Genomic DNA, 144,179 nt, shown 5'->3' with positions numbered 1-144,179 from the left:
CATTAGGAAACATGTTGTAAGCTGTCATGTTCCCTTGCAGACAACATTCAGTATTCAGTTTGTTGCATGCCTCTGTTTGACTTTGGGTTTTCACTGATTATTACCTGCAAATTAGGCTGCCATAACCACATAATTGGCTGTTAAAACGGACTTGCAAGCAGCGGACTCAAATCAGGATGATGATTGATGGTTACATGAGAGTCACGGGAGTGATGTGGGTATTGACCTTCCAATGAGCTCAGCTCATGTGGGTGTTGACCCCTTGATAAACACAGACAAGGCCTCCTAGACAGCCTGAGTGTGTGCGGCTGTTGCAGCATGCCCCAGGGTGTTGCTGTTAGCTCTGATAGATGACAATGCGCTGGGCTGCTCACTCTTCCTGCAAAGTTTTCCGCACAGTTGCCTTTTATCAACAACACGGTGTGAGAAGCTTGTCTGAAAGGAATAATCCAACCTTACCTTTACAGACCAATTTAATTAAAGCCTTTAATTTATTTAAAATGCTGTTTAAAATGTTTAAAATATCTGATTGTTTGTAAAAGATAATAAAAACAAAAAAAAACTCCATTTGAATTTGATTCAATGGAACAGGGACAACAAAAAAAACTGAATTTATGAAACTGTTTGAAAAAACAGAAAAATGAGTGAATACACCCCCCATGCAACCTTTTAAAAACTAATTTACTCAGTTGGAAATAAATTAGTTCCATGATATAAAAAGGTGATAAAGAAAGGATCCCAAAGAGGCTGACTGTTTCTAAGCTGGCGAGGGGTTCAAAACTTTGTGAAAGACTTTTACTGTAAATTGACTGACACTAAGGCTACGTTCACACTACGGGCTGAAGTGACTTAAATCCGATGTTTTTGCCCCTTTGCGACCTGTAACCAATCTTTTCTTAACAGTCTGAACGACACAGATCTGATATTTTCAAATGCGACCCAGGCCGCTTGTATAAGTGTTCCTAAATCCGATATGTATCTGATCTTTTGCCATGCGACTTCAGTCTGAACAGTCAGGTTGCATTAATCCGACCAATGTGTCATTGACACGCAACAAACGTCATTATTCTGTGTTTGATGTTTATTGATAAATGCTCTCACATCACTCTCTAACCAATCCTGACTGCGACTCCGTACCCAAACGTTTCTCTCTACAGTTGTTGCTGCCACAGCTCCACAAAAGGCCTTGACCAAAACTTTAACTTTCTTCTTCCGTAAAACGTCTCCTTAAAACGAACCCATTCACAATGTTGTGGCTACGGTTGGACAATACTTTAAACTTTTTTTTTACTTTTACGGTTGGACAAAACTTTTAAAATAGCAAATGCTCTGCTGCCATCCATATTTACTTCCGCAAACACAAAGACGTCACACGCATGCTCACTGCACGTCGCTGTGTCTTCTACGCATGCGGGACACTTCTGGTGCACGTGAGGTTCATACAGGAGATCACATACAAGTCACATTTGATCGGAAATGTGAACGGACTTTCAAAAAATTTGGATTTCACAAGAACATTCGATATGAGGAGCAAGTCCTGCAGTCTGAACGTAGCCTAAAAGAATGAGATATTCCAAATAAATGTCTGTAAAAGAGCGACAAAGCTGAACACTGTGCAAAAAGGCCAGAATCCTCCCGCCATCGCTGCACTGCATTAGAAACAGATATGCATGGTAGTTGCAGTTCATTGCATCCAATACACGTTGGAAGAACTCAATAAAAAAAAAGAAAGAAAAAAACATCTAATGGAGGAATCCTGCTGTCCTCTTTGCATTGGTACTCATTCAAAATACACCGAAGTAAAATGAAAATGAATGAGGCAGGATTTGAAATCCTTTCTGGAAATCATGGATACTACAACTACAGGAAAAGGAAAACCATTAAGCTTATTTTCAGCTCACAGTTCAAAAGCCAGCATCTGTGATGGTATTGCGTGGGGTGCATTAGTGCACATGGTGTCTGTACTCACACATCTGTGAAGGAACGATTAATACTGGGTGATATATACAGGTTATGTAGCAACATATGCTTCCATGCAGATGTGTTTCTCAAGTAAGGCCCTGTTTATTTCAACAAGTCAATGTTAAAACACATTCTTCACATGTTGCAACAGCACGGCTGCTTCGAGTCGGGGTGCTAAACTGGTTTGCCCTCAGTCTAGACCTGTAAGTAAATCAAATTACAGCATACAGCGATCAAGCCCAAGTCAAAACTTCACTTTGAGTCATAGCTTGACTTCAAGTGTCAAGTCTCCAGCTGTGTCCACAATGTGAATAAACAAACAGGCTCTGGCAGGCACATACATAAGTTACTGACAGATTAGAGAACATTGATCATTGCAACTGACAGCTAACTCCCAGCTCCGCATGAAGGATGGATGGAGCCTTTCCTGTCATATACTTAAAAAAAAAAAAAAAAAGTGTTTAGCCTCTCAGGTGGTGTTACTTCCATCCAAATATGAGGCTGCTTCGGTTGAGTTGATGAGCAGCAACACACACACAAAAAAAAAAAATAGTACAAATCAATGTTGAGCCTTTGATGTCCATTTGCATGGGAGCTCTCTACTTTCCTTGCCAACTCTCACTTTTCCTGCCGCACGTTTATCCCCTCCCACTCTCACTTTGCTTTCCAACTTTCTTCTCCCCACTCTCTCTCATCTCCCTAAGCTGAGCTAGATCTCGTCTATATTCCTTTTGCTCAGGTCCGCGGGCTGAGACAGACTTATTAACAAGCTCCTGGCAGGCTGGGAGGTGGATGTGGCAGCTGTGGAATAGAGGTTGATATGGTCCTTCCTTCCACAGGAGAGTGAATCCCTGGGAGGGAGGCTCCAGATGGGCTCGGTTTGAAGCAGTTCACCCCTGGTTCTCGGAGATGAACACCATACGGAATAAAACTGCATATCTAAATACTAAACGCAAGCTGAGCGTAATTAATTACCTGACTGCTTTTAGGTCTTTTTTTACATTTTGCACCTAAAACTCGAGGCAGAATTTCTTCAGGATTGTTCCTTATTAAATGATACACACACACAAACACACATACATACATATGTGTATATATATAAATATATACACACATATATATATATGTTTATATATGTATAAGTACAACAGTCTTCTATTTGTGCTTCCTCTCTCCTCCAACTCGTGCTTGCTGCTGGTATTCTCCCTGCGTGTTGCTGTGCTGACACTGCTTTCCTCTGCATCCCATTGATTCAGGAGCCCTGAGTGATAGATGGGTTTAATAAAGCAAGGTGCAGTTCTCCCAAATAAATGAGCAAATGCAGGATTTATTACCAACATCTGCATTTTAAGGAGAGTAAACAGGCCTTAAGCTGGCAAAGTCCGAGGCCAGAACATTTGGCTATGAAGGCAGTCGTGCACATCATCACTTTCATGCTTTTTTTTTTTCACATCTTTTGTCTTTTGCTGCCTCTGATTCTCAAGTCTTTTGCCATTCATCTTTCTCCTTCATAAAAAAAAAGGAGACCTTGGCTTGTTGAAACTCTTCTTGGAATCTCTCTTCTCAGTTGCACACGTCCTTCAGTCTTCTCTTTTGTTTCACTACTCTTATTCTCACAGACATTCCCTCCTTTTGAAGTTGCGGAGCCGCTTTTCTTTGAACTGTGGTGCTCATCACAAATTTGTCATTTTATATTATGGTCTTTTTTGTCACAAACAGCAACCCATTTAATTTGCCCTCCTCTTTTTTTTTAATTTTTATTTATTTTTTGCAGATGCAGTGCTACAGGCTGCTTTGTGGCAGTGATTTATCCATTCACAGTGCCAGTGGAGCTAAATCTCTACTCCCCTTGGCACAGAAATAGTGGCGTGCATGGTTTAATTTCAGCTTTGAAAGACTGCCGTGCTGCAGTGATAATGCAGGCCTGCTTGCAAGTGACTGGACTAATTAATAGGCTCGCAGATGATCCGTGCCTGACTTAACCAGTAACGGTGGAGGATGGTGAAAAAACGAAGAAAGTACGTTTTACCTATGAACTTTTTGAGCTCTTTTAAAGATGATAAGCTCACACCTTCATGCTTGCAGGTGGACAAATAAAGAACTACAAAATGCTAAAGACTGCATGTATGGAAGCCTTGCATTTTCTCCATGCCTGTTTGTTTGTTAATGACATCTTAACTGGTAATTACAAGCATGTTAAGCAGGTCTTCCACAGGGCACACACACATTTTCACTGTGCACTCCCCAATGCTCAATGCAAATCTGTTACCCTAAAATGTGTACAGAGGACGACAGCCCCCCCCCTCCCTTGCTGATGACATACTAAAGCTTTATACAACAAGCAGTTATTCCTTTGTGTAATTACTAACTGAGCTGCAACTAAATGAAAGAAATGCTATGTTTGCCACACATCCATTAGTCAGCTGTATGCTTCACATTGGGGGTGTGCTATTTGAGTGTAGACTACTGACAATGATGTATTGCTTGAAGGAACAACAACTGTGCAATGTGCCCCAAGCTGTAACGTTGCAATCTCAGATTTAAGTGCCGGCTTAAATGGTATACACAAATGTACAGTATAAATACACACAGATAAATACACACGTGCAGAGAAACCTTTTCTAAACTGATGGACTTGAGCTTATTTGTCACAAGTGTCATACACATGCTCCCGGTCTGTTTTCATATAAGCTCTGTATCTCAAGAGCACAGTAAAAAAAAAAAAGAAAAAAAGAAAAAGAGAAGTATGCACTTCAAAGAATTGCTTTTTAAACAAAGCCAGCAGTGGGGTGACAGTGTTTTTACAGAGGGCACCATACTGCAGTGAGAAATCTTCAAACATGTGCTGCATTGTGTTTCATGCTCATTTGATTAGCCCAGTTTATGCAATGTAAAGGCACGGCATGGAGGCAATGTGCAACAATGCAAGTACAGATGCACTCAATTTAAGCTTGCTTGTGAGATATGTGTTTATCTTTAGTCAGTGGGGACACCAACACAGTTGTGTGGGTGTTTTTAGCAGGGCTGTCCTCGTCTGACATCCTGTACTGAGAGAAAGACACCATAGCCCGCTCCTCAACATGTAGAGCTTGGACTGTTAATGAAGTGGATTATATAAATTATTGCTGAACCTGTTGGCTTGTTCGTCTTTTATCCTAATTACAAAACCCATCAATGTTTTAAATGTAGTCCTTAGAATTTAGTTAGATTAAACAACATTTTTTTTTTACATATACAGTTACTTTAACTAAGAGTAATCTGATCTGACAAAATTTAAATACTGAATTATGTTTTTTTTGTTGTTGTATTGATTATGTTTTCAAGTTGAGGAAGTAAATACTTTGCTGATGGATCTTATTTTTAGAAAACCAGCATTTGTCAGTGTCTGTTTCTGCATCGTGCTGCCATGAAGTGTGACTGAGTTGTTCACCACCACCTAAAAAAGCCATATTAAAGTCTGACTGTTGCTGTGACAATATGCTTTTGTCCTTATTTGATTTGATTCCAAGTTTTTGGGTGCGGATTTTATTTAAATTGCGATTTTCACAAGTCTTTGAAAGAGTTTTGTAGACTAAAAACAACAACACGAAATGTACAAAAGTTTATTTGCTAGTTGTTTCTTAATTTTCAGCCAGACCATCATTCTGCTGCTGTAATGCCCAAGAAGACAATAAAATTTTATAATGGATTATTTGTGGTTTTTTTTTTTTTTTTTTTTTTTTTTTTGTCTTGTCCAGCATTGAAGTAGGCAAAATGGATTTTCTGGATGCTCTATTCTGCTGGGCAAATTTACTTTGCCAAGGGAAGCTTCATAGATATGCTCCCCTTGATATTCTGGATTTTAATTTTATTTTTCTATTTATTTAACGTAATTGTTTGTATTAAAACATTTGTAGTACTGGACCAGACTGGAGAGGACAGAAGAGGTACAGAAAGAGAATCGAAAGAAGAGAAAACAGAAAAACACCTTGTAGAGAGAAAAAGAGAGAGAGAAAAGGAAAAAAAAAGATTGAAAAAGAGAACAACCTACATACATTTGCATGTATATAAGCACACATACACACCCACTTATATATACACACATCCATACACCTATACACACTGGAGTCATGTTCCTCCTGCAGGAGGACGAAGCCATCAGGAAAACCTAGAGCTCACAAGCTAAATTAGACACACAGGAAGAAAACCAGCCAATGTTAGTAAATGAACCTGCAGGCGACTCAGTGACTGTGTCACATGCAGAACATACAGAGTGGAACGTGTTCAGAGAAGAGTGATCATGCCAATGTGGCCCCGCCCACACGCAGGCAAGAGGAAGGCTCAGAGAACCCCGAGGCTCGAGCAGCTGGTGGCCATCCGAAAGCACAGATCCCAACTACTCCGCTCCAGAGCCAGCCATGCATCCATCCAGGAGGTGGCAGAGGGAGGGCCCCAGCAGAGCCCCCCACGGTCAGGCGGAACAGGCCCCAGGAGGCCCGGACCGGCAAAGCCTGGCTCTGCTGGGCACCGGCCACCCAGGGCAGACAGAGTGCGGGCCCCAGGACCCCAGGAGCCCGAAGGCAACCCCACCACCCCCGCAGGCCCAGCACTATTAAAGAATCCTTTAAAAAAAATTCCTGGATTCAAACGGTGATCCGGATTACCACCAAAATTAAATCAGTTCTTCCTTTTCACATTTCCAACAACTCCTGAAAATTTCATGAAAATCTGTCCAGAGTGCTTTGAGTTATCTTGAACACAGACAAACAGATAAACACTTGCAAAAACATAACCTACTTGGTAGTGTTAATGATACTCATACCAAGATTACAATCCGTATCCATTCATGTAAGCATGACCTTATCTTTTCTTTTTTATTGCAGAAGGTATGGGGATTTTAGCATACTTATGAAACTGTTTATTCATAAATGAACATGACAGCAGAAAATGTCTTAATGATGTCTTCATGTGTTATAATGACCAGTTCTTTTCAAACTTTGATCCACATGGTTTAAAAGCAGATCCAAAACAAATAGAATGTCCATTTGCTAACATTTCTGGTCAGTATTAAAGTTGTCTCCATGACTACATCACGGCCATGAGTTAATTATATCGTTCCCATGCAATAACAACTCATGGCCACGTCTTAATTATGTTGTTAATAACTCATGTCCATGAGTTAATTATGTCGTTCCCACACAATAATAACTCGTGGCCACGATTTAGTAGCTTGTTCCCACGCAATAGTAATGCGTAGCCACGAATTTTTCAAAAAGTGTGATTGATGTCACCAGACAGGCTCCATACAAGCGTTACATCGCGCTATGATAACGTGCATCAGAAGGACATAAAAAGTCTGCACATAAACACAACAGATGTCCTTACAGCTGCCTCCTAAATAATGTTGTGGGTACCTGTTGCACAGTCACACTTCTCAGCCTCACCGGTTCCGCCATGAACAACAAAAAGAAAATAAAGAATGGAAGTTCTGGAGTTGACACTATTTTCACTTTTTAAATAAATCCTCTTGTTTACTGTGTGTCTGAAAAGAAATTTATTCTCCAGATGCTAATTCACCATGTTGTTGTTCTCTCTGTGATGCTCCGTCATGTCCCAAAATTTATGTTACACACCATATGAATGACAAAATGACAAAAGCAGTTCCTGCCAGCAATATTACAGGCTTAAAAAGGGAGAAAATTGACTTAAGAATATCGGACCGTATAATGTAACTCAATGTCTAAAACAGCTTAAGAAATCATGTTATAATTTTAACTTCTAGTCTCAGAGGTTCCTGGTCCATTTCCTTGGATCAGGCTGCAAAACAGGTTTATGAAACATACTTTTACCTCAAACAACTTGTCTAAACCTGGTCAAAGTCATCATCAAGGGAAGATAAGTGCAGCTAGCTCTGACCCAAAGAGAAACCCAACCTTTGGAATGAAACCTGTGCAGTGCAGGCTTAACTACAGCATTGCTTCTCTGGAGGGACGTCTGGGGTCAGCAACATTTTGTATTCCAGACCTGCTTGTTCAGGGTTGCTTGGGGGGAGTTAGAGAGCACAGCAGCAAGTTAGCAAGCTGTTGGAGCGAGGCTGTAAATGATTCATATTGTACGGGCAGGCACATTCATGCCAGTGTAGATTTTAAAGCAGCAGCTGAATGATGCCCTCTAACTCAAGGTCTGGGGTCCCTGAGCAGATATTATGCCTCAGGTTAGTCTTATTAATGAGGAAGAAGTGATTCCCCCCCCTCTTAGTAATGTTGTTCACATATGTTTCAGGAGAGTTTAGATGAAATGTGGCAGTGCAGGGTCATTAGTCCAGGCATGCTAAAGTCACTGCAAAGCTGATGCTAATCTGCTTTGGGACAATCTGTCCTGGCACCATTCCTCCCACTGGGACTGTGTCACTCTGCTAGTAGGGAAATGAACACCTCTCTTACTTTAAATTCTTCTCTTCTTCCTTACTCGAAGGGCTTATTCTCTCATTTCCCCTTATCTATTTCTTTCTCTCCTCCTTCCTCCTTTCTCACCCTTCCTCTCCCTCCCAGAGCTCATCTTTTAGCCCAGTCAATCCCTGGGAAGATGAAGTAGCAGGATAAGGTCGCAGCATCTGTACCAGCTCTCATTGAGGCTAAATGAATGCCATTAATTCAATCGAGGGACGTGTTGGGATGGCCATGGCCTTTGTCCAGTCATGATTAAGCGATCCTATCAGTTATCAATCGTAATGAGCTTTTGTGGCTGTGGGAGGCGAATGCAGGCTGCTGAAATAATAACATCTTAGTCTTTTTGATAAAGCGGGTAATGCTAGACACCTATCTCATGCCTACCTAATAATATGAATGTGTGAGTGGAAGTTAATATGGATCTAGAGGATTTCATTGCTTAACAATTGTCAGATAAAATTGTCAGATAAAATACAAACAATAAAAAAAAAAAAAAAAAAAAAATCAGCATGTTAATGTGTTCTGTGTTGAGATTATGTTGATAATATTTCACGCAAAAGCCTTTTGGATAAAGAAATTGGCAAATTAATTTCCTCAAAGAAGCTTCAATCTGTGTTTTTATGAAAATAAGGGATTCAGTGTTTGTGAGAGGGATTGCTGCAACTGTATTCCAGCAAGCGCTTAGATCATTATCTACAAAATCTGCAGCCCGCCTTGGCTTTATGGAGCTTTACAGTGAGCTCCAGCCTGGTGTTAGCAGCTCTTCCAAAAGTTCCAGCTAATTATCTCAACTTATGCCTTAGTGTTTCTTCCAAAAGGTTCAAGAAAATATTTATTCTGTCTCCTTGATAAATGGCATGGAGGTGAACAGTTTTGATCAGCTTGCAGCCAAATAAAGCTGCAAAGAGTTTATGTTTTAGTTCCATTCATTCATTATCCTAAACGCTTAGTCTGATTAAGGGTCGCTGGGAGCTGGAGCCTATCCCAGCAGGCTTTGGGTGAAAGGCATGGTACACTCTGGACAGCTTGCCAGTCCATCACAGATATTTTAGTTTATTTCTACAAAATATATCTGTATAGGTATGTCAGATGGAGAGACTAAGGGCAAGATGGGATGTAAAATTTCAGCCAGTCCTGTCAGAGATAAAATTTATAAATAAAATATTCAGAAAACTAAGTTTAAAGTTTGTTTTTTTTAAGGATCTTATTTTTAAACTCCATAAATCAGACTTTTTACCAAGTTTTCAATTAAAAAAAAAAAAAAAAAACCCCATAAAATTCAAAATATGAATGCTAAAAAGTACTGACAAAGATTCCCATTTGAATCTGCTCCAGAAGGGAACTCGGCTGGAATATGTGATGTCTGTCAGAGCCACTGAGGTGGAGATTTCTGCTTTCAGTAGTACACCCTCTGTAAATGTTGTTAAAATAGTTAGATCAGAACTGAATAACATGACTGACAAGAAATCAAATCCTGTCTGCTTACTATTTACATCAAGGCACCTATTATTTATATAAATTGTTGTTTTTTTTAAAAGTTAATTATGTATGTTATTTTATTTCTTCATTAAATGCATTACAAGGCCAGATGGATGGATGGGTGGATGGATGGATGGACGGTTGGTTGAACGTATGGATGGGTGGATGGATGGAAGGATGGACAGATGGATGGATGGATGGATGGATGGGTGGATGGATGGATGGACGGTTGGTTGAACGTATGGATGGGTGGATGGATGGAAGGATGGACAGATGGATGGATGGATGGATGGGTGGATGGATGGGTGGATGGATGGATGGACGGTTGGTTGAACGTATGGATGGGTGGATGGATGGAAGGATGGACAGATGGAAGGATGGATGGAAGGATGGACAGATGGATGGACAGATGGATGGATGGATGGATGGATGGATGGATGAATGGATGGATGGATGGATGGATGAATGGATGGATGGACAGATGGATGGATGGGTGGATGGATGGATGGGTGGATGGATGGATGGATGGACAGATGGATGGATGGATGGATTGAAAGATGGATATTATACATGCCAATATGCACAATGTGGTGCTTGCAGAGCTGAACATTTAAAAGCTATCCATTGTGGAAGAATGTGTTTAATGTTTGTCAGGTTAATGTTTCTGTTGCTTTTGTGATGTTCAGACAACAAAATTACTTGGTAATTTCATGAACCAGACAGCCTGAAAATGACAGTAGTTGCTGCTCATTGTCGTGTCGAATGAATGACGTGCATGAGAAATTCCAGAGGTTTTGACTTGTCTCAGCAGGACAATTGAAGACAGAGTTGTTGCTTTTTTTCTGGCTGGCATGTCCATTTAAAATGTTTGCTGCCTTCGCCACATGATTAATGGCGACGAAGCAAGGGCCATTTTCTGTATTTCTGTGACAGCAGGACAAATTTAAAGTTACACGCTGCCATTTTAAAGATGTTGGCGAGCTCACTGACTTTATATGCTTCATATTGCTCCCTGTGAAGAGATAAGCAGTTGCTGCAAACACAGAGTAAAGAATAGCCCAAATCTGGGAAAAATATTCATTTTAAAAGGATTTTCACTTTTGCCTTTTAAGCAAAGTACATAGAGACAACCAGAAGTGCAAAGCTGGCAGGGTAGTTTGAAGTTTATTGGTCTGAGATACACCTCCAAGCTGGCAGGGATGGCAGTGACTGAAACAGATTAGATCCATTTTGGGCGGACAGGGCGGTGTCCAGACAATACAAGCAGACAATACAAAACTCACTTTTTGAATGTGTTTAAGGACTGAACTTAACAGCAACATCTTATTTTATTTTTCTGATTTAGAGGTTATGTGACAACCAATACGCTTTCAGATAAAATATCTTCAAGGCACCAAACTTCCAACCTTAAAACTGCGTTTCCAACTCATTTGGTCGCACAGTGAAGCAACTAAAGGTTTATGTAATTGTTGCATTATTAACCAAAGTGGAAATAAAACTTCATATGATGGTCTTGAACATGAATCTAAAAGAAAATGAAAGAGTGACAGTGCTGTGTGTGATTGCACCATTTTACTCCCTTACTCTATACCTGGACATTACTTTTCTTTTAATTTAACAGACCTGGCGATATTATCTAGTCATATTGACTGATGGGTTTGTTGGAAGGAAATGTTGAAGGACAAAAATGTTTTCTTACCTCCAGAGGATATCTGAACCCACCTGTCTGTCTTTTCTCCTCATAATTCAAATCATGCAGCCTTTTTTTTATTCAAAAGTAGTGAAAATGTGTTTGTCAACACTTATATTTTGTTGTAGTTTATCAATATGGCTTTAAAATGTTTGTGTTGACAGTGGGTTTTTTTTTGGCAGTTGTTTTGTGATGGTCAGCATTATTATTATGTCACATGACAGGAAGTGCAATCATAAAACATCTGTATAATCTGTGATACTACATGGGTGCATTTTTAACTGATAATCGAAAGCTTCAGCAGGAGAGATGGCCATTCCTGGTCCAGAAAGTAAAAGTCCTGCCATGTTTTTGGATCTACCTGTACATTTAGAGCAGGTGTTTTCACTAACAGGCTCGTTTACCTGGCAAATAAGCTCTGCTCATTAAATTCAGCTCGTCTGGTGACGAGCTGAATTTAATGAGCAGTCGGAACAGGACTTTTACTTTCTGGACCAGGAATTGCCACCTCTGATCAACAGGTAGTAGCGAAATATGAATGTGTGCGATTGTGAAAGTGCAGAAGTGAACAAACTGAAGAAAAGGTGGTGGAGGACAATATTAGCACTTTTAGAACCTAATGCCAATCACCACTCCAACCAACATCCCTTTATGAACACAAGCATGTGGAAACGGCAACGAGATGTAGGCATGATATTATAGAGATTATGTCTCATATTTCTCCACATTTCATGATTTGTTGGAAGATCATGTCTCAGAATGTGCTGGACTCCAGTTTTTAAATGAATTTAAAACAACCGCACCCAGTCATTTGACTCATTTTTACCTCAGGCCATGCAGATGGAATGCTTTTCTTTCTTGGCCAGAAGAGTCTTTTCCCTAATGAAATACCTTACATTTAACTTTATATGATATTTATGGTATGAATGCAGCAATGTCTTATGCTATTTTTTTAAATTTTCAGACAATGACAACTAATACACCCTTTAGACTACGTACGCCTAGTTAGATGTTTTCAAACTGCCAAGCCTTGACAGGATTTCCACCTATCACACCTCTAAATTTGTGCCTTTCTTGTCACGTCAGCAGTGATGTCCATTACCATATGTGCTCATTGAGAATGCAGCATCTGTTCGGTTTTTGCCCTCCTAACTTAAATTATTCACACAAAGCGCAGGATCCATTCAGTTTTTATGAGCCCCTGGTGGCAGTTCAAGGCTGCCTGTTTATATCGCAATCTCCCTCATGTGCCCTCATCACAGTCGTTCTTAATTTAGCATTTGGTTGCAGCCTGGTGAAGCCTATAACCTCTTTGTTCTCTTCTGGCTTTTAATAACAAGCTTCGCATCTACTACAAGGAGTGTGTAGCCATTACAAAGAGCTACTGTCTTTGTAAGCACCTAACACCACTATGACTAATGGCACTTATTGTTTACACACACGTTTTAAGACAAAAAGCCAAGGGCACGTTCCTGGATGGCTCACAGAAGAATCACAAACAAACAGGCCATCATGCAGGGGCTCCAACACACACAGGACAGCTGAGTAGAGCTGCACCAGGCCTGGAGTGATGCGCTATTCTCATCTCTCTCATAACGCTATTAAAAGTTTGAGCCTGGAGGCCGTGAAGGTTTAGTAGAGGATTATTATTTCAAGCTCCCTGAAAAATAAATCAATCCGTTATCAAAGTCCGCAGTCCCCATGAACTGCGTAATCAAATTGAACAGTGTTCTAGGCAAGTATTGCGCTACTCTTCTATTAAACTGAGCTATTGCTGAGGGAGATGGCTCAAAAATAGCCCTCCTCATAAGACATGGGTGTTACGTGCAGACAATTGAAAAGTCCCATAAATCTGGCACTGTAAAACACTTTTCCTAAAGGGTTCTTTCTTTGAAGTTTTCCGCCTCTTCATTACTCTCTGAGCACCCAAAATGTGTGATGCGAGGGGAAAAGTCCATGCTGTGTGCAAGGTAAAGAGGCATTTTATACCAGAGCAGCCTGAACATCTCCAGCTCTCCTCACTTCTTTGCATGAAGTTAATGCTTCTCTGACATTTAAAGGGAATCTTTTGACCAGAGGGTTTTCTTTTGTTGGTGACTTCGTGTAAAGTCATTTCTGGGCAACAATATCTCCCCCCTCCCCACTGCTCCATTTCGCTCTCAGAGTGGTACGGCTGTCCGTTCACTGCGATTGGACGCTGCTGTCTTGCAAGCTCGGCACTTCTATTGAACAGGTCCCTTTTGAATAGCTACCATCAAGCCGCGGAGCAGATGAAGTGTTTTTGCTCTTACGGCCAACGACGGAAATGACAGTCAATTTGAAAAACATGCTGATGACACTTGAAAAAGCAATTTCTTTGAATCTTGATGAGGCAGCGTCTTCATGAAACACACCCTACCTCGTTAGAGGTCCCCATGATGTTGGCAGGGATTTTACTATTGAGATGATGTAAAACGATATTGTTGAGAACAATGAATACAATGCATAACTGATGCCTGGATATCAGGTTATTTGCATTTTTTTGGTGTTTGTTTCTGTCAGATCCCAGTGTTGTGTGGGAATTCATAAATATAAGGATGTAAATAAGTATTTTACAGGTAATAAACAACATAATGCTCTTGCGTCTGCAACACAAAGTGTATACACTGAAGCTATTTCAACACTGCTAGGGAACCGAGTCAAACACATAACAGGGAAGATGCTGGAACGCTAACATTATGACTCCCACAAAATGTGCATCAGTGAAAATTTGGATACAATAAAACAGGAACACATTCATTCATCTTAACATTCAACAACACTACTATTTGCCTAAATGCTAAAATCTCTCATTAAAACACTGTTGCCACCCTTGCAATGCAAATATTTGTGGTGAAAATTTTGGAATGCATTCACAGACATTCCTTCTGATCTAACTTTCTTCCTCATGTGTGCGCTAACAATGACATTCATTAGAGACTATAGTGTGTGCCGGCTTTTGTATGGAAAACATGCTGCATGGCTGGTATTTGTACTCTAAAACCCATCTACTGTAACCTCACACATGTGATTAAAAGGCAGTGTGGAAAAGCAATTTACTGGCAAGCTTTGATATAACTTTTGATGATTGCTCAAAGGTGTTTTGTGGTACATCTTCACTACATACCTGGATGACAAGCGAGAACAGCACTGCCTTTTGTGCTCTAATTAGGTTGTAGACAAGAATGTGTGACGGAAAAGCAACACTTCTTGTTCAAAGACCTGGACTATGTCGCTCATCTACTGTACACACACACTTTTGTTTTCAGCAGTAATGAGTTGGCCACAACTGATCTGTTTGTCTCACGCAGGGTTTGATTTTTTTTTTTTTTTTTTTTTTTAACATCCTCTCACTCAGAGGTTACATTTTACGCATTGTGCTTCAGGGCTTGTCAAATTTAAAAAGCATCACTTTTATGTTACTGTCAGTTGTGAATAAAAACCATCAAACAGCAAGAATATTATCTACTCTTTTCTTCTTCATCACACACTCGCTCACAGACACACAAATGCACGTTTTTTTTTTTCTCTTTAGATGCTTCAGTAAGAATTGAATTACTTGATTTACTTCCCTCACTCTGCACATCCTTGTTATTCATGTAACATCTCGGCCTGCACTTTGTTTGACTGTGTTGCATTTGCTGCCTGGTATTTTAAGATTGAGACTGAGACTGTGCCACACTGCTGTGGAGGTAGAAACTGAATTGCTTACTGTTGATGGACTGATAGCCTAGCACATCTCTAATGCAAAGAAAAATCAGGCCTTATTAACTGAGTCCAAGAGTGTGAAAGCTAGTACATCGTTCTTTTGTCAGATGGCTAAAGGAGTCTGAAATAAAGCAACTCATTAAGACTTCTTATAAACTTAGGGTTTCTTAATGTGTTAAAATATAAATTTTATAATCAGTCTTTCGGCAACATTTTTAAACACAATAGTTGTGTTAACATAGAGCACTTTTGATGTGGCTGAACAGCCAGTCAGAATAAACATTCATCTCAACTCTTCATCTTATCTGATCTGGCTTCGATTGGAAAGAATTTTCTGTTTGATTCAGTGGGATGGTTTAAACTTTTGCATGACTGAAAGACAAAGAATAACCATATATACTCATTCTGATCATTCCTGTGGTGTATTTACTGTCTGCGCATGCTTGAACCACATGGAGATTCTGGGGCATGATGACTTTCAGGAAAGACTTGAAAATTAGTTGCAGAAAAACCAAAATAGACTTTACAAAAGTTATAGGTTTTAGCCATCTTGATGACCCAAATGTTCAAAATAACAAATTGTTTACCCAGGTATTTGATCAAATTAAAAAAAAAAACTTCTTCTGCATTACTACTCGTGTCAAAAGTTTTATTAATGTCGTTTTAAACTGTTATGAATGTCGTTATAAATAATGTTGTGACGTGATTATTAAATCAACAAAAGTGATCCGGATCAGACCACTTTATCTGGCTTCCATGTAAACATGCCAGCTGAAATATTTGATCAGACTCATTTGAAGTGGATGAAAGCAATATTTATCCATGTAAATGTAGTTTTTCAACTATTTCTTGTCTGTACAATGAACTCCCACGGAGAAAGTTAGAAGTGGCAAAATGTGGAGCATTTTCTCTCTCACGCCAGCGTATGTTTTCAGTGCAACAGTGCATGCAGTTGAACTGAGGTTATAGTTTTATTGTAGCTGTCATTGATGGCATGATTATGCAAAAAGTAGCAACTTGACTTTCAGAAACTTTGGTGGAGAAGTGTCTCCTGCAAAGGAACAAGGCCTCTTTTCATTGTTTTGGTCGTCGACCGTGGAACAGCCTGCCAGAGAAACTCAGGGCCGCAGAGACTGTAGATGTTTTTAAGAAGAGGCTCAAGACCCACCTCTTTAGCTTAGCATTTAACTTAATTTTACTTTATTTTGCTTATTTTATTTTATTTATTTATTTATTCATTTATTTATTTATTTTAAACTTATTTTCATTTTAGGTTATTTAACCTCTTCTTTTTGGGATATCATTGTGAAGTCCTTTTATATGTATTTTCATTATTGTTGCTCTTATTTCTTCTTACTGTTTCTTAAGGTTATTTAAGTTCTGATTTTTACTCCAGTGTTTTCCTTATGGGGATCTTCCATGCTGGGGGGCCCTGCCAGTTTGGTCTGGGGGCTGTTGCCATGGCGACCGCTCCCGTTTGGGTGGTGCGGGGTCCAGCACTGCAGCTTCACGGCTGCGGGGTGTGCCGTTGGTTGCCTGGGAGTTGGGCGGCCGGTGTGGCGGAAGCCCCCGTGAGCATGCGGGGACTGGTTCATGGTGTGGATGGATACCTAGATATCGTTTCCTCTCATCAGCATCAAGTTAGACGTTTATCTCTTAATTCATGTTTTATCTGTTTTATTAACTCACCTGTGTTCAGTTAAAGAGACAGTATTCGGTGAATGATGTTTTAATATGTGTGTGTGTGTGTGTGTGCAACTTGCATCTTTTTTGGTTTTAAATGTCTTGTTAACTGTTTGTTTTAATCTTTATGACTTGGTTTTATCTTGTAAAGCACCTTGTGTTGCCCGTGGCATGAAAAGTGCTCCAGAAATAAAGTTTGGTTTAATTTGATTTGAACAACCCAATTAGATTATTTTCTTGGATCCTAGAAACATTTTGATGTTGTTAAATGACACCAACACCTTGTCAATGTCATGACACTGCAGCTGCTGGATTATTGCTTTAAAACTTCACCCCCCTCCCACTTAAACTAGGGGAAAAGTTTAAAATGATATTTACATAAAATATCTTATAGTTCCATATATTCCAAATAGAGCACTGTGCTCTCAGACTGCAGGTTTATTTGTGGTTCCCAGAGTCTCAAAGAGTACTATGGGAGGAAGGGCCTTTAGCTATCAGGCTCCTTTCTTATGGAACCAGCTCCCACTGTGGGTTCGGGAGGCAGACTCCCTCCACACCTTTAAGATCGAGCTGAAAACCTTCCTTTTTCATGATTCTTATAGTTAGGATATGAGCATCTCCTGAGTTGGAGTCTGCATGTACGGCACCCAACTATCCAGGTTATGTTCATTGCTCTTATAGTCTTGCCAACCTTTACTTATGTAGCAATGGGGATGTTACCTGATGCACTGAGAAGTACCTCGCTCTATTACTCTAATATATTAATGTATAAATATATTCCAATATTGCCGTCTCTAATTATTTCTCCTGTTAAAGTGGAGTTTTTTCCTTCCCACTGTCGCCGTGTGCATGCTAAGGATGCTGGATTGGATCGAAGTCATGACTCGATGCAATCAGTTGGTTTCTATTATAGGCTATGTATGAATTGGCTCGCAATGATGTGTATGTTGATTCGTGTATGTAAAGTGCTCTGGGACAACATTTTTGTGAAGTGGTGCTATACAAATGAAGTTGAATTAAATTGAATTGAATTGAATATTTCAGTCTGAAAAGTCAGATTAAGAAAGGATTATTTTCCACAACAGATGCACGCACAGACATTACCAAAGTGTAGCCACTCTTACCTGCATGCTCCACCTCAGATTATACAGACTTTTAGTCTTTTTCTTAAGCCAGTGGCTCAGGTGGTACAGCTGCTTGTCTTGTGACCTATTGTTTTTTTGTTTTTGGTTTTCATCTCATGCACAGTTGGCTCTCCTGCAGCATGGAGATGCACAAATTGTTCTGTATGTCAGCAAAGAGTCTTGGATACATCCTCTGATGACAAACGTCATGCCACGCGAGCCTTCAAGCACTCACAAATAGGGGGAAGTATAATATCTGCATGAAGGGGCTCATCACAGGGGGCTGTGGAAAAGAACTTCAGCTGCATCAGAATGTGCGTGTGTGTTACAGCCTTCAAACTGTGTGTTGATATTTGATGTTACTCTTCAGTTGCTGCTCTGTGGTTAATGTGGGTGACACAACGGTGTAGCTGCTGGAACTATCACCTCGCAGTGGGACGGTTTTGAATTCAAACCTTTATTTTATTGTGTGTTTGGGTGTGTGTTGCAGTTTGGATGGTTTGACTCTAAACTATCCTTGCAGTTAGGTTTGTGTGGACATCCAGAGTTTGGTTTTGCACTGTGTTAAAGCTGAACAGAACTTTTAAAACACACAAACTCGCAGTAAAGCTGATGAATCAGAATATTTGCCTACATGGAAGTCTGCATCCTTCCATTTAAAATGCTGTATCTCTACTTTCTCTCTATACCATTTTCTCCTAAACCACACTTTCAGAAATAGTGGCTCTCCAGAAGAATACATGAAGCCTGGAGGATTTTTAAAGATATAATTTGATGCAGTGTAATCTGGTTTACACATCGCAAAAAGCAATAGTAGAAAAGGCCGTATCTCGGTCAAACAGCAACAAATAAGCCATCAGAGGCTGTAATTGAATTCCGCCTTGGGCCACTGAATGGAAGTTTAAAAGGTTTATGGTGAAATGATGCTGACTGTGGAATGCAGCTGCGCTGACATCACTTTAGAGCAAAAACATGAAATCCACTGAGACCAAGACACAGATGTTGGAGTTTAAAGTACCTAAATAGTTAAACTGCTTTTAGTCACAGGGCAGGTGTCTAATCCTGGACAGTTTACCGCAGATCCTCTGGGACCTGTGAGTTCCAGGGTGGAATAACTGTGAATCAGACGTCTTGTGCTGCTTCTTTGATTGATTTAACTGGACTGGGTCCTGGCTGTGGCCATTAGGGATCCCTGTTGCCATGGTCTGTCACTGTGTTTAGGTTGACGCTTGTGTGTGAAATTACATAATAATGTGAAAAATGTTATTCAATTTTCCTGTCAGTGGTTTTAATATCGTGGGCGATCGGTGTGTGCAGTCATTTATTTTCCTGGAAACAGAAAGTGTTTTTATGGACTTCATCCAGGATTGATGGCTACTGCCAGATGTCAGTTGTCAGCTTGCTTTATGGTAGCTGTTGCTTTACCTGTCATTCATTCACTCATTTATTTTGCCTGAATGTCTGTCGAAGGTGAAAACGGGACGGAAATCAAACTTATGAGTTTTGTTTTCTCGAACAGTTTAAAAATGATGAAAAAAAACTAAAGTAGAACTATTCCTTTAAGGCATCACTGATGTCCAAAATGCTTTTGAGAAGTCCAGATCAATCTTGGCTGTTTTGACTCCTAGATGAGTTGGCTATAAAGCTATAAGCTATAAAGTGGCCTTTTGAGGGGATTATTATGATTATTTTTTTTTAAATCAAAAATATTTTTATTGTTTTTCAACAGGAAAGATTTTTACATCATCTGTCAGTTCACAGTAACAACAAATAAGAGATTGACATGAGAGTCTCTGACAGAGGCATTGTACATTATATTGTAGCAATGTATCAAATTTATGCAAAACAAAACAACAACAAAAAATAAATAAAAATAAAACAATAATATTATTAAAAAAAGAACAAAAAACAAAACAACAACAAAAAAATTAAATAAAAATAAAGCAATCATAATATTGAAAAAAAAAAAAAAAAAAAAAAAAAAGGAACAAAAAACAAAACAACAACAAAATCCCACCCACCCGATCACTACCAGAGTAATGCATTCAAACCAAGACCTGGGTTTTGGTCGCATGCAGCTATACTACTACCTTTTGGTCACAGAGCTGGAAATGAACACAAGAAGGGGCCCCATGTATCTTTTGAGGGGATTATGAGTTTATTTATGAATTTGTGTGAATGTTGTGAATGTTTCTCACAGTTAAGTAAATATCCATCACCGGTCCCTTCAACAGGACGAACATACATCGCTGCAGTTTGAAGAGAAAACAGTGTAAAAGTGTCATCCACTGCTAATCGCTGGTTTGTGGATGAATGGACCACGGCTGAGTCAGACCCCCCTTTTGTGTTTCATAGAAGCAATCATGACAACGTAAACAAAAGCAAAAAAACTATGATGGTGATTGGATTACACATTGCACACTACCAGCCAACAAAATGGAAACAATGACTAAATCAAGTAGACATTGGGATATATTTTTCTTTTAGAAATAAAACAACGTGCCGCATTTTGGCAGCTGATGACTGATAATATAAATATGGACTGATAAAGTGTGAAATATATCTGGGTTAGCATGAATTCTGTTTGAAAGGGTGTGTTTGTGCAGTCAGCTGTGTGCCAAAAGCATTCCTGTAAAAGCCTGCTGCCCTTAGCAATAATGAACAAGTGCAATGTCCAGATGTGCTGCCACACAGAGCAACTTGTCAGCTCTACTGGAGCTATTAACGAAGCTCTGCAGGCCTTCAACCCCTCCTACTTTTTTTTTATTTTTTATTTCTGATCTCTCTGATCCGACGCTACACATTCTCCACAGTGCCTCTCTCTGTCCTCCACATGTTTATTGAAAGTACAAAACTTCACACGCGCGCACACGCATGAGCAATCAAAGCTGGCGTAAATCAGTTCAACACACTGCGACTCACGCACGCTCCGCTGGTGCTCAGGACGTTACGTTTACGCCCTGAACAGAGGGATTCATCAAAGGATGAATTGAGTAAGAAGTACTCTGCAGGGATGCAGGTCCATGCTGGCTGCCAGCGCTCCTGTATTACCTGCAGATTTTTTATTCATGTTCTTTCATCCATGTAGGAAGCCCTGCAGTGAATTTTAAGAGGGGATCCACCTTTAGTGTGTTCAAACCCCTGATGAGAAGACTGATAGCCTCCCATGTCTGTTAAACAACTGCCCTGGCTTTATTTAAGAATTAGCATCTTCCAAATCCACCAGCAGCTTGTCTCTCTATTGCATACTCCTTTTACACTTACCGGCCACTTTATTAGATACACCTTGACCCTCTTTTGGCCTCAGAACAACCTGAATCCTTTGTTCCATAGATTCAGCAAAGTATTAGAAACACACCTCAGAGATTTTGCCCTGAACTGACATGAAAGCATCGGAAATGCTGCAGATTTGTCTGCTGCACACCCATGCTGAGATTCTCTAGTTCCTCCACACCCTAAAGGTGCTCTGTTGGATTGAGAGCTGATGACTGTGGAAACTGTTGAAGTACAGTAAGCTCGTTGTCATGTTCATTCAAATCATTTATAGATGATTTGAGCTTTCAATCTCCAGAAAATTCATTTAGCCATTTTGCCTGCTTAAATGCTGGACAACACAAAAAAAAAAAAAAAAAAGATTTGAGCATTGAGACATGTTGCATTATCCTGCTGGAAGTAGCTTCATAGCTGTGGTCATGTAAGGGAGGACATGATCAGCAACAATACCCAGGTAGTAGGGTTGAAATGATGCTGATTGGTATTAAGAGGTCAAGGAAATTATGCCACTAGCACTGTACTGAATGGATCCAAGGCTTCAATTACACAGAGAGGTTTGGGACAGCCGTTTTTTTTTTTTTTTTTTTTTTTGTCTTTTTTTGTGCATGCATTGTGCACAAATATACTGTATATTACTAATACAACCAGAAAGATGGACAGAAAGATGTTTTAACAACCACCAAAAGCAGCAAATAAAGTAATTGTTGTCTGAGCAGCTCACAGCACACAACGAGCAACGCTTCTGTCAAAGCTGATGAAATAAACCTAAACGAATCACCTGCATTGTTCTGAAGATTCCATGGATTAAATGAATGCTGAAAAATAAAAGCTATTGTCACGGTCAGAGACCGGGGGTGGAGGGGTGGACCCAAAAGCAGAATGTACAGATGAAGAGGTAAATGAAGTATTTATTTAGTACTCAGATCCTGTTGGTCTGGTCCAGGGAAGAACTTCTCAGATAATTGGAATTCTGATGATAGTGGAGGTTGCTGGGGGGGGGTGGCCTCTGGTTGTGGTGGTTGGCCTTGGTTTGAGGCAGAAGCAGGCAGGCATAAGCAGTTGGGGAAGTTGGCTGAGGAAAAGGATCTTGATCCAGGAGGATGTCTGTAATGGTCTTGACGTGCTGAGGAGGCAAAGAAAAACAAAATGAAATCTCTAGCGATGAGCCACAAGGTAAGCACTAGAACTGGCCTGATTACCACGCAGTAAAGAGAGACAATCTGGCGAAGACTGGAGCTCCAGCTTGTCCTTAAATAGCAGGATAAATCAGGAAGATGAGCTCCAGGTGGTTGTAATTGAAGCTCCAGACTCCGCCTTGAGTCCCCATGGCAACCTGCACAGACTCAAACAGCAAACCATGACAGCTATTCTTTTAATCCCAGAAGCATCGGGAACCTTACGGAAAAATAACAGGAAATACTACCTGAAAGCGCTTTGGATGAAACTCCAGTGTGGGTGCTGTGCTGAGGTATGATGATCTTCACCTCAGCCTTACATTTATCATCCAACTGTTTACTAACTGTAAACCCCTGGATGGATGAACTGCAGCTGTAAACACTTAATATGGTAATAGCTGTGCAATTTTCTTCTTCACTGTTTGTTTACCAATTGTAAAAGCATATGGTCACACATTTGCTAATGAACTCAGTTAGATAGATAGATAGATAGATAGATAGATAATCAAAGTGCATTTCCTTGCTGCACTCATCATATTCTATCAGCACTAATGCAGCAAAATCCACTTGTAGGAGAAGAAACCTTTTCCTTCATGGAGTTTTAACAATCAATAATGTAACGCAGCCCCAAGATATTTTATGTTTTGAGCAAAGGGCTCAACATCTGCTGTAAAATGTCCCTGAGCGCAGTCTTTAATTTTGGAGGAGAATGAAAAAAAAAGAAGTAGGAAATCATGACCTGAGGTGTCACTGAGGCAGGCTGGGGAACAACACTGACAGGGTGTTCAGGCTTTTGGAAGATTCTGAAGACTTCTTCTTTGGTCTGCTGTCAGGGACCTGGAGAGGGTGTTATTGTCCACATGTCCGTCAGTGTGGGGAGGGCTGCATGGTGTTGAGGTGTCAGTAGAAAAAGCAAGGCTTTTTGTGGACTGTTGTATAAAGGGAATGTGTTGTGACCATGTCAACATGTCAGCTCCCCAGAGGATGCAATAATAACAATAACAGGTATGTGCCCTGGTTTTAAACAGGTACATCCATGTTAAAATAAAAGAAAAAGATTCATTACGTCTAATAAAACATTTTATTTATAAATACATAACAGCTTTACTAAATAAAAACAAGTGTTCACACAGTAAAAAAAACAAAAAAAAAAACAAAAAAAACTTGTGCTCTTTCTATCTCACTCACACACACATTATGAGGAACTAATTGATAATAAATAATTAGTTAATTAGTCCTTCCTGATTCAATGTTATTAACTGACAAACAATTTTTGTAAGACAAAGTTAAAAAAAATATTTGTGACTTAATTTCTGTAGACAGGCATGAAATATAATATTTTAAGCTTTGAAAATACAATCCCAATGCCGATGAAGTTGGGAAATTGTGTAAAGTACAAACAAAAACAGAAAAGAGGAAAATGCAAATCCTTTTTAATTTATGTTTAATTGAATACAAAATTAGTAAATGGTATTTATAGCTAAAACTGACCATTTTTATTTTCTTTGTGCAAATGTTTACTCTTTTTTCAATGCTTGCAAAATATTCCAATAAAGCTAGGACAAGGACGTCTTTACCACTGTGATTCATATGATTTGTACTACAGTGTGACTTGGAGTCGTACACATTATGGTCCTACTAAACTACTAATCATGAAGTAAATAGTACTTATTTACAAATAAAATTTAAATAGTACATATAAACAAATATGCATATATATATATATATATATATATATATATATATATATATATATATATATATATATATATATAGTATAGTATAGTGTATGTATATATAGTCTGAACCTTGCTGCAGAAATGACCATTTCCCTGGACAAGCAGCCCAACCGGCCAGTTGCCAACCCACAGTCTTCTTATCAGCCTCAACAACTCTTGTCATTCCCATCTGACCCATCACTTTGAGGTGTTTTTGCTGTCAAGACTGTGTGTGTCTTGTGCACTGCAGCACTCATTCTCGATTAAGTGCAGACCTCAAGTGTCTAATGCACAAGTTTCCCATGAGAGTGGCTGTCTCAGTAGATGCTAGAACTGGCACATCTACTGCCAGCGATCAAACTGTGTGCAGAGTCGCATCATGAGTCTTGCCCACTCAGGTTTAATCAAACGGTAACCGGATCTGTCCTTCTTGTCGGCAGCGTTTCAGGATCACACCTGCATCACACTTGAGGTTTTGCATAAACTACAGACATGCCTGCAAAACATTGTAAATGTAATTCTTTCATACAAATTATATAGAAAAGTAACCAGTGTACCGCAGTTCAAGTGTAGTACGTGTGCCATTATCTTGTTAATATTATATCTCACTTATGTCCCTGCGACTCCACATATGAGCTTTGCGTGTTAACTTGCTACATCTATGATGTCTTTGATTTCATTAAAATCTGCTTCAGAGAGCTTAATGAAAACAAATGAGAATTTGCTGATGTTAACAAAGCTCAGAGGGAGCAGCAGTGGGGACGAAATTATGCCAACAAAAGCTTTATCTGTGCAAGAAAATTTAGACTATCTTCTTCAATAATAGAGCATACATCCTTGGGAGGCTGATAAATGTCAACTTAACATGTCAAGAGCAGATCTGCTCAGGTGCACTTGGAGATCGCCGAAGAGGTAAAGTGAAGAAAAGAGGGAAATGGAACGAGTGAGTTGGAATCTGATTTATTCATTGTGTCCTTGTACGGGGAGAGATGGGGTGAAAGACTGCAGTACGCAGCAAAGTGAGCGAGCCATTGAACCAGAAAAATGTTCCTTTTTTTTTTTTTTTAAAGCAGTATCAAAGTATCAGCTCCATACCATGTCCTCCTTTAGCCTTTTGGGTTAGCTTCTCTTCCTCTTTCTCTCACACATTTACTCTCCTCACAAATATATAACCATTTTCTCCATAGTGACAGAGCCCATGTTTGATCAGATTAACTTTCACTGCCACAGGCACGAAGAAGCAGTGAGCACCAGAAACCAGCTCCTAGGCTCACAGTTCCAAGAGTACGGCGACACAGTCGGGGGAAATGTGCCATCCTGCTCCTACGATGAGATTAACACTTCCCCTCCCCCGCCTCACTTTCTGAATGAGAGGCCTCATTCTAATGGCTTGTTGCCCCCTCGTGTTTCTCTTATTCTTGCAGGACAAACGCCACCACTGTGCCACCTTCTTTGACTGGTAGGTAAACTAATTCTGGGGAACAGTCTCATGAGCATCATGTACTGCACTGCAGTGCCATTCACGCACACACAACACTCCTCCCCTCCTGTTGTCTTATTCCTACTTGGTAGCAGTCCAGGCATAACAAAGGGGAGGAAAAAAAAAAAAGCCATAAAGGAGAGGCAGTGAAGCAAAGGAAGAACAAAAAAGCAATATCCTTTCATGCTTTGTCAGAAATGGCTTGTTTGGATTGTAGAGAAGCATTTCGTGCAGCCCAAGTCGGTTCCACAGGAATGGTGCAGTGAATAAATCCTGAATCGCAGTGTCTGCATCCAAAAATTGAACAAAAAAAAAAAAAGAGTAAAAGGAAAGGAGGAGAAAAAAAAAGGGACACTGGTGTCATGTTTGTTGGATTTGTTATTTGAGCTGTAGCAGACTGGATCTCTGGAAAGAGGAATTCATTTTAACCAACAATTCAGACTCACAGAGCAGAGAAGTGACGCAGTGAGCATGTGCAGGTAGCCTGCAATGAGCAAAGTTTATATGATTTACCGGTAAAGTGCCGTCTGATAAAAACTTCCTCCTTTGAATACGTAGTTGAAGTTGAGAAGCTGTGGCGGAATCATAAGCGATACACCATGTGCGTGCAGCGTGCTTGGTAAGCAGTTGGGTGGGTGGGGGGGGGGGGGGGGGGTTTGGGGGTTATAATACATTATTGATTCTGTCACAAACCATCTTATAAAGAAAGAGGAGGAAAGAAAGATCACATGGAAGATGAAGCTGTCAATGGAGCCCTCAATCAGTGGACACAAGGCTAGATAGCAGGATTGAAGCAGATGGTGCTCACTATTGATCCAAAACAAACACATGGACACACACCGTTCTACTGACTAACAGCTCAATATTGGACTATTATAGGAAAACCTCATCCCTCTGTGTCCTTGTCTACATGGTGTCTGCTCAGGCGACTGATCCTCCAGCAGCAGGATGCTTGAGTTAAAACAGTATGTGTAACTGAACTCATCATGGAATCTCTGCAGGCCACACAACCTTCTGTAGTTTGTCATTTAACACAAGCAAGCAGGAATAACACACACACACACACACACATGCACGAGTCTTTCTGTACATTTTATTTACAAAATGTATTAAAATTCTCTGTACATCGACCCTCTAACGAGGTTCAGTAAATTACGCATGCATCTTTTGCTCTTTTGTACCCACTATGGCTGGCGATTTTTTTTTTCCATTTCTGCAGAAGGTGATACGTACTAAAAATCAAAACAAAACAAAACAAACAAACAAAAAAAAAAGGTGAAACTGATTTACAAAAGAATGATCAGGTCAGGATTTCTGACACTAACCTGATGGGACAGTTTGTGAGTAGCAGAGCTCGTCAAGCATCACTGATTTCACATGCAGTTTCTTAGAAAAAAATAACCAAAATGGCAGAAGAAGGGGGAAAAAATCTGTCAGTGTCATATAAATAATTCTCATTTATCTAAATATACACATCCTTCTCACCCTGCTGTCTTTTTTCTTCACATTATCTCTTTATTACATTATATAAAACTAGCTGTCCATAGTTTCAGGTGATTAGATAAGCATCTTCCTAAATCCTATGGAATCACAGTCTCTATGAAAGAAAATAAATGTTCACAGCAATATGGAAATGTGCTAAGCTTCAGGACTCGCCCCGGTATAACCTATATAAATCTATTTTCAGTTGTATTCATGTATTTTTCATTTTTATTTACTAAGTGAAGTCACCAAACACTATTATTTTCAGTAAAGTAATCAAATTTAATGCAAACCACAACTCATCGAAAAATGTGCAAGTTTCAAAGAAAACAGTAAGATAATCTGGAAAACTACAGTTAAAAAGCCATTACTGTTATCCATTTATTGGACTGCAGTTAATCTACAATTAAATTACCCTTTTTTTTTTTGTTTGGTTTTCTTTGAAATTGAAGGTTAGATTCCTCGGAGCATCAAACCTCCCTTTTAAATTTTTACAAACTTTGAATCACAAACACATTTTTCCTTGTTGGGGCTTCACACACTCGTCATACATTACACACTCTTGGCAGTATTGGAAGTGCGAGACATGACCTGGTTCTGGAGTGTGTGTGTGAGAGCCAAATGGGGTCATGCTCTCATCTTCAAAAGTCCCATCAAAACTTTCAGAAGACAGCGACAGCAGCACCGGAGTCCAGAGTACAAACAACTCGCATCTTTGTTTTGGGCTGAATGGTGTTTCGCTCCAACGAGATCGATTTATCTTTTACAACAAGTACATGGTCATTAGAAGTGACTCACAGCAGTATAAAAGCTATTACTTAACCAGTGTCTTACAGTGCACTGAGTAGATCTAATAAAATAATTTGAACACAGAGAACCAGTGAAAATCTGGCAGCAGGATGAAGAGCAATCCGATCACATTGATAACAAGAAACCAATTAGATTTGTCGTCTTTCTGGCACTTCAACATGTGCTTAGGGTTGCAATTGATGGCTTTAGTTCTCTCATTCATGTTTAATATACATATATATAAATGTATATATGGATATACATGTTATATATACATATATTCTTTTTTTTTTTTTTTTTATCACTGCACCATTCTTTTGTTTTGTATGAGTTTCAAGCAAAAAGCAATATTATTGTGAATGAGTTGCATTGATTGGACTCAGAGTTCCATAAGGCACTGAGAGGAGGGAACCTCATCGGCTCTTCCCATGACCAGTCCAGTCGTGTCGTCATTGCAGATTATCGTGCCGTGTCGCCCAAGAGGATTTGACTTGAAGCGCAATCCCCCATGATCCTGTGCCTTTTTCTTGTTTTTTTTTTAGATGTTTAGTCACAGTTGTAGAGGACAGTGGAAATGTTTCGTAAATCTGTGGCAACATACAAAGCAGAGAGGAAACACAGGAAAAGAGGGGTCACTACAGAAAAGCAAAACTCTTCATTGAGTTCATGCTGAATTATACGTCATTGTAAAATTTTACAAGATCTACTTAAGAGTCAATAAAAATGCTTCAGTGTTTTACTGCATTATGTTTTTTTATAGATCATGACAGGCTACATTTAAAATGTCTTAAATTCACTTCAGTCTGTGCATCTGCTTGATCCGGACTGTGCGGCTCCACTTCGATATGATTTGATTGACAGTGTGGTGAACAAAAACAAACAAGTTGCTCAAATGACAGCAAATTTTGAATGGCTTACTTGGAAAAAAAATCTTTTTGCAAATAAGTTCTGCCTTCTTTAAAACAGTCACAACAACACAAAGGGGGAAAAAAAAAAAACAAAACATGACATATCTCTTTTATGTGAATAATAAAAATGTTTCTTCTTTAGAAGAAAGTCCATGTCAGTCGATTTTTTTTTCTTTTCTTTTTTTGCTGACTTCAATACGATGATTGAGAAAACATGTTCCTGTGGCATTTAAAATATCTGGACATGTTGTGCGCTTTGTTAAACAAGAACACACATGCAATCAATCCAATCACTGAGCCAAGATTTAATAGTGTCCTTTGTAGAGTTGAGTGCTGTGCAACTAGACATTTCTATGACTTTCCACGGGTCTCTAGTCATTTTTCCCAATTAGTTTCCATTGAAAGTATTGATTGCAATTAATCTGTTGAAGTTTAAGTTGAATGGTATGAAAACAGTTCATTGTGTGTTCTGTGTGATGTAGTTTTTGTGTCTTGTATAAACAATTTTATAAAGCAGCACAGCACTGATGTTGGTCCTATCAGAATCCTATCACGGAAAACTCCTTCAGCTGCACAGCTGTGCTGATATATATATATATATATATATAAATATTTTTTTTGTTTTTTTTTTGTAAATTTTATTGATTTATTGATCGTTTTACTTGTCTTCTTGGACATTATAGCAGCAGAACGATGGGCTGGCAACTGTGTTGTTTTTTTCCTAGTTGTAATAAAAAAAAATGCAGAGCAAAAAAAAAAAGTTTTATACATTTTCTTTGTTTTTAATTGACAAAAATCAGCGATATCGAAGAATTGTGAGAATCGCAATTTAAATCGAATCTGCACCCAAAAAATTCGGAATTGATATATATATATATATATATATATATATATATATATATATATATATATATATATATATATATATATATATATATATACATATTATATTATGTTATTCATCAACATGGTATTCTACAACACACTTGTTTGATCTAATAATATAATATCAGGCTCAGACACATTCCTGATAGAATATGTTATGATGCACTTAATTTAAAAAAGTTTGTGTTCTTTCATACAACAAGACACCACAAACAATTTTCCAAACAGCAAACATTCAGATGAATAATTTATACTCTGTGATATGAGAGGAATCTAAGAGGCTTGTACAGCCTCGTGCAGAGGGAACCCTGTGGACAGTCGGGAGAGGCAACATACCTCTAGATCTTAACACTCTCGGTTCCGTAAACGTTGTAGCCTTCTCTGTATGTGGCAAAGTTCTGGGTGTTGGTCGGGGGAGTCGGCTTAAAATTCTGGGCATTCTTGGCCAATTTCAGCCGTTTGGTTTCTTGTCGTGATTTATAACAGAATTCTATGAGAGCCACCATCATGGCCAGCCCCAGCCCTCCAACCAGAATATAGAAGACACCCGCCACATTGCTTAGGCTGAGAGCACTTGTCTTGTCCTGAGGGAAAGTGAAGAACAGAGTTAAGAGTTTTGCAGTGGAGCAAGGACAACAGAACAAATGACAGTCCTCACACTATACTCAAATCCTAACCTTTCATAGAAATAACTTGACTCAGCGCTAAATCTGACTTGGCAGTAAAACTAATTCTATAAGTAGAAGATTATAGATATTAGCAGCTAGAAGCAACAAAAAAAGCTGACCTCTAATGAGACTCTCAGGTTTTTATTTGGACTTATATGATCCTAATATAATGGTTACTAATGAATCAGGTAATATATACTGCTATAATCTCCCTGTAAGGAGAAAGAAGCCAACACTGTTCTTTCTGCTGGTGAATGTAGAGCTTCTTCTGTCTTAGGCTACATATACATATTTATATATATGTATATAAAATGGCTTCTGCTCTTGACCATATAAGGAAGCTGGTCAGTATCGCATAGGTCGACGACTCAGAAAATCCCTGTCTTTTCAATTCTCTTAGAGACATGTACGTATAACTCTCATATAACACTGTCATACAGTACAGTCAAGTTCATAGTAAATGAATGGTTCTATTAAAGTTAAAAAACACTAAAGATCAAACCATTTTGCTGCTGCTTACCTACCAAACATATTCATTAAAAATTTGTTCATTAGAGTTTTACTATTTGCAGTTTAACCCTATGAGCAAAGAGATGCTGCAAAAGCTATCTAGAAAACCCTGCACTGTAATCTAAAGCTTCGCCTGGATCTCAGAGGGTTAAATGGAGAGTTTATTACATTCCTCGACTTCTTGTAATGTGCAAACAAAGCCTCTAAACCTCGTCTCAAAGCAGCCACAAGATTTAGAGGACACCCTGCGGCGCTCTTGCCGCATGGAGAGGTTGAATTTGCGCAACTCATCACAATAAGAGGGTTTGCTTGTTCATCACACCACAGGAGGCCAAAGAATCTAATAGACACATCTCGATGCAAACTAGTAAGAACACAAATAAATCAAATTTTCATTAACAGTTTGGTAAATAGAAACAGCAGCATAATGGTCAAAGTATCATGAATGTCAAGAATGAAAATGAGCAAAAAACAGCATTTATCAACAAGTGTTAACTGCTGTGATTCATTTATGATAATATATGTGAAAGGCACTTGTGCAATTTCCCCGCAGTGTTAACATTACAGTTTTTACAAAAAAAAACCCCAAAACAGTTTCTACATTTGTAATTGTATAAAAAAAAAAAAGTCTTCTCTCTATGAAAGAAAAAAATGAATCTGGGGAAGCAGTGCCGTGTGTCAAACGCCACGTAGAAACTGTGTTACAGCTTGTGGCAGAAACACTACAAAAAAAAAAAGATAAAAAAAACATGTGTTGCAAATAAACAAAATGCAGACTATAGATGTTAGAGAAATTTTTGTCTTGCATATGAACAGTACGTCAAAATGCAATTTGGAATCAGTGCAAAAGACCTGCAGCGACTGACCTTACTTCCAGAGTCCTTGGTTCCACATTCACCCTTATCGTACCACCATTTGTTTTTCAGCTTGTCTAAGATGCCTTGTTCACTGAGTTTCAATACTGCAAGGTTTACAGGAGTTCTTCACGTGGGAAATAACATAAATAACATTATATTATGTTATTTTATGTTATTCAACTTTTAAACTACTACATTCTATACAAAGCGATAAAGCAAGGCACCTGGCTATGTCAACATCACAAAGAGCAGGCATTCTACCTATTACCTTTATAACCCCTAGTCTAAAGCCAGGACCTACCCATATCGCTTTGAGTAATCGGCAGACGCTGTTAACAGGGCGACAAGCAGGTACTTACAGTACAATCTGCAAGTCTATCAAAAGACCATGGTACACAGATTCAAGGGGGTCACAGGGGCTTCAGCAGCAGGTCATACCATCAGGAGCTTTGTCTTATCAAACAGAAAAGTCTAAATATTACAAAGCATGCCTTTTTAAAATCCTGCAGTGGAGAAAAACTCTAATGAACAGTCACTTCTGGAAGTGTTACAGCCAATTTCAGATTTGAGAAGCAATGCCCAAAACTGAAAGCTTAATTAATTCTTGCGTGTTCTGTTGTAATATATCACGAAGAAAACCTTATCTGCCAATTAGGGCAGATTAGTGATAGATGAGTGTGTCCAAGCTGAGCTGCACAGAGCTGCAGGATGAAGCTCAAAAACATGATTGGAATATTCATCTCATGTCTGCCTGCAGCTGCAGAGTTTAATGTGAGCTGCAGCTGTTGGATATGTCTAGAAGTTATATCATGACATATAAAATTGTATGTCAATATGAATTAGCATAATATTCTGGTGCACAAGATTACTTTAGAAGAAATAATAATAATAATAATAAAAAAAACAAACAACAAAAACATTTCCAACCTGACCAGAGATCACACTGGCGCATTACAACTGTGGCTCGTTTGTAGTTTAGGTCAATTTCTCAACGGAAGTGAGGCTTAAATTGGAGGCAAAGAAAAATAGTACGTCGATAAATGAGTGACCTGACTGTTCCTAGGGAACAATGTTCCCCGAGGGGATCCATCCAATGCATAATGCACTCAGAGAAGATTACAGCACTGTATATTCCTCATAGCCAATCTGGAGAAGCGGACTGTGAAGACCCAACTATTGTCTTGACTTGGAGAGACATTGATTAACAATGCAATTACCCTGCAACATGTTCTGTGTCTGAAACTCAATCTAAGCTGCACTGTGTTGTGCCTGAGGGTAAGAGTGGGCTCCATGTTAGCTGTGTGTGAGCGAATGTGCATGCAGCTGTGTGCATGTTTATGTGCATCTCGGGATGTCTGTCTGAACATGGACTTGTAAGCAGCACCCAGCCAAGCAATTTGCTGTATGAACACTGGGCTTCAGGCTGCTTTGTTCCACCTTTCCCACTGACTCCCAAGGAGGCCAGAAAAGCCAGGAAACACACAGGCATGGCAAATCTGTGCTGATTTTATATTGATGGTAGCACACAATTAGAGCTAAAGGAGATGCTTTTAAATGATCTGAGATGTGAAGGGAAGCTTCCAGAGCTCAGAGAGCACAGGACATAGTGTCATCGCGTCTTGATGTTATTCTAAATTGTTTTGTGGGGATTCTGTCTGATGGTGAAAAACAAAATATTAGAGCAAAGGGGGGTTAATCATCTGTTCTTGAATGCTCTGGTCAATTAAATTTAAACATCCACTCTTCATAAACAACTTAATATCTAGATGATAGTTACTTTCCTGACTTTTTCTGGAAATCTCCATGGCTTAAAGGTCCCCACTGGTTTCATCTGATATTTCAACATGAAATGAACGATTGTGGACTCCAAGCTGCAACTTCAGACGAAGAAGAAAGAGATGCATTTTTGATGTTAGAACTGTCACAGAGCTTTTTCTTATTCGAATCAGTTAATAGTTAATACTGAATAAAAGCTCAGTGTTTCACTGGAGGCTGCAGAATCGCTGAGTGAAATTTGGAAATTGCCAGGAACTGAAGAATTACGACTTTTGTCCTTTTCCCCCTAAGAAGTATAAGTAAATAAAGACAAAAAGTATCTATCTATCTATCTATCTATCTATCTATCTATCTATCTATCTATCTATCTATCTATCTATCTATCTATCTATCTATCTATCTACCTACCTATTTACCTACCTATCTATCTATCTATCTGGAATGAACTGTGAAAAACAATGTTTTACTTGAAGAATATTAAAAAAAAAGATTTACAATCTCTAATGTACAGACATTTTGTGTCCTATTAAAGCATATCAATTGCTGACATCATCTGGTGGTGTCAGTGGGCAGGAACATCATCAGAAATCTCCAATATAATCAGTTTAAACTTAAAAAACAAACAATATACATACATCTATATATCTATCTATCTATCTATCTATCTATCTATCTATCTATCTATCTATCTCTCTCTCTCTATATATATATATATAGATGATATATATATCATCTATATATATGCAATGATATGCACTGCTTGTCCATGCTCTGGTCAATGTTCAAAATATGCACACCATTTTTAGTCTTATTAAAAGAACATAGTGCAGGGTTTACACACACACACACACACACACACACACACACACACACACACACACACACATATATATATATATATATATATATATATATATGTATATGTGTGTGTGTAAACCCTGCACTATGTTCTTTTAATAAGACTAAAAATGGTGTGCATATTTTGAACATTGACCAGAGCATGGACAAGCAGTGCATATCATTTTCACATTCACTTGTGATTTCTCCATCACATTGATTCATCTTCCAAAAAAATTGAAAAATATCTTGGCTGATATTTCTTGAAATGTCCTATTAGGAGTGTAATGACACAATAGCACTTTGCAGCTTGTCAATAACCCAACCAAGTATGTGCTTAAAAGCATCATTTTTCATCCTATGACCTGTGTTGTAAGGAAATAATGTCATTTTGAGGAAATTGCACATAATCTAATCACATTCAGTTCTCATGGTTGACTGAGGTTTCACACTTTGCACCAGTAGAAGCCATAATGAAAAATTCATTGATCATTAAACCACAGAAAAAGATGGAAACATCTGATGGTCAAAAGGGTCAAAGCTGGGTTATTAGTGAAGAGGTGAAGGAAGTGCATGTAATCAAACCCCATGTGATTTATCAGGTCACTCATTAAAAGGAAATCAGAAGTCTTTTGTTTAATTAGAATTCTCACGTTTGCCTGCGATGCTTCGTCCCCTCAAGACGCCGCTGTTCCCCTTGCGTTCCTGTTGGCCTCAGCTAAGCAGCCATTTTGAGGGTTTTTCCTTGCCATTAAACAGAATTGGCCTCTAAGCCCATCAGCTCTAAAACAGAGTCACGGATGTGAAGCAGCTGTGCAGTGAAGTACTGCAAAGCCGTACTTTACAGGATTAGCAAAGCTCACCTGTGTTCTGAAAGTGTGGAAGGCTTTGGCCTTTTTATTGTAATGACACTGTCAATCTCCTCTTTAATTACACCTGCATGACTTCATCAGCTGCTCTAAAACATTTTTCTATCCAGATAAGGCCCTGTGCAACTTGGTGATCTGCCCTGCAAATGTGCAAGAGTGATTAATAAACGTCACCCCTCTCAACTGCAGGGCAGCCTCGCTCACCTCCAGAAAACACGACATTGTCAGTGATTCTAATAAAGCACATCACAGCCACTTCCAAGCTGCATTTTTCTGCAAGTTAAGCAAGTGCTCCTCAGTTTGATCTGAGCTGTTGAACCATCTGGTCAAACTATCAGTGAACTTGGATCATCTCTGCCTTGAGACAGCAGCACTTTGGTTGGGACAGTCATTTTCTCTGTTTCAGGTCGGGGTGGTTGTAACAGCCTTGCCGATTACTCTGCACTATGGTACCCGATTGTGGTGACATCGAGGCTGACCTTGGAGTCACCTCCCCCGCTGCCGCACTCTCCCTTGTCGTACCACCATTTGTTTTTCAATTTGTCCAAGAGGCCTTGCTCATTCAGTTTTAAAACTGCCAGGTTAACAGCATTTCTTGAAACGATAAAACATAACTTGTAAGAAAATGCACAGGTCCGTGAGAAATCTAATGCAAAGTAATAATTGTAGTAAGCATCATAATAATAAGTACTGGTAGTGAGACTACCACTGTCAAAAGGGGGGGCTGATGGGCAGACTGCTACCTGTTAATCAGAATGGTCTGGGAAAGGACAAATTGTTTGAGAATTTAAGGAATATGGAGAGATAAGAAAGGCTCATATAAGGTAGAGACAGTGTTAAATCTTGGAAAAGGTGGCATGAAGGGTTACGTAGTTTAGAACTGAAGTGTGCGGGATGGGGACACTTGTCATTGAGAAGAAAAGTAACAACAACAAACATCATGCAATTAACATTCGTCACAAGTGACAGCGCAGCTTTTAAAGGCTAAATTGAAAAACCATTGAACTGTTAAATTAAAAGTGACAACACAACAGTCAGGTAGGACAGCACACGGGTAAGGAGAGATCGAAGGAGAGAGAAAAGCAGCAGTAAGAAAGACATAAATATGAAATGATTGTTAGCTTAAGCCTTATTATCTGGATTTGACTCCTCTACCATAAAACAAGAACAAATAGGAAAAAACACAGATTATTGCTAAATAACCCTTTTAACCAAGAACATTTAAAAAAAAATAAAACATACTACCGTTACCTCTGTGCCCATAGATAAAAAATATAAATAAAAAAAAAAAGGAAGAAGAGACTGACAACAGGGGGACATCAGGGTAGGTGGAATACTATAACAACATAGGGGATATTGTTATATTATTCCACCCACCTTAATGCTGAGCCTTTGGGTGTCGCCACACCGTAGCCTTTCGAGTCGAGGTTCCCTCCCACTTTCATGGTGTCGCACGGCTTCCGCTGCTCGATGTACTCGTTCATGGTGGATTCGAGGAGAAAGGCGAACTTGCCCTTCGATTTTCGCACTCGGGCCACGCCATCAGGCGTGGTCTTAACAAACACTGAGGGCTCAGCGGATTTCATGTATGACCACATCTTCTCATACACTGCTATTTTGGATCGCTGTGCAGAGAGGAAAAGGAGAAGAAGAGTAGTTTAGAAATCCAAAAGATTGTTTCTGTGCGATGAGTTTTGTAGGATTTTTGTGCTTAATGATCACATCACTTAAAGCTTCTTTGTGAAGTATTTATAGACATCCAGGTAAGAGGCTGTGTGATATCTTTAAATACTTCAAGGAGTTATAGCTGATGCACTTGTACACGATCATGAAGTACAAGAATTTACAAAATCCATCTTCAACTGTATTAATATGCAACTCAAACAAGCAACAACTGAATGAGCATCAGCCACTCTGAGTAAGGTCATGCAGACTGAGCTTGAGGAAAAACTGATATTCGTGCACTCGTTATGCGGAAATATCCTTAATAGACCAACTTTAAAGACAAAAAATTATTCTTATTCATTTATTTCTTTTTAAAACTTGAATATTTTCATAAACAGCTGAATATTCAGCCTTAGAGAGTGAACTGAGCCTTGGTTTATTGACCTAATTTAACTTGTAAGACTTATTACAGTCATTCATTTTAACAACATGGTTAATGAAATATCTCGAGTGTGACTCAGAGGCGTTGTGCAGAAGAAGCGGGAGAAGCAAACAACACGGCAACCCGTGACAAAGTGACAAAGGCGAGCGCTTCTCCAGTGCCTGAGGTTGGGCTTAGAAAGACTGTAAAATCTGGGGGAGCTAGGCTCTATCTATAATAAGCATCAATTAAATTATTCAGTGCTGCTGGATTTACTTTGGAATAGGCATGCCACACATACTGGTGTGATCCTAGTCCAAGCAGCGATTAGCCATAGTTTCTGAGTGACATTAACACAGGAAGATATACGTTGTTTCAGTCAGGGCCAGAAAAAGGCATTAAAGGATCTACAGTCAATCAACAGGTTTGTGTGTTTCTTAAATGTAGCTTTGGACACAGCAGCTACATTCACATTTCCACATCCCAAAAATAGCTTACTTCCAGTCAGTTCTTTTTTCTTTCTTTTTTTTCTCAGCCTTACGGCAACAAGTTAATAGTTTAGCAATAGCCACTTAGTTATTGCGATTACTCAATTAATTGAACAAGACAGAAGACTTCAGGCAAAGTGTATTTGGAACAAAATGCTAATGTGTTTATAAGCTAACATGCTCAAAAACAATGCTAACATGCTGATTTTTTAGCTGTTAAAATGTCCCATTTTCCCAGTCGATATTATAAATTAAACACATTTGTCTCCAAATCAATCTTTTTTAGGCGTTTGAATCTGTTGTTGGAGTTTTCAGCAATGCAACAAGATTTTTCAATTAGCAAAAATTACTAGCAACTTGTTGAAGGACAGCAGGGGGAAATAAGGGTATGTGGAATACTAGAACAACATTGGGGGATACTGTTATATTATTCCACCTACTTTGATGCTGAAACTGTGATGTTTTAGCTTGTTATATTGTTAGTTTCTCAGTATAACAGCCTAAGTCATATTTAAAGGGATAGTCAATGACGTACAGTGAGTCAGCAGTATTTGGAGTAGCGGTAGGCAGATATGACCGTTTGACTTAAATATATATCATAGACATTTATGACATTAGATTACAGATAAGTTGCCTCAATAAATTTATCTTTTGGATTTTTTGTTTCTTACCAGTCAAATGCTCTGGCACAACTACCCATTCATTATAAAGTAGAAGATTTGTCTAAACTTTTCACTGCACATTTTGCAGGGCAAAAAGTACCTAGCTGTATTTCCATTTATGCTGCTTTTTGTAGCAAAAAAGAAGCAATTAGTGCTGGTTATTGTGTTTTTATACAGGTCAGAGAGTCAATTAGTAGTCATAGAAAGTCAGATAAGATCCTCTATTATGTAGCTCTTTATCTGAAGCTAAAAATAAAGTGCTCTTGAATGATAACACACACTGAGCTCTAAGGCTTTGAGTTCAGACATACTGATCATCACAGAGACCCATTACCGCCTAGAATTGAGAAAAGTTCTCATAACAAGAGCATATCCATCTCTAATGTGTTGCCATTAATAAATAAAAGCATTCACCTCAACCTAACAAAAGTCCTTTACTGGTTTTATGTAATCATATATAATTTGTTGCAGGCATCTGTCACAGTGTACCATGCCATGAGTGAGGTTATGAAAATACAAAATAAAAAATATAAATGAATAAATAAAATAAAACAAGCTGTATGACAAATGTTTTCCAGTCAAATGAAAAATGACTGAAGTTTGGGTTATAGCTGTTCTTTTTTAATTTAAATGCAACAGAAGGGGTGACGGATAGGCCGTTGAAGGTGATGTTTTTCTCAACAATCATATTTTCATGTGTCAGACTTCATGCAAATAACACCTCTTTCAGGGACATTTCCCCAAAGATGTGCAGCTCATCTGTTCAGCAGTGGGAAATCTTCAGGCACCTTCTCAAATGAAGGGAAAAGAATAGATCTAGGCATTGATTAGTGATGAGAGAGTGGGCTGCCTCTGTGCTTTATTAAGTCAATTCATCAATATTAGAGCGGGACAAAGTACAACCAAAAACCTTCCAGTGAAACTAAAAATCACAGCTAAGAAACTTCCAGCTGACACACAGAGAAAAAATATGAGAATAAAAGAAAGTACCCAGCAGGGAAAAGGGGATATTTGATTATTGACTGCTGGCACACTAGTATACACACTCACAAACACATACACACACATATATATGCTAACAGTAATATGAATACACAACACAGAAAGTCAACTCTCATCTCCATTAAAATGTTATCATTCACATTCTTTTGTAACCATTTGAAATTCAATTAGGGAGCGATGACTGCACAAGTCCATGAGCATGAATAGACAATTTGTTGAGCAATTAAATACTACCATAAATACAGCATTATACATATGGCCCTCCTCCACGTCGTATAATGGCCCTGTTAGAAAACACTGCTGTATTCTCAATGAGCTTCAAGCCAATTAACAAGGAGTTGCCTCATTTTGTATCTATTTGAAAAAGTTAAACAAAAAGAAACATGTTTTGTAACTTGCAAACATTTTATCCCTCTCCTGTTAATGTCTTCAGAATCATTCTATAGCAATCATTATGTTGCTGTCTTCATCATGGAGCACTTAGCCTCCTACCTCAGCGACAGTTACATCATCTGTGTAGGTGTTCGACCAGCAAATCTGCCTGAATCAATGAGTTTCCTGCTGTCTTGTAATAGTCATGAAGATAAGCTCGCGTCTATTTTTCAAACCTTTTGACCTAAGATGAGAAGTAAAATAAACAGGACTTGCCTGGAGCAAAGTCAGGTAAGGGGACACTGATCGTCTTTAAGCTTTGTTTTGGTATTTACTACCACTAGAGCTTGTGTGTGGGCTGTTTTTTTTTTAAAGTTTAAGTACTAGTGGTTAAAGGGGTGTGTTGTGTTCTGTGATATGGATGAGCACCAAGAGAGGGCGCTATAGAGTTGCATGCAATGGGCAGGAAGTGTGACTGTAAGAGAAGAAGAGAGAATAAACTGGAGAAGCGAGGCATGGAGAAGTTCTCTGTCTAGTTCTTACTATAAGCTCTACAAAACACCACATTTTGGCGACGAGGATGGCCGTTTCCGTACCTTTGCCTGCACCTTTCATGCCCTGCCCAGGCTAACCTACTATTGTTTTCACTACGTGGCTGAAGATGTTTGAGAACTACATTCTAGTTATTGGAGCTACCGGGGATAGCTGGCCCGACGCCAGGAAGCGCGCCGTTCTTCTCCATGCACTGGGCACTGAAGGACAGAGATTATTTTACACTTTGCCGGATACAGGTACAACTTATGCTTCTGCTGTGGAGGGACTGAAAAAACACTTTGTTCCTAAAGTAAACGTGATTGCAGAACGTCACAAATTTCGACAGAGGAAGCAGAGGCCTGGTGAGTCACTTAATGACTTCGTGGCTGCATTACGTGAGCTTGCTGCTGCTTGTGAGTTTGGGGACATGGAGGATCAGATGCTTCGTGATCAACTGATAGAACGCGTTGCCAATACACGAATACGCGATAGACTGTTGCTGGAACCGGACTTGAATCTGGCTAAAGCTACTACACTAGCTTTGCAAATCGAAGCCGGACTACATCATGCTGCCGTCCTTTCAGACAACACTGCTACTACTGCTACTGCACCAGTGAGAGCCGTTCATTCTCAGCCGCGGGACAACCGGCAGCGGGAAAAGAAGAAAATGGCGCCCGCAGCTCGACCTTGTGGTAAACGTCGCTCCTGCTACCGCTGTGGGTCCGCCAATCACCTCGCTAATAAGCCATCATGCCCTGCGGCCAGGGCTACATGTAATTCATGTGGTAAAATGGGACACTTTTCCAAAGTTTGCAGATCTGGCCAAAAGGAGGTGCGTGAGGTGCTGATAAATGAGCTGACTGTGCTTTATATGACTGATACTGTGCAGGATAAAGTCCTATGTACTGTACAAGTTAAAGCTGATGAACGTTCTCGTGATGTAGACCTGATTGTGGATACAGGTTCATCTGTTTCTATTCTTCCTGTGAGCGTTTACCGAAACCTTTTTCCAATGTGTGCTCTTGCTGAACCTACTATAACGCTGTGCACTTACTCTAAGGAGAAAATACCAGTTATTGGTTGTTTGCATGCTGTAGTGACTTATGAAGGACGTTCAGCTGCATGCTCATTCATGGTAGTTGAGTCAGGTGCTGCTTTGCTAGGGCTGAATCTCTTCACTGCCTTGAATATGTGCATCAAGGGTAACAAAGTAATGACAAGTCAGCAAAGCTCCCCTGGCTGTCAACCGCAGACCCTCTTAACACGAAGTGAGCCAGAGGTCTCAACTACACCACTCACTGCTCCACAAGCCCAGGTACGGGAAGTTGGATGTGCGAAAGGATTTGTCCACAAAATTAAACTGAAACCAAATGCCATTCCAGTGCAACAGAAGCTGAGGAGGCTTCCATTTTCTGTAAGGCAAGCTGTTAGTGAGGAGCTTGTAGACCTGCAAGACAAGGGCATCATCGAACGTATTGATGCATCTCCATGGGTTTCCCCCATTGTTGTCACTCAGAGGAGAGGTGGTGGAAAACCCCGCATGTGTGTCGACCTCAGGGAGCCTAACAAATCAATAGTCTGTGACTGTCATCCTTTGCCTCACATGGATGAACTGCTTACTAATCTGCGAGGGGCTACCGTCTTCTCTACCATTGACCTAGCATCTGCATATCATCAGTTGCCCCTGCACCCTGATAGCCGCGACATCACTGCTTTTATTACTCATGAAGGCCTTTTCCGTTTCTGCCGAGTTCCATTTGGCCTTGCTTCAGCCCCATCGGCATTTCAAAAGATGATGTTCTCCATACTGTCTGGCCTCCCAGGTGTGCAAGCCTACCTTGATGATATCATATGCTATGGCACCACCCAGCAGGATCACAATGCAAACCTGCAGAGAGTGCTGCACGCCTTGAATGATGCGGGACTTAAACTGAATATGGATAAATGTAAGTTCAACCAGACGTCATTGTCTTTCCTGGGGCACACCATATCCAAAGATGGACTCCATCCTGACAAAGACAGAGTCAGCGCAGTGGCACTTGCGCCTACCCCACATGACACATGTTCTCTAAGATCATTTCTTGGTCTCGCCTCATGGTACAGTAAGTTCATTCCTGATTTCGCTACAGTCGTTGAACCACTTCGTACCACACTCAAAGATTCGACTGATGTGAGGTTTCACTGGACTGCTGAGGCTGAGTCCAGTTTTGCTGAAGTTAAAAGACTGATACTGGCGAGTCCTGCTCTAGCGCTATATGACCCTTCTTTACCAACCCAAGTGACCACTGATGCTTCTGACTACGGCTTGGGAGCCGTACTCACTCAGACCCATCCAGACAACTGCGAAAGGACTGTTGCCTTTGCGTCCAGGACACTCTCCCCTGCTGAACGAAAGTACTCTACCGTTGAACGTGAAGCTCTTGCTTGTGTTTGGGCGGTAGAGAAGTGGAGAACCTATCTGTGGGGGCATCACTTTGTGCTGCGTACTGACCATCAGGCTTTGACCTCTCTTCTCACATCTAAAGGGACTGGTCGAGCTGGCCTGAGAATTGCCAGGTGGTCGGCTAGACTGCTTTGTTTTACATATGACGTGACATACCGCCCTGGTAAGCAAAATGTGACAGCCGATTGTCTTTCCAGGCTTCCACTTTCGGTTACAGAAGATGCTTCCGAAGTACCTGACATGGTTGCTGCCGTCTTTCAGGAGTCTGTGCATGCTGTGTCATTGACCGAATTTACCACAGCGTCTGACGTATGCTCTGAACTGTCACAACTTAGACATCAGATTCAGGCAGGTTGGCCAAGAAGCAGGAAGGCTGTGTTGCCTGAACTGGTTCCATACTTCAATATCAGACATGAACTGGCTGTGGATGGCTCTCTTATCATGAGAGGCACAGACCGCTTAATTGTTCCCATTTCACTCAGATCTAGAGTGGTGGACTTGGCCCATGATGGACATCAGGGCCTGGTCCGTACAAAACAGAGGCTGCGTGAACTCTATTGGTGGCCAAAAATGGACGTCTCAGTACAAAACACGATAGCTTCGTGTCCGTCATGCCAGTTTACTGACAAGTCTGCCAAAACTGCACCTGCACCACTCATGCCAGTGGATCTTCCGAATGGTCCATGGGAGAAGGTGGGCATTGACATCACGGGTCCTTTTGAACATGCTACATGGGACTGCCGCTACGCCATAACTCTCACTGATTATTATAGTAAGTGGCCTGAAGTGGCATTTGCCCCTAATGTCACGACGGATGTGGTTATTCAGTTTCTCACCACTGTGTTCAGCCGTGAAGGAAATCCTTACTACTTGGTTTCGGACAATGGATGTCAATTTACTTCCCATGCCTTTTCCACTTTCTTGAGGGAGAGAGAGATAAAGCACCTGTGCTCAAGTGTATACTATCCAAGAGCTAACGGAGCCATTGAAAGGTTCAACAGGGTGCTAAAAGAGTGCCTACAGACGGCTGACAAAATGCACAAAACATGGAAACAAACTGTAACGGAGTTCTTGCAGAACTACCGTGCCACACAACATGCTACAACGGGAGCTACACCGTTTGAGTTAATGAGGAACAGGAAGATGCGCACAAAACTACACATACTTCCTGTCTTACACAATATAAAGACACACACAGAAGTGAAAGAGACAGTGAAAAACAAGCAACAAAAGAGCAAAGAGTACACAGACAGAAGGGTTGGAGCAAGAGTACCAATGTTCCAAGTAAACGATACTGTCCGTGTCCGGAGACCTGACCATGTTCCGAAGGGAGTATCCAGGTTCACAAAACCCCTGACTGTGATCGAGAAAGTGGGTTCAAACACTTACCTGCTTAGTGATGGTCGGAAATGGAATGCATTTGCGTTAGCATTCTTTCCTAAAGAGAGCCTGACCTCTACTGATATGAACAAGGACACTACTTATGATGGATTTATGTTGCCAGAGGAGTTACAGCTTAATGCACCAGAAATAGGTCCAAGACGAAGTCAGAGAACAAGAAACTCACCTCAATGGTTAACAGGTTTTGTTAGGTAAAGGAATACAAGACTCAGTCTGAAATGTTTGTTGTAATTAGAAAAAAATGGGTTCTGATTAATGTGCCTGACTACAAAATAATGGCAAGTGTCAGTGTTTCATAATGTTACAATAGTTTGGTGTTGCTAATCCATGTCATGATGACAGTTGAATTTAAGGTCATATACGAGTACAAAAGAAAAGGGATTATGTTCTTTCCTGTCATTTGAAATATTCTGTGATCTACATTTTCATTTTTCTGTTATTTGTTATACCTAATGCTGTTGATCTTACATAATTGCTGTTTCTATAGGGCAATGGTTGATTTAACTGTTTTGCAGAGGTAAGATCTTCAAGGAAAGGGGAAAATGTTGTGTTCTGTGATATGGATGAGCACCAAGAGAGGGCGCTATAGAGTTGCATGCAATGGGCAGGAAGTGTGATTGTAAGAGAAGAAGAGAGAATAAACTGGAGAAGCGAGGCATGGAGAAGTTCTCTGTCTAGTTCTTACTATAAGCTCTACAAAACACCACAGGGTGCTATCATGGTATTTGGAGTTTTCTGAGCTTTCTACAGTGTTACAGTGTTGAATCCTCATCAGATATGTGAACGGCACTGTTTTTTATCACCTAAACGCATGTTTGAGTTTGAGTTTGAGTTCCAGCACGCTCTCCATTCGGTTTCCATGGCGACGAAAAACGCGTCGTTTTAGAGAGTTTTTTCTAATTCCAAATCCTTGTGACGTCCCGGGGGATAAGGTTCGGTGATTGGTTACCTTCTACTGGTTAACAAGGGCATGTACAAATACATCAGGCAGGTAGAAAACGTCTGATAAAGTTATTTCCAACGATGGCTGCTGAGTTTACCAAAGAGAGACATCCTGCTGCATTCGTTGCTGTGGGTTACTGTTTTCCACTTCGTTTTCAGGGTCTGATTCAGGTTCCAACATGTAGGGCTGTATGCTATGTATTGACATTGTATTTATTTTATTTTTTTTATTGAGTTCATATGAGCCTAATCCTTCTGTTTATGAGACGTGACAATGACGGCGAAAGCAGTTGCGGTGCACGCTCCCGATGTAGCGCGGTGGCGGGGCTTAATGCGGAAGACATGCCCACAGGCTGATCTGACAGCTTACGGAGAAGGTCGGTCTGAAGTAAATAAAGTGATTTGTGACAATAACTCGATCAATCCCAGCCATTCTGGGCTCAGAAATAAAAATAAATTAGCCTGAAATGCACATAATAGTTCCACTTTAACTCAAGTGCTGACTCTTTGTGCTATAGTAAGGCTACAGATATAATTAAAAACTATCCATGCACAAAAGATGCTTTTACTGTTTATTTTTGCATAAACTTATTGCTAATCTTTTTTGATTTATAGGTTTGAGACTTCATTTATTATTTGTCTTCCATAAAACTTCCATGTCTGACTCATCAAACTTCACAATTATACTGATGTATTTCAATGTAATCCTAGTCACACATGCTGTAATTTAAAGCCTCTGTTTCTACTGTTGCGTAAAGCATTTTCAACAACAAGCCTCGTGCCTTCCTTTATGTTCTCAGATACTGGCTGCATTTTGGTGCTTGTCTTTAGCACATTTTTGTCATTGTTGTGATGAACATCACAAGTAAACAGAAGTGTAAAGTCCACAGACACTGGGTTGAGCCGAAGGATTTCTGAGATAACAGCTAAATACAAAAAGCTGGATGTTGTGAAAAACAAGACAGCAAGAATAAGTTTGAATAATAAAAAAAAGAAAGACTTTGAAAGAGCTGTTTGTGTAAGGCCTATATCATATCGTGGTAATTGCCTGTCTTGCTTGTAATGTTACCTCCCTCCACTTAGGTTTGATGAGAAAAGACAATCTTTATAACTATTTTATTATCTGAAGGAGAGTTTGGAGAGTCCTCCAGAAGAAAAACTCTACATAACAAAACCAGCTATTTCTCTTTAACGGCCTGAAAAAAGAAAACTGCTTACACTGGAACACGGTTTCTTTCAAGTACCTTTAAAGCCTGAAAAAGTCCTTTAAGTCTTCTGTGCAGCAAAGGACAAAAAGAAGACAGAAAGGTTTTAGAACTCTGTATTTAAAGAGATCATTGGTATACCGAGCAATTGGAGGAGTTTTGTTTGAGACTCTCCGACCCTGTCATTAAAATGTCCAGGAAGAGACAAGTGATTAAACTCTAAAGTCAAAGAAATTGACCTCTCCATTCTAAATAACCACTTAATCTGTATTGATTCTGAGTTACGCAGCATTTCCAGACCTCTGCCCAGTGCCCTTCGAACTGCAGCCTGTTTTTTATTCTCCCTTTGGCGTCGCACGGCTGCTTTCATTATAGCCTCTTCCACATATGCTCCACTGCTTGTGTATCTAAAAGCCATCTCCAAAACACTCCACTGCTACATTTCATTCGACTTAACTTCCTTTACATTTTGCTTGTAGACATCCCCACTTCCTTCCAATATCCTGTATGCCAGGACTACCTGTATCTCAAGTATGCCGAGATGAAAGTTGAGGCTCTGGGTGTGCACTTTGTCATTGAAGTACAACCTGATACACCTTGAATACCAATTGCGCTTCTTTGATGCGTGTTGCTGGACTCCAATATCTGCTCTCCAGCGCCTGCTGCTGCTGCTGCTCATCTTACAAGTTTGACGAGGCCCTTGGAGAAGACTGCTTTTTCCTCAGAGGTTATGCCTATCTTGCAGTGAGTGCTTTTGTCAGCTTTGCTTTTATGCAAACAGGCTCTAATCTTCACAGAAGCTTCCCTTTAACTCAGCACTGTACTGAAACACAAAGTGACAAGAACTCTGGGAGTTGTGTTACAATGTGCTTCGTATGATTGCAGTGGCATCCTAAGAATTCCTTGCATAAATCTTCCTGTTGGCACTTCTTCATACAACCGTGCTCTAATGCAGGTCTGCTCTGCATAAAGCGCTACTTATTAAACATTGTGTTGGACCATCCTGAAGCGATAGTGTGTGCCACAAGAGCTGAGACGTGAAATTGATTTTCATGCTTAGTAAAATGTATTGGTGTCTGCACCCAAGCTGGTGTCCCCCATCGCCACCACACCTGCAGATCAGTAAGATGCATGGTGGTTGCTGTTGAGGGTTCGGGTGATGTATAATCTTTTGTGGGGAGAAGAAAAGTATGCTGTGGTCTCATTCTGTGCAATTATCATTCTTTCTCTGTTGCTCTGTTACATGAGATGCATGAAGGGACAGCGGTGCGGTTGTCTTTGATGGTCTCACCCCAGTCTTTACACACAATTAAACAACCACATAAGCTTATTTTATCATCCCAGCCATTATTCTGATCCAGACTCCTACAATGTATGTCTCAAAATGTAAGCGAGCCAAGCCTTTTGGCTGAAACAAAACCTCATCAAGAGGCTAAACATGGCCTCACTGGTACAACTCATCATTTTCTAATCACCTAAAACACAAATATCCAACTGACTGCATGAGAAGATCCGTGACAAGAATTAAAGTGATGAAGCAAGCCACAGTGGTGCAGTGGCGCATGACAGCTGCAGCATTGAGGAAGAGCAGCATAGTGCTTGAAGCTATCCCCCCCACTGTCTCAAAATAAAGCAACAGACAGGCTGAAGACTGGGGAGAGGAAGGAGTCCAAATAAGCAAGGTAGTCGGTGGGAAGAAGAGCCAAGAGTTTGTGGGAAGGCAGTGCCAATTGCCTGAAGTGATTCAGACTTCCACTGGGCACGTCAGAGGACTCCCAGCCCAGTTGTCCTTGTTGGTTAGGAGTGTCAGAATCTGGGCTTTCTGGGAGATCTACTTCAACACTTTGAACATTTCTCTACAGCTTCTTTACATTCCCAAATGAAGACACACACAGTGAGGGAAGTATTTTCTCTGCCAGGTAAGAAACCGTATGTCTAATCTGTCAGTTTCATGGGAGCTAAAAAAATAAAAACCAAAAAAGCTTAGACGAGATATTTTCAACCATAGAAGACCATGGGCTATTTTAACCAAAACTTATAAATCAGAGTTAGAGAAGCTTAAAATATTTTTTATGGAGTTTAAAAAAAAAGGTAAAATGACATAAATGTAATTTATGATTAACAGCAACACATTTATGAATGTTATACATTTGACATAAATATAAAAAATTATGCAGAAGCCCTTACTGCTTCCAGGATTTCAAAGGGCAAGTAGCAGCCATGTGCTGCTAATTAGATTGGATGAATTGCCCATCAGTAAGTGTGACTTCATCTATAAAAGCAGAAGTTTTGACTGTCCACCAGTCGGGAACATCGAGCTGTGTGTTAAGACAAAGCCAAGGAGGAAAGACATCAGCAATGATGTGAGAGATGGAAATGTTTCTGCCCATTGGTCTGGAGTTTGACGATTTAAACTATCTATTTAAAATCTGAAAGCATTCATTATAGTTTCCAATTTCCCCAAAAGTATATCTCAGCAAGTTGACCCCAAGAGCAGACTGCGCAATAGTCTAAATAAAGCTAAAAAAAACAAAACCAACAAAAAAAATCAACATACATGTCAGACTCTTCAGGTCTGAGTTAGCATGCAACATCTGAGAGTACACAACAATGCAGCAACAAATATGGTTGGAAAAAGCGTGATTTGTTTGGAAGACTGACAAAATAAAGCCTCATCTTTCTAAGGCACACAACACAGGCTTGTATATTTGCATCTGAACAAACCACAAGACTTCTGGAATAATCTCTGAAAAGGTTAAACCAAAGGAGAGCTATAACACATACACATCATGTTTAGCAAAAGTTAAACATTGAATATGAGTCCAAACACGTCATGTCAACTGTTGGTCACAGTGGAGAGAATTCATGCTTGTTCTGCAGCCACAGGACCTGTTAGTTTGCTGTCAAACACAAACTGTAAATGTGTTAAATGTGAGCCATTTGTCTGAAAGCTCAAAGTGATTCATGCAACAGAACAATGATCCATAAACACAGATGCAAATCTACAACAGAATGGCTGAACAAGAAAAGAATACAGATGTTGCAATGGCCCTGTCTGAGTCCAGACTATAACCTGATTAAAATGCTGTGTTGTCACCCGCCTGTGATTGGCCCGATCGTCTGCTGTCCAGCTGATCTATCACTGTGCTTCAGTTCGGTGCAGCTGGGGTTCAGGGCAGCCTACCAATTGTGGTCTATTGTCTTGACCTTGAGCTTTGGGCTTTTAAACTTGATCAGTTGTAAAGTATGAGAAAAGCCTCAGGTGGGTCCATGCGATTGTTAAAATCACTGTAGCAATTAGTGGTGTTTCTTTTGTACATTCTAGGATTTTTTTTTTAATTGGGTATCCAGTTTTTTCCTTTTTGTGTGTGTGTGCCTCTCCACTGACGAGGGTGTTTTTTTTCCTTCCCTTGACTGTGTTATATTGTTTCTATTAGTGATCTTTTGAATATAAACCAAGTGAAAGCATGAAAAATTACAGGCCAACAGTGTCAGGCATGATGACACGTCTGGTTTGAAATGTTGGACTTGATTTAAAATTTCCACCTGGTCGATGCCGAGTGAGTCTAATTAAGCTTGAATGTATTTTTTGAAAACAGATCTGAAATAGAACTTGAACTCCTATTAATCAATGTTTTTTTTTTTCCTTGTCAGTCGTCCACAGCTTTAATTAAAAGTTCCCTGGAATAGCAGTTCACACATGTCATTTCCTATTTGAAGACTTATGGGTGGAACTAGGACACTCATTATATGCCATACAGGAAAACCTGACTCTGCTATCGCTTCTCAGATTCTTCCACCACAAAGCAGACCTTCTGAAGCCCAAATACCAGGATGGAAACCTAATCTGCTGCTGGCATCCGTCAAGCCCGTCGCACAAAAATATACTGTATGGTGTACAGTATACTTACAGAACCGGTGCAGCATTTCTGATAAAAGTCAAAGCAATGACAAGCTTTGTGGGGTGTTCTATGGAGAGTAAAGCGATGCTGTCATACAAGCCATGTTTCCTTGAATACAAAGTGTTATCTTCACTGCATTCGCTCTTTTTTAACCAGCTTGAGAGTTAGAGAGTTGAAATAAAAGGATTTTAAGCTCAAAAGACACTATCTTATCCTCTGTCTGGAAAAAAAAACCAAAAAAAAAACCCATTTGATTCTGCATTTTGTTGCTGTGAGCAAATCAACCCAGGGGTAACTCAAATGAAGTGCTCTGTTTGCCAACAGGCTGCAGCTGTGAAACATATGAATTGTTTCTTTCCTGCTGATGAGTAATGAGGGAGTGTAAGATAAAAGACTGTCATACAGCCTTTTCGTCATCACAGGCAGAGTGCTGTTTCATTAATTTGTTTCCAACATTGGCCTGCTATCATGGCCACGCCACAAGCTAAGAAGTCTATGGATTTCACAGCAGAGGGTTGATCGCTCTGAGTACATGCTGCACTGTTTAACTTCTGCATTGTGAGCATGTGGTTGCCTCTCAGAGACTAATAAACTTTCGCCTCAGATTGAAGTTAATTTATAACTTAATTGCCAGGCTAGCCCCTCATGCCAACAGACATATTGCTTATTTCTTCGAAAATGTCTTTCAGACTGCCCCGTTTGACCTACAGGGCTCTTCTTCATCAGGTCCAATTTGCCAGCCTCAACCAGCTAGCTAATTATACTTCATGAACTGACCCTTCTGAATTTAAGTCTTCTGTGGGTGCTTTGATTAGCCTCCTGTTTTCATCACCTCCCGGTCTTCCATGTCGTTATCACGCTTTCTGCTGACAGCTCTAGTGCCTCAAGGTTGCACACTGCAGTACTGCTGCATAAATTTGACATCCATGTCATAAGAGTTCAAGAACTGCTTTTCTGTCAACATGTCTCATTTGGAGCCATCTTGTGTAGGTCAAGAGTGCTGCATTGAAGGTGCAAAATGGAAAAAGCTGCAAGGAGGATTTTTTTAAATTTTTTTTATCAAGGACGATGTGTAGAGTGGCTTTTATGATTCAATATTTATTTGCCATTCCGGTACAGATGGAGGGAGCAACTGGATAATTAGTGCAGAGAGTAAAAACAGTGTTCTGACACCACTCACCCTGAAAAATTCTTTAGTAGAGCCTGAGTCCAAAGTACCGTATGCTATCTCTGTCTGCTTTGCCAAATCTTCAGCACTTTCTATAGGTGAGACCATTCTCTCCACAGTCAAGAAGGCAGCCAGGTTGGCTGTGTAGGAGGAGATGATGATGAGGGTGAAGAACCACCACACGCCACCAACAATACGGCCTGACAGAGACCTAAGAAAGGGAGGTTGACGACAAGGACACACAGTATGTAATTATGGCGACATGTGGTGGCTATCAGGCTGCTAACATTTACCATTTGTGTTCATTGTATGGAACAGCCCCGGTCATCAGAATTTCTTTGTAAATCATTAAAACAAATCGGAACATTGTTGACACTCCTAAACAGCACAGTTCCAAGGAAAGCAGTGAAAGTTGTTTAATGAACGCTGATCTATCTGTCTGTCATAACGGACTGTTTAACAATTGTGGTCAAGGTTCGCCTGAGGAACTATTCTGTTGAGAATTTCTAACTTCTAAATTGTCAAAGTTAGCAAAACTTACTGTATGACTGCTGCAACACATGCAAAATGAGATGAAGCTGTTTGTTTTCCGACTGTAGCCGACCCACCTGGGAGAGATGTCACAGCCCTGCTGCATGAAGGCGCCCAGCGAGAACCAGAGGGAATTGAAGATGCCAAAGTCATTGGGAGGATCAGGGGGAGTTTGGGGGTCTTTGGTCTCATCCTGTTCCTCAAGGTTCCACTCATAAGGACTGAACCGGCTGACCAGGAACAGGACAACGCTCACCCCAATATAGGCAAACACTATACACATCCAGATTTCATAGGCCAGCGGGTCCAGGAAGGAGAAAACACCAGGCTTTGACTTTTGTGGCTTCTTTATCATAATGGAGATGCCCAAGCTCATAAAAGGCTTGGAAAAGTCTATCACCTCCTCTCGAACCAGAGTAATAGTGAGAGGTGCAACGGCTATATCTGCTCTCTGGAAACAGGGACATGCACAGCAAGCATTAGTCATGACCTGCATTAAGAAAATAGGTCAGATTAATGAGTGAGTGATTGGTGCTGTTTTTATCACTCAGTTTACATATGATTTTCATAAATAAGCCACAAGCTGCTACAGTTGAGGACGAGCTGGAAAAAAAACCCCAAACAGATCACTTACATAGGAAAAGCAGAGCTGCTTTGATTTTAGCTAATAAGTCTGAGGTGATAGCAGTAAAATCAATCAAAAAAATTTCACAGGGAAATGTCGCTACAATTACAGGAAGGAGAGAGAAGGAGCTGCAAGGTGCTGCAAGTCACTCAGAGAGCCAGCTTGGAAACAGTCCACAGAGATGGAAGAGTATTTGACTCATGTTTAACCAAATGAAACATAAAAGAAAAAAATCTTTTTCATTTTGTATAAATAGATTGCTGAAGTTTGCATTGAAATAATAATAATAAAAAAAAAAGTGTCTCCAGCCTAATTAAAAGTGTTAAGTTTTAATTTGCTGAATGCAAAGGCTTTGCCGTGTGTATATATAGAAATCAGAAAGCCCTGGCAGTGTTACACTTCATCACATGCCATACAGAACTCCGGCTTTCCCAAACACAGCTTATTCTGGCATCATCTACCTTTTTTTTTTTTTTTTTCCAAGCTGTTTCTCTTTATCTCCATCCTTTTGCTCTGCTACTTCAATCACATTATGCTATCAAAACACATCCACGGAGGTGGGGCTGCTTCTCTAGAAATCACAATGGGTTTCTCTGTAAAAGCAGAAGAAAATAATTAATCATGTTAGACAGTGTTACTGCAGCCTGCGTGTATGCGATTAATTAAATAATGCTCCTCTTCAAAGGAGCCACAGCGCTAAAGACAATGCTTTGTATTGTTGCATTGTGCCGTTTTGCCTTTTTAATGTCAAAACTAAGACAACATTGGTTTGAAGCGGCACAAGGCAGAAAGTGTTTCTCACAAGGTCAGAGTAAGAACTACACAAATAGAGCCAATAAACATGATTGTTTTCTTTACCCTGTCAACACAACACGGCAAAGGGTTAGAACCGTTTAATCCTTGTGCAGGCGTAAGCAGCACTCAATCAATGGTGCGGGAAACAAAGCAATAAAGAGCAGCCGCGGGCCTAACCTTTTAAAGACACCCAAAATCAAATTAATTTACCGGTCAAAAGGTCAAAAAGTACAAAACTATTAGCGCTGGCCAACCTTCTGTAAAATTACAAGCCTGCAATGACTTGACAGAGATGTGATGAGAGTGTTTTATTTTCCCGCCTTCCGTCTGCAGGGAGTGGACTTCTCCCATTTGAAAGACAATTTGGTGGCGATTGCACATCAAACCAAGCAATCTCTAAGGCTGATAGTTAGGATACTGAACAAGTGAGGAAGCCTTACCCTCATGCATTTTGTATTTGGCCTCTTTTCAACTACCCAGGCGTTGGATAAAGGCGAGAAAAGGGTCGAGGAGGAGGGTAGACAGGGTGTAAGTGTGGGGGATAATTTGGAAATTCTTAAGGTATTGCGAGAGCCCAAACTCTGTCAGATGTAAAACACACCATGACCCCCTTTGCTAATGTGAGAGGTTCAACCTTTGTGGAGCAAAGCACATATGGATCTAGTTGTTTCAAACCACAAACCGTCATCTAGCTGTTGATTCTAAAGCAGATTTTCTCAGCTGGGAATGTGGCATATTCATCAAATGCATGAAACATTGAACATAATTACACAATCACTTCAAAGGCATACAATCTTTCATTCATCAAAGTGATTACAGTGTGTTTGCCATATGGAGTCATTGTTTTCATGTACCTACCTCTGTTTCGACTGTAAGAAAGAGATTTGTCTAGGCTAAGCAAGAAGGATTAATTGCAATGAACAGCACTGAGAAATGATTTCATTTTCTCCGTCTCAAGATGATCACCAACTCCCCAATGCTTGAGGCCGCATTTGACAAACTCACTCACAGCTGAGCTTCCTGAGAGCATCAGACTTTGAACTGGCCAAGAGCTGACTAGTTCACAATGGGTTGGTGATAACCTTAAGACAGAAAAATGAGATCTCCTCTCATGTTGAAGTTCCTTGCAAACTGTCATGTAATCAGTGAAATCGAGACTCCCAGTACTCACCCCATAGACCAGTTCACCCACCATCCCGTTCCACGTCTTGGTCTCAGGGTCTCGGGCTCCGTATTTTCCATCCATTACTATAGACAGTTTGTACTTAATTCCAACATGTTTGGCAATCTCAGATGCTAAATCGACGCAGTAGCCTTCATATCTGTCATTCCCCTCCAGATGCATATAATTTTTCTTGTACATCACATAAGGAGCTTCCTGTTGATTCAAACACACGCTGGTTTATTCACACCCATGCATTTGCAGACATTTCATTTAATACAGAGTTATGCATCCATGCACTCATATTTGTTCATGCACAAACACTCACCCAAACACACACAAGTCATATTTCCATCACATTAATTGCTGCACTTTACCCCCAGTCTGTACCTTTAATCTAACATCGCCTAAACGTACTGTAATTGTTCCCACAAACAACTTTTTCTCATCGTTAAGGAGGTGTTAAATATTAATGCTTATCTTGGTTATTTAAGGCTGCGGTATGTGTTTGAAAAGTTACAAACTTCAGTGTCAGTAAACTGAAATGCTGACAGTTTGTGCAACAACGGCAACTTGTTTATTTTAAAAGTTCCTAGCTATGAGGGTGATATGATTTATGATTTCATTTTATTTATCATAGTTTGATTTCTTCTTTCTCAAGATTTCTTGTCCCCGGAAAGGGCCTCCAGAGAATACACTACAACATCTACAGAGCCAGTCCTAGCTGCAGCTGGCCTGGGTTCCAGTGACAGCTGTTTGATCCATACCACTTCCCTTTTATAACCCCTTATTTCTTGTCTGCTTTAACTGTTGGGATTAAAAAAAAGGCTGGAAAAACTCCTCAGAGAAAAGTTTAATTGTCTGCACCTTTCAGAGAATGCTTTGACTTAGTAAAGGTTAGGACTCACACACAAATTTAACAGTGGGCTGTTTAGCACATCTGGACTGTTAGTAAACATCTGTCTCTTTTGGTGTTTTCATTAAGTAATGCGTCATTGACCTTGTCATTATTCCGTAATGTGTTTTTTTTTATTTTTCCCCTAGAAAATTTAATGTGTTCAATGAGCATCGACTCTGTCATCAAGAGAGAGCACTCACTGGGTGTTGAAAGAAATGAATGAGTGCAGGAGAATAGAGGCAAGCGTGACAACAGAAAGCAAGTGGCTAACTTAACATGTCACATGGAGTCTCTCCCCATTTGTCATTCTCATTTCTCCCAAACAAGCAATGCTTTTCACAACACTGTGACCATTAGTAGTGAAGAAACTGAAGATAAGCTGCCACTGGTGATGAAAAAAAACAGTGTTATTAACTTTATTATAAGTGAATATTTATTATAAAGTGAATATATATACATATATATATATATATCTATATCTATATATAGATATATAGATATAGATATAGATATATATACCGTTTCACTGGTGATGAAAGAAACCAGTGTTATTAACTTTATTATAAGTGAATATTTATTATAAAGTGAATATATATACGTATATATATATGTATATATATATATATATATATATATATATATATATATATATATATATGTATGCTGTCAACATTTTCAGGTCTGTGCTCTGTTATTTTCACCCTATTGCTTTTTAATGAAAATAATTCCACCCCTTTGGCAATGCACAAGCCATCTCATGTCCAGGTGTAGATTATACGTTCTGAGCAGCTTTTGGTTGGATATTGTCTTTGCAGTTTTTTTAGGTGTTATTTTCCTTTTTGTTTTGAAAAATGCTTGCACTGAGCGGCGAGGGCCTGTGGTTCACTGTGGTTTCTTCATGTAGGTTCTGTGAAGAGGAGCCTTTCAAAAAAAAAATGTTTGGCTTAAAATAAAGAAGATAATGCTTCATATTTAAAGAGCATACCCCCCCGTTACATCGTTACATCAGAGGTCCTGACTATGTGACTGACTTTTATCCCTGAGCCCTAAAACAGATCCTTTATTTAGAATTTAAAGAAATGTCCTTAGTGCTTTTCGCCCATAACAGAATTCATCATTATGCGACCAGACATGGGTAATACACACACACACACACACACACACACACACACACACACACACACACACACACACACACACACACACACACACACACACTCATACAAATTCAAAATATTAATAACTGCTTTAACTGTATCCATGCAGTCGTGCATACACAGATGATGCCCTGCGAATGCACACGTATGCACCGATAACAGCAGCATGATCATGTGGTCACGCTGCTCTCATCAAGCTGTGGCAGCCAGCAGACACCAGGCCTCATGTACCCAACTCATTTAGAGCTCATGGCATAATAAAAAAAGGTTTAAAAGGAAGAGACAGTAACATCAATTTGGGATATGGGATAATTTATATTAAAAAGAAAAAAATGTTTTAATTTCTTCAGGAGAACATTAAAAGGCCACAATATGCTTTCAAAGGGCTGGGTACAGGCAAGGTGTGGGTCAGCTCAGTGGTGGGTAGGTGGGAATGGGGATGGGGATGGGTTTCACAAGTAAATGCTAGTGACAGGAGAGGGATCAGAGAGTGCCTTTAGTATCTCAACATATTCAAGCACATTGCACTAATGCACAGTTGTAGGCTAGTTCATTCCCAAAAAAAAAAAAAAAAAAAAAAAAGAAAGTATAAAAATAAATAAAGAAAAGAAAAAAGAGCTGATATTTTCTAATCAGAATAATGCAAACTAAAAATAGTCCATAACATAAATAATTACAACAGGAGGGAAGGAGCGTGCTAGTGTTCCTCTCCTTATCAAAACACTGCTGCAGCTCGTCCATTTCTCTTACTGAGCACGCCATCAATACCAAACACCAGGACTGCTCAGGAGAGCAGGCATTGTCATTACAGCCATACACAACTCGAGTGCAAGTAGGAGTGCAATGGTTTGTTTGTTCTGTGTTGAATGTATCCCCTCACTTTGGATCCATTGAGTTAACATGTGTTAACTTCCCTGTTATATTTCTCGCCTAGAGATGTTAAATGTTTCCTTTTGCTACTGAGTGACTCGTTTATAGGAAGTAAAATCTGACTGTGTGTGCATTCCAGAGATGCTTATTGCTTTCTAGACACATTTTTTTTCTCCAGCTCTTCAAAATGTTTGTTGGCAGAAAATACGGGTACAGCATGCCGGATATTACAGTGTATTTATGCATTCATAAATACATTTCCCAAGGAAGCCATTTGCTGATCCTGAAAATATCGAGTTGAATAAATATGGTTAACATAAAATTAATCTAAGACAGGTTGTTTATCATTCTGTGGTTTGCAAAAAAAAAAAAAAAAAAAAAAAAAAAATTCAAAGAAACTGACACTCTAAAAGGAAGTCATGTATACTTCAACACAGAACACATGGAGGAGCAATGCAAAATAATTTAGAGAAGGGATGACGAGGAAAAATACCACCCCCTCAAATACAGTTTATTTTGCTTTGCCCAGCTTGTAAAACCATTGCAGGATCATTCTCCAGTCATTCTGAAGCCAGTCTGTCCCATGTGTCATCGAACATTTACTTGATGAGGACAGACAGGTCTACTTACGTATGCGTTTGTATGCTTTTTTTGCAACTGATGGAGTCAACCATTCTATAACTTATACCATTTATTGTGATGTCACTGCTACGACAGGCCACTGAAGTATGGAAACTCAAAATGCTTTGACACCCACACGGATACAGTTGAAACACTCCCCCAGCGTGGACCGACTGTTTCAACATGTAGTGAGTGGATGGAAAGCAACACAAAAAAGATGTGGTTCTACCCGCCCAGGACAGAATGTATCACTCATTGGAATCAACACCATGACCTTGAGTGGCAGAATACGTGAAACATTTAAAACTGCGTGGAAAGTGTACCATAATAGTAGTGACCACAATGGTTCGATTTTCCACTGAGGAGTCGTTGGAGACCTGCGGATCCATAATATTTACAAATCGCGAGTACTCGTTCCAGTACCCGATCTGCGAAGAGAAAAAAGCTGTTAGTGATGCAACAGTAGCTGATCCAACACGCTGACAAGATAAATGTGAGCTCATAGATGGTACAAAATATTACTGGTGAACTACAGCGATGCAGATTCATTAAAACAATGCAGCTGTTCCCAAAGGCATACTGCTTCTGCCCTGAGGTCCAACTAAAATAGCAAAAGAGCTGTTCTAATATGAACTGAACAAACATACATGTTACTAAAACATCCAAGCACAGAGAGGTGAGTTAGTTCGTTTTATTCAAAATGCAGCTGAGTTTCAAAATTACAAATATGCGACTGACTTTTTCTGGATGTGTGGAGCTGAACTGCTTCTGTGGAATATTTGAGCATATGGCAGACAACCCAAATCCCTCCCACCTTCAGCTTCCCAGGTTTTATGGTAAATAATTGATATTCAGACCTGTGAACTGCATATACAATTAATAATTAAGCATTACATTCCAGTGGCTTCAAATCTTCTTCTGCACAGTCCTGCCATAGCAGTTCCTCTGTATTCTGCTGTGCAGATGCTTAAGTCAAACCACTGTCAACTGTTTGTTTGCCCATCTGAAATAATGGCTGCTCTGGCTCGTGATGAAACATGTTGCATGTGTTGTTGCCAACAGTCTAACTGTTAACTGTTGCTGGCTAAGAGTCCCCCCACTGCCCCCCCCCCCCCCCCCCCCCCCTCCCCTTCACATGTGGTTTGCATTTCTTTTTGCCTTAGATCTTTCAATGATCACGGCAAACAGGTGTACAACGCTGCATTAAGTTTAAGAACCAAGAGGAGGTGCTAGAAAGCAGCTAACCTCTCAAACTGGAGCGGCATATTGTGGTTACAGCTGTGTGCTTTGTGAACTTGTTTTTTTTTTTTTTTTTTTTGCCTTTAAGTCTTGTCCGACAGCGATATCTGAGAGGAGCTTCTAGTAGTGGGACAGGACTGTTAGGTCCTGTGTCATGGAGTGCCGCTCCAGAGGCTACATCCTGATTTCACCCCAAGCAGCTGGGAAAGATATCAGCCCATACATCACCGGTGACAGTCACAGGTAAGAACCCTCATCCTCTAACTGTCACCGGGGTGGCAGGGGCTGCAGGTCCTGACAAAGTGCTGCCCGTCTTGTCTCATCTTCCCCCGCTCCTTCACTCTCTCCAGCTGACCTCCTTTCTCCCACACTTGCCATCCATCTCCCTGCTCTCCTCTGTTCGGCTGAGTGGGAATGACTGCGAGGGCTATGCAATGCTAATTGAAGTGTGGGCTTTAGACGCCTGCGAGGCAGGCAGCATAATCACACATCATATCAGACTGAGCCCACACTTATCCAGCTAAAGAGAAATTCACAGCTGTCTCTTGGAACTCGGTGAGGTTATGAAATAAAACCAGAGGTCACCATATGGTACTGCTTATAAAGTGAATGTTCCATTGGGAATTACCATTTTGAAGAGGATCCAGAGAAATTCTTGGATACCCTTTGCAGTAATTAGTTATGGGAATGGTAATTACTGTCAGGAGAGACCAAAATATTATCTGCACTACCCCACAGCAACAAAAAAGTCTTATGTCACTCTTTTGATACGAAACCTTTTGTTATAAGATCGCAGTCTCTTTGTGATTTGCAGATGTTGTAAGGCTCGATTATAGTTCATCAGCGCTGCTAACTAACAGCACAGAGGTAGAGAAAGGCAATCAGCTTTACTCTAACTTGACCTTTCAGACCTACTGGACCTATACACAGACTGTATACAAAAGACAGACCTGGCCGCGGTCATGTTTTTTCTTTTTTGGCAGCGAAATTCTCATGTGATTTGCAAGTTCATGACCCAGACTTCAAGCTGTCCACTCAAGGCCAGAAACAACTGTTTGGACTAAGGGCACTAACACACTAAACCAATGTCAAGAACCGGAGGCGACAGCAGGAACCCGTGCTTCGTCTCCACATGTTGACAGTGTCTAGGAAAAGAAATTGTGCATGAACATACAGTAGATTACCTCTAACCAGCAGCTGTGATGTGTAATTTACATTTGCACAAAGAGGATGTCAAAGTCCCTACAATTCCACATAATTTTAGACAGGTTCATCAAGACTGAATGAATTTTGTATATGCATTAATAAACATGTAATGTGAATTTACTGAAAGATAACACAGTTGATGTCATGTTGTTGTACAAGAGTGTTAATTCACTTTGTAAAACAGAGAGTTTTCTCGGGACAGTTCAGCATGTTGAATCAACCCAATAAAACATCAACAGTGTCTGGTAAAACAAAGACAAAAGGGGCAGACATTAAAATGTTCCAAAGGCTCATTGTTGGTTTGGTGTGTAAGGCCCTTAATCCACCTTCTGGGTGGGCTTCACATGTAACGCAAGCAGGGCTTTCCCTGCTGATCAAAACATTTTTTTTTCTTAAAATAATATTTGTATATTTATCATTCATTACTGTGTGCTAAGTAAAAAAAAAATAGCACTACGGAGCAGAACACAAGTATAAGATTGTGTACAACATGTTTTTAAGCAAAGTTTTTACCATAAAATAATGCAAATTGTCTCATAAACTGGATGGTTTAAATATGTCGTGTTATACATGTGGAATTACTGGGGTCATTGACAATCATACTTTATAATGTAGATACAACAGTTGTCTACTGCTGGTCATAGGATCCTTGCACCAGCATCCTTTATAAATAGTCTATTTTCCCACATATATGCAAAAACTTCCTTATTTTTGTAAATTGATTAAAAAACATTTTAAACAATTGTGTGTTTTTCTCAAAATGAGAGTTTATTTATCACAGAACATGAAGCAAATGTCACGTTTTTTTACAGCTAACGAACCTAATTGTGGATTACGCCTGTGGTTAGATTGGTTTTGTGAAATGTCAGACTGGTTTTGAATGTGACACCTGGTAGATAGGAGCTGACAGAGGACTTACCTTCCTTGGTCCACCTATTTTCATCTCATAAACATCAATGGTGTAATTGGTTCTGCGGCCATAGTTGTCAAATTGGATGTTCCCAGTCATACCCTGCACTTGGACCTGGCGAACAGACAGACATACAGACAAAGGGGACATGTGCAAAAGACATCTTTTTACATATACAGCTTGAATTAAGGTGCCGTGTCCTTTGAGTTACTAGAGCTCTGTCAGTCTGTTAATCAAATGATGAACTGGATACGCTTTAATAAAAGATGTAGTTTTATGCTAATGAGGGCCTGGATTTAAGTGAGCTCTGTGCTGAGATATCTGGAGGCAGAGAGGGGAGCATAGCTGTGCACTCTCTCCCCTTTCTCTATGTCACTTTCCATCATTATCGCACTCACTTGCTATCTCAGCTTCACTTCTCCCAGCCTTTTTCTTTGGGTTTCAACTTGCCACTCCCCCCCCATCACTCCTTACCGTTTTAAGAGCTCTCTCGATATCGATGCCCTGGCTCCAAGGTACAGCGGGATTGGCCAAACAGTCTCCGGCGCTACCTCGGCGGGAAACGTCCACACGCTGGCGCCGCAGGTACCTGAAGGCCTCTGCTATCACCAGGATGGCATCGTGGGTCAGCGCTGAGGTGTACTAAAAAAAAACAGAAACAGAAATAACTAAAACAGCCATGAACTGTACATGAAACATAATTACCTGAGAGTTTCCAGCTTTGACGCTTTGCCTCTAATAAAGCTGATTTTATTTGACAGATTAAAAAAAAAAAAGCCCAAACTTCTCTGGGTCAGGACCTTTTTCATAACTTTTACATTGAGTTGAAGAGTAAACCGAGAATTAAAGTGTGATTTCATCTCTTCTCCAACTTCTCTTGACCTTTTCACTACTGAGAGCTAAGCCACTTGTTTGTTGACCACTGCACCATGGCAAAACCTAATTAAATGGCATTCAAAATCCATTTCTTCCTTGATCATTGTTTAATTAGATGTAAATTGAAGCTGCAATATAACCTTGGCCCACACTGCCTGTCAATATATTGATTCCTCAGAAAGATGCAAAGCAGAGACGGCACAGAAGACGTGGGGTGGAAGGGTGAGAGAATGACAAAGGCAAATGGGATGAGAGGGGAAAAACTGATAGAAAACAACTTCAGAAGGGACGATTGCTGTATTCTGCAGGCACAGTGTAAGGCCTTTCAAAGACTTGTACCTTCAGAGGAGCATTTCGGGCTTCTGGGAATTCTCTTTCATCTAGCCGCTCCCAGCGCTGAATGAACTGCTGCACAATCGGGTTCTCAGGGTTGACGATCTGAAACCCTGAAATGTTGGCTCCACCGGCGAAGACTTTGTCCAGGCTCACATTCGAAAATCCCTGACATGAGACAGGAGGGAATGGGAGAGGAGAATGAGATTTATGTAGCTTGTTTTTCTTTGAGGATTTTTAAATATTACCTGAGGCAAAACACAGCTAAATATTAGCAATTACATGGGTGGGTATTTTTTTATTTATTTTTTTAAAGAATCTTATGATGTGAGTGGAGACACCATGTTTCCCAATGGATATAAGCAAATATTTTTCTTCACTTGAATTTATTTTCAGATAAACAACCAGGCGGGTTTCGGGCTACATCCTATAACAGCTGTAACAGCCTGTAACAGACTTTACTCAAACCAGGAGGTCTACTTTTATTCCCCAAAAAAACTGTTTCAAACATGTTTCAAAAAACCCACGCTGCTGCAGCTGCCTTAAATTTCCCTCTTTACCCCAGAGCCACCACAGCTACTTATTTTTATGGTCGAATTGCTATTTTTCTAAGTGCAGCATTGTGTCGTGGTGTGCAAGGACATGTTTCCGACTGTTGCATAATCACATCTTCTACAGCCAGAGAAACAGCAGCAGGAGGCCAGCAAGTGAGAGCATGGTTGGCCTTCAGCTTATAATTCCCCATGCTAACACCAAGAGTAAATGAGCAGTTTCTGTCACAGAGAGTAGGAAAAATGGTTTAAAAAAATAAAAAAAGCAAAGTTGTCTTTAACTGTTTTTCTAGGACTAAAATATAATGATCTCAACTGAAGTCATTAAACAATGTAAAATAACTGCATTGAGTGTTTTTTTTTATTTATTTAAAAAAAACCCACATAAAAAAGTATATAGGCATGTCTTTTTTTTTTTCTTATTTCATACAAAAACCCATATACTACCTATAGAGTATGCACTTTTACTCCATCACATGCAGCCAAAAGCGGGTTCGATTCCCTCTCAGGGGAGCAGCACAGTTATTACTTACAAGATTGGCCAGAATGTAGTGGTAACCACGGCTGTTCTTCCCTAGGGTCACAACCTACAAGAGGAAAAACATCAATACTGTAAACCAGCCATGAGATGAGAGCTAAGAGTCATGGCTAATGTAAGCAGCTGCAACAATCTCTGTGAATTCAGCCAACGACCTGCAAGCGCTCAGGATGTCACGGAAATTTAAACAAAGCAAACTCTTCTAATGGAATAACAGGGGTGGGAGCAGTTAGAGGAAGTGTTCGTTAAAGAAATGGTAATGAGAGAGAAGCAGGAATGATGCTGAACATCCTTGGATATTTTGCTCACTTTGAAGTCATTAACAGTGCAGGGACGAGTCCTCCACAACTGCTGGACTGAAGGCAGAAATTGGAAAAAATATTTCAAAGGAACTTACAGTGAGATGGAGATTTAGATCTCTCCATGCTTTGAAAATATCACACCTTTGTGGTAGAACAGCATGTTTCAACCCATGCAGCTTGTCTGAAAATAGTAAGTGGTGTTCTAGGCCATTTCATCACTGTGATACAAACCATACGCTGCCTTTTATCCCAGATTTTATTCTTCATTCTGGTCTGCAGATAAACCCAACAGCTAAATGCTAAATTGTCTTGGCTTTCTGCGCATTACATGCTGGACCAGCTTTTCGACTAGGCCTTGTGAGGTTTGTTATTTATGAGTTTTCAGTCGGTTGCGGATGGACTTCTGAGCGGCTGCCATGCAGAAACCTGTCAACCATGTCTCGGTTTTCATCTGCGCTCTACAAACACAGCAACAAAAGTTTACAGCAAAATCAGCATGTTTGCACATGTTCTGGCTCTGGCTCTGTCACAAAAACAAACTGTCAGTTTATCTCTTTTGTGTGTTTGTCTGTGTGTGTGTGTGTATGTGTTGGGCTGGGGACACCGGATATTTGTGACTGTGTTTCATTTATGACATTCCAGCTGAGTGAGGGAAAGCACCTATGTATCCTCACATCCCAGACTGCAGAAATTTTTCAAAACTATTTCAAGTTTTACTCCTCTGCTACAACAACAGCAGCGTGTTTAACTTTGCTCATTTGAACTGATCCTGCTCTACTGGTGTGCAGTAGCACATAACACTTAAACAATGCTTTTGCTTAAACTCAAAGCTCTTGTGGACATAATTAACCATGTTTCCCTTCTTAAGGATGTAAGGAAGTTGTTAAAAATAAGGAAAGAAGCTGTCTGTGTTTCCAACAGTGAAGCAAACATGATGGGGTAGGATCACTAAGAGCTCTCCAACTATAAAATGTATGGATAGGACAGTATTCTCTTCCAGCTTCTCCATCAGGCTTACACCTTCAACACTGCACAGGGGCAGGCTGAAGGGAACAAAGAAGCTGACACTAAAACAAAGAAGAAATGAGGTGAGTACACAGCGGAAACAGCAGGTGTGGGCTTTTTGTGAATAAGTGACAGGGAGCATGAAATGAAATCTCTGTAACACTTTAACTGGAATGGTACCAAGGATACACAGAGGGAGCTAACTGCACACACTTCTTTTTAAACTTGAAACATTTCGGGTTTTCTTGGTGAAACTGCTCACACCTCCACACTTGGTCACCGTGCACTAACCTTGACTCTGGCTGTAAGCCTCCTAACACCTGCCCTGGAGCCAGGCAGAGAAAGACCTTACCACCTGCCTTCAGCCTGCAGCTCACAGCCAGCCTGGCATGAGCTACAAGCAAAAACCTCAGGATGGAGCACAGTAAGATACCGATGACACAGATATACACATAACCTCAAGCCAAACACACACGCACACACACACACCTCTCCACTCAAGCTCCTTTATTAAGCAGATGAACACTCTGACCCCAGTTGGGATGGACAGATTTCTTTGTTCCTTGGTCTAATGCATCACTGATTGTCTTGTCCATAACTTAAAGTGTGATGACCATCTCTGCTAATCATAAAACATTCAGTCTTTTTCCATTATATCAATTTCAGTAAGAACAAATCAGTACCACAGATAATATCAACTTAAACTAAACATACAAAAATAAATAAATACAACACACAAACATGCATAAAGTATTAGCTGGTATACTTTATATAGTTTTATTTGCCATGTTGATGCCAAATCCTAATTCTTCTCATTGGTCCTCCATCTCTGTTTTTCATTATTTAAGACCGTTTGATTTCTGTTTTTGAAGGAGAAAAGCAATGTAGTCATCTAAACTTTAAATGATTTAAAGCTGGGAAAGTGAACAATGAATGTATGAACTTTAATGTAACTCTCAAAACAGGCTAATGCAGATGTGCATTAAAGTACAAATAAGTAAAAGTGTTTTGATAGATGAGCTTTAGAAGTTCTGGCACTTTAGTCACAGCTTGATTCATTTTCCTTTCATCAACATGTTTAACTTTGCTGCAATCATTTATGAAGTCATCCTCAGCTGTAAGTCGGTATTAAACAGTTTATTTTGTGTTACCTTTTAAAAATATTCAGATGGCTCAGATTATCATCATCCTGCTTTATGTGATTTTTCACCTCCCAAGTGGTTTCTCTTGCTGCTGATCATCTTTAGATCACTCACATATAAACACTAACCCACTAAAAAGTCATTCAGCTCCCAGTGAATGGTGTGGTCTCTCTTTTTTATACACTTTTTTTCTTCCTGTACATCGATCCACTGGCTGACTCGACCACCTTTTACTCTGCAGCTTAAGGAGATGGTGCAGTTTGCAGACTGGAGTTTCCTTTAAAGCCTGATGGGGACGGACAACTAAGATGACCTTGACTTTACCCTCATCTCGCCTCGCTTTGCCTTGGCCTCACCACACAAAGTTCTAAATGTAAAACTACAGCTTCACTTTTTTATTTTTTTGAGAAATGTTTTCCACAAAGTATGACCTTTCCACTGCAAAGCTTGCCATGACACAAGAAAAGGCAGACTAGAAATGATTCCCAAGAGCTTGTAAATATCACTAAGGCGTATGAAAGATGAGCAAATAATGATGCAATTATTTTTAGCCTCCATTTGAAATGTGAAAACTCAGAAGGCACAACTCGCCAGCTCCCTGATAAATTAAAGAAAGGATCCTTTCTTTTTTTTTTGCATTAGGGCTTCATTTGATTTAATATTTTTGTAGATAGCTGATTATTGGTTGGTGGCTTCACTTCCAAAACAACAATAATAAGCTATGAACGGCATGTGGGGGGGGGGGGGGGGGGGGGTGCAGTTCAGCAGGGCACAGTCTCCATGGTAATTTGATCAGATAATGTAAAAAGCATGGCTTTAGGAAAGGCTAAATAAATGAATACATAAAAAAAAAAAAAAATCTATGGTTTTGCTCTTTTGAGGGTCTGTGTGTGTATTTGCACTAATTTAGAGGAAGATTGGTAAAAAGGGTGTACTAAGAAAAAAAATGGTGAACCCCATAGAGAGAGTCCAATAGGTTGGATCATTTAGATTAACATGAGAAATTGACACCTTGAACCTAGGAACTCAATTGCTATGATGACACAGAAAATTTAGTTTGTTTACAGCTGGTATATTAACAGATATTAGCCAAAACACACTATTACTTAATCAAGTGGCAGTAATGGGTGAAAACTTCCATTTATTTAGTGATTCATCAAGATGGAGTCCAAAGGCAATGTGCCACGAGTATAATGCTCTGAGATCTTAAATCTGTTTCACAGGAGAAATCTCAGTTGGCTGTGATGGACAAATGCTTCTGAAAAATCAAAAGTCCCACTGAATATTTTGATCAGGAATTCTGTAAGAGCTCGTTCTTAAAAAATATATGAGCTCTGAAAAAAATATGCCTGTGAAATACAGTCATTTTTTTTTTTTCCATTCAATATATCAGAGAAAACTCAGTACAGTAGAAAATGAAGTAAAACTGTTACTACCTTTCTAACAATGACAAGGTAATAAATGCACCTTTTAGTTGATTAAGTAGACTTACAATGCAGTCAAAAAAGTGCTGATACATTGCAGCTGATGCGCTTCACCGCACTAAAACCCTAGCCGGCACCATGAGTACCTGCACTGCATTTGGCGCTACAGCGATACATTTAGGTTGTCTGAGATGTTGTCCATATGTTAAGTCTGACCACAAGAAAGGAGACCCAGATATTTCTTTCTATCAGTTACCAAAAGAAAAAGTATGCTGTCAGAGATGCTTTCAGCAATCAGGAAGGCTAATTGGACGCTGACTGAAAGCAGCTTTCTGTGCAGTGTACATTTCGTATTAGGCGAGTTTACTGCAAGTTAGGAGAGCTAGCTTAAGCTACTGCTAACTGGGTTTGATGTCTTGTACAAATATGTGAGAAAATGAACTGATTGGAGTAAATGTGATTAGACACCTTGGGTAACAAATGCACATTATCAGCACTGAATATGAAGATCTTGCTATAGAGATAGCAGTTGTTAGCTTGGCTTAGATATCAGTGTACAGCACCCAAAAAAGCATTTTGTCCCTAAGATGCCATATTTTCAGGTCAACCAGCCAAGCATGAAAGAGCATCTGTGCTTTTAAAAACTTCCAAATTTCTCGTGTGTATGAAGACGGGTTTTGTATCAGGTAGATGTAAATTTCGTAGAAGGAAAAATCTAATAGCTTGTCAGTCGATGTTTGTTGTTCTGCAGGAACTCTGTAAGGATCACATCCAATAACAGCCAGTTTACAGTTCTTGGGGGTTAAAATGAGAAGTATCATTGAGCCTTACATTGTATCTGCCTTTCTTTAGCTTGAATAAGGCAGCATTCCAGTCAGAGAGGATCCATGTTCAGTATTCAGAGGTAGTAAAGTAGAATGCGTAATGACATCTCACTCCTAAAAGGCATGAATAGTATGTAAAGTAACCATTTGGCTCACATTTAGTGAGATGTATAATATCAGTCAGCAACAAGCTCAACTTTATAATGACTTTAAAAAAAATTTGCACCTAGTATAATCCCTCCTGATTTGAAGTCTCACAGTTTACAGTCATCTTGGATTCTGAATTAAGTCTAATCAATAGTTTGAATTTGCCAAGTGGGAAGCCACAGCTCATTTAAATACTGATAAAATATTCCTTAATGTATAACTAATGAATTCAGAAAATCTTTCACAAAAAGAAAAAAATTGAAAACATGTGTGTGTTCATTTACCTACCGCTTCATTAAGTTCATTTGTTCAAGCACGTATTAACACAAATAGCTAATCAGCCAATCACATGGCTTAAACCCAACACATGTAGGCATGTAAACATGATCAAAGTACTTGACTGATGTTGATGTTCAAGCAAGCACCAGGAGGAGGAAGAATGGGATTTAAGTGACTTTAAATGCGTTACGGTTGTTGGTGTCAGACGAGCTTGTATGAGTATTCCAGAAACTGCGGATCTACTGGGATTTTCACACAATCATCTCTAGGATTTACAGAGAATGGTCTGAAAAAGAGAAATATCCAGTGAACAGCAGTTATTTGGACCGAACTGCCTTGCTGATGTCAGAAGAGAATGGGCAGACTGGTTTGAGATGATTAAAAAAAAAACCAGGAACTGATTACAACCAAGGTGTGCAGAATTTTATCTCTGAATGTGAAACACATTGAACCTTGACGCAGATGGGTCACAGCAGCAGAAAACCTCATTAGGTACTATTTCTGGCAGCTGAAAACAGCAAACTGAAGCTATAATTTGTGCAGGTTCACCAAAACTGCACAACAGAAGATTGAAAAGAACAAACATTCGCTTGTCTAATGAGACTCCATTTCTGCTGGAAAATGCAGATGGTAGGATCACAATTAAGCGTTAACAACAGAGATCCATGCCTTGCATCCTCGGTCCAGGTTCAGGTCAGTGGCAGTGGGGTAACTGTGTGGGGGAAATTTTCTTGGCACATTGTGCACCCCTTAGTACCAAATGGGTGTCGTCTAAACACCACAGCCTAACTTGACAATGTGCATCTCCCTATAAGCACAGTGATGGGTACTTCTGACAGAATATTGCATCATGTCACAATGATCAAATCATTTTGATCTGTTTTGATATTATAACCATGAGTTTCAGTGTCCTCCACAGTCGCCAAAGTTTAAGAGCCTTTTGGATGTGGTGGAACGGGACATTTGTATAATGGATGTATGGATGTGCAGTCAACAAATGTGCAGCAACTGCATCAAGATATCATGTCAATATAGACAAACATATCAGAGGAATCCTTTTAACACCTTGTTGAATCATGCCATCCAGACTTGAAGAGTTCTGGAGGCAAATCCTGCTTTTACATTCTTGATTTAAAAGGGTCATTTCCACAATACTGCCACCGGAATCAAACCCTTTGAATCCAAAGTATGAATTAAACTTAAATTATTAATCAGTCTTCAGAACATGGTTGGTTGATTGTTTGATATAGTTTTTTTCCCATGCAGTGAGATAGCAAAGTGGTCCACTTGACACAGTTTGGGACAATGGGGTGAATTTGATCTCTTACATGCTTGCGATGTAAAAGGGCTTTCCTCTCTTCAGTCTCCATTTTTACTTCAGGGCTCTTGTAGAGGTGCTTTAGGTTGAGCACCCAGTAATTTACAGCCATAGCTGGCTGTAGCTGAGATGCTTTTCTTGGCAACAAGGATATATGACCCTGAAGAGAGTGGCAGAAGTTGCGCCCCCCCCCCCCCCAAAAAAAAAAAAAAAAAAAAAAATAGAATTTAGAAACACCTGACTCACATTCAGATGATGATGTATTTCACTTGCTCAGAGACACAAGAGCCCTTTGAAACTTGCAATCTTGAGAGGAATGACTCACTGACACTTCAGTGAATGCTTTTGAACCAGAACTTTGAGATTTCTAAGCTAGCCTATCTTGTTTTTCCTGAAAATGATCATGGCAATTTAGCGTGATTGATAAAGAGTTCCTCCGGTTTACAGCAACACGCAGCTCAGAGCTGTAAGCCTCTATTTCAGTCGCTGAGTCAGCAGGTCACATTCTATATAATGATAACACTTGAATCCCATTTAATTCCATAATCACAGTAAGTATAAGCCCCTCAACAGCAAAGGTTGGTGCTGAGGATTTGAAAGCATCATGCATCTCCAGATTTATATAGCAGGAGGGACTCCTCCATATTGACTTGAACTCCTCCTTTCAGTAGACTAAGAAGAACAGGATGCTGAATGGCTTTAATTTTTGCAGATTATCTCACTATCTTCCCCCTTTACTTGTCAATTTCTTTACCTTAACTAAATGACATGACAGGTATTTGTACTTAGTCTAAATTGATCTAGTTCGTATCAGTTGTATTTTACATTTAACACTCCTGTTTCCATCTTTGTTGGCATCACAATATGTCATCATTTGGTTAACAAAATGCTGAGGCTGCTCGCTGTTCTCACCGTGTCATCCACAACATTGATTAAGGACCTAGTTTTTATGGCTGACAGTTTTTTTTTTATCTTGTGCAGTAAATCTATCGCCCATTCCCTGCATCTCCTGTGACTTCTTATCTGCCGTGGTCAGATTTCCACCCATTTCTCAAATTTCATATCACACAAAGGTGTTGATTCTGTAACACATCCATCTGTGGATTTTCTCAGAGTTCTTCATTCAACAGCTAAAAAAGAATGGAATCAACAACCTCCAGTTCTGCATGGGGAGGCAACATGGTCACCGTTAATGCCTCCACAAGCGGCAGAATGTTGTTCTAACAAATCCCCAGATGCATCTCTCTTTCTTTACGCTTCTTGGGTGAATTCAGTTCACTTCTCATTGTCTTTTTCCCTGCATGCAGCTGGCAGAGTGCTCATTGCCTGCCTGTCTTTGAACAGCTTGCTTGCCCTGGGCCTGTCCCAGTATTTTGCCTTTTTATTTTCCTTCTTTTTGTCTGCCTCTATTTACACTAGTGATGAGCAGGTTGTTGCTTCTGAGAAGACTCCAGCACAGAAATCCCATGAGGGAAGAGGGCCAGCTAGGAGCGTCTCAACGGATATGAGCAGTCTCATAGATGCGTCAGATTAAGCCTGACAATACAGATGGTCAAAGAAAAGAAAATACACCCGGAGTCTGTATGATTGCAAGCAATGTTATGACAAGTAGAGGCAGTGCGAAGATGATTAACTTATACACAGTTATATTTCTGGCTTACAGTACTTCTTTAATGTCTTAAACATTCTAATCCACATCGAACATCATGAACCTAAATGGTTCAATGCACGTTATCGATTGGATATGCCTGAGAAAGCAGAGCAGGCAGAGGCTCCCTGAGTTTTGTTGTTGGGGAAGTATTACACAGGGTTAATTTATCTGCAGTGCAGTATTGATGGAGGAGTCCTATAGGCGGTAAATCCTGTGTGGTTGTTACAGCATGAAATGATAATGGCGCTGGTGTAGCATTCTCCTCAGGATCCCAAAAGAAATTTGCAGAGACGTTCACTCTGCTCTTAAACAAAACTTGACCTGATGCAGCAGTATGCAAATATTTGTCTCGGTGTGTTCGTACATCATGTCCAACTAATGACATAGAGCCATCACAGATGACATATACCTGGAGATACAGCACATGTTGTGTTTTATGGACACTAGGTATGATTTACCTTTTATTCAGCATTGTATAGAGAATTGTATAGAGGGGAAAAAAAGAAAAAGAAAAAGAAAAAGCTTTCTTATCTGGCTGGTCAACTAAAAAAAATCATCAAGCATCAATTTTGATAACAGTTTAATAATAGTTATTTAATAAACACAAACAAATCTATAATTAGTGTTCTGCAGTTGTAGTGAAGTTCATATCCATGTCTGTCCAAACTCATAAAGCAAATGTTTTGAGAGATTTCCATGACAAGGTATTAAGTTTATCTATTTTTGGTCAATAGAGCTGTTTCACACACAACGCAAATTCAAGCCCTGACAGCAGCCAGTGTTTCAAATGTGGATTTTGCTGCAAAGAAGCTACAAATTCTCCAATGTGGATGCTTCGCATAGATCGTCAGCTGGGGGTAGGATGGATGATTTATAAATACAATTACAGTTTGAGATTAGGCTACTAATTCTTTCCATTGCCAAATATGAAATATGGTCACAATCTCATCCCTTGTTCCTGAGTTATATGTTCCTGAGTTATAATGCAAAGTAAAATGTTATAATATTAAGTAATCACTAGAGGCAAGCTTTTTCAGAGCAATATGCTGCCAAAATGAAGTTAACCTTTGACCCTTACATATGAACTGTTAACACAATTTTTATCCCTTTTTTTTAACCTTTAATCCTCAAATTGAGAGTTAATGTTTGTGCCAAGTTCGAAGGAATTCTCACACAATGTGTGTGAAGTTTTGCTTTCAGAGAAATCAGAATGTTTGCAGTCAGCATAAAGCTTCTTGTGTTGGTTATTCAAATATTTGCAGCTACGTTGGTGTTATTTTCCTTTGTGTTACTCTTGGCTGCTGAAATAAGCTAAACATAGAGGCTTTTCATATCATAACTTCAACATAAGCAATTCAGAAGAGTCCTGTTAAACTGTTAAATCATGACATCTGCGTTCAGTCATACTTAAATCTAATTATGCAAAGCATTTTTTTTCTCAAGTGAAGCGAAAAACCCGTTTCTATAGCCTAGTTCCCAAAATATTTAGCCATTAGGCTAAACTTTTTCTTACTTTATAATATTTATACAAGACGTTTGTATTACTATATGTTTAGTTTTTACTATTTTACTTTATTTTATAGTGCAATGTACCTTTTTTAATGTCTTTGTATTTTTATGTGCAATGCATGTCTGTGTTATCAGGAGTGCAGGCAGAGTTTAGCTCAGCGAGCTTCAATGAAGTACAATTTGCATTTTCATCTAAGATCAATACTGCTGTACATGATCTCTATTCTATCAATTAAATTAAAAAAGATTTCAAACCTTGATGTGTTAATTTACAGGATAATCTCTTTGCATTATTGAGTTAATTTTGACAGCAATAATAAAAAAATGAATTTTCTTGGGACAACTGTGGGAGTAGGTACCTCCAGTTTGGGAAAGTTTGGCCTACCGGATGGTAACTGAACATAACTCTACAACCTACTGCTGATTTGAAAAACCACTGATGTTTTCAAAAAAGCTCTGGTCGCAGAAGTGAAAAAAAATTAAATAAAATATAAAACAACAATCTCTTTCATGCTTATCTGTTACGTTTTTCTCACAAATGCTTATGGTTTCAATAAGTAGGTCCACTGCAACTCATCAGTGTGCCAATGATTCTTCTGCAAATAATACCCCCAATGATATAAACCCCCCAATGTAACTTTAGTCAGTCTGTTAAGGATCACTTTGCATTTTAACCCTCTTGTCACTTTTTCATTCAAAAAGACCAACATGGCGACAACTGAACTGTGAATTAGAGCTTTAAAACCTTCAACTTGTGTCAGGATGCGTTAAAAAAAAATTTAATATAGCTAGATAGATAGATAGATAGATAGATAGATAGATAGATAGATAGATAGATAGATAGATAGATAGATAGATAGACAACATGTATTACGCTACTGATAAAAAAAAACAAAACACTGTTTGAAAAAGGTGCTAATGAAAAGCAGCAGCTTTTTTCTTCTGCAGGGCAACTACATCAAATTTTGCAAGCTCCTTACTTGCCTTTCAAGACAGCTCCACATTCCATGAGCCTTATTGGCAAGTATAAAGTCATACACTCTGCAGTGGGATTACTCAGAGTGAAATAATAAAACTAAGCCACTGAGCTGATTCCCATTTCCCCCAGCAATCAGCTTGCTGGATCTGCCCTGCTTCATGATCCGTTCTCAACAGCCAGTGACCTTGACGGACCGAAGCAACATGCAGACATTATGACATGCACACGCAGACTGCTGCTTTTCGAACTCTCCCACCAGTTCGTCACAAATGTATCCGTATCTGTCTACAATCGTCACTTAATGGAACTGCACCAGTTGGCAGAAGCAGTGGGCTTCCACATAGCTGACAGTAGGTGCCATTTTTGGTGTGATTGCCCTCATGGGAGACAGTCCATTCTTGTTTCGGTGTATAATAGCGTTGCTCAATAGGGGGGCAGCTACAGAGAGAAGTCCAGCAGGTTCCCTGAATGCCTATGACTCACTCATATTGGCTGTGCTGGCCAGATTATTCCAATTAGCTCAGAAAAGAGAAAAAAAAGTCTCCCATGCTGAGGTTGTCACTGAAACGAGGGGCAAACCTGAGGATGATGCTGCTTTGAAGGTTATTTGCTGAAAAAGCATTATTTTATCTTTCTGCACAAAATCAGTAAAGATAGCAAAATATGTGATGGTGATTTAGGAGACTGAAGGGTGAAAAGAAAAAAAAATAATTACGGTAAATCATTAATGAACAACAGGAGAAAATCAAGCAGATTATTGCCCTGGATCCTTATTGTTTGCAAGGGAAAAAAAAGCGATTAGAGACAAAACCATTATGCCTCACATACGATTTGCAATAAATATTCTAAGCTATTTTTTTTAAAAGCTGATGCATGTTGTTTAACAGAAACAGAGAATAAATTTCAGTCAAGTCCCTGGATTGTGAAAGGAGAAAATGTGCGGCTTAAGAATGAAATTAGACACAGCAAATTAATACTAACAGCAATTCTGCTTTAAAACTATGACACTAGGATCAAATTAGATTCATAAAAAACAAGTGAAACTAACAGTCGTTGAGGGGATATTGCGAGGCAAAGAGAAGCCAATATCTAAATGAGTGTTAACGAGCAGAATCCAATTCTGGAACTGATTGCCTTATAAGCAGGCAGCAGCAAGCAGGGTATACCGGGTGGAGTGAGGCAAGCGAACAGAGGAGATGCACGGCATAATAGCCACTCATCTGTTCATGGTAATTGTGTTTCCCCTACTACAAGGACTGGTGGACCTTTCATTTGCTCCTCAGGCAATCGACATGACAGAAGAATGGAGGTGTTCTAGGTTGTTAGAGAGGGATTAAACAGTCTGCATCATCTGTGGGTCTCTCCAAATAGCTACTAACTCTAAGACTTCTTCACCTTAGGCTCTTAGGTTGCTTTATGAATACATTGATGTCAAAACAAGGTGGTAAAAAAGCAATTACACGATGCTGACCAAAAATGACCTCCTCATACAAGTAGGATTACTGCTGGCTATGGTTTTGTTTGGCAAATATAAATAAATCAGTTTGTGCCAAAATTAAAACCCCACACACAAAACAGTGGTGCAGAAAGCCCAAGTCCACATGATTTTCTACAAGTTATATTTACAGACATCCTCTAAATGTTTCCCTTTTTTCAGCAAAATTTCCACTATTGTAAACATTTTTTCTGGCAAAATGTTAACATGAGTGCACAGACTAAAACAACGGAGTTTACTCCATTTCCTCTGCCAGAAGCAGCATGGCTAACCTTAGTGTGCTAACACCTTGCCAGAGACAACCAGGCAGTCTACTACAACAGGACAGGATGGCAAAAGTTGTCCCTACAGGCTATTGTGAACCCCAATTTATAATAAGCATGACATCATTTGAAACCTTGTCCAGTACAGCAGGGCAAACAGAGAGGCAATAGTTATGCATACTGGTAATCTGTTGGTTTGGGCTCTTGTTGCTCTTATGCCACACTGGTCATTAACTGTAACTGATCTAAAAAATATGCTGAAGCTGTGAGTAAATTTGCATCAACACAAATGTCCAATTTCCATTAATATAAATCAGACTTGAGCCCAATAAATACCACAACAACGCAACAAATACAAGAGTTTTTGACGCAGGATGAAAAATAAATGGAATTTGTTGTCAATCAGACATATTCCAAGTAAAGGCAAAAGGAAAAAAAAAAACAGATAAAACTGATTTTTCTTTTGGAAGCAGAGGTCATCCTAATATCAAATTATATTGCAAAATCAATTAAATACCTAAATTCAATGGATGTTCCTGGAATCACTGAAATTTGTTTCCCTGATTATAACTGGGTGTTTGCCAGACTGCCAACCTATTTTTCCAAAAACAGCTATAGTTGAAAACAAGCTTGATGAAAGTAAACTGAGACAGCTTCACTTGGTCACCTGGAGGTCACTGAGAGTTAATAAGGATTCATCCCATTAAGAACAACCTTATCTCAGCAAAACCTGTTCGTTGATGTGTACATGTAGTCATGAGATATGATACCATTTAGGTGTTTGAAAATAATAAATATAAATAAAATAAATGTTACATTAGATCTCTGGCTCTGAGTTTTTAAATAATTAGCTTGTTTTGTCCCACTTCTCAAAGCCAAACGAGTAAGCTAGCCAACTGGCAGAGGCAGCTAATGCTAATGCTATTAGCTAGTCATGAAGTACAGTCAATAGTTAAAGTCCATTAACAAATAAACATTTTCAAAACTTAGTTATCAGAGTGGCAACTTTCTTCACGACTGTATTTCTCTTTTTAATCTATCTGGAAAAGCACAGCTTTTATCATAAAGCTTTGGGAACTCAGAGAACTACAATAACATTACTCTCCACTCGTTTATTTAAGACTAAGTGACTTTGGAGGAGTGAATGCTGGTAGGCTTGTTTTACCAAAGCATTACACTAAATATTTTCTCAAGCTTAAGTTCAGTGTGGTGAACATGTACTCCTGTCACACAGTGCAAAATCACATTATTTTGTGTTTATTTGTTGACATTTTAGAACTGTAACACCCATCTTGCTTCATTTTAGTTTGTTCCGATTATTAACGGTGTGGGTTTTTAAGTTCTGTAAAGATCTTCAGGTTTAGTTTCCTTGTTTAGTTTGCTGTGGTAGCTGGAACAGCTTTCTTTCCAGAATGGGAAATGAATGGCACAGCCTTGTTTTTGTTATGTTTGCTGGTTTTGTAAAGTTTATGTCCCATATTTAGTCCTTTCCTGTTTGGGAGGTAGCATCCCACCTTTATGTGTGATGTCTGACTTCATGTATTTCTTTTTGATTGCCTGCTCTGTCCTGATTGTTACCATCCGTGTCTCATCAACCCCTGTGTGTATATATACAGTCCTGTCTCTTCCCCTTCCTCTGTTTGTCTCTTTGTTCTCTGTCTTCCTTGTCTGCAGCTTACACGCCTTGCAAATCCCAGAATACTGGTTTAGATTTGTTGTCATTAAACTTGTTTTGGAGTTTACCTGCTTCTGTAGCACTTTTAGTTTTTCTGTAAGTTTGTCCTTTAAAAAGCCTTTAGTTTCCCAGTTCTGCCACCTGTGTCCAATACACAGCCCTCACTCATAATCTATACCCAAACAAACACAGAGCAGACTTCAAAAAGAGGGACGAAGGGAAAAGGGAGGCCACTGCCGTTGCATTTCAACCCACATCTAAAGGTTGATGTATGCCATGCACCACAACTCCAACTTCTGGACTTGTCTGTTTGGGTAAAACAGCAAATCTTTCTCTTATGGGAATTTTTCTTGACAAATATTGTAATATTCCATGCTGTACAGAAAGGAAAAATGAAAATTTTCACTAAAAGAAGAAAGAAAAAAATGTAGATGGTAAATCACCAAAATTGCTATTTATTTTACTTAGGCATAAAAGTTCTCCTTCAGATCAACAGAAAACATTGGAAAAAAAATGTATTCAACAGGCTTAGTTTTATTTATTTTGACTAGAGCACGTTCTCAAGGTTTGAAACCTTTCATGCCACAGAAAAATTAACCAGATTTGAGCCAAAATTGCAGTCAGAGCTTCAGTCACCAGAGGTTTTGTATGAACACGTCTTCATCTCTGACTGGATATATACCTTTTTTATTAAAGTGTCAGGGGACAAGTGCTGAGTATCATCAGCAAGAAGTAACCGGCTGATGAGAGCGGAATAGATCAGGTCAGGGTATAAAAGAGGGTGAAGCCCAGTGAAAGAAGATGGTGAAGACTATAATCTTTGCATAATTTGGATGAACAACGCAGAGTTCACCCCCCTTTCTCAGATGTTTCAAACCTTAAATATCAATAACAGGGAGAGAGAGAAGCTGTACAGAATATCTCCTCAGTAACAGGGAAAGCACATTACAATAAGTCACCACAAGCTAATTTTACCAAACTTTAACATAAATTACAAGAGACAGATACTTGTTTGCATGACAGCTGGAGCTGTCATGGTAATTTAAAAAATTCCTCAGATACAAAAGAAACGCGTCTTGAAGTGCAAATTATACAACTTCCCAATGTCACAGATAATTTTGTGCAAACTTGCTCAGTTTAGCATGTGAAACTTGTGGCTTAAGTCTGTTAGAAACTGATGGCACAGGAACAGCCATGTTCGTATCATCTCATGATCATGCCAAACCTCACCTGAAAGGGGAATGTGAGACTCACCTGCTCTAATATAGTATTGATCCTGTCGACCTCACAGTCAATCACATAGCGCTTTTCCTGCCTCCTGTCCATCTCCTCAATGATGCGTCGGAACTCTGCTGCGTCCGTTGTGCTGCTGACAGAGCGAGCAGTCACCTGCCAGTTGTTGGCTACCGCTGCCTCCATGATGGCCTGCAGTATAGAGAAACCTAGAGAGAAGGGGAGAAAAACCCAGAGGATTAAAAACAAAAGAAACTAGCCGAGATTAGCACTTCCGGCAGAACCGTGTGGCTCCTGAGGTATTCTAAAGAGATTTGTGGTTGAATCCAGAGGTTAAAAGCCATCTCATTACAATCTTCCAAAATCTGCAAGCCCACTAAAATATGATCTAGAGTCTGAGCCTTTTGTGCACATAAGTGTGTGAATTTACATTAGCATATTAAAAAGAAAGAGGACACAAATTCTATCTCCATATTTTAAAAAAAGATCACTTGCTGATGTTATTACACTTGGCATCAATTAAATTATGGCATTTAGCTCAGCCACATGTTAACTCTGACAGTGCTGTGAAACACGCTGCTGTCTCTTTCTCCTTGGAGGATTGTGCCAACACATTTAAAGATAAAGACGATGAAAGATTCATCCTGGCCGGCGTTAGAAAGAGATCATTATGCTACGAGAAGAATGGAGAATGAGCCCTTCTAATGATTAATTCACACGTGAAATATTTTCATTTAACAGAGCACTCAGAAACACTGTGGTCAAATCGCATAACACAGTATGAATAATGTAGACCTATTTCTGGAAGGATATACTGCATGTAGCACAAGCTGAAATAAAGAATGGCTAAATGTGTCTCCAGTGTTGAAGTAGTGATGGTGAACACGAAGGTTATTAATGAAACCCAAACACACTGCTAGTATTTTGTTTAACCAAGGACAAAGCAAAAAATTCAAACAGAATGTTAAATTACGTTCTTTTCCATATGCTTTTATTGCATGGGATGCGGGTTATCGGATATAGATAGAAGAAAAGAAAAGAGACTTGCACTGTTCCAGATTTTGGCTGACATGTACAAATTTTTAAATAATGATTAGCATCTCTTGATTTGACTGCATATTAGCTTATTGCCTGCCACAGTCTGGAGAGCAACAGACAGAATTTAACACAATTATTTTATTTATTTTCTATGTGAGCTTTTTTTTTATCTCAATGAGTCAGCTGCAGAAAGCCAACAAAGTCTGCATAAATACAAAAAAAAACAAAAAAAACAACCAAAGCTATAACAAGAAACACCCCCATGTGACTTTTATTCTCTGCTTTTTGCATCGTCCACCAGTTTCCAACCTGTCTGAATGGTGAAGGAGCCTTTGACTTGGTAATGCTCCAAGACTCCTGCATTATGTGTGTCTGCATTCCCGGTGTGCCATCACTGCTGCAGCATACAGCAACATCTCAACCACATGACCTTTCGCCGCACAGAACAGAGCACCGGACCCCACCACACACTGCATCATGTGTCCCGAGGAGACGTGGCATACTGCCTGGAGACATCTCCCATACCAGACTTCAAGGTTACAAAACAACCCAGTTATCAGGTTGCATCTGCAAAGAGCTAGCCTGTTTTTTATGAATGTAACTTGTAGCAGAAAACACTCATGTGAGACTGTGTATTGAGGGTATGAAGAGATGCACGTGCATAGAGGTCCCTCTGAGGTTTCTGGGTCACAGGGCTTAAAAAAAAGCAACAACTAACCATTGAACATACAAGATCCGAGACATTTTACTGAGCTGGCATGAGAGCAACATATAACAGGTTTGACTGTTAAATACTTAATTTATTCTTTACTTTTTAATACCATAACTATTCTTAAAAAAAAAACAAAAACAAAGAAAAAGAAAACAAGCTCTGAGCAAAGCAAAGAAACACATCAAGTAAAATCACGTTTTATTAGAACACGAGCAGAGCAGCAGTGGCAGTTGCTATACTTCCTCACATTTTTCCACCTAAAGCAAAAGTTACAGAAAGCAGGTCTGAATAACATGGATGCATTATTCATTTTCCTAAGGCATATGCTCAGAACCTCAGCAACCATAACTCAGCTGGATAGCATGGCAGTCTTCCCAGCAGTAAAAGCTTCTCACATTAAGAGGTGTCATGCAGATTAACTGGGTCAAAATGGTCTCTGTTGGTTTGGCAACTCTTGAGAAGGCTGTTAAAGGTAAAAAAAAAAAAAAAATGCCACTGAGTCCGTTAGCGCACGCTAATCACATCATGTGTTTGACAGGCATAAGGGTTAAAACGATGAGACATGATTGGATATTTGTGTCAGAGCTACAGGTACCAATTTGTTGAGGGTGGTTAAAAACACTGATTCCTGCTGCTTGACAGGCACTATTATGAATCTCAGAACATTTAAAATGACAAAAGAAGCAAACTACTCACAGGGGAGTGCTGTGGGGATTTAGGGCTTGTCTTATGTACGTATCTGTAGGATTGTGCCTGAAAAATGTCCATTTTGTATGACTTGAGGGGCAATAGAAACTACAAAAATTGGGAGCGGGAAGCAGCGTTCTGTCAGTCAGATTAGAATCACGGAGGTTTTTTTTTTCACAAAAATCGCTGATTTGCGCAACATTTGTCTCCTCCAGCAAACCCCGAACTCTGCAGGAACAATTGGATTCATTTAAGATTCAGAGAAGATTCCATGCCTGCCTAGTTTTACATTTGTATGGTAATGAAGAGATGGAATCTGGTGGTGGTAAATAGTCTGTCCAGAACTGGATTACTTTACTCCTGTGTTCTTCATTTCTTTTTTCTAAGTCAGCGGAAAATTTTTTATTTTATTTTCCTTTGTGATTTAAACTTCAAAAATGAAAGTAGAAAAATCTTCCTTGAGAGCTTAACTTAATCTGATAGCACTGACAAGACAGAAAACACCATCCTCATTACCACAAGTGTGTAAAAAAAGAAAAAAGAAAGCTACTTCTCTGTAAAGATTTACATCTGCCACTCAATTTTCTTGGACCACAATCTATTCCCAGCCTCAGCCAATCAATGAATCCATCCTCATAAACAGCACTAGAGACCCCCATAAATGCTTTTGATAGTGATATTTATTCCCAACATAGAGGAAAGCTATAAATCCCATGCACCTCTTTGCCAACCGGAGCCCCACAGCTGTGTTGCATCTGAAAATGTAAAACAGTCAACTACATAAATTATAGAAGAGAACAACATGGTTTCCTTATCACCTCCTATAAATTGCTACAGTACAAATGCAGCAGCTTTTGCTGATCAAGCTCCTCAGAGCTAATCATACCTCTGAGACAGGGAGATGTTTCCCATGCAGCAAGTTACATGGTGATGCACCGCAAAAAGAACGGTACGATGCAACGGACATGCATTTTTGCATGCTGTATAATATTCTGCAATTGTATTAACTGAAGTTACCCAATCCCATACATCTGTTTTTTCAGGGATTCTTTATATTCACATGGTACATGCAGTTTGTTATCATTTTTCCAGTTGTAAGTGACATTGTTGTTAAACTTCATCAAAAGAAAAAATAATTTAACTTCCAGTAAGGCCATGTCTTATTCCACACATAAACCAAAATACTTGTTTATGACCAGTTAAGCCAGTTAGAAATGAAAAAAATAATTCAAGAAGTCATGAAGCATTTTGCTTTGCACAGCTTGAATTTTCTATATTTCTGTCATGACTGGCCATCTAAATAGAGACTAAACAACTTTGCACACACAGATGAACAAACATAATTTACTATTTATACATGTAACTGTAAATAAGTTGATTGTTTCAATCATCCAACTTTTTTGCTTCTATTTGTTAATGAAGAACCAAGAAAATTAAATGAAACACAAGACGACCAGGTTAAAGTGTGTGCCTGCTTTGCTGCTTTTTTTTTTTTTTTTTTAAAATTATTGCCACGTTTATAAATTGTTCTGTTTTAATATGACAATCATCATTCATGGCTAAATATGGGAGAAGGAGTCAGCTTGTGTATGAACAGATCCGACTTTAAAATCACTGTATACCACACATGTTCTGAAAAAAAATGATGGAAGGAAGTCTCACCAGTAATTACAGTGTAAAATATAACTATCCTTATTAATGTATAAAATACTGTCTTTGAAATGTTGCTTTTGGTATCTCTTCATTTAAAGTCTCTCTGTTTAATTCAGAAAAACAGAGATTTTTTTTCTTTTCAAGTCAGTGCAATGCTAGGCGTGTTGCATTGACTTGAAAACAAAAGTTCTGTTTTTCTGAATTTACGAGATAAGGTTTACAAAGGAAAAATCAGTCTTTTGGAATTACTGTACATACATTTAATATGCAACAGCTTATTTCCGTGGAGCATACTGTATGTAACTAAGTGATCTCGAAGAAACGTGGCCAGGTCCAAAATATCAGATGGAGTTTTACATCTGAACAAGGGCAAAGTCCCCAGGTGTCTTTGCAAAATGGACAAACTAAATGATTCTATCAATATAACTTAGAGACAAAAGTATTTGCCAATGTCTCAATCCCAAAACAAAATTGAAATAGGCTAAACTAAAAAAACGGGACATGTTGGACCTGCCCTGGATCGAGTCTGTGAATAATGATAACGGGCTTAGAAAATACAACAGCGTTAATTCAGAAAAAAAAAGCTTCTTTTTTTTTTAAGTCAATGCAATATGCTTCCGTACAACACACTTCTGTACTCATGAAGATCGAAATAATAAGTAAAGTTGTGGATTCACTGACTATTGATGGGGAAAGAAAATCCACATTTATTGCTGGTTAATATCATAAACATTGTCATCGCTTTATCCACAACGTTTTGAACATATTTTAGACATAATTATCAACAGAAAATGAACTGAAAAAGTGAAATATTCAAATGAAATTATAAGAACAAATTATATTAAATTAGATCAAATAAAATCCAATCAAACTTTATTTATACAGCACTCTTCATACCAAAGCAGCTTTACATAATAAACACAATTTATAAAAACATATAAAAAAAAGCATCATGTATTCAAGTTAAAAACATTACAATTCCAAAAAAATGCACCTGTTAATACATTCCTCATCAGACACACATCCTCTCTCTCTCACACACACACACACACACACACCTGCAATGAAGTAATATGAAAAAAAACCCAAAACAAATATTTTATCAAACTCCAAAAACAAATTACAAACAAGGCAAAGACTTTGAGAGACTGAATTTTATTTCTGGATTCTGTTAAAGTGCCTCCACAGCTGCGTTTCGATGGTATGGCAATATGGCAATAAAAAACCTGGTAATGGAAACCCCTACATTTTGAAAAAACCTCTCAAATGTTGTTCACAAGTTATTATGCTTTCGTGAGGTGGTTTTTCAGACATGTCGTTATCGAAGGATATCACAAAAATGTCACGGAAATGCTTGTTTTGCACGTACATGTCACTAGATATGATGTAACCAGTTCTTGTCAAATAAAAAGTGGTATTAAGGAACGAGGGGGAAAGGAAAACCTTGTTACAAGCAATTTAAAAGAAAAATATAATCACCATCCTCGATAGTAAACAACAGCAAAATGCAGAATTTTACAAGGAATTAAAAAAGGAAATGAGGAAAGAAGGCTTTGAAAAGTGAAATCTCATGGGACGAGATTTTACGAGAATTACAGTTATGAGCTAAACATGTTCGAGATTTTTAAACACAAAAAGCTGCTCATAACACTCATCTCTATATTCAGTAGCCACATGTGCAGTGTCTTTCCAAAAGTCTAATTTCAACCCATATCATCCAGATTGCAACTGGAGTGAACATAGGAATCAGTTAAGATGAAGGAAACAAGCCAACATGAGAGTGGGAGTGTCAGTGCCAGTGGCGCAACCGCACGTCCAGGCCCCAAGTCACTTTCTGAATTTGTTAACGGGGTGTTTTCACGCTTGAATGGGGTGTTTAGTTGCTTCTTAATCTCAAATACCCTCTTGAAACAACTCTAGGCCAACAGTTTGTGGAACAGTGTATAAACAGCTGCGATGGGTAAAAACTCAATTATTTCTGCATTTTCCTGCTATCAAATCCAGACGGAGCCTAAAGACGCCCTGTGTGCTTATAAATCAGAGCTGTTGCGAATGAGATGTTGTGGCAGTGTAGCGTACAGTGGCTGAGTGAAAGCTGCAGTCCTCTTCTTCGTCTGTGAACCGGATCTTAACAGGATGAGTTTTGAAGCGTCACCCGTGGCGGCTCAGCAGTAATTGAATTGAGTTGCATCTAATCTCATTGCCCAGCTCCTTTGGTTCCCTGCCTCTCATTAGAGTTTGCCGCAGAGTGTCACAGGCCTTGGTTTCACTTTCTCTCCCTATCTCACACCCCTCTCTCATATCTCAGGGCTGATCTGCGCTAACTAGGCAATTGAGAGAAATGCTACAAATTCCACTAAGCATGAACCTCAGTTTTATCTCAAACTGCCAGCTTTACAGACACAGCTATAGCATTTGCTCACATTACACTCTTATCATTGGCTTTATAGTAATCCTGAAGTAGAAATCTACTTATCTAATTAAAACAATGAGATATAAGTAAACAAGTCATCATTAACCATGTTGTGGTACAAAATAAATGATGGAAACCAAAACAACCTTAAGCCGCAAGGAGGGAAGGATGAACAGTAAATGTAATACCCATCAACAAAAGATCAAATCCGAGAGAGCACCCCAGAAAAGAGGTCCTAGCCACTGAGCCAGCAGTAAATGTGGCTGCTCTCTGCTGTAATGTGCCAATCCTCTGGTAAATGATGGTCTCTGGCAGCCTGGAAAGCCCCGTTAAGCACTGTCCAGGCTCTCACATGGAATCAGAAACAACTGAGCTGAAACCACAATGATAACATTTTTTTAATGTAATTGCCATGTTCATGCAGTATCGAGCCAACTTCACAGAGTCGATGCCAACTAACTTTACAGATGCAGTCCTGTTAAGGACTTCCTGAACAGCATTATTCTCTAAGGTTATCAAGCCAAATTACTGTCACAAATATTCTATTTGACAGTCATTTAGCAGATGCTTTTATCCAAAGCGACTTACATACCCCGACAGGTACATCGAGGGGCAACTTGATGTTCAGCATCTTGCCCAAAGACACTTCGACACATATTCAGAAACCCAGGAATCGATCTCCCAACTTTCCAACTGACAGACGACTGCTCTTCCTCCTGAGCTACAGCCACCCCAAAGATTTCTACTCAGGAAATTATTTCACAGATATTTTACAGTGGCAGACAAATAAAGATCTCAAAATGTGGGCAAAATACTTTTTGTGCAGCTGGATGTAACCAAGTTTTACTGATATGGATCATGTAACCATGTTGCCAGATCTTTAGATTCTATTCAGATTTGTATACATTTCCAAACATAAAATGCATGTTTCTCTGGATGTAATGTAATAAGTGTGATGTGTGTGTGTGTGTTTAAAATGGAGGGATGGTTGAGGAATAAATCAGTCAATAGTTTGTCTTACGCTTCATTTTGTTTTGAACTTTTGCTTTCAGGCAGCTCACTCGAAGCTTCTGAGTCCCACGCTGCAGTTTTTGGGCAACGCCAATCAATACAAGCCTTAGAGGACAAAATAGATGCAGCGAAAGAGGATTTTAAATTGATCAACAATATTTTCTTCAACTTTACTGGTTGGTTTTGGATTCTGAATCAACAAAAGGAATATAGACTGCCTAAATTCAGATGAAAATTAAGCCTGTCACATTTGTCTTAAGTGCTTCATGGTAAGTGAGGCTTGTAGAGTCTGAGATGTAGCTTTTGGATTTTTACAGTTTCTTTGCATTTTGCATGTTCTGAGTTTAGCCTTTCGCCCTAAGACTGCTGGGATAGGCTCCAGCTTCCCCGCGACCCTGAATTGGATTAAATGGTTAGGCAGATGAATGAATAAATGAATGTTCTGAGTTTAGAGAAAACTTGCCAGGACATCCACTCCTCGAAAGACCAGCAACTATCTTTAATGTTTTTCATCTGTAAACTGTAGAATGATGAACTCCAAATAGGTTAATTGCCCTAAAACTGTTCTCAGCTTGAAGGACGACAACCATTGCTCTGCTAAGATCATCGCTGATGTCTTTCCTCTGATGAAGCCCAACAAACAGAACGTCTGATTTAGTAGAGGTGATCATTAAGGTCAATATTTACAATTATGCTTGTTGATGATACATTAAGAATAAAAATAATAATAATGAAGATGATTTCTTGACATTAAAGATAAAAGTTTAAAACTTTCTTCATCACAAGGCTGCACACGTTGATGCAAATATACATATTGCATTATGACTATAGAAGATTTAGCTTCTATTCAGCAAAACTTCCTTTTCTGCTCAAATAAAGCTGGATTTACTTTAATTGGTGGCCTTGGAGCAAACTGGGGAGCTTTGAAACAAAAGATGAGAGCTTTCTTTAGGATAAGGAGACACACGCAAAGAAAATTCTATTTGAAATTCTCAAGATGTAAAAGTCTCGCCCCTCATTAACTCTGTCTCTAAGTTCTTATTTAAGATATTTCAACAAATTCTTTGTCTTTATTTTTTTTTAGGTAGCCAGAAAAAAAAAAAAAAAAAAAATCCTTTAAGGGCTTGGTGAGTGAAAAGTGCCTCTGGGCTGAGTATGCTCACAGAGCACTTTGGACCCTTATGGAAGAGATCAAAATCTTGGGCTTTGGAGAAATATTTTTTAATATCACCTCATTGTTTTATGTGAAGTATAGACCAACAGACTTTCTAAAGTAGGGTAAGTTTACTGGCAATATTGGACTATTGAGACCACCAGCAAACTACACTTATAAACACCAACATCACACTGAAGAGAGTCAAGCTGATGTTGGATAATTGTCTCAAAAAGAAATTTGTCTCACCTGTTATAGCCTTTAAATATCTGATGATAAACCGTGGAGCAAAAATGGCTTAGAAGCAGACTGATTTAACTTAAAAAAATAAAAATTGTTATGGAGAACATGCTTTTTTCTGCATTTCTAGTTGCATAGGACCATTACAGCGACAGAGCAGATATGTAGCAAAAGCCAAAAGTAGCCAAAAAGTAAGCAGCTACAGTTTTAATGGGGTTTTAACATTATTCCTACAACCAAAGCCTTTTCGCTGCCAAGTGTTGTCCTAATCAACAAGACAGCACATGCAAAATCAAACAGAAGCAACATGCTGTCTGTAGCTTCACAAGAGGGAGGAGAGGAGAACATTTCCACTGTGAAAATCCACCCACAGTCTTTTCAAAGCTCCTCCATCTTTTCCTGTCAGTTATTGTTCCCCCTCACACACACTACATGCTGTGACATATTGGCACATACTGCACAACGAGGGGGCACAGGCACTAACACACGCAAGCAGAGATGTGTATGCGTGTGTCTAAAGGGACTGATCAAGTGCTGCGCCGACGTCTCCGGGGCAGCTTCGGCTAATCAGCTGAAACGCAAAGAAAAATGACAAAACGAAGGAGGACCTTTGCTGAAAAAGTTCAAATGTTCTTCTCTTATTGTGTTTGCTCTCAAGGATGACATCTAAACGCTATTTGTTCTTTCACACAAACAAATGTTCCCTCTGACATAAAGTAACATCAAAGCAATCCTCCTCCTCTTACGGCTGCTTGGAGAAAAGGCCAGGACGGTTTGTAATCATGAAAAAAGGAAGCTCTCAGCTGTAATTTCATGGCCGTTGAAGCCAACAGTGGGCAGGTGGTAAAATGGCTTTATTCCAGGTTCAGTTAAGAGGACACAGAAAGAGCAGAGGGGTTTATTGTGTGCTTATTGCGACACATGATAGCCCTCATTTCGTGTTTTCTAAGGCACAGGTGCTTGGCTTGTAGTTTTTCAAGGGGGGGGTTACTGAATTACACAGGTTGCCACTGCAGGTTGGACACTGTATATTGGGATGTCACTTTGGCAGTGATACCGGTTTATGTGTGCAAAATAAAAAGAGATGGAGAATGCCGGTGATGCATAGCTTCATCCGTATTTCTTTAATATTATTCTTCTGGTGCATTTTACGGCTTCTCTGATGTGCCCTTCCTTGTCAGTGTGTCCAAGCTGATTTATTCTTCTGATGCATGCATAATTTAGTTGTTATGAAGCCGCCGTGAAGGAGAGGCCCACAAAAGCACAACAGGCATATATGTGTGTGCATGAATGTGTAAAGTCTCAGCTGGGTGCAACTGATATACCATTATTATGGTTGTGATGGGACCACAATGCTGAGGAAACAAACTGCGGTGTGTGATATAGACGCGGTTGCAGTAAGGAGCTGGCATTCACACTTATCTCACACTGTGAGCAAAAAGTAGAAATCCCACCATTGTTGGAGGCAACACTGCACTTAACAAGACATTATTTGTGTTAGGAGTCATAATAGCAGAAAAAATGACTTGTGCAACAAATTGAAATTGGAGAGAAAGCGTCTGAAAAGGTAAAATAATGCTTTGGTTTCTTAAGCAAAAAAGATAAAGTGCAAATTGCAGAGGGAGAACACATAAAAACAACACATGCTTAAATGGTTATACTGAAAAAAAAGGAGCCGTTTCATATTTTATTTGTGTTAAATATCTTTAGCATGGACAGCCTTTCAGTAATGTTTCAAATGCCTTGGCTTTTTCTATTTATTTATTTATTTATTATTTTTTTATGCTCTGCACAACAGCAACGCCAAACCACAACAATCTAATTAAAGGACAGACTTCGTTTGGTTTGCCATCAAAGCTATCCAGGAGAGCAGCGGGAAGCATGTATTGTTTCACTCGTTTCGGGAACAAAGGAGACTGTCTCTGGATAGCCAATTAGAGGGATTGCTGAAGGATAGGGAGCAAAGTTTTTCTTTAGTCTTTCTCTTCGTTGTACTGTAGCTTGGCAGAAGCCATAGGAGGTCTGAGGGACTAGGTGTGGTCACCCCCCCATTCACAAGCCTCCTGCTCCTGCTGGCCCAACATTCTGCCAGGACACATAAGGAGTTATGAGGTTTAATCCAACTTTTTGTATGATTCAGCCAGAAAAACACCAGTATGATTGGTTAAATACCCAATACTGATATTGCCACCCATTTAGGAGTTAAAATCAGTGTTAGCCCTTGAGCAAGGCACTAAAATGTAAATTGACACCTCTGGTTTAGGGGGTACTTGTCTGAAAAATTATTCTACAGGATCAACAATGTTCAGAAAAGGGTCGAGAACCCTTTTCTTGTACATCAAGGATGACTAAAATGAAGAACCAAATTTTCCAATCAGGATTAATAAAGTAAACATCCATCATCATTTTCCGCAGGTCTTTCTGAATACATGCAGTTGTACATTTTGATCTGTCATTCCTGTCCTCTCCACCCCAACCAGTTGAGGCAGATGGCTGCCCTCCTTGAGCCGGGTTCTGCCGGAGGTTTTCTTCCTGTTAAAATGGAGTTTTTTCCTTCCCACTGTCGCCGTGTGCATGCTCAGGATGGGGGATTGGATCGAAGTCATGATTTGATGCAATCAGTTGGTTTCTATTATAGGATATGTATGACTGGCTTGAATTGATGTGTATGTAAAGTGCCCCGTGACAACATTCCTGTGAAGTGGCGCTGTACAAATAAAGCTGAATTGAATCATCATCATCCTCATATTTCAAGTAGCTACCAGTACAATAAAAACACTGCACAGGAATTCCGAAAGTTTTATCTGTTGTGTATCAGTCAATAAATACAAACATTTGGTGTTTTGCATGAACATAACGTGATACGTTTTGAATAATCTGATAAGCTTCACTCAGCTGTGGTGTTTCAGACATCAGCCACCCGGGTTCAACACATAAGCGTCTACACGTGCTGCAATCTGCATGTCAGCAATGTTAGCGTGTCCTCTGTCACTGTCACTCACATTCCACTCAGTCTTTTCTGTCACATGCAGTCAGCATCTTCTGACTGAGGCAACAGACTGTCAGAACCCCTAGAAATGAGCCATTTATCATCATTTTATTATCAAACAGGCGGCACCTTTCTCCTTGGGATTTTGTGATTGTTTAGTTAGTGCCAACTTTTGAATGTTGGATATTTATTTTATTAGTACATTTACTACATGAATTCAGGGTCACAGTATACTTTAAATCACATTTATAGACAATTTAAGTCATTCAAATGAGTGTTTTACCTCACCCTTCTGAGAATGTCAAGCTGATTTTATCCTCTTCTCTCCATCTTGCACACAGTGACTTTCAAAGAAACTAAACTTTCTTATGGAAGCCTTCTTTTTTTTCTTTTCATTTGTTGTTTTAAATAACAGAAAATATTCATTGCCTCCATTATGAAGGCCCCAGATTGACGTGTTTGGTCTGGATTTAGGCTCAAACTGTTGTCTGGGAGACAGCTGCCTGCTCGAAAAACCTTTTTTCTTTTCTTTTCTTTTTTCATAAAGAAAATAAATACTTCATTTCTGGACAATTTGGACATTTACCTTTCTCCAATTATATAACTCTCCAAGGGTAGCTTATAAACTACACTGTTTTGTGAACAACTGCACACTTGAGCTCTCCAACACTTTTATCAAGGAAAAAAAAAAAAAACAACAAAACAAAAACAGGTGATTAAATATTTACTCTACAGACACATCTACATCTGGCACCACACAATGGCACACAATATTCATATCTGCATGTTTTATATTAACTCTGGTCCCGAGTGCTGCAGAGACCTCCAAAGATCAAGCCTGTACATGGACTATACTTACCAGATAAGCTTGATGACTGTGTTTTGAGTCGCTGGAAACACTGACAGAATAAATCACCGGCCCTGGGCATCTTTAAAAACAAAAGGCAGATTACATCTGGCAGATTTGTGTTGGATCCTTTTCCCTCTAAACACATAATATTCAGAATCTTATCACATGAAAATGATAAAAAACGAAGGACCCAGAAGTGTTCTTAATGTTGTCAGTGCCTTTGTGTAGAAAAATATATTTTTTTTTAATCGACCCAGTGTTTTTCTCTCACAGCACCATGGTAACTAATATAGTGGCAGCTCCAGGATGTAGCAAAAAAACATAAATACAACTGGCCTCTGTAGATCAGTTTCACAATGTAACTATATAAGAGCCTAAATGCTGTCGAGAGATTCAATCGGTCATTTTAACATCTTTATTTATGACACTTTTCCTTTGCCTTCCAGGTTAATTTAAGGGAAACTGTAGATTTTCAAGCCTGACAAAAATTCTCCAAAGAGGGAGGGCAGGGACATAAAGATTAAAAGCTTAAAAAGACTGCAATGATGTATAATTTTCCTTCAGGGATTAATAAAGTATTTTTCATTTTATAATGAGAAGAGGATAGATGTACAATTAAGTAAATTATTAACATATTAGTACGGCCATATTTCCAAGAAAAGGAGGGGCACTGATTAAAATGTAAATACAGACAGAGTGCAATGATTTGCATGTCTCATAAATTAAATGATTATTTATTAATAACAAAACATGGAGAACATATGAAAAGTTGGCAGTGAGAAATCCTGAATTTGGCAGCAGCAATATTTCTCAAAAAAAAGCTGGAGCGCGGTAACTAACAGAGGGAAATCTAAGTAGCACTTTGGATGTGCAGTGACATTACCGAGTATGAAAAGAGCACCTTAGAGAGGCAGAGTCTCTCAGAAGGTGAGGGCAGAGATTAAGCAGTATCCAAAATGAAGAGCAATTCTAGAATAACATTGTAGGGATGAGAAAATTAAATTGAAATTGGGAATTTTTACTTCAAAATTTTAAAATTGATTTTTTGTTAAAAGATTGATTTTTTTTTTTCAAATAAAAATAATTTGTTATAGATTTTTTTGTCATTTTTATTATTTTTTTTACTGATCTTTTTACTTGTCTTCTTGGGCATTATAGCAGCTGAATGATGGTCTACTGTGTTGTTTTTTCCAAACTGAAATCAAGAAGAATGACGTGCAAAACAGTTTTGTACTTTTTTTTATTATTATTTTGGTATTTAGTCTATAAAAATCAGCAATATTAAGGAATTGTGAGAGTCACAATTTAAATCAAATCGGAACCCAAAAAAGTCCAAATCAAATTAAATCGGTACTAAAGCATATTTCCGCGGCCCTATAACATTGTGTGGTATAAAATTGTGGTGAATGAATACTTTATTTAACAGCACATATGGTAAAAAGTTGTGTTTTGAACAGAATATTCATATAAGACACTTTACTGTAACATTAAACAAAGGATTTTACTTCATGCTTCCTTAGACAGATAACCAGTTAGCTGGTTGCAGTATGAACCTTTTTCTGGCTTGTGGTACCTGTTTTAACCATCCAACCAACTAAGAATACTTTTTCCTATATTTGTAAGACTTCTTTTATATGCTTTCAATTTTAAATGACAAAAAAAGTAAAGTTAATCAAAACCAGTATTTCCAAATAACCAATTAAATTAGCAGTTGCCTAATAAGCTAGATACAACTGAGAAAATATACATCATAGAATTTCCATTAAAGCCAGCAAATAAACCACTGTTGGGTATGAGAAGTCTGCTTTTGTATGCCTGTTTTCTAATTCCCGTCGCATCAAACATTTCAGAGACTCCCGGCAGCATTGGCATTCAAGCTAACTGATCCTGAAAATATAAATTTGTTTTCTGGTGTCAAACAAACAATACATTTTCTGACTACTTGTGATCTGTTTTATAATTCATCGTTTCCTGCTACATTTGAGGGAGGTGAGGTTGTGACTGCTATGCAACAGCCACACTGAGTGCAAAGATGGGGGGAGGTGACATAAGAAAAAGCTAAAAGCATATAAAGAAGAGGAATGGGGGGAGTGGGAAAAGGAGAAAGAGGGTAGAGTGACTCATAAATCAACAAGAGGTGAGACTGCTGAATCAGGGTTGATTGTGCCTGGGAGAGACAATAAAGCCTGTAATCATCTGTCTCTGCTGCACAGACCTGGCAATTATCTGCCCATACCTGACCACCAGAACAGAAAGGGCAGGATCCATCTGCCTTCACCCCATCACCCTGTACTGTTCCAGTTTTCAAGGGAGAATTTGTGTCAGGTAAAAAGATAATATTCCCAGTAGCAGACCTAAGGGTAGGGAGAACAGATGGCATAACTGAAGAAGACTTGGAGGAAAGAGTTTTTTTTTTTTTTGCTTTTTTGTTTTTTTCTGGTTAGGCATACGTGATGTTTGGGGGAAGGAGTGGTGATAGCTGTTTGGATCTTTTATCTCCCTCTACCTACACTTTACAGAGTGTTACCACACACATAAGGTAGCCTGTCAATAAAATTACTACAGATATAAGGAGAGTAGCCAATCATTAAGCTGGTATAACACAACCTACGGAAGCTCCATTTGCTTCCACTGCTGTTCCTTCATCATAATGTCTGCTTTCAAACAGCTGTCTCATATTGGCATTTAAGGTACAAATTTCCCTCCATTCCTCTTCAATAAATTTGAGGCTGAAGCATACGGACAATCCCTCTCTCACTGAAAGCACTGCAACAAGGCCTAAAAGCAATTTTTTTTTTCGCCAGTCTAATAACAGAGCCAAATGAATAGTGTGGCTGTAATTAATCTTTTCTATTGACTGAATAAAACCTCTTGGTGGAACTCAGCTGCTTTTCTTTTTTTTTTTTCTATGGCGTTGTGTTTTCCCTCCCTAATGGGAGATTTTGTTGAATAATTGCGAAGCTGCTTCCAGTGCTGTGGATGATCAATGCTTTTATCAAACACAAATTAAAAAGCAAAAAGGCACTCAAGAAAATAATACATTGCAACAGACGATTTGTGTTGCACATCCTGAGCAGAAGGTTGTCTGTAATTTACCAGTTTAATTCAATATTTACGTACAAAAAAAATGAACATAAAGTGGAGCAACAAGCTGCATGAAAGGCCGTGTTATACTTCTTTAGTTTTGTCTCTCTTGCTTACTTCATAATGCTGTACTTGTAGGTTCACTAAGCTTTTTTTTTTTAAAATATTCAATCTGTGTTTCCAACACTCAGATAGAACAATAATGAGAGCGTGTATATTAAACAAAAAATAATATTGTTACACTATGAAAAAAACAGATTCTGACAAAAAAAGGAAAAAAAAAACCCTCTAAGCTAATGTTGGACATCAACAAAGGAATACATTCAGAAAAAAAGTCCCCATGAAGCCAAGAACTACCAGCTAAAAACAGCTAAATGCTAAACAAACCCACATCAATCATCTGCAAGTGCAAAAATAGTAAGACAGACAGTCAATATATTTTGCTAAAAATGAAAGGAATTAGGCTTAAAATTTAAATAAACACTAATTTCTCAGTTTTAATTGATCTTATGGTGTAAAACATTTATGAAGGTAATAAGTATAAGATGCTTTTTAGAAAAGGATGAAACGGACCTGTTATAATCGTTTACTAGTAATGACACATGAGCACCGTTAAAGAGACGGGAGCTAATACTATTACTTGACACAAAGTGACAAGTACTTTCTTTATTTTCTTTCCTACTAAAGCTATAATGTAGGCTCTTTAATGTTGACATAATCACCTGTGATTCATTTGTAAACTGGAAAAGTGCCCGGATAGCACAGCTCATTTCCATCCATACTGCTATTTCCAGCCGATGTTGTAGTCCTACATTCTTTTTAAAAGGATCCACTATGAGATTCCTAGATAGACTGATAATGAATCCACAGTGTCTTGGCTATTTTGTGTTTTTTGTTGCATGTTTATATCTTTACTTGTTCTGTTGCAGTGATAAAAATTCCAAATTTTTCCTGTTCTGGATCGTGGTATCCAGAAATTTGCCATGATCCTGGACCCTGGAAAAAGCCTGTTGGGAACTTGTTTTTTTTTTTTTTTGACCAAGCACCCTGACATATTGTGAAAATGACCCTATCACGCTATGATAAAGAGCCCTTGAAAAGGTTTCTGGATCCACATGGTGATCCAGATCACTCCCAAATTATAATGGAGCCAAAGTCTAACCAGCATTCTCAGAAAAAAAAAAAAAAAAAAACTTAAAATCTGTCCAGTAGTTTTGTGCTAACAAACAGACAGAAAAACGACACGTCCACCACCTCGTTGGCAGAGGTATTACACTTAGCACATAAAGTAAGGGAATGAATATTTTGTATTTTATATTTTTGTTTTTTAGCTGCTTGTTTTGGTCGACTTTATTATTTCATCGCTGTCTCTATTTTCTTAGCAAAAGTTGTATTATTGTTGAAAAGTCTGTTTATACCTTTTTAAATAGTGGAATAAATGATAAGCAAAATACATTTATGTGATAAGCAGCAGAGTTGAGCATGAGGGGTTGTGTGTATGAAAAACCTTCCCAAACCTTCTAATCCACCAAACACTGATTTTCTTACTTTTAGTTTATTCAGATTTAAACCAGTAACTTACTTTCCGTCAGCTTGATTACTGGTTTATGGTTTTCCTTCATGAAAGAGCAGAGTAGTCATCGTCCAGTGTTTTTGGGAAAAAAAAAAACAAAAAAACAACAACACAAATACATAAATAAAATTACTCATAGAAAGAGTGAAATGTGTTGTTGGCTAGTTTTCTTTTTGCTTCATGGCTACAGAAAAGAAAATACACACTCTTGAAAACTATATTCCACTAACGCTCCTCTTGGTTTAGCCAGCAGTGAGTGTCCATATTGCCGGGGGAGCTGCACTACCTGATAAACGGAGGTAGAGGCTCTCTGACACACATCTGTCTGCTTGATGAGCCAAGTGTCAAAGCCCCCCAAAGTGTTGGATGGAGTGCATCAATAAACGACTTTAATCCCCTCCTGGGGCCAATGTCCTCCCACTAATAAGGGATCGTCTTACACCACTGGCAGTAGGGAGGGAGGTAGAAGTGGTTTGGCATGGGCCTCGGCACGCGGATGTGCTCTACGCTGGGAATTGTCTGTACACAGGTAACAGGCTGTAAATCACAAGCCCCTGCTGTTGCCTTAATTGCTGGACTGAATTGGTGTTTTGTTTCCTACTCCTTGTTTTCCCTCCCTCTCTTGCCCTATGTTGCCCTTTTATCTTTTTAAAGAACATGTCAGTTTGTCATCACTGCCTCTCCATCTCACTAACACCTCTTCACTTTTTGTATTCTAGGCTATTTTCCCCCGCTACCGCTTTGAATCCAATCCTGCCCCAGACAGTCTCACTTACCAGACAGAAGTGGAAAAGCAGAAGGATGGGGGCTGAGCTGTATTGGTTGTGCTGAAGGACATGTGGGTTGCTAGCATCCGCAGGGGAAGATGCAGTGAGTGTCCTAGTCAAAATGACCCTAATTAACCACATATTATCTGCAGGCTGTGTGGAGGATTAAGGCCCTCAGCTCTGGACCCTGCAGGCCTGGAGACCCATAGACAGAAGTCCTTTGCTCTGCATATTCTGCCTCCAAGTGAGACAGAGAGAGGCGGGGGCGTCAGGCTGGACCATAAAAAAAGGAACTGTGAGAGATAGCAGAGTGCATGCTGCAGAAGAGACAGGTGCCTTGAAGCATATCTGCAGGTCAGGACCTTTCTATAATGAACAAATAAAGAAGGAAAATACAAACTCTGCTTTGCAGAGCATGAGAGACACACTGTTGCTGGCACCCTCACAAAAAGGAAGCCATAATTTGGCTTTGCCTGTCATTTTGTGAACTCCTCTCCTGCCTTGGTGCTGTTTGAACAGACCGAAGTTACAGTAGGAAGAGAGGATTATTATTCGACTGAGAGATAATGAGCTCGTTTTCTCGTCTGACATTAGAAATCCAAGAAATGAATACGTTGCCATGTTGACAGGATGTCATATACACAGCTTCCACAATGCAATGCAATCCAAAAAGCTACACAGAACCCCCGTTGATGCAGCACAATAAGCGGCCCCCACAGGAAAACAGAGACTGATTTCTGTCGAAACCATTTTAGTTGTCACTGTGGCACGCCTCGTTCAAGATGAAACACGAGCCAGTGTCAACAACACCATTAAACAGAAGATGAACTGACACCAACTAGTAAACTGTTAGCAGGAAACAAAGCTTATTGCTCACAGTGCATGTCTGCTTTGAGTGTGATGTGTTCTTACAATTGTAAAGCACTGCTGGGTGAATATATTTCACATTTACATAACAAGAAATGATTGTATAAAGAGTGAAGTGTTGAAAGTTGAGGCGTTTATAAGGCTTTCATGGAGAATTACAGTGTAAATGTGTCCTTTGCTCGAGCTAGTCGTGGTTCCACGCTGTAATTGAAGCTACGTCAACCTCGACTCGAGGCTTGCACTTTAACTTACCTCGGTCAGTGTCGTAGAGGTAGACAAACTTCTGCCATTTGTAGTGGGAGAGCAGGCTGAGGACTGCACCCCGGAGGGCGGGTCGCATCTGGATGACAAACTGCACCTCATTATCGGTGGGGTAACTGGGCGTGACAAAGGAGGTGTGCAGAGCGCCACAGAAGGAGGTCAAGGTGTTCATGGACTTCTTGTCGTAGAATCCGAAGATGGCGTACACCCCACGGGAGAACTGAGAGCAAACTGCAGGGACAGCAGAGCGCAAGACGTGAGTGTTACGACAGCCATCAGCATGTGTGTGTTTTAAAAGTGTGAGCCTCATCAAATAAGGGAGTAATAGTTCATCATCTGGCAAACCACCAACAGAGAATCACGGGTTTGCGTGGCTCTAAATGATCCTTTGAGCATTTGATGAATCACTGACAACATATGTTGGAAATGAAATAAATGGAATTCAACGAGTGGTTCTACAACATGGCTCCATGATGCATTCATCACTGACATTTTCAGCAATTTTCCGTTTAATTTTCATCTTAATTTGAATATTAGAAAAAAAAAAAAAGATGGCTTGAAACACATGGGCTGTTGTAGTTTTTATGAAGTGGATATAGTACCATTCAAAAGTATGTACACACTTACCCTTTACGTTTAATGGGAGAGTGCATCCAGACTTCGGACTGGGACTGTGCAGTCTAATGAAAGACTCCAATCTTTGCGGTTACTGTTATTACTCCCATTCAGCATCAGTTATTAGTGACTATCATTTTACCTTAAAAAGTTGCAGCAACATAAACAGCTTTACAAATAATCGTTTGTAGCTCCCAATAATGTTACTCATCCCCTTGTGATCGCAATACAAACCCCCTTTTCTCCCTGTATTGACTCATTTCACCCTGGAGGTCCCTGTTCTGAGCCCAGGCCATATCTGTTATTAAAACTCACCCCCAATCATTTTTATTAGTCTGTGGAGCATGGCGCACTCAGCAGAGAGCTCACTTAGTGCTACTAACCAAAATGAATGTACTGTTTCTTGAACATCCAGTCTTTTTCAATTTAATCCCATTTTATTTATGGAGCACCAATTCAAAGAGCAGCCCATCAATTCCCTGAGAGCAAGCACGAGGCAACGATGGTGAGAAGAAAAAAAAAAACAACAAAAAAAAAAAACTTCCTTTAAACTGGAGAAAACTTAAAGAACCAGGAAACGAGCAGATTTGTCGTGGCTCAAAATCTTCCGGTGAGTGCTCGAATCAAAGAACGCACCATGCAGTTCAATATTCTACGTTTTGACAACATAATTGCGGTACAGTTAAGGGAAAAAAGAAACACACTAAAAATGAATAAAGTCAAATCTTATTAAGTGTTATGTCATGAAGCCTCTGATGGTAACTTACATTATGCACAGAATTACCTGTAAAAAAAAAAAAGCCACTTAATTTTTTTTTTTTTTTCATGAGTATAGAAGAAAATTGGTTTTATAGAAAAATGTTTATGTCATAACATACTGTGAATCAGGCTATGAGTAATATAGAAACAAACCATGAGGTAAGCAACGAGTCACATATACTCAATGTATCCTAAGTTGCTTGATATGAAATATCAACATAATGTTTTATCTACATGCAATTTTCTTGGTGGTTTTGCTTCCCTTTCTCCCTCCTAATGCCCATCAAACAGCAGACAGCCCACTCCCCCACCCATCAAGAAATCTGTCCTACATACACTTGTCTCGTTGTATCAGGACACACAGGAAAAAAGCCCTGACGGAGCCAAAAAGTGCACGCGCTGAGCAAGTTTAAAGCGTTCAGAGACAGAAGTTGAATGCGAGATGGACGACTCGGTTCAGAAGAAAAACAGCACAGCATCTGTCATCTGGCAGTGGTCCGTGTTTCACAAGGATGATGTTAAGCAAAAGTTATCAGCCAAATATGCCATAAAAATCCTTTTGTTGGTGGTATCCACTCTAGATGGCCATGCCTTCACCTCCATTGAAATAAATGTGATATAAAGCAGATGCAAAGTGAATATTCAGGTACATTGCATGCCAAATTTAACTTCACTTGGAAATTTCCCTTATATCAGTTTAGTTAAGGATTTGCTTTTATTTTTGCCCTCAATAATGATGAAATTAGCGTTTTGGGGGAGATTTAAAAATAGTGATGTATGTATGTATATATATATATATATATATATATATATATATATATATATATATATATATATATATATATATATATATATATATATATATATATATATTTATCACAGAATGAATGTTAAGCAGTTTGGTTTTACATATATATATATATATATATATATATATATATATATATATATTCATATATATTCATTCATCCGGGTCTGTGTGTATTTATTCACTAATGCAGCATGCACATGAAGATAGCCTCCATTCCAGCAGGAGAAAAGGATCTGATGATAGAGGCTCACAAATAGAGGCAGTGCTGCGTGAGTGTGTTTGCACCGGCAGAAAAGGCAGCCAAAGGATAGAAACGTCACGCCATTCACCGAGGGCCTCCTGCTACCACTAGGAGCTCCCACCAGTTATCGCTCTGCTCCCTCATCCAAAGTGAACGACTCACTGCAGCATTCACAGCAGCTGTGAGCGCCACTGCTGCCTGTCCTCGCTTCAGCTGACTCTCACTGAAAAAAACAGAGCTGAAAAAGACAACTCTTTCTGCCTCTGCTAAAAGTGAACACAGTTTTTTTCCCCAGTGACCAAATACAAATGTTTCTGTTGATGCTCCAATGCCAGCTGAAACCATACAACTTTTTTTTTTAATTTCAAATATCAACTAAGATGTTAACATTCTAAACTAAAATGAAGAACTGTATTCCCACATTTAAGACAGAAGAAAGTAAACTTCTCAAGGAGGAAGATAAAACCTGTCTTGTCTTCACCATCAATATTGCAGCCTATTGAAAAAAAAACACATCAAGAATTTAACATCCACTATATATTATTATTATTATTATTATTATTATTATTATTATTATTATTATTATTATTATTATTATTATTATTATTATTATTAATAACAACAACAACAATAATAATAATAATAATAATAATAATAATAATAATAATAATAATAATTTTATAATTATTAATATTATTATTATTAGTCCACATATTCATCTTCATTTCCTCAGACACAAAGCATGATTTGTAAACCCATCATGTACTCCACTGGCACAGTATAAAATGTGATGCTAATACAACTTCCATTAAGTCAGAAAGCATCAAGGTGGAAACCAGTATCAGCAGCTACAGGTGTGTTTTCCTTTCCTAGCCTATCATAAACGGCTGTTCACAAATTCTGATTGACTCGCAAGTGTTCCCGCTGGGTAATCAAGCATTCTCAACATCCGTAAACACTTTGAATGTTCCAGCACGACGGCTGGTTGACATGAGGACGGTTCTATCAAATCTTTTGTAATCACTGTGTCAAATATTTGTTCCGGATTGGCTGATGGATATCCACTCAAGTCGCATGAGATACATGAAATGTAGCTTTGGCTCTTGCTTTAAATAAGGGGTGTTAGTATCCTCTGAGCTGAAAACAATCCATCACCGGCATGACAGTTTGTATTTTGTGCCTCCATCCTAATCAAGCATGCAATCACGCACACACACACACACACACAGATGCTAACACACAAAAGAGTCTTGTTCTCTCTTTTTTATTTATTTTCTCTTTCTTATTTTTACACCCATGAGACTTCATCTGTCTTTGTGAATGTGTGTACAAGCCTCTCTGATGCTCAAAGGACAACATGGCAGCGCTCACGTATTTGGCTCTTAAGCACAATTGCTGCGTGAATGAGAGATCTAGTCACTGGTGGGATTTGCATCATCCGCTTTAATTCTATTCCCTCCCTATCTGTGTCTGTACAGGCACCTTTTCTACGGTATAGGCATCCCTTCACAGTCACAAACACACACGCACACATATAAGCCGGCACACATACCAGTACACACACACACACACACACACACACACACATACGAGAGGTCCCTGATAAGTGAATCAACAGATGGACAGCAGTATTGTGGATGCTGCAGGGTGAGTGGTGCAATCTCCCACAATGAATGAGAGCCAGTAGGAGTTTCAGCCCTTGTCAAGGCCCAGTTTCCTCTGCACTCTTTCTTAATTTGGGCCAGCACTGACACAAGACCTGTCCCAGGGGGGCTGATCCCCGAGCCTCTTCTTCTCTGCTGTCCTCTGCTCGAGCAAAATCCAAACTTTAATACCACGTATGTCTGACATATGTCTGTACCATCCCTTCTCAAATCCTTTTCATTCTTGATTTTAAAAATTCTTTTACTCTTTTTGACCCCTGTTAAAGAAACAATAGATGTGTTTCTATTACATCTAGAATGGCACGAAAACTAAATAATGCAATTTAAAACCGCTAATCGAAACACCTACCTACCTACCAATTCGTAAAAAGACTCAAATATTGCGAAAAAGTTTTTACGCGCTCATGAGGTGGTTTTTCAAGCAATTCGAAATAGAAACATCATAAAAGTGTAATGGAAACACCTTTTGCATTTACGTGTCCCCAGATGTGACATAGGGGGTCATGAGCAGCTTATTTCTGGTAAAGGTGGCGCGGTGTGGAACAAACAACAGCAAATTTCAGATTTTTAGAGAAGAAAATGAGGGTGAAATACTTTGAAAAGCCGTAGCAAATTCTCTGCAGGAAGTAGACAATCCCAAAAGAACGCTACGTGGCTACCTGGCATAAGCTGCAATTTTCATAAAATCTCGCGAGAGCAACGAGATTTTATGAGACTTGAGGTAGATGCACTACACACTGTTCAATGGAAACACCCGCAAATCACAATCATTGTTTGTCGAAACTTACAAATATTGCTTTTATTTTGCAAAAAAAAAAAAATGTAATGCAAATGCAGCTTATGTCTTTGCAAAGTCCACCACCTTAGTGCTGTGGAAAGCTTTTCTCACCCCCCGCCCCACCACAACCACGGCCAATTGACAGCAGGCGTGGTCAGTTGGCGGCCGCCACCTCCCACCACCCCATAGGCAGAAACCTTGGAGAAACACTGATGATGTTCCAAACAAGGAATGAAGTGTTCTCTTTTGGGGGCGCATTCTGGTCACTCTCCCTTCACCACATCTGCCAACATCCCAACTTCTTTTGCTTTAAGTGTACATTATCCTGTCCTCATTGTCTCCTCCTGCACCTCTTTCTTCTCCAAAGTCGATCCTCATATCGTCATGATGTGTAGTTTGTGTTGTCTTTTTATTTCTGGTTTCCTGTTTTATTTTGTAGTTTTCCTTGTTTAGCTCTCTTGTGTCTTGTTTCCTGTTTTGCCCACCGTTCATTAGTTCACCTGGTTTCATTTAGTCCTTTTAATACACTCGTGTCTTGATCTGTTTCTGTGTGAAAATACATTTTAAGTTCTCCTTTGCCTGTTTGTAGTTCTTCCCCTTGTTTCTTTGTTAATTAAAGACAATTCTCTGCAAATCCTCTGTCTCCTGCATCTCCATCCTGTATCTGGGTCTACATCACCACCACAACAATGAGCATTATTTATGGCATCTTACAGCTGGCTAAAGGTTAATTACATGTATACATGACCCTGCAGACCCAGCCAGGGTTAGTGTAAAACTACATACAAGTAATGGAAGCAGTGGTATTGATTTTCAGTGAAGTGCCTTAAGCTGAGCTGATCAGAAGTGTCTTTTTTTTTCTCACTTTTAATCGTCACTGGTTCATTTCTGTTAAAGGCCATTCAGCATTGCTACCTTGCGGTTGCAAGTTTGAGCCTAGAAATTGCATACAATTACATCATATGTAGTATGCTGTGTAATATATATATATATGTAAATATATATACATATATATATATATATATATATATATATATATATATATATATATATATATATATATATATATATATATATATATATATTTATTTATTTTTTTTTTTTTTTTTTTTTTTTTAGATTTTTACTTTCTTTATTCTGACAATTTTTGTTAATTGTGCTGTAATTTTTGGAAGTATGTTGATAACAATGTTTGGCATGCACGGTGGCGCCTTACAGAAGAAGGAAGAAGGTTGCTGGTTTGAGTCTTGGCTGTGGCTCTACACTGGTTTCCTCCCACCTACAATACATGCATATAAGGCTAATTAGAACACTTATTACATCTCTTCCACTTTGGATAAAAACATCTCCCATATGACTGTAGATTAGAACTAAATATTTAGCTTGAATTAAATATTAAGATTGACCGATGAAATCTTTCTTAGTTTTTCTGCCTTCCTTTTTATTTCTTCTGATTTGCAGTATACAGAATGATCTGGGGTCGCAGCATCTGGGCAGATATTATAACACCTGTCAGGTACAGCAAAAATGTGTGTTTACTTGGAGTTGAATCCCTATTTACAATGACGTGATGAGTTGTGTTTAATGGCATTTGTAAAACAATTAGAAAAGTACATTTTATTTATTTAGTTACTGTCCCTAACTTTCTAATGTCATAGGATTGTTGTGCTGCATTTGATGTCAGCTGGGAACTCTCAGCTTTTAATTTCCAACAATAGAAAATTAAAAAAAACAAAAAAACACAAAATGTTAGATTTTCTTAGTGGTTACACTGATGAAGTCTCAAAAGAGTGAAGAAACACTCTTTCTGAGATGTAATTCTATACAAATATGAGCCACTCCTCAGTTATTGTCAGAAAATAAAAATGTTATGTGTTATACTCAAACACAACAATGGTTCATCTCTGGAGTTAGGAACCTTTTGTGTCTTTGAATGACTTATTGGCTTTTGTTGTGTTGTTTAATGGAGGAAATATAAATACATTTCTCTGAAAACAGACAAGTAAAGAACTAAAAATGAATAAAAAAGCAAGCAGACAAAGTTTGGAAGAAAGCCTATCACTATTGCTCAAGATCACTTTGCAAGATTACAAGACATTCTGGTTGCTTCATGACAATACTCTAAATTAAATATGGCCTTAATTTATATTAAAAGAGAGAAAGGGCCAAGTTTGAGAGGCCCGGTTTCCAAATTCAAGTATGTCCTCAAAGTCCCAGATTCAGGTCGCTGATTAAATCTTAATGTTTGGAGTTTACTGCTTTTCTGTGTTCACGTGCTGGTTGGGTTAATGCTGCAGTAATTCCTGGAAGCAAAGCACTATCTCCAGTTTTTGACATAATATAGTCTGATTTCCCAAAAGCAGTCATGATGTTCTGCAAAACGTTTGACTTAGCAGACTTTGTGTTTTTCTTGGCCTGAATCAAAATACTTTATCAGCCCAAATATAAATGCTTTTCTCCTCTTACACTACATTCCAACGGACCTCCTTTGTATTTCTGGTAAAGGTAATTTATATAATACTTTGGTGAAAGATAATGTTACAGTATTCCTTCCATCCTGCACAACAGCAATGCTTCTGCTCAGGGTAAAACAAATTAAATACATATTCTAATCAATAGAAAAAATCAGTATTTAGGCCTCAGGGTGTAAACATAAATTCTATAAAGTGCTGTGAGGAAAAAAATGACAACTAATTAGTTGGCTTTGCTGGTGCTACATGAGAAAAAGAGAAGTGCTGACTCTTATCAGTAAGAGCAGGAAACACCTGTGTAGAGCAAGTCGTTTTACTTTTATTTTATTACTATTATCCTAATTATTTTCTTAAATCTTTTTGGCACATTCAAACCTTCTAATTAATCAAAGTATGTATTGTAGACTGTAGTAATTTGCTACCTCCCTAATTTGCAAGACACGTATTCACTTTCTGGAAAGAATAATATAATCCATGTTTTTACATTTTAGAAGGTAAATAAAAAAAGGATAAAGTGAATTCATATCATCAATTAATAACATGAAACTTCTTATTTTGCTAATAGAAGTGTTAAAACATAGCGGAGTCAGAAGACAAAATCAATGTGACGAAGTAAAACTTTCTTTTCTAGAAAAATAGACGATCAACGAATACACGATCAACTTAACCCTCTGACTTGATCCTCTTAAGCCTCCGCACCACCTTGTTCTGCATGAATTATTTCAGTTCAACAAACAAAAAGTCATGCTTTTCTTAACTTTTTTTTTTTTTTTTAAATCCTTTTGGCTTTCCATTTACATAGTATGTTTGTACGTCTTAAATATTGTCAATAATATATAACATATAGCAAAGTACTATGTTATATATTTTTATGACTTCCATAAATTTTTATAGCATAGTATTTTGCCACATATATAAGTACAATATTATATATATATATATATATATATATATATATATATATATATATATATATATATATATATATATATATATATATATATATATATTTATATATATATATATATATATTTATATATATATTTATATATATATATATATATATTTATATATATATATATATATATATATATAGTTGTATGACTGCATTTGCCTCAGCAATACAGAAAAAGGAAATGATTTAACTATAGAGTGGCTTTATAAATGTGGCAAAATATTATGTGACTATGTTGTAAATCTTTGTGGAAATATACATAATATCTAGTGTAGTAGATAATTAGCATGGAAGGGATAAAGAAAGTACATTAATGTGTAATATATATATATATATATATATATATATATATATATATATATATATATATATATATATATATATATAAATGTGTGTGTGTGTGTGTGTGTGTGTGTACATTTCTTTATTTTATTGTATCAACATCTCTATGGTATGTAATGGTATGTAACAGTGACCGGGCAAAAAAAGAACAATATTTCTGGAATATTACACATATAGAAAGTTCTGGATTATCCTACTGAAGCTCGAAAGCTCAACAGAGCCCCGCTCTGTATAGTATGAATTCTACTTTCTATACCAAAGTACATTTCTATGCAGTCCTGATTTCATCCTCCTTCACTACCTCACTGTCTCTCTCCGCTTCCCTCTCTTTTATCCTCACCACTCTATTTAACTTCTTCTTTTGTTGCTTGCTTTTTCACCTCAGCCATCTGGTCATCCCCCAAAGCACACATCCTCTTCAAGCAAAGCAGTATTTCTCTTCACCTGAGTGCCTCTCACTTTCCCCTCTCCAACTGTTTCGCCCGTAATTCCGGCCCGTTCCGTCAGTGAATCACAGGCTGCTGTTGGACTTTGGGAGAAACAAAGAACGCAGGGTGTGGTCTGGAGCAGAGCTGCTGTAAAGAAATCCTCTGCCCTCAGCTTCATCGCCTTGTAATCAAATAAAAATGAAATAAATGTTTTGCTCCACGTGGAAATAAAGGCGGCTAAACCTGTCTGACTCTGAAGAAATAATGCATCAGTATTAATATGATTCTGGGAGCAGCATGGAATTTCAATAATGTTAATTTACTTAAGCCAGAAAACCACATGCGTGCAGGTAGTTATTGTGGAAGCTTGTGTATGACTGAGTGGCAAAAAACACAACACATAACTCTCTCTCATCTGCTCCCTCTATTTTCATCTTCCTCAATTCCATTTGGTCTTTCCCTTTTTATTTCCCTGTCTCTGTAGCTAACTGTGCCTCTTCCTCCAACCACCCCACTCTCACCCCGCTCCCTCCCACTGCTGCTGCAGGGAACCATGCATCCCATCTCCAGTTCACTGGTCAAACACACAGTGTGCCGCCCTCATTCCCTTCTATAATCAGGACAGCCGGCAGTGCTACAGGGATGTTACATTTCCAACGCAGCACTTGAGATGGCCGGCCCGGAATGCCAGTAGAGAGGAATATGTCTCATCCTGCAGCCAGGCTCGGCTAATTCCTTAAATAAAATAAAGGAAAACAAGAAGTTTTCTGCACTCAGAACATTTAGGCACCATGCTCTTTTGTGGCCTGTGAGCCAGAGTCCTGCATAGCCTTCGGGACATCGGCAGGGAAAAAGTAAATGTCAACGATGATTGTATCTCTTTAGCAGTTTTCCTCGCCTTTGTCACAAAAGCCACATTCTCAGCTCAGATTTCTCTCTTCCAAACCACTTGTCCTCCATTTCCTGACTTAGTTTTTGTCTCTTTCTTCCCTCTGGTTCTCCTTACTGCTATTGCTGGTACCACCACCCCCCCTCCCTTCTCCAACCGTCTCATCCCACTCGCTTACATCAGGACCGGTCGTCCCTGTTCTGAACTGAAGAAGGAACGCTGTCACAAGGAGATATCTTGTGAGTGCCCAGGGGGATCGCATCAACTCTTGTCATACAGAGATGTGAAGTGTTTCAAACTGTTAACTCAAATGGCAGACCCAGATTCAAGAACCACTCGACTGCTGTGGTGCCGCGAGACGATACAGGGAAGCTGCTACAAGTCCTGCGGAATCAACTTCTAAAACGTGTTTATACTTCAAATTATTTGCTTGATTTAATTACACGAGTTTACACAAAAACACGCATGTGCATGCTTATAGCATAAAATGTAGTATTCAGCGTTAGAGTGTGCCTGCATTTTAACATTAAACAATTTTACCAAATGTTAATTGGAATTATGTGGCATAATCATGGTTGCGTTTAAATAAGAAAAAAAACAAAAAAAACAGCATTTTGAAAAGCAGCCCTGAGGGTTAAACTCTGCAACAAGACGAAGCACATGTAAATGTCACAGCCTCAGAAGTAGAAAAATAACAGAAAAAAAAAGAATGATGTTATTGAAATGTGAATTTATGCATGGAGATATAGTCCTGAAACCTGCAAATGGCAGCGAACAACAATACTGCACAAGCAGAATGCAGAATGGAGGAAAATGGCTGCATAGCGAACGTTGCAACATACTTAACCAGGTACCTTTGAAAATGCACGTGAAATTTCCTGCAAAGCAGCTATGTCACAGGTGATCACATCTAAAATTCACTTGATTTCACAGAATTTTTCTAACTGAACTCTGAATTTGTCATTTGCTCCATGTTCAAACAGTCAGGTTGAGAAATCCCACTGCTCAGTGTCTCATCAGCTGTTTGGGCTGAGAAAAAAAACCCAAAAAACAAGCAAGTCCCTAGTGCCTTTGGTGGATTCACATCTGCTTGTGCATCTTTTTACATGTTTGGTAAGTATTGAACCTGAGCAGTGCATGATGGACATTAGGACAGAAGGAACAAGTCCTGGAGATGATGAACCTGGAGTTGAGCTGCTCTAATGATCCTAAAAGCTACAGAAACTGCTCTAAAAATGATTACATTTGCAGCAAAATGAAGCAAAATAAATACTTAATTAGTTTTAATGATTGTAGTGATAAGCAGTAGGCAACCTGTTCAATAAACTGTCTAGAAAGGTAAAGGCTCTTAACTAGAACCCTAACCAACCTGCAACGCGTCATTAAACCGTCAGGATTAAGTTCCATTAAACTGTACGAATTCTGAACACTCAGTTGAAAAACCATTAAAAATGCCTGCCACATCAAAGGTTCGAGTGTAGCCATGAGCTGCTCGGAACATATTGTGCTGTGAATGCGAAACAGACCTGTGGAGCAAAGGTCAGACTTGGTTCACGTGCACATACTTCCAAAACGCTGAAGTTCATTTCTTATTCTCTTTCCTCTCTTGTTTTTCTCCGCAGCCCTTCAGCCATGAGCTGCCTATCCTCTCCACCTGCCATCTTGATGATATAGTCCTGTACTTGTGGCTAGTGAGCAATCCTCACGGGAGTCAATGACTCATCTCCATCTCCTTCTGACAGATATTTTCACCTTCAAGGGCTTACCATCATGCTTTTGTTCCAACACACAACAACACACTGCACTGGCAGCGCTGTCACGGTCAAAAATACCTACACTCCAGAAAAAAGAACCTGCACATGGAGGAGATGTCTAAATTATCTCCACTGCTTTCTGATCATGCAGAGAACACAAAGAGCAAGAGGTTTGAACGCGAATGCTGTTCAAATGTTTGATACATTAAACTCTCCAAAAAAGTTCAGAATGCAGTGTTGTGATGCAGATGTCAGATTGGATGACTCTGCCGGATAACTCTGGGTATAATCAGTTTAATACATGGAGAAACCTCACTTTGCATACCCCAATCCGCTGCATGTCATCTCCTTGACACATGCAATTAAGGACTATCTATAGAAGCACATAACAGACCTAACCCCTTTGGCCCTAACTTCACCTCGGCTGACATCCTGAGAGATTCTGGTAAATTGCATGGAGCGAAAAACAACTTCTTCTTCGACAGACCCGTGCAGTCCACCGTTTGCTGCAATGCAGAGGCAAGAGGAGTGCTACAGGTCCTGTCTTATCCTTTCAAAGATGACTGCTCCTCTCACCTTGTCAGAACAGTATACAGTGAGGACAGCTGCTAAACGCTGACCTTTTGAGTGTGGCAGTGTGCATTTTTAAGGAGGATTCAGCAGAGTATGAAACATGTAAGGCTTATGATATTCTGTAATTGGATTTCCCAGAAAGCTGGTGACAAAGTCGCTCACACACCACTAATCCTACCAATCACCACTGCGGGCATAAAAGTGTGCTCGTCTTTGCAGATGAATGTGGATGAAGAGAGGAGAATGGTGCATGAAGTGAAGACGAGCATGGGGTTTTTGTGGATGGAGAAGGGTGTGGATTGCAGCAAAACCGAACAAGGACAGACACTTAAGGTGCCCCGGTGTGTCCTTAAAAGAAAAATCAGTTGGATCACCACCTGTGAGGTGGGTGTGAGGATGATGGGAGGAAACAGGGTGCCAAGGACAACGAGGAAAAGAAACAAGGAAGACAGAGTTCAGCATGTCACATCATAAAAGCAAACATTCAAAGTGTTGCTGTCAGAAGTGGTCTTGGCCTCTGCCATCCCAACAAGCAGGGCAGATTAGCTCTGCTGAATCACTGGAGACAGTTCACCTCAGGGCTGCCTTCAAGAAAGAAGATGCAAAAGAAAAAGAAAAAAAATCCCAGCCCCATCAAAGAGATTAAAGGAATAGTTTAAGAAGATGACTAAATTATTTGACTTGACTACAAGCGTGCTGTTCTCGCCGGAGCAAAAATTCATGGTGATATTTCATGGATAGTGTGCTGCACCCAGCTGACTTGTTTTTAATCCAATTCTACATATGCAGCAAGAAGAACCTGGCAGCTGAAAACCTTCGCTTTTCCTGCTCATATTTATTTCAGTCATTTAAATGACTGGAAAAAAAAAAAAAAAAAAAAAAAAAACAAGCTCAGAGAGAGTAAACTTTGTGGATGTCTGGAAGCACTGGAATACAAGATTTTCTCCTGCCTCCCCCCCCTGTATACATCAGATCTATTGGTAGTCATGCTCCAGTTTGCATTAGTCATTTTCTGTCTTCCTCAACTGCGGCGAAGATGTCCTAAAATTTGCATATTGCTTTTCAAGTGCACTCCATTTAAGTTGAATGCTTCATGACTTTTTTTGTTTTTCACTAATTCCATCCCTTATATTTAATGCAAAAGCTAAATGCACATGCACTGTTCATTTGAACTTTACTTAGTTTCTATAAAGTGCTTTATAGTGTCTTTTTCTGTTCACACCGACACATACAAGGTGCTGGCCTGTCATTTTATAACAACCTGAGGATGAGCATCTTGCATGTGGAAAGGCCACCCATGGAATCCTGGGAATACTGAACAACATATTCTGCCAACCGAGTTGCACCGGCTATAAATGTATGGCTTATATCCGCAGGCAAGAGAGTGTGCTGCACATGCACACCGAATGAGTATCTACCAATCTACCCCTGTAAACTGAGCCCTTGCCTGATCAAATTGCACGTATCCTTCATATCCTGTGGTGTTGATACAATCCAAGCTGCACAGCCGAAGGATTTTTATGGTGAAGCTTGGTTACAAGACTGAATTTGAAGACAGCTACTCTCCAGGACCACTCTCCCCCAGCTCTTTGTCATTTTATGAGAAATAATAAAATAAGTAAACCAGGACAGTGGATGGGATCAGTTGTTTAACCTCAAAGACTTCCCTTGAAGTGTTCCCTTTCCTTCTCAGCCTCAAAGCAGGCGCTGGTAGGCATGTAGAGTCCAGTGCCACTTTTCATCTCATTAGAAGCCTTGCTGATATGGTGCACTGTCCTGAATGATAATGCTGCAGAGGGTGGCATAGCGACATATATGGAAAACAGCAGGACCAAACAAGTGGCTGAGATTAAATCCAACAAGATTCTTTAGAAAGCAACCGCGCCGGAGAGCAGCTTAATTCATATGGAGCTAGGATGACACAAGGTTTTTTCGTATTGAATCTAACTGAAAAGTGAGCTGACAGTGTTGCTTGACTTTACTTTTTACATAATTTACAAGAAATTACTACTTTTTTTTTCTTTTTTGTATAGCTTCAGCTCAGATGGACTGCTACTCCTACAGGCCTTCACATCAAAGTCTCAATAGATCTACAATAACACCCGAAAAAGTTTTTTTTTAATTTTTTTATTTTTAATACTATAACTATAGTGTCAAAGTCACTATGTTGGCAACAGTGACTTCAGCGATAGTAGAGGGTCTACCACTGGTTCTTTCCAGATTTCATCTTCGAAGTAAGAAAAGATGACAAAATAGCAACTCAGCATGAAAATTTGACACATTGCACAGCATTAATTTTACACACTGTTCTGGACAATCCACATATTTCACTTTGTCCCTTATATACAGTGTAGGTATAGCAGTGTTTAACATCTAATATCTGATCATTTCCCAACCGTACCTTTAACATTGCTAGTTATTTGGTAAGTGTGAAGCTACAAATCTGCTGTTCAGCATAGAAAGCCACATTCTAACTAATACTCACATCAATTATCTCTGTTTACTTTTACAATGATACAATTCTTCAATCAATTTTTTTGTCAGCCTTTTTGTTTTATACATTGACCTAAAGTGATTTTGCACCAGTTTTTCATATGAATGCATCCTTTTTTTTTTGGTGATTTTGCACCAGTTTTTTAATACTATAACTATAGTGTCAAAGTCACTATGTTGGCAACAGTGACTTCAGCGATAGTAGAGGGTCTACCACTGGTTTTTTCCAGATTTCATCTTCGAAGTAAGAAAAGATGACAAAATAGCAACTCAGCATGAAAATTTGACATATTGCACAGCCTTAATTTTACACACTGTTCTGGACAATCCACATATTTCACTTTGTCCCTTATATACAGCCTTTTTGTTTTATACATTGACCTAAAGTGATTTTGCACCAGTTTTTCATATGAATGCATCCTATTAAAGATATTTTACAATTTCCAAATATGTTTAAAGAGAATATATAATTCATTGCAATGTGGTGTTTATTTAATTGCATATTATTGCCTCTGATTCATTCATTTATTAATTATCCTAACCGCTTAATCCAATGAAGGATCGCAGGAAAGCTGGAGCCTATCCCAGCAGTCTTTAGGCGAAAGGCAGGGTACACCCTGGACAGCTCGCCAGTCCATCGCAGGGCATTGCCTTTGGTTATTAGTTAAAAAAACAGAGAGACCATGCTTTTTTTTTTTTAGTCCATGGAATATAAAAACATAAAAGTCAAATATGAGCCAAAAGTCATTCTCATTAACAGTTTGCTTTCTAACTTTGCCATTTGACTTTGCTTTGTCTTTTTAACGTGCTTGTCTAACTCTGGGCTTTTTGTCAGCCAGTACAATTGACTGACTTGGGTTGTTGGCCCATTGGATCTATTTTTAGTCATGCAGCTGTGCACTCGCAGATTGCAGAGATCTGTTGGACTACCAGCATAACTTTTGGCCTGAAACAGCAAAGCTAAAAGTTTGTCCTTAAAAAAGTGTTTCAGGGACAATTCTACAAGTCTTTAGGATATACAAAATCATTAACTTTTGATGGTCATCAGCAAAAATACAGTGTGACTGAAGACCTATTGACATGTGACAAGTCTTTATTAAATATTTCATTCAGATAAATGTGCCACGCTAAAAAAAAAAAAAAGCTTTACTCAGGGACAAACCCCTGAAATTGAGAGAGAAATGCTCCCCGACTTTTCATAAACTTTGGCCACTTGAGAGCAGTTTGAAAACTTAAGCTTCTTTACACATAAAAGACCCAAAGTCTATCCCCTTACAGCTTAGGGATGGTTCTTGTACAGTAGCAGCAGCAGCTGCAGGAGAAACACTACAATGGGCAGGAAAACACTTTGCACAAAGCCATGAGAAGAAAGAAATTGAATATCAAGTGAGTTTGGTCAAACCTGTCTATCCCCTTAGCATGTTTCAGAAAGTTGTCTTGTTTGTTTTCACTGTTCTTTTTTACCAGAGTGATTGTTGTATCTCATTTCAAAGGTGCCTCTTTTGGTCCATTTTTGTGCAAAGGCATTAAGCTGTCTGTAGCGGTATAAACATCACAAGATGAATTTCTTTACACTGAACTTCAGCTTAGATGGCCCATACGGCTGCAGTTCTGTTCATATGTGCATACACAAGCAGGGGGTACTTCATCTCTTCATCTTGCTGTGCCTCTTCTCCTCCCTACCTCCTTCTTTACTCTCTTCTTTTATAAACACGGCTAAGCCACTGAACTCTTTTGTGTCCTTTTTCATCATATTCTAGCACCGTCAGGGCTGCAAAGGGCACCAGCATCTGAGAGAGGCTTTCCGTTGAGGCCTTTGGAATGGATTCTCTCCAAACGGCCTTTTCATTCTGCAGCTGCGATGGATTAGCTCTGTCATGGGTCCAGATGAGGTTCGCTTTCCTGATCTGCACAGCACGCTGCAGAAAATAAAGCCGCGATGCCGAGATAAAGGACGGCGGAAAAATAAAATTAAGAGACAAGGACAGAGCAGACGGCTACCCGATGGTTGATCACAGAATGATGGACCACTTCAATATTTCATCGCCACAATCATGCATGGACACACAAACAAGAGCAGCGGCCTGAGAGCAACCGCCCACAGGTTTTACGTAGCCATGTGTGAAATGGCAAGAGCCACACAACAGCACTCTCTCCGAATTAACCATTGGAGGGAGAAACAGAGGAGGATCATGGTTGAAAGAGCACATCATGTTTGCTTAATTTTCACTCATGAGGATAGTGAGCTCAAAGGACACGAGTGTAGGTAAGATACATGTAAAGCAAGACCACACACACATATTAATCTAACTTCAACAAACTGATGGACAAAGATGGGGGACATCCTTCTCAACAACCAGGCAGCAGGCAACTCAAAGCACCAATGGAGCTTTATAGTCCCCCACACAACAGAATCAAAGCATATTATTCATGGCTGTTTGGTCAGCATCCTACTCTTTACAGCATTCATGCAGAACTGATCAAATTCATGCATTCTGTGTGAATCAGTGAACAAACTGAAATAAACTTATTGTGCTGACAAAGCCAAGTACAGTGATTTAGGAGGATTGCATTCTGTTCATCAGCCTTGCCAGAAGATATTTCTGTCATTAACAATTTACCCCATCACATCAACAAATCCCCCCATGACACTGCCAAGGAGGTCTTGCTCTGCAGCTGCAGTCACAGTTGCAGTCATTGTATGAATCTACCCTATCCACAGGAGTGTTGGTCTGCATTATGCTTTCTATTATATAAGAAATGTTTAATATTAACCATGAAGGCTATTTGTGGCACAGCATGTCTTATTTGCATCTTTGCATCACTGCAAGGAATATGCTAATATATATAGTTTTTCCTCCTTGTCTCCTTTGCCTGTATGCTAGAGTGCCCATCCACTAGTTTCACAAGGTTATGATGCTTCAGTGGCCCAGCGACTGTGAACTGTCACAAGCAATCACTTATGATGGAGCCCTTGTTTCTACACAGACATGCTGCTTTGGCAGAGCTCTGCTCACGCCTGCCTCATTTGAAACAGCCTAGAAACGTGCAGATCAATCTGCTCAGGCGGCAGACGGAGAGCTGCGAGCTGGAAGCCCCGTCGCACTGTGATCTAATATTTACAAGTTGGGACTGTACGCCATGACACTCCCTGTTGGAGTTTTGTATTTATCACAACACAACCACGATGTCTGCTTTATTTTTTGACCGTGTTTAGTATAGAAAATATATAAGTATACAGCAGAAAATGATATAAATATACAGCTGATAATGTGTAGTCCAACTGGTCCAACAAGATTAGACCGCTTTTTCTTTGGATTCTTTGGACTCCTTAGAGATAGAATGAAAAAAAAAAAAAAAAAAAAAAAAATATATATATATATATATATATATATATATATATATATATATATATATATATATATATGTATATATATATATATATACACAGTCTGACCTTGGTTTGGACAATGTAGTCAGCAGCTCCTAGTGAGGAAGACTACAGAGTTTGTGTTTTTCCTATAGGAGCCAGAAAGGCCGAGAAATGCAGGCACGATGCGGATATGCTATTCCAGCTCAAGTAGGGGATTACTGATTCGGTGATTACGGGTATTGTAGTGGAGTCTTGTGAATGGCCAATAGCAAGCTGAATGTGACTGCAATGACTGCAGGAACATAGCCGTGATGAGCTTTGTGGGGAGAGATTAAATATATATAAGAGGGTGAGGGGAATAGAAATGACAAAGACAGGCAGCGTGGGGAAAGTTAAAAATGCTGACTGCAGCATCGGAGATGTTTACAAGAGACAAGTTCTGAAAATGCTCCTCTTTCCTTTTCCTTCTATACACTCCCTCTCTGCCATTTCCAAACCGGTGCATGAGGGTAAATGGCATTTTGAAATGAAAAATAATCTCTAGCACAAACAACATAACCCACTCGCCTTAAGAGGTTTTGCTTAGCGAGAAAACAAAATGGAAAGCAGCCACCACACAGAGCCGGACTGCTGGCATGAGATGAATAGTTTAAAATCGTAGCTTGCCCCTTGTTCACTTAACTTCAAATGCACAACAAGTAGCGCTTGTGTCTTATCAGAAGCGGTTTTGCCTTGCATGGAGCACAGCGGCGGATGGGTTTAATGCACCGCTAAAATTTTGTGCGCGTCTTGCTGCCTGGTTTATCGCTGCTTTTTCATATGGTCAGCCAGCCCCTTTTGTTCATCACAAGGCTGTGTTGATATCATCTTCAATAAGGGAACACAGACTTAGCCTGTCATTGTTGACTTATAGTTCAGAGCCCATCCCATTATTTGAACAGGGGTGAACAGATGTGTGGAGCAGAGATGGGCTGTCATGTTGCATCAAGTCTGCTGACGAAAATGGGAGCTTGATCTACGCCTTGTATTCATGGCTTGCCGTTAAACTCATGTATGCATCACTGTTCCACATTTTATACTTGAACCTATTCATGTCAGGTTGGTTAGGGGCAACATTAGGGTTTAAGCTGTGGCAAAAATAGCTTTTAGAGAAGAAGAGATCTATTTGTGTCAAAGGGTTGCGATCTTTCTTGAGGCATTTAATGCATTTTTTGCAATCCCAGAATTAGTATACTGTACTATGCATTATATAAAAAAGCATCTGCTCTTATATTAATACAATATTAGACACAGTAATTCCTTTTTGGCTGTGTTTGTGGGCTGCTGAATGATGATTATATCTTGAGGTTGCCAGGACATTCCATCCATAACCATTCCTTCTTAATCCCGCCTCTTCCTTGCAATTTTCTATTTGCCCTGGAAAACTGAGCAGATAGATAAAGGAAATCAATAGTAAATTCCAAGAACCCAACAACCCTACAGAAAGCGGGAACACACCATCAAAAATGGATAAAAATCAGGGCTGGTAAAATCTTTAAATGTGAAAATGATGACTGATTTTTCTTATCAAAAAATATTTTCCTACGCTGCATACTTGTCTTCACTTGACGACTGCTGAAAATGGCCAAATGCCCAGTGTTTGCTAAAGATGTTATAGAGATTTGAAGGCGCACACAGTAGCAAAAGAGGAAATCTGTTGTTTTACCAAACAACATCTGCCAGCATCACCGATTCCAAGACAAATAACTCTCCGACAGCAGCACTTCTCCTTAGGTTGGGTTTAAGAGGATCTTTGATATTCTGATTAAAAATTCATTGTGTTGAATCTGCCTTGCAGTGTGTACCATGTTTTTTTTTCTTTATTTTGAATCTCATTACTGCTTTGGCAATGTGCTTAACTAACAACAGAGGGCATCTCATGGGCAGTAAATTAGGTCAAAAATAATATTCCCTTCAGAGATTTGGCCTTTGGAATTTCTCCAGCCTTTAATGTGCTGTGCTGCATGAAAAACTTTAGCCTGCCGTGTCCTCTGTAAATTGCATCTATGACTGTAATAATTCCAACAAAATTACATGGAGGCTTCCAAATTCCAAATTTACCAAAACTCAAGTATTTTTTTTTCAGTAGCACCTAGATTCGGTAAGATATAGACCTAGGGATTGCTGCAGTGCAATAGGAATTATTGTCACATTTGCTTTAATAACTATAACGAGGAAAATAAATAGTTTTACAAATACAGGATCAATTCCTGCAAATAAAAAAATCCTATAAAACAGAAACTGTGCTATGTTCTTATAATCTGAACAGTGCTTTTAGTTGCCCCCTGTGTGCTGACATATTGCCTCCCTCCCTGAGATTTTATGGCTCCCAAAGCATGTGGCCCCATCACAGTCCGCTTCTTTACCACTTATTTGAGTGAGACCCATATCGAGCCACTTCAACGGGCCTTTGAGACCACCTGGGCTGCTGTCCTCAAAATCTCTCTCTTGCATTACTTTATTAAGGCTCATGTGTCACTCAGAGGCTTTTGCTGCTTTGTAGCGCTCAAGCAATGCATTCTTTTTTTTCTTTCTTTCTTGCAGCGTTACTTTATTCTCCAAATCCTGCTATGTATATTTACAAATCATATTTTATAGAATAGTGCCTTCTGAACAAAGAGGTGAGCCAGCGATATATTTTACTGCGGCTTTGACTTTGGAGGAAAGATGAAGTGTTTCTTAGAAAATAGTTAGATTTACTCAGTAAGAAATTTTAAGAGGGAGGCGTGCGACTGCATACAGCAAAAACGCGCTCTGTGCATATGTGTACACACTTGCATGCAAATGCACATGCTCGTGCATCCATAAAAAAACCTCCATCTGTGCCTCCAACACAGCTGGACTGTGATGTCCCTGTATAACCTCCATAGCCTGCAGAAGTCTCTAACTCTCAAACAAGTAGTCATGCGCTCATGCACACACATACCCTGAGCAACCTTTAAAAAACAGAAGTAGAAACTCGAGCTGTAATTCTGTCTCCGCTTGCTGTTGCTTACTGTTTTGCAGTTTCCCCCTAACATGTTTCCTTCGTCACACCTTTCAAGTTGAGTTACAGCTTGCGAGAACAAGAACTGTGGCACCACAACCATCACCTGAGGAGCTTCTCCCAACCATAGCCTGTCTGTGTCAGTGCTAGCCGGCCAAGCAAATGAAAAAAACAAAAAAAAAAACAAAAAGGTCTCCCTGTCACTTTGTTTACAATCTATTCATACAAGACCACAACAACAACAGCCCCAAAAGCTGTACTCAGCAATGCATGCAAAGATTTGGTAAAGACCCCTTCATTTGAGATTCACAACATATGCTATTTGCCACATGTGCTCTGTCCTAGTGGTGGCCGCCAGTGTAAAAAGGCCGTTGGTGTTTCTGGGCAACATGTGCAGAGCCAGCACTCTCTGAGTGGGCGTAAAGGTCAGTAAAGATGATGTTGTTTAGGTTGCATGACTAAACAACATTTGGGTTTCTGCAATGTGCTTTTAAGTCTTCATACTCTTCCTAATCAATTATTTTTGTATTCCACATCTATGTAAATTCAAGCGTCTGGAGGAGTTCTGTTGAAGAGGTCATTTTATGCTGTTTGTGTTTGAAAAGTCAGGACTGAGTTGGAGAGAATAACTTTTCTTCCATGACTTTCCTACATTGCTATGTAGGACACTTGGACAATGCAGGCCTAATGGCTGGGCTTGCCTTAAACAATGAATGACCAGCTGCTTTGAACTTTGCTATATTTGACCAGTCCTTTGACCAGTAAGAGTAGCCAAGCTGTCTGGGAGGCAGCGCTTTAAGGAGAACAGGAGCTACAACAAAGCCTTTCAGACAGTAGAATATTTCTTTATTTCCCTTTTTAACCTGTAAATGAATGATAATGTTCCTCTGGTTGGCTTCTCAAAATGAACCAATTGCAGCACTAGTCACATAGTACCAAAGGTCATCCTCCAATTTGCCCAATTTCATTTCTATGAGCTGTTTAATTCCTTGATCTGCTTAAATATTATCAGTCATCCCTGTGTTTTTGCCAACTGAAGAATCCTCCCACATGCAACCCAAACATCACCTTCACTGACCTTTATGCAAATTAATTGTTCATTAATGACAACTCCAGGAGGAAGCCAAGAAGGTGTGGCACACAAGTTTGAGAAACAGTCAAAATGGCAAAGAACACAGTCTGCAGAGAAGCATCAGGCCAGGTAAGATGAGAGAAACTACAGAAAGTTTCAGATTATTTCAAACTGAAAAAATATCCCAATGAGTCTGTTTACATGCACAGAAAAAAAACCTCATCAAAATCACATTAATGGAGTTATGAAATAATTCCAGAGCTTTAAACTGCTAAACCTGACATAGACCATCATATAAAGTCCTTATCAGATTATAAAAAATGTGATTAAAAAGGAGATTTTTTTTCCACTCCACCAAAGTCTTGGTGCATGTAAATCTGAATATCTGATCAATTTTGTATTTTTACATAATCAGCTTCTCTCCCAGAGATAATGCCAAATTCAGATTCTTTTAAATAGCACTTGTCGTAACTTTGTTTCTAGCTACCCGGTGAAAAAGAAAATCTAAATGTAAGGCAAGAAAAACTCCCGAAACATCAGAAATAAAGAGACTGAATTGTTTTTTGATGGGTTATGTTTGCAGCTAACAAGCCACATACATGGCCAAAATCAGCTTGTCATTAAGATAATTCCACATTTTAATTTTCAGTATGAGTGATAAACTAAAGGGTATTTCTTCGCCAAATAAAATCCTACATTTCATGAAAAGCATGAAGGTGCATGTGGCAGTGAGATCAGGCGGCTTGACATAAGTTTTATGGATAAAATTGGGTCCTGCGAAAAGGTTCGGGAACCTCTGACGTAAAACGAACGTTTTACACATGTGAACTACTTAACAGCTTATCATTACGCCTCACATTAGGAGCTAATGTAGAGACCATTATTGCCGCCATGTTCATCACAGTCTGAATGTTTTTATAATGACATGAAGTGATGTCAGCACACTTGCATCTTTCTAAATAAATATATTGCATGACGACATGTCAGATCAGATTATTACAATGATCTAATTGCTCCCAGATATCTTATGTTGATGGGCGTAATGTTAATGCTTTGTCATCTCAGCAGACAGATTCTTGTTTGTTTCAGTTCGAAAAGGGAACCAACACAGTCATTTAAATGGAAATACAACAAAGATGTTTATTTAAAATGAAGGTCAGGATGCTGAGTGAAATTCAGCAGCTTCCAGATTCTGTCAACAATGAGAAATGTGCTAACAGGAAAACGGAAAGCTCACTAACTGTTGATGTTAGTAAGAAGTGATGAGAAATGTCACCTGTCAGGGAAACTAAAGCCAATAAGCCATGATTAGCAATATAAATAAGAAAAAAAATCTGAGTTGTCTGATGCATTCCTTAATTAGTTTTCTGATGCACCACGTCCAAAGCGCCTTCAGACCTGCAAATAGCCTGCTAGGGCTTCACATTTGCTATTTGCAAGCCTTGTTCTGTTTGAGGAGAAATTCTCAACTCAAATACACTGCAAAAATATCACGTTTAAACTTTTGCTTACTCTTGAGATTATTTTTAGAAACTAATAAATGATGTAAACTATTGTTGAAACATCTTATTTTCATGTAATAATTTAAACTTTGTTTTTTAAAAGGGCATCATGTTGCTATTTACGTCCTCAGCTGAGTACATGATGTTCATAATAATATGATCATCACTTCATCCTTTACAAAGATGGGATCATTTACCAAACAATCTTTTTAATATAATGAAATATATACTGTATATCCAGCCTGCAAATCTCTGATTTTTATATCAGTATATCAGTTTATCAGTGCTCTTTACAAAAGCTAAATTATATTTAAATAATAGTAATTATTTAAATAATATAGTGTATATTCAATACAATTACTCTTTACTAAAGTAGCAGCAGCTCTAATAACATCTAGTCAGAATGAAACAAGATGTTTGTCACAGTGGTTGCAGAGAAGATTTATGTCTTGTCTGTGTCAGAGCTACAGTAGAGGAAGAAGCCAGTTAGCTAATGGAAATAAACAAACAAAACAGGTAGCCTGGCTCTACCCACTCCTTACAAAATCCATCTACCCACACCGCAAACAGCTCATTGATATTTAGTGTGATCCTGTGTTTATTAAAAATGTAAATAAAAGAATTTGGATTTTATTCCAGCTTATGTTCTGGGACCACAACCTCAGCTACCTGTCTGGTAAATCAGATTATCAGACATTCTGATTTACTCTCACCATTGTAAAACACAAATGTAGTAACAGTGTCCTGCTTTGCTGTGTTCTTATCCACACTCATGCAGAGTGGGGTGAGGCTGTTCAGTCTATGGCCAATAACTGTTGGAAAAAGTGGGAAAACCGAGAAGCCAAAGAAGCATGTGCCTCTGCCAGGGCTTAAAGACCTGGAGGATTCAATAAAAGAAGGGTAGGCAGATGTAAAAAGGCTGGCAGAGGGGACACAGACCATTAGCTTAATGACAGAATGAGGAATGAGGACTAGTGAGACGAGATTCAAAAGCCAAGCAGTGCAAAATTTGCCTTTAACAAGAATCAAGGCAAGTAATCTCATAAATAGCGAGGCAAGGAGAGGCATAAGGGGTCTTGGTGGCTTTCTCTTTCTTGCCTTGGGTAAAGAAAGTAAAAGAAGAAGGGTAAACAGGAAAGGGAAAGATAGCAGTATCATTAAGTTAGCTAGCCATGACCATCAGCAACATTAAGGCTGCCTCCTCTGCTTTCCTCAAACTGGTACCATTTGCTTTGAACTGCTTCTAAGTTCTCTGTGCGCCTACCTGACTCTTAGCTTACACAGCTTTTATGGACTCTGAGCTGGTAATTACACATTTCACAATTACTTTTCTTACTTCAAAGCAACAACAGTCTTGTCACCAAAGCACATACCATGCTGCCGTGGTACAAAGCCAAAGCCTTGAGGATTACTGAAGCCATGCATTGTTTTTTCTGACAGTCAGTAATTCAATTAATAGCAAACGGCTTTAAACTGACTTGAAAGAAATTAAACTGACATAAGACTTTGCTTTTATAATACCTTAGGATTTTTGTCTCTGTAAAACTAAGTAAACTTGGATTGAATTTGAATGTATTCATGCCTTCAACGCGCTTTGCCAGACTAAAGAAGGCAATTGAACTTTATGAGGAGCCACAGTAGAGGCCATTTATATTAGCTGTCCCAGGGCAAAAGGAGAATGGGCTCTAAAGTAACGAAACAGGCTTAAAAGGAGGGGAGAAATCTCTAGTTAACCATCATCATGATCAAAATGAGTCAAAAGTAGATTTATCCCAACTTGTTTGTAAAACCTTGACCGATTACATAGTGGAATATGTGCCATTGCTGACAAATGCCTGAGTCACACACAGAGGTGTATTGATGACAAAGTGACTTTGAATGTCCACTAAATAATAGTGATAGTTTACAGACCAAACAGTGAAACAGTCAAATGTAAAAATGACACACAGGAGGCCTTCCCTGCCTAAAGGCACAGTCCCAAAGGCTTGGAAGTCAGCAGATAAGTGATATTTAATAACAGTCATCTCTGGTTTGCCCTGTATTGGTAGAGACAATTTGAGGTGCTTGTGGACTGTTGTGAGCTCAGCATGAGCTGTCTGCGCTTTGCGAGCTCAGCTTGATAAGAGTCTCAGGGCACTCTCTGACAAAAGCGTCAGCTAATGAAGCAGTGCATGAATTACTTCTAAAGAAAGCTAAGTGTTGGTCTCATTTAACAGTAGCATTGGATTGGTATTAAAGTTTGCTGGTTGTTTTACAAAAAAAAAAAAAAAAAAAAAAAAAAAAAAAAACTTTATGTACAACTTCAGGCATGGTCAGGAAGTCACCGGCCAAATATTACGTAGGTTCCCCTTGTGTTGCCAGATCTCCTCTGACCTGTTAGGGCCAAGTAGAATTGCTTTGGTTCTTGTTGGCATGTTGGCAGCAGATCTCTTGGCGCTCCATGGATTGGACTCATTCCAGCACAACACTGGGATCATAAGAGTTTGACCAGATAAACATTAAAATATTATCCAAAACTATTGTATTCTCCCATGACATGATAAAATAAACTATCTCACTAAAGAGAGTCCATCTCGGCAGCTTTCAAGTTACTGTATGTGTGTATGCTCAAGGCTTAGTGGGTCCAGTCAGGATTGTAAACTAGCCGCTACTGGTCAGGTTTGTTGATCAGTCCATAAATAGATAACAAACATGTTGCTTTGGTAAATGAACAAGAGCTGAAGAATTCTTCTTTGTTAAAAGTCGTGCAAACCCTTGAAAGCCTTTCTCAATTCGTCTAACTGGCTGTGGCAGGAATTTGATTTACCACTTGCCTTCAGTTGTTGATCTTAATGGCTGATCTTTGCTTTTTGAGAGACAGTATGAAACACATAGTCAATCCAGCTACTTGTTTGTTTGTGGTTTCTTTCAAAGTGCTTTTCCTCCTTCAAGCCTCTAAGTAAAACGACATGTTGTTTTGTCTTTGTCTTGTGCTGTTCTTTGCTGGCTGCTGAGCAGTTTTTGACGTGGGGCGTTGATGATGAGGATCACCTTCAGGGGTACACTGTGCTTGGTTTGCAACAATGTTTAACTGTTATGTTTAATATTTATTTGATTGCGAGAACCCAATGTTTTTCAGCTGAACTCTGTATTTCAACCAGGGGATCAATGTTACAGACTTCACCACATGTCAGCGGTTTGAATGTTGTGGCTGATTGGTGTAAAACTCCGTTTTGTATACCGTAACATTCCACTGGAGTAGAATTTCTGAGCACTGCACTTTGTCATTTTGCATGCCAGCAGCAAAGCAGCAACAAACACGGAATGACTTCTAGTGCTCATACCCTTACATAACTTTATTTGCACCATTAAAGGCTTCTTCTTCTCTAATCTGAACGACACGGCAGTATTGCGACAGCATGATGGAGATGCTAAGACATGGGAGCATGAAACGGGGTCACGGCTCCCAAAGGAAGCCCTTCCTTTTTTGCTGAAGCTCAGTCTGCCCCTGAATTTAATTAGATTTTGATATCAAGCCTTTTTCTCCTATATGCTTCCCTTCCTCTTCAACGTGCATGAAATTGCACCGCATTATCTATTATGTATTCACTCTCATTTGCTTATTGTTTCTTCTGGATGCCTTCGTTAAGGCACTTGCAGCTCTGCTGCCTGTGATACGATGCTCTGCTTCATCTCCCTCACTGCTCAGGCCCACCTCCTCTGCAGGTCTGAGTCCAACTCATTTGCTGGCGTTGGTTGGGGAGCTATGGATTTTTTTCCCCTTTCACCCAATGACAGCACGGTGAGGTGCTATGAGGGCTGAGTGCTAATGAGCTGACTCTGCAATGCTGGGGAGATGCTCTCAAACACAGGGGGAGTCAGAGGACTGTGCAGGCAGAGACGCTCTGGAGCACCGGGAGTCAGGGGGCCATTATGACCATGTCATATAGGGGTTAGAGGGACAAAACCACACCAGTCAGACAGACAGAGCTGTGTGCCTACAAAGGTGACCATTTGACCAAATCGAACTCATCATTTTAAATTGCATAGCAAAATGGCATCTTTTGTTCCAATTTATTCTAATAATGTCAATTTGTTCTCTGTTATAGGAATCCGCCGCCACAAGAGGTGAAGAGGGATTGGTTATTCACAGCATCTGCCATAGTGAAGTTATATCACCTGCACTATGAATGATCACAGCGACATAAAATGACAAAAAGAAAAGAAAAGAAAGACATTAAGGGAAGATATAAAATAAATCCGTTTATGTTTAATACAGTGATTCTTTATGCTTAAATGTGTTATTTGCTGTGCTTTGTCTACTTTTTTGTTGCAGAGCATGAATTCTTCCAGCCGGAAGTCATTGACAGTAGATTAATTGACGCATGATTACTGCATGTAATTAAACACAAGCACAAACGCTGTAAATGTAGTAACAGGAGAGGGATCCTAACAACAGCCTCTCTGTGTCTGCAACCATGTTACTGTAACAAATAAAAACAAAGGTTATGATTTATAGACTATGTTTTAAAAATTGAGCTCTGTGTGTGTGTGTGTGTGTGTGTGTGTGTGTGTGTGTGTGTGTATAGGGGGATAGTTCTGTATGATTAAAAACAGCATATTTACAGAAAAAAATGTTTGTATATGTTTCTGTTATTTTTTCCTGCTGAGACATTGTGGATCAGAGCAAAGTGACAGGAACTCGTCTGCCCTGTGCTGCCTCTATAAGCTCCATGGGCGTTTGACATAAATAATTCTGCTCATTCTTGGTGGACAGAAGAAGTGGGACTCAGGACATGACTGACAAGTAAGCACACTTACATGCATGGGTGACTGAGAAGCTGTTGGACGACTCGAGGTTGTCGACATTGTAGTTGAGATGAAAAGGCTTTTCAGTGGTGTTTTGATTGGTGTTGTAGAGTTGGACAGCGAACCTGAACGCGCTGTGCTCCTGCACCGTGGAACGCATGAACAGTCCCCCTTGAAGAGATGAAAACCAAGATCAGACAACTCTCTCAGAGAGTCGCACTCAGGCTGCTGCCGGGTTTTGCACTTATCTAAATGGAAAGCAGAACTCTTGTGTTTTGGCTTATAAACAAAGAAGCTAATTGATATTTGACAGAATAACTGTGCCATCGTTTACCGGCGCGCCTGGCTCGAACTCTTGGCTTTGAGAGGAGAAGAGAGAAAGAGGGGGGTGTTGGGTGAGGAGGGGGAGACTCAGTCTTCCGTCATCTTTACAAAAGAAAAAAATGCTGCCTCTTGTGTTAAGGCTATTGTTAAACAGTTATTACAGTGACAATTAACAATAGATGTGGCTATAATTTAGTTCAAGCCAAGCTTTATTCTCAGCCTCTGGAAAAACAAGTTGGTCGGCATCATTGCGCAGAGCTCCGCGCGCAGGATCCGGCATAAAATATGATAAAAAAAATGGACTCAAACAAACCACAAAATGAAGCAGTTTAACGTAGACAAACACTTACCGATGTTAATCTGGTTGGGAAATCCTGCGAATGAGCGGTCAAAGAGCCAGAGCAGGAAGAACAGCGTGCGTTGTGCCATTTTCTCCGTCCTGTCTGTTCAACTCCTCAAAAAGGTCTGTCTGAGCAGATTCATATGTTCTGGGTGAAAACGGGAAGCAAATGGAAATCCAGTGGATAGATGATGGTCGCTCACAGTGCACCAATTCATTCATTGAGGTGCAGCCCAGCTGCAGAGCTTTTTTTTTTTTTTTTTTTTTCCCAACTAAGGAAGAGAGAGAAGGAGAGAGGGAGAGAGCGAGAGAGAGAGAGAGAGAAGCGGAGAGAGAGAGAGACAGAGAGGGAGTGGAGGGGTGGGCTGGTGGGGGAAGAAGGAGCTGATCTAAACTTCGATTGGACCTGTCGCGGCAGGCCAGTGTTTGTCAAATTTAAACTGACGTTAATTTAAAATGCTTCAAGCCGCCAGATGACGGCACTTTGGAATAAGTGTGGTACTTGTAAATATTAGCCCACCGTTGACCGAGTCAACAAAAACACTGCAATCTCAGGTGGCCGATGGTATTACTGGCTTGGCTGAACCCAGCTGTGGCAGCAGCTGCATGAAGAAAATGCAGGAGAAGCAACGTTTTCACAACAGCAGACTATCTATCTATCTATCCATCTTTCCATCTATCTATCTATCCATCTTTCCATCTATCTATCTATCTAGCCATCTTTCCATCTATCTATCTATCTATCTATCTATCTATCTATCTATCTATCTATCTATCTAAAAGTCTATATATATATATATATATATATATATATATGTATATATATAATGTATATATATATATATATATATATATATATATATATATATATATATATATATATATATATATATATATAATGTATGTGTGTGTGTGTGTGTGTGTGTGTGTGTGTGTGTGTGTGTGTGTGTGTGTGCAGACATAAATACAGAGAAATGACCAACTTATTATTATTTTTTTACCACATCAGTGATCTTCAACTGCGAGTCCTCAAGGGCCGGTGTTGGATGCAACACACCTGATTCTAACAAATGGTCGGGAAACAGTCAACACCTGCAGGACACCGACCTTTGAGGACCTGATTTGGAGATTGAATACCTGAAGTATTGTCTTGGTGATCATGACCCAAAAAGTAAAACAGTTGTACGCATAGTAGACAGAAACAAATTATAATTTAAAGTCCAGATCCACGCATGTTAAAAAAAAAAAAAAAAAGTGATGTTACATCTAATACACAATGTATAACATTTGTCATGTTATAAATATGTTATAATAAAATTCTAATGTCATATCCTATATCTAATGTTTTAGTTTCAGGTTATCTTTTGAAAAAAAAAAAAAAAAAACTTTTTAAAGTTCAGTTAATACTTCTTTACCTGCTCCTGTTGTTTTTTTCCCCTCTTTGTTCTTTGTCTTTTCAGTACCACTGAAAAGTATGAGCAGACTTTCCCATTAAATCCACTTGTACAGTGGGTCCAAACTTTCATGTTGTGCCATTTAACTCTGACACTATCCATGTTTTACAATATTGTTAAGTCTTTAATGACAGTCCAAAGTTATTATAATGATGAAACTCTTCACTACAGAAGAGCAACTATTACTTGGAAAAACACTGTCCGTCCAGAATAAAAAGCACCACCTGGATTAAACCAAGCACATAGTGTAGAACTTCTCACTGAAATATTACCGTGTGGATGATTATGTTGCTGTTGTAAGTTATTTAACTATAGATGATGTATAGCTTCTTATTTCTTAAACAATCATAATTTGCTTCCGAATAGTCAAATTATTGGCATGCGTCAAGCAAGAAAAACATGTAAAGAGATAGTAGCAATATTGGGTTGAGAGTTGCCCAATACATCATTAATAACTGCATGGATACAGGGGAACTATTAGCGTTCAAAGAAGAAATGTGGGTGGAAAAAGGATATTGAATGATCGTGATCATCTGAAAAATTCTAATTGTAAGAAACAACAGTAGAGCTCATGGCTATATGGAATAGTGAAAGTAAGAGCATTCCCCCAGACACAGTGCAAAGGGAACTCCAGGAATTGGTGCCTTAAGAAAACCACTTAATAATGAAAAAAAAAAAAGTTTTCAATTTTCTAGTGAGCATAGAGATTGATTTCTGGAGCAATGGAAGAAGGTCATGTAGTCTGATGGGTCCAGATTTATCCTGTTCCAGAGTGATGGAAGCATCAGGGTATGATGAGAGTTGGATGAACCGATACATCCATCATCCTTAGTGCCCATGCTATAAACCGGTGGGGCCAGTGCTATAATCTGGGGTTACTGCAGTTGGTCGCGTCTAGGTTCTGCAACATTATTTGCCCAAAGAATGAGGTCAGCTGACTACCAGAATAAAGTTGTGCAGGTAATTCCATAAATTTTTCTTCCCCAACGCCAAGGGCCTATCCCAAGATGATGATGCCAGGATTCATTGAGCTCAAATTGTGAAAAAGTGGTTCAGAGAGCGTGACACATCATTTTCACACATTTGACCACCATGGTTTTCAGACATTAACCCCAATGAGAAACTTTGGGATGAGCTGGAAAAGACTTTGCACAGTCTTCAGACTCTTCCATCAATCACTGCAAGATCTTGGCAAAAATAATGAATGCTGCTCTGGACTGAAATGAATGTTGTGACATTGCAGAAGCTTATTATCAATCAGTCAATCTTGTTTTATTCATAAAACACTTAACAACAACCACACTTGGCCAAAGCACAGGACAGAGATGAAACCAAGAATAAAAAAAACTGTAAGTGATGCAAATCAGTTCATTTCATGAGTAAAACCACTCTTAGAAGACTGATCTGAATAAACAAGTCTTCAGTCTGAGCTTAAACAGCGGCAGGTCTATGATGGAGCGTAACTTCAGGGGTAGAGAGAATTCTAGACTCTCAGCTCCATCACCGCAAGGCATGAACACGCCAATGTTTGCACCTGGACTGAGGAACCACCAGCAGGTGATGTTCAGATGGGCGCAGGTGTCTGCTGGGCTGGTGAGGGGTCAGTAAGAGAACATTCACATCAGCCTTTTTGATCGGAATCCTAGTCCATTAGCTTGGAAAATCCGCTATGTTTGGGGAGCTGTGAAAGTGCCAAACAAATTCTGATTCCGGCTTTTGTTGGTCCAACAACAAACACAGGTCTTGGCCCTATTCAAGCAGACCAACACTGGACGCGGACTACAAAAAAAGTCACTTGACGTATAGCATTTCATTGTGGGTAAATACATAGTGATCACGTTAAGAGTCCTCTGCCTTGTCTGTTGTTCATAGTGCAGTCATTGTTGCAGTGTATTTCTGCAGTATACTTGCATTAGACAAAATAAAAAAACCCAACACAGCCATAGTTTCATGCTCCATGTTTTGCTCAAAAGAGGAGGTTTTCTTCTTCACAGGTCTTGTCCTCTCTTTTGCTAAATACTAGTGCAGCGCCATTGTTGGTGGGAACAGGGATATATTATTGTAAAGGTTTGGCACACTTGACCAAAGTGCAGCATGAACACAATCTTGGTCTGAATGGATACCCCCCCACAACTGAGCCGAGTCTCCAATCGGAGCGAGTCTGGCGGACTATCCTCACGTCACAAAGATAAAGAAATGCAAAGCCGTGGATGGAACAAAAAACAACCAGTAGGGCTTTGAGCTGAATGCTGGAGGGAAATAGGAGCCAGTGTAGAGATGTACTGGACAGGAGTCATGTGGCCATGGTCTTGGGTGTTGGTGAGTAGCTCAGCAGCTGCATTCTGCACCACTTTTGGACGGTGCAGAGAGGCTTGGTTCACTCCAGTATAGAGTAGTCCAAATGTGAGATGATAAAGATGTGGATTGTTTTAACCAGGTCTTAAAGGCTGCGGAATGGTTTGACTTTGTTAACAGGCAGAGATGAAAGAAACCGCCCTGATTTTAGAGCGTTTATTAAAACTGCAACACTGATATGTGCACAACGTTGGCCCTACAGAAGAAACTCAGGTTGAAGAGCTTTAGCAGAGCTGTCCGTGGTGCTGAAAGTCATCTAAACAGCCCAAACAGAAGCAACACATTCACTATTTATGGCTTCTTTTTTATTCTTCCGGAAAGTCTAAATATATCATACATACAGTGCATGAAGCATTTTTCTGAATTTTGGTGAAAGTAAACGGAGTGATATTTCTCCATAAATGCTGTGTCATTGTATTTATTTGAATTTCTCCTCCTCTAATGAAACATCTATCATTCCTTTGATTCTGCTTATGAGAGAACAATTAAGAGATTACTGGCCCATTTATCACCCTCACCAAAGCCCTTTGAAAATTGAGTTTTTAATTGCATTGCGCATGACTTAGGCTTTTGCTATTGATACTACAGTGTGCCAACATCCCTTTCATATTAGACTTCATCAGTATACTTCTCTATTTTTTTCATTTTCCTTTTTTTGTATTTAAAAATGACAAGACAAGTAGTTATGTGTTGAAAAAAATGATAAACAAATTATTCATTAGTCGCTTTTAAGAATGATTAATTCATGAGATCTTTGCTCGTTTTCAACAAAACCACGGTACTAAATAAAATTAAAATGATAGGTACATTGATCACTTTTATTTTTAATTTTACCCAGGAAAAAACAGGGTAGTTATACATTTGAAAGAATCTTGTCAATAAAGTAATGGCGTGACATGACTTTGTCATCAGATGCAGACTTTTCTTGTCCAAATGGGGTCAAAGTTGATGACTCGTCTCTTGGTTCACTGTGTCTCTGCGCATAGATTGTGCTATGACATCATATTGATTCTTTATCAGAGTTGTAGTATGTTAGCTGTTGACCTCAGTTGCTGAAGTCATAATGAACAGTGTTGGTCCATGACCTGCTGACTTCTTTGATCTGCTATTTCCAGCACATCACATTCCAGCCAGATCACAGATGTCGATGGTACTTTGGGTTGAGATAAAAGGCAACCTGCAACGTTGATTTGCTTTAGTGCTCTATAATACGGTTAATGGAAAGAATGCAAAAGAAGCAGTTTAGTTGGTTTTTAATGGCGTGTACAGATTTCCTGTGAGATCTACGTTAAATATGCTTCATTTCTAAACAAAGCCCATAAAGCAAAATAATATTTGCTACCAGGGGAATCCGAGCAAGTGAGTTATGGCCCTGACATAATTGATTCAAGATGATGGTGATTGCGCTGCATTATTTGTAATTAGGACATTTTGGCCATGCTGTGATGCCCTCCAGGCTGAGCCTCAGCAGGAATTTCATCTCTCACTAGTGTAAAATTTCACAGATTTGATCTGTATGAAAACAAATAATTATGTGTTCTGCCTCGTTGGATTCAAACAAAGTAAATACACACAGGGGTGTTACTCAGGCAAGCAGTGAAACAGCTGAAAAGCAGGTGAAGGGATGTTGCTTCTACGTCTCAAGATGACGATTAATCGGAGCCATTGGCTGAGAACCTCACAAGCAACAATTATTCATTTCCCCCCTGAATTTTCCTCCTGTTGCAACACACAAAATTCTACATCTTTCACTGATGGAGCAAATATAAGCAAATAAGTTGTCACATTATGATAAAAAAAAAGCTCTTGCCACAGTTGGAGTCTGAAGGAAATAAGTTCAATTATTTGAAGGCTGAATTTACTGATGATTACTGCATAATTATTCTGTCATGCTGACATTAAAAGCTTATATTTCTTCAAAATCGCAAAGTAATCTCGACATGTGTTGGCAACAATATTGGATTTTGAAGGCAGATTATCAGATGAGGATATAAATGTGATTTAAATGCCTTGAATTTTATATCAACTCTGTTTTTATGAACTTACAAACTTGTAAAGAAATCATTTAAAACACATTTAACAAACCAATGTAAAATTCTTTCTCTGGTGGAAAAGGTGAGTGATACTTCTAAGACCTCAATTATGTTATTTGCATTTTTGTCATGACCCAATGACAAAAACTGGGTAATGACAAGTCTGGCGATAAAACTAGCAGGTAAGTTTGTGACACTTACAATCATGAAATTACTGATTAAAACATGCTGACACACAATTAACCACCATCAAATAGGTTCAAGGTTCTGTGTGTGTTTATTATTAGGACTATCAATTTATTTCCCTGAAACACTGATTAGATCAAGTGCTGTTTATTTATTTGTCTATCTATTTATATTTTCTACGTATGTATTTATGGCTGAAACTTCTAATTATCTACAATTTATTGTATCTGGCAGAAACTTTATAATGTAGTATGTTATTTTCTCATTCAGTGAATCATGTTGTGACCCCCACCCCCCACCTCCAGTCCTTTGAGAGGTCATAACCTTTGATTTCTTTTTCTTCCTGGGACCTAAAACAAAATGATACTTGAATTTTTTAAGCCAAAAGCAATGTTAAAAGTGTTAAAAGCAAAAAGCCCACAATTCCGTACTGCACTAGTCAGAACCTGTAAGCTGTGGAAGATGCTTGTGGTGCAGAAATCTGGTTTAATTCATGGCTTCAGTGTTTCCAGCTGCATATTTGGCAGAACTCCTCATACCTGCAGTGGTGATTCCTATTGGTTTACGAAGGCATCTGTGTGGGGATTTGTGGATCTGCTGGAGATTTTTTCAACCCCTACATGCACTGTGAAGGTTCTCGCTGTCAAGCCAGAAGAAGCAGCTGGCAACTTCATTCAAAGTAGAGACAGCACAAGGTTGAAAACACCCTTACTAGTTGAACAGTGGGGGTTGTCTCTGCAGGCCCTCGGGTACCTGGAGGTTTGGCCTTTAAAATGGGGAAACAAGGGCAGAAAAAGGAAAAAGAAAACAAATCAAATAGAAACACTGCAGGTGGAAGTACTCCAATGTTTTTATTGGACCTTGCATGATAAAATAACTATTCCGTGATGACATGAAAACATGAAATAAGAAAATAATCAGCAATTACAAGAAAAAAAAAGCATGAATGTACACAACCGGTTCCATCCTTTTTATATCTTCCTGCTGTGACGAGAACAAAAATGGCTCAGTGTCGCACAGCTATAATCCTCCTGATGTTTTATCACAGACTTGGTGCACACTGACTTGAAAATACCAAACCAGGTGTGTGGTGAAATTCAAATTTCAAATCTAATTAAATTTGTAGATCTAAAATCTAATTTTAAATTGAATGCACCTAGTACAGATTACCTTAGAGCTTTTAACTAATAGCTTGTAATGAATGAAGGCCATAAAGTGAAGAATAATTTCTAATTAACAGCACCAAAGTGTGCGTTTAACTAAATACCATTCACACAAAAGATATGAAGACACAACAGCTTTTTAATTCCATAGTTTTTTCAACTGTTTAATCAAAACCGGTCATGCCATATTTATTTTTCTGCATTCACACATGACTCGCCTCACCTTTGTGTCTCTCCACTTTGTACTCTTTGGGGTATTGCCTCACATCAATCCTGCCCAACTGAGCAGCTAATTTCAGTAATCATAGAAATGGCTTCTTCTGGTGAAAGACACATAATGAGAGGGGCTGAATGAGTATTGTTGGAAGGATGCGGTTAAACAAGCATTATGCAGCTCAAACTCAATGATATTTGGAGAGCTGTTTCCAAGAGCACATCAGTCTCAGCCAGATGTTGGAGGCTGATAAGAGTCTGCTCTCAAGGAGCTCTTCTTTATTCTGTCAGTGCCCCGTTCAATGAAGGAAACTGTAGGAAGGCAGTCGCCTATCGAGATAAAGATGCACTTTCCATTGTTGTAGTCACAAAGATGTAAAGAAACGGCGGTTCTAGCTGAACAAACCATTATAAAGTTGTACATTGTAAAAAATTACATTTTGTTAACAAAGAAAAAAAAAGTATCTTCACTGAGAGAAAACTTGGCATTTATCAAACTGACATGGCGGTCTGATAGAAACTATCTCCGAACATAAACTTAATGATTGAAAAGAAAAAGAAAAACACACCATGTGGCGCAAAATAAATGGCGTGACATAGTTCAAGTGATAAGAGTGATTCACCTCTGTTTGCTTATTTAAATGCCACTATGTGATGTGGAACAAACAAATCATGCATTTTGGGAACACACCAAACACTCTTTGACCTAAGTGTGACAGATGCGGTGTAATCTGCTGCAAAGGCTGACGCACTTGGTCTCAGAGAGATGTGACTGCAGCAGTCAGCCCACTGTGGCACGAATTGTGTCTACATGACATTTGAGATTGTCTCCAACAAGAAGAGTAAAACTCATGCGTAGAACAGAAAATTCCGGAAACGCTTACTAGCTGAGTAGCAACAGACATACGTGGTGGACCATTTGAGACTGAAGAAGAGAGAGAGGAAAAGGAAAAAGGTCTTCTCAAACATATAATCTCCCCTGGAGCTGTTGGGTTTATGGCTCAGACATAAGACAGTCCTCCACCACACTCTAGTTTACTTCAGGGGATTCTAAAGGAGAAAAGTCTTCCATCTCAAAGAGTTGTCTGCTATGTAGGTGCCTTTACAGCAACTCTCTCGGTCTTCCTCACCAAGGGATGGTGACACTGAGCAAAATTGCTAAAAGGGGTTATTTTAGAATAAAAATAATTGTGTTAACACAAACATGAAACACTGGATACAGATGATAATGTGTACATACTTTGTTTTATGGGTGGCATCAGAGAGATGGGGAAGAGGGAGAGTAAATTGAAATCATAACCAGTGTTATTAATGTGATCATTATCAATACCTGCAGAATGTAGAACCAATAATTGCATCCTAACATTATAAGAGTAGTTTTATCCATCTATCCATCCATCCATCCACCCGTCTGTCCGTCCATCCATCCATCCATCCATCCATCCATCCATCCATCCATCCATCCATCCATCCATCCACCCGTCTGTCCGTCCATCCATCCATCCATCCATCCACCCGTCTGTCCGTCCATCCATCCATCCATCCATCCATCCATCCATCCATCCACCCGTCTGTCCGTCCATCCATCCATCCATCCATCCACCCGTCTGTCCGTCGTTCATCCATCCATCCATCCATCCATCCATTTTCAGTTCAGTTCAATTCAGTTCAGCTTTATTTGTATAGCGCCACTTCACAACAATGTTGTCACAGGGCACTTTACATACACATCATTTCAAGCCAATTCATACGTTTCCTATAATAGAAACCAACTGATTACATAGAATCATGACTTCGATCCAATCCTCCATCCTGAGCATGCATGAGGCGGCAGTGGGAAGGAAAAAACTCCCTCTTAACAGGAAGAAAACCTCCGTCAGAAGCCGGGTCAGGGAGGGCAGCCATGTGCCTCGACTGGTTGGAGTGGAGAGGACAGTGATGTGTCAAGTGATGTTAATGGAGTGCGTAAGAGGGAGCACATAACACCTATTCTGGCCTCCCTCCACTGGCTTCCAGTAAACTACAGGATTCATTTTAAGATTCTTTTATTTGTTTGTAAATCTTTAAATGGTCTGGCCTCTCCTTACCTCTCTGAGCTCCTCCACCCCCAGTATCCTGCCTGGTGCTTCAGGTCAGCTGACCTGCTGCTCCTGGACATACTGAGGTCCAAACGTAGGCTCAGACAGGACAGAGCTTTTTCAGTTGCCGGTCCAACAGTTTGCATTGCATTAGACAAGCTTGCTTAGGCTTGTCTAATGTAGAGCTTCCCCTCCACATTGGACAAGCCTCCTTACTGTCCATTTTTAAAACTCTTCTTAAAACCCGTGAGACAGTTTCCAGTCAGTGTGCTATAGTTTATTTTTATTATTAGTTTTTACTTACTATTTATTCAGTTTGTTTTATTGTTTTAATTCTGTATTCCTTGTTTGACCTGTTGTTTTATTGTGTTATTTATTTGCTATTGAACTGTTTCTTCTGTTTTTATTTTGGCCGATTGTGTACAGCACTTTGTTTTGACTCTGGTTGTTTTAAAGAGTTTTATAAATTAAGTTGAGTTGAGTTGAGCAGTCAGGCAGACCTGCGGGAAGAAGGACAAATAGGTTAGAGACTGCAACATTGTTATATATTTATACATTAATACATTAGAGAAATGGAGCAAGGCACATTGCTACATAAGTAATGGATGGCTAGACTACTAGAGTGTTTCCTTAATTTCTGTGAGCAGTGTATATACATATATTATATATATATATATATATATATATATATATATATATATATATATATATATATATATATATATATATATATATATATATATATATACATGTATGTATATACATACATATGCTATAGTAGTAAATCATACTATATGCTATATATGCTATGACCATAATCAAATGTCAAATGCCATTTTTCAACCAAGTATTTTCTGCAACAAATAAAGAGTGAAAAATGAAATGGGGTACAGACAGAAGCTAGAATGAAGCATACAAGTAGAGAATAAAGCACAGTATGTATTTGATTAAGCTCAGGGTTCTGTGACCCAGTCAGATTAAACCTTGAAAAGGGACTGAAAAAAAAGGTTTTGGTTAATCGTGGAGCAAATCATGGTGCCGAAAATAAAGAAAAGAAATGCTGCCAGTCCAGCAAGTAAGTAAAATGCTCAAAATGAGCCGCAGTGTTAACAAACAGCTGCCTGTTATTTTCCCTTCCCCCTCCTGATTGCCACATCCCAGTATTAGGAGATGGGTGTTGTTCACTCTCTGCGTGCTTAATTGAGGGGAAAACAAACTGGTTGCAACAGATAATGGGAAAGGTGAGACAAAAATCCATTATTAGTCAGTGATCCTTTTAAATAATTTCCACTCTGTCCACCATGTCATGTTTCCTGTTTCCCTGATTGATGTTTCAGCCATTATGGGTGTTAAAATAAATCTGTTAATGTAAAGAGAAATCAGTCTTACACATCATAATGTTTGCTTTCTCTGTGAATAAACATCAGTGTTTAAAATGATTTAACACCCTTACATAAGGTTTTGTGTAGGCTGAACAGTAAGTGTGAGCTGGACTGAATATGCCTAAATTACATTAAAATAAAGAAAACCAGAGGCTTCTTAGAAATGCAAGGGAAGTTTTTATCTTTACATAACAGATGTACATGCTTTCAGGCACATGATATTAGCGTAAAGCCTCTCTCATGCTTTCATTTTCAACATACATGAAAGTGGAATTCAAGGTCAAGTATTTGTCAGAAACAACACACCAAAGCCTGTAGCACATGATGAAAGAAAACCATTTTCCACATAGTCTGTGCCATATATCTCAATAACTCACCCTATTTCTCTATAGCTATTATGAAACATTAAGTTGCATATCATTAATGGATTTGAGGATGAAGTGGTCAGCAGCATTTTCTGTTAGCGTGTCTGTGAATGTCCGTGCTGGTATGTTTTGTGCGTGTTTCGGTATTATTCATTAGGAGAGAGGCTTCTGTTGTTTGTTGGTCCCACACAGGCTGCAATGCTTCACTTATTCCATTGTTAGCCCGTTCTACTTTACCTGCAATTAAATTTCCAAAGTCACAGGAGCTTAACTAATTACTCCCAGCAAATGTCCGCCCTATCCAATGCAAATAATGCTGCAGTATGCTCTAATGGTTCAGGAAGCCATAACACGGGCTTGGGGAATCGCATGCTGTCAATCAATACAAAATTGGATTTGCAAAACAATGTTATGTCAGCTATTTCTGCGCATTTATTTGACAGATAAAAACTGTAATCAAGCTAATGCAGGAGAAGCAGGAGAAGTTAAAATATCACCACTTTTTTTTAAAGATGATTCTCCAAGTGAAAAAGGAATGACCTGCAGTTAATCTGCAGTTCTTCTCTTGTCTGATGCTGACAAGTCTTTGACAAGGCCGAGGCCACACACAATGTCCCTGCACTGATGATAATGAAGAATTCAAATCACCCTGCTGAGAATATGATCTTTAATGCAAATTCTGAAGGTTTTTTTGCATTATTTGTATGTTTCCGTATGGTGCGCTGTCACTGGTGGTAGTGGGTGGCTTTCAGAGCACAGTGAGGAGTGTTCTAACTTCAGCATACAAGTTTGGCTATAATTGGAAAGTCTACAACGCCACCATAGGCCTATAAACATGGGCTGTGGAGCAGAAGGCCTTCAAAACTATTGCATAATGATGTGACTCTAAACTATTGGTACTGAACTGGAAGCCGAACTGGACATAGCTCAGACATGTTACTGTCAACAGTGTCTTATACAAGATAAAACAGTGGAACAATAGAACAGAAAATACAGAAAAATAACTCTTTTCTCCTTGAATTCAAAATATGGATGCAGAACCTTAAAACAAGGTTCCCACCCCAAATCTTTCTTATTTCAACATCTTGTCCTTGTGACATTTTTAAACAAGCTGCAGATTATCGCATTTTCCCATCACTGTTCCTGAACACCATATTCCTCTTAGAGTCATTAAATTTTCACATATTTCTCCCTTCCTTCCAGAGGAAAAGTGCACTGGATGTGTCATCTGTGTGATCCAATTCGCTTTGACAGAAGCCTTTATAGCCGAGCCACGTTTGCTCTACATGTACGCATGTCCTTGCAAAATAACTCATATTCATTTCCATTTATTTTGACCAGTGGTGAAGCCACAGCCATACTGGCAATAAAACACCTCATTTATTTGACATGAAAGCCGGTGATTAGTAAAGACAGCTAGAGTGGTGACAACAAAGGCAGAGGAAACCAAAAGAAGATAGAGCTGGATTGATCTGTCTCACGTCAAACAAATGGCCCTGTCACTGAGGAGAAAAGCTGCACTTAATCCTCCCATGCCCATCTGGTAAAGCCACATTTTTGTTTAATGTTATTTAGAAAAGAAAGTATTGAACTGAGCACAAACCTCATACGACAAACTCTGTGAGTACTTAAAAAGTACTGACAGGTGATTGTTATGCAAGTCGGATCAGCTGAGTGGGAGTTCTGGTTTAAAAAAGATTTCCAGGAGAATATCTGAGCCATAACAAATTGCTCAAGGCTGTAAGATTCATCACTGTCAGAGCCTCTTTTTGCCATATTTCTATAGGTCATCATGATCCCTCTAAAACAGGGATTTTCTGCGAATACAGCACACTTATTTTAAACTTCTTCACCTGACATTTAAAAAGGTTAAGCTCCCTGGAAAGGCCAAGCTAATTAAATAATTTCTTCTCAAAGAGAAGAAAAAGCAGCTAATCACTGTGGAGATGTTTCTCAGCAATATTACATCATCATTTAGAGGCACTTCAGAGAAAGCATGGGACTGTGTCGGGCAGAGTGTGTTTTCTGTTTTGTTTTTTTCCCCCTTTCACTGTCATAAGAAGTTTGAGTCGTTCTGGAGGCGTTAATCAGGGAAAATCCAAAAATACAAAACCCTAATAGGGCAATTGTCACGGCATAGCTCAGCTTGGTTTCTCATGAAACAAAGATTGAGCTTCAAAAGCAACTGCATACATGCTGAAAGTTATTTTTACTTTTTTTTTTACTTTCACTTTGGATCTTTTACTATACGAATGGAAGTAGCTTTTAATTTGTTTTGGTCAACAAAGCATGAAACTTATCATATCCTGCATTTCATTGATTTAACCTAAAGCATAAATGTTATTTTTCACACCTAAGAAACTATCTAGCTCAACAGTATTACTTTCCCCATCATCCTCCATATGTATTATGGACTTAAGAGGAGGCAGAGAGTCTTGGCCAGCACACTGGCATCTTAATTCAATCGCACATGGCTGCATTGTGTTCGTCATGTAAAGCTGTTTTGTTCCATCCGTCACGTGGAGTTGTGCCCCACAAGGAGTGTTTCAGAAGTGGAGCGTGCGTGTTGTCTGCCAGGCTAACTGGTATTCAGTCAAGGAAAAATCATCTATTGCTGTTGAATCTTATAAGTTGGTGCTGAACCACCTACTCCCAAAAATTCCTGCCAATAAATTCCCACGCATTTTTTCTCCCTGGCGTTGTCCTATATCACAAAATAAATGAATAAATATACCTATGAGTGTCTATGATACCATATTAACAGCTTGTGTTCAACAGCCTTAAAATCTGGTTATAATGGATTAAAAGTTTTCTCTGGCTTGTTATTTTTCAAGCAGGAGCCTTTAAAATGCGTAACATACCATTGAACATATCAGAAATAATCAAAGTATAGCTATTTATCACCTCATTAAAATTTTAGAATTTGTGTTCCTCCTGACAGTCACAGCCAGTGTCCTCATTGTACAGTCTGCACAAACACAGCACTGTAGCCAATATGAGTAGCTTGGACTGCTAAGATCCAAATCTGTAACTTCCTTTGCATGCAGGAGACTGTTGTTGCTGCCAGTGTGGAAACTTTGTTGCAAATCTTTCATTTTAGGTTGAATTCAGTATTTTACTAAACTATCTTTTTTTTGTGTTTGTTTTTTTATTTGCTTTAGGCACTAAAACTACTTGGAATGCAATTTAAGGATATAATAAAAACATATACAAACACGCAAGCAAAAAAAACAAAAAAAAAACAATAAAAACCCAGACAACCTTTGTTAGTAAAATATGAACTTGTAGGAGAGACTCCTGCAGTCCAACATTAGAGTAAACAGGTATATGTACTGGAAGGATGTATAAGTCAAAGTGTAGACACGTTTACACAATGGATGTAATAGTTCAGTGTTAAGGGTGTCCAAACATTTTGTTAAAAGTGTATGTAGCAACCATATATATACCTCTAAATTAACTGACTTTAAAGTTCACATTTGAACATTGATTGACTACAACTGATCAAATCAATATTTCAGACAAATTCAATAATCATCTGTTTACCTCTCCTTTTAAATACTGACTTGATCCAGTTCAGGGTTGCGGGTTTAACTGGAGCCTGACCCGACTGCTTTCAGAAAAGAGGCAGGAATGTGAAAACTCCATACTGAAAGAAACCAGGTGAGCTTTGAACCAGGCCTGATGCTTCTGTGACCATCATCTCTTTGAAATCAAAAATTTAGAGAGTAACCATGTAACTGATCCAGGCTTCTCAACACACTCAAGCTTGTCGTTCCAAAGTGGCTAATAAGTATAGTAAAATTTTATATCGCATAACTCATAAAAATGATCCACAATGGAAGGAGGTTACAGGTTTGAAAGGTGCAAAATCCAAAGTTATGGCTTCTATCTGATGGCTGTTCAGATATTAGAAATGCTTTGGCAAGTTAAAAAGGAAAACCTGAATGCAATGTGTAGAAGGCCTGGATATTTACTCAGGTCAGAATAATGATGGCAAACAAACCAATCTAGTTAGCACAATAAACACTGGACTTTTCCTTTTTTTACATACAGATTCCTTTAGTAAACCAGGAGGAGAACCAGCTTTCTCGCTCACAATTGCAGTTTCAGATAAATTGAGATTTCCAGATCTGTGTCTCAAGTTCATGTCTGGACATGGGCAACGCTGCAGCGGCTGATAGAGTGAATTGCCAGGGTCCTCATGTGTGAACACCATCTTGATATTTGCACTAAGGCATTATGTTCAAACCTATGCATAAAAGGATGCATTAGCATGATTAGGATCAGAGCAGAGGTGATAACGCTCAGTGTAGTCTTTCTGATTTCAGATTTGACACAGCCGGTTATGATATAAGACTGTATCCTATCAGACAGGATGGAATGGACGGATGAGGCAGCTGGACTAATGCAGAGTGACACTCGCTCCCTCAGCGACTCCCCTAATGGCCCACAGATAGACGTGCAAAACTGGGTGGCGTGAAGGACACAGAGTTACAGGTTTATTCAAGCACTTCTCCATCTACTCAGATGTGTTCTATTATTGTCGTAGTTCATACTAAGATGCAAGATGCAAGAAATACAGAATTTTATAGGAAAGATTAGTTTTAAAAAAGGCCTAAGTGCACACTACATTCATGCACACCCACACACACACACACACACAAACAAAGATCAAATGTAGTGCAAGTAGATGTTTAGCTGAGTGACAGTATTCATTTGTCACCTTGCAGACTGCTGCTTGTTGACTGTTTGAAGCTTAAAGGGCTGTGTGTGGTGGCTGCCGGATCAGACAGATCGAAGCCCGATCCAGAGAGCCGTTATGTGGAAACCCTGAGCATGTTAGCTCTAAGTTGGGGGAACCTTGGTTTTCCATTTCCGATAGCAATGTAGGTCTTATCCTGAGTCTGTTACCATGGTAACTAACTATGTGAATGAAACCTACTTGTTAGCATGTTGACTATTAAAAAAACAAAAACTGAGTTTAATCTTAGTTGAACTTCCTTTCTGGAGCAAGCCCCTGGTTTCATTATGACGTTTTATTTAGATAAGAGGTAAACAGACACTATCGTTGAGAGACTTTGTCTGCCTGGCTGAACAGTATTAAGATGTTATATAATTTTCCCCTGCAGTGGCCCTGAGCACCATCGAGGCTGCTGATATGATTTCAAAGTGGGCACCTGCCTGCAGAAAATGGCCAGAAACTAAAACATGAGAGGTTTTGCTAACTTTAGTCTTTGGCTATGGAGAGTTAGGTTGCTTGGAGCCATTAGTGAAGTGTATATTCTCAGCAGACTGAAATGTTTGTGTGTTGTCAGAGATTAGTGTTTACAGGATATAATACAACACAGCCCATGAAACTGTTTGGGAAAAAGT

General features: G+C 39.2%; 1 protein-coding gene across 2 annotated transcripts; it reads right to left on the bottom strand.

Moving 5' to 3' along the window:
* Nucleotides 1–30,140: 30,140 nt before the first annotated feature.
* gria3b (glutamate receptor, ionotropic, AMPA 3b) lies at nucleotides 30,141–127,666 on the bottom strand (the record flags this gene model as incomplete). Of its 2 annotated transcripts, none has more annotated exons than XM_079250460.1 (15): nucleotides 30,141–30,386; nucleotides 35,799–35,913; nucleotides 36,697–36,944; nucleotides 51,537–51,735; nucleotides 52,133–52,506; nucleotides 54,647–54,853; nucleotides 58,507–58,611; nucleotides 61,548–61,652; nucleotides 62,013–62,180; nucleotides 62,754–62,915; nucleotides 63,832–63,885; nucleotides 79,104–79,291; nucleotides 98,372–98,611; nucleotides 126,926–127,084; nucleotides 127,588–127,666. In XM_079250460.1, the coding sequence occupies 15 exons, from the start codon at nucleotides 127,664–127,666 to the stop codon at nucleotides 30,141–30,143; spliced, it is 2,649 nt and encodes an 882-aa protein (XP_079106586.1). The 2 variants fall into 2 exon arrangements, with proteins under 2 accessions (XP_079106586.1, XP_079106587.1); XM_079250461.1 differs by lacking the exon at nucleotides 35,799–35,913 and adding an exon at nucleotides 31,847–31,961.
* Between the last annotated feature and the right edge of the window lie 16,513 nt (nucleotides 127,667–144,179).

Source organism: Telmatherina bonti (assembly GCF_933228915.1).
Source record: "Telmatherina bonti genome assembly, chromosome: 12".
Classification (NCBI taxonomy): Eukaryota; Metazoa; Chordata; class Actinopteri; order Atheriniformes; family Telmatherinidae; genus Telmatherina; species Telmatherina bonti.
Note: the sequence above shows the minus strand (reverse complement) of the source record. Positions and strands in the feature narration are given on the sequence as shown.